Source organism: Beta vulgaris, chromosome 6 (genome assembly GCF_026745355.1).
Source record: "Beta vulgaris subsp. vulgaris cultivar EL10 chromosome 6, EL10.2, whole genome shotgun sequence".
In the NCBI taxonomy this organism is placed as follows: domain Eukaryota; kingdom Viridiplantae; phylum Streptophyta; class Magnoliopsida; order Caryophyllales; family Amaranthaceae; genus Beta; species Beta vulgaris.
This window is the reverse complement of record NC_079207.1, coordinates 7201236-7323693: the sequence shown is the minus strand read 5'-3', so window position 1 is coordinate 7323693 and position 122458 is coordinate 7201236. Positions and strand designations below refer to the sequence as shown.

General features: G+C 35.7%; 11 protein-coding genes and 1 long non-coding RNA gene across 21 annotated transcripts; 6 read left to right on the top strand and 6 right to left on the bottom strand.

Moving 5' to 3' along the window:
- Positions 1-27140: 27140 nt before the first annotated feature.
- LOC104895376 (choline-phosphate cytidylyltransferase 2) lies at positions 27141-33556 on the bottom strand. Its single transcript, XM_010681858.3, has 8 exons — positions 33210-33556; positions 32255-32368; positions 31880-31975; positions 31648-31690; positions 31385-31540; positions 31201-31269; positions 27892-28002; positions 27141-27785 (listed from the first exon to the last, which is right to left on the bottom strand). The coding sequence occupies exons 1-8, from the start codon at positions 33344-33346 to the stop codon at positions 27513-27515; spliced, it is 999 nt and encodes a 332-aa protein (XP_010680160.1). The 5' UTR covers positions 33347-33556; the 3' UTR covers positions 27141-27512.
- Positions 33557-35606: 2050 nt separating this feature from the next.
- Positions 35607-42933, bottom strand: LOC104895375 (protein SUPPRESSOR OF FRI 4). The gene is made up of 7 exons (XM_010681856.4): positions 42415-42933; positions 41529-41629; positions 39394-39511; positions 37279-37703; positions 36861-37012; positions 36699-36752; positions 35607-36035 (listed from the first exon to the last, which is right to left on the bottom strand). Exons 1-7 carry the CDS (start codon positions 42606-42608, stop codon positions 35964-35966), a joined length of 1116 nt encoding a protein of 371 aa, XP_010680158.2. The 5' UTR covers positions 42609-42933; the 3' UTR covers positions 35607-35963.
- A 4629-nt stretch (positions 42934-47562) lies between these two features.
- LOC104895374 (protein FAR-RED ELONGATED HYPOCOTYL 3) lies at positions 47563-53636 on the bottom strand. 6 transcript variants are annotated; one of them, XM_019250131.3, is made up of 8 exons: positions 53459-53636; positions 49366-51722; positions 49213-49269; positions 48702-48773; positions 48548-48616; positions 48393-48458; positions 47968-48030; positions 47563-47890 (listed from the first exon to the last, which is right to left on the bottom strand). In XM_019250131.3, exons 2-8 carry the CDS (start codon positions 51532-51534, stop codon positions 47834-47836), a joined length of 2553 nt encoding a protein of 850 aa, XP_019105676.2. In that variant the 5' UTR covers positions 51535-51722; positions 53459-53636; the 3' UTR covers positions 47563-47833. The 6 variants fall into 6 exon arrangements, with proteins under 6 accessions (XP_019105676.2, XP_019105677.2, XP_019105678.2 ...); XM_019250132.3 differs by having other exon boundaries at positions 49366-51687; XM_019250133.3 differs by having other exon boundaries at positions 49366-51595.
- Positions 53637-56892: 3256 nt separating this feature from the next.
- On the top strand, positions 56893-64589 carry LOC104895372 (probable protein S-acyltransferase 19). Of its 2 annotated transcripts, XM_010681853.4 has the most exons (9): positions 56895-57166; positions 57845-57958; positions 59262-59675; positions 61243-61311; positions 61444-61515; positions 61598-61726; positions 61845-61925; positions 62017-62223; positions 62995-64589. In XM_010681853.4, exons 1-9 carry the CDS (start codon positions 57122-57124, stop codon positions 64063-64065), a joined length of 2202 nt encoding a protein of 733 aa, XP_010680155.2. In that variant the 5' UTR covers positions 56895-57121; the 3' UTR covers positions 64066-64589. The 2 variants fall into 2 exon arrangements, with proteins under 2 accessions (XP_048502029.1, XP_010680155.2); XM_048646072.2 differs by lacking the exon at positions 61444-61515 and having other exon boundaries at positions 56893-57166.
- A 3290-nt stretch (positions 64590-67879) lies between these two features.
- On the top strand, positions 67880-79444 carry LOC104895371 (gamma aminobutyrate transaminase 1, mitochondrial). The gene is made up of 19 exons (XM_010681852.4): positions 67880-68052; positions 69659-69768; positions 70238-70322; positions 70441-70513; positions 70927-71024; positions 72620-72712; positions 73300-73373; positions 73454-73492; positions 73571-73659; positions 73749-73825; positions 73952-74026; positions 76688-76735; positions 76895-76978; positions 77072-77159; positions 77263-77341; positions 78268-78358; positions 78473-78551; positions 78962-79077; positions 79181-79444. Exons 1-19 carry the CDS (start codon positions 68014-68016, stop codon positions 79253-79255), a joined length of 1512 nt encoding a protein of 503 aa, XP_010680154.2. The 5' UTR covers positions 67880-68013; the 3' UTR covers positions 79256-79444.
- A 1571-nt stretch (positions 79445-81015) lies between these two features.
- On the bottom strand, positions 81016-81554 carry LOC104895370 (hypothetical protein). The gene is made up of 2 exons (XM_010681851.4): positions 81367-81554; positions 81016-81256 (listed from the first exon to the last, which is right to left on the bottom strand). Exons 1-2 carry the CDS (start codon positions 81463-81465, stop codon positions 81134-81136), a joined length of 222 nt encoding a protein of 73 aa, XP_010680153.1. The 5' UTR covers positions 81466-81554; the 3' UTR covers positions 81016-81133.
- Positions 81555-85778: 4224 nt separating this feature from the next.
- Positions 85779-91914, top strand: LOC104895369 (uncharacterized). 2 transcript variants are annotated; one of them, XM_010681850.4, is made up of 9 exons: positions 85780-86044; positions 86968-87106; positions 87187-87275; positions 87380-87518; positions 90429-90503; positions 90753-90874; positions 90962-91037; positions 91222-91281; positions 91579-91914. In XM_010681850.4, exons 2-9 carry the CDS (start codon positions 86990-86992, stop codon positions 91708-91710), a joined length of 810 nt encoding a protein of 269 aa, XP_010680152.2. In that variant the 5' UTR covers positions 85780-86044; positions 86968-86989; the 3' UTR covers positions 91711-91914. The 2 variants fall into 2 exon arrangements, with proteins under 2 accessions (XP_048502030.1, XP_010680152.2); XM_048646073.2 differs by lacking the exon at positions 90429-90503 and having other exon boundaries at positions 85779-86044.
- A 4660-nt stretch (positions 91915-96574) lies between these two features.
- On the top strand, positions 96575-96955 carry LOC130591735 (uncharacterized mitochondrial protein AtMg00310-like). The gene has a single exon (XM_057395547.1). It carries the CDS (start codon positions 96575-96577, stop codon positions 96953-96955), a length of 381 nt encoding a protein of 126 aa, XP_057251530.1.
- A 1495-nt stretch (positions 96956-98450) lies between these two features.
- Positions 98451-102584, top strand: LOC104895368 (uncharacterized). The gene is made up of 4 exons (XM_010681849.4): positions 98451-98604; positions 100702-100856; positions 101181-101245; positions 102209-102584. Exons 2-4 carry the CDS (start codon positions 100712-100714, stop codon positions 102272-102274), a joined length of 276 nt encoding a protein of 91 aa, XP_010680151.2. The 5' UTR covers positions 98451-98604; positions 100702-100711; the 3' UTR covers positions 102275-102584.
- Positions 102585-104760: 2176 nt separating this feature from the next.
- LOC104895367 (tobamovirus multiplication protein 3) lies at positions 104761-111797 on the bottom strand. The gene is made up of 11 exons (XM_010681848.4): positions 111353-111797; positions 110932-111022; positions 110774-110826; positions 110384-110476; positions 110213-110284; positions 107155-107227; positions 107023-107068; positions 105713-105776; positions 105503-105556; positions 105259-105336; positions 104761-105092 (listed from the first exon to the last, which is right to left on the bottom strand). The coding sequence occupies exons 1-11, from the start codon at positions 111506-111508 to the stop codon at positions 105000-105002; spliced, it is 873 nt and encodes a 290-aa protein (XP_010680150.2). The 5' UTR covers positions 111509-111797; the 3' UTR covers positions 104761-104999.
- Positions 111798-113123: 1326 nt separating this feature from the next.
- LOC104895366 (uncharacterized) lies at positions 113124-119721 on the bottom strand. Of its 3 annotated transcripts, none has more exons than XM_010681846.4 (6): positions 119457-119719; positions 119168-119300; positions 117203-117805; positions 116576-117071; positions 115460-115550; positions 113124-113510 (listed from the first exon to the last, which is right to left on the bottom strand). In XM_010681846.4, exons 1-6 carry the CDS (start codon positions 119484-119486, stop codon positions 113307-113309), a joined length of 1557 nt encoding a protein of 518 aa, XP_010680148.2. In that variant the 5' UTR covers positions 119487-119719; the 3' UTR covers positions 113124-113306. The 3 variants fall into 3 exon arrangements, 2 of the variants coding, with proteins under 2 accessions (XP_010680148.2, XP_010680149.2); XM_010681847.4 differs by having other exon boundaries at positions 115460-115541; positions 119457-119718; XR_007275084.2 differs by lacking the exon at positions 113124-113510 and adding an exon at positions 115751-115892 and having other exon boundaries at positions 119457-119721.
- On the top strand, positions 113510-115189 carry LOC125498235 (uncharacterized). Its single transcript, XR_007275085.2, has 2 exons — positions 113510-114012; positions 114049-115189. It is a non-coding gene; the product is annotated as an uncharacterized LOC125498235 (long non-coding RNA).
- Positions 119722-122458: the final 2737 nt, after the last annotated feature.

The following is a 122458-nucleotide window of genomic DNA, read 5'->3' as shown; positions in this document are numbered from 1 at the left end:
GGAATGAATGATGAGGTAGAGCACATTTCATGATGTAAGGATGAAACCCATTCCACGTGTTTATCATTCAATTTTTTTTATAGTGGTAAGAGCATGAGTAGAGCGCCCGGCCCGGCCCGGCACGATTTGGGTCTGGCATGGCACGAACCCGCTCGATGCCCGATGTCCGTTACATGGGCCGCGGACCTGTCACAGTCAAGAAATTTTATTTCCGGCTCACATTGGCATGAGCCTGCATGGACCGGCCCGCGGGCCGAACGCTCCTTTCCTTTGTTTTTTACCCTAAAACTGTCAAAAATACAAAAATACAACATAAAACATGGGCCTGGGCCAGGCCCTGGACAAATTTTTAAAATTTCAAGCGCGGCCCGCCACTCATGGACCTAGTCCCGGCCCGACCCGTCATTTACTCAAGCCCGCGGGCCGAGCCCGTGAACAGACCCGGCTCATGCCCACCTCTAAGCATGAGCAATGGGGTTGGTTTTGGTTGGTCTAGTAAAAAGTAAAGCTAGCTTTATTTAGTTTTACTATTGGAGCAATTGGCCTTTCGAGTTGGTTGGTCTGGAATTCTAGAGCAACTATGCCTTGGATGGTGTACATAGGAACAAATGGGGTGATGCCATATGTATCAATATTGCTTTATTGTTACTTTTTTTTTATATAAGATTGCTTTTTTGTCTCAAAGTTAATAAAATCAGCTTATAATATTTTAAAAAAATTAAATTACAACTATAAAAAAAGTTATTTATAAATCGAGCCTAAATTTGATATATTTTACCATGTCTTTTCACAGCCTATTTTTCTTTCTAATAACTTTCTCCTACCTAAAATTATTCAAAATGTATATAAATTAATTAATATGTCACTAATTAAAGCATGAATAAAAATTATCTACTTTATATAAGAATAAGAACATTTCGTAGGAAATAGAATATGATTGAGTATACCAAAAGTAAGAGAGATAATTAGAAAAGCCAAGTAAGACTAGTCTACCCATTGTGAGAAAAAAAAAATAAGTTGGTGGGATGTGAGGTGTAAGAAGGAGGAAAGGAGAGAGAAAGAAAGAAACTTAAAGACTAACCAAGACCAACCAACCCACTGCTCATGCTCTAAGAGTGGGGTTTTTGCAAATCAAAGAAAAAAAAAATGCTAAAAGTGCTATTCATCAAATCCATCACTGAATTTTTTCCTTGAATAATGCAAAAGTGGGTTTTAATTCCAGAAATATACCAAAAAAAAAAAAAAATCCCTGCGTACCGTCCAGGACGGCATACGAGAAACTGTTTTTTTTTGTTTTTGCCCACGCGAACCGCTACTCACAGTAGCGATTTATTTTAAAATAAACCGCTACTTTAAGTAGCGATTTATACACATAAACTGCTATCCTGAGTAGCGGTTTACCTGGGTAAAATGTTGCAAGCACATATCAAACTGTGGAGTTGGGAATTTCAGTAAACCGCTACTTGGAGTAGCGGTTTTCATTAATGAACTGCTATCACTCAGCGCCAAGCTATGGACTGGGGGGTTCAGGGACCAGTAAACTATTAACCGCTACTTCAAGTAGCGGTTTTACTTAAGTAGGAAAAAAAATTCTCACGTGCCGTCCTACGTGGACGGTACGCAGGGAATTTTTTTTGGGGGGGGGGGATATTTCTGGAATTAAAACCCACGTTTGCATTATTTAAGGAAAAATCCATCACTTTGCAAAGTGATATCAGAATTATCAAAGGAAAAGGAAAAATAAGCGTAATTCCTAAAATGAATTGACAGATTTACAAGTGATAATAAATATGCAAATTTACGAAATCCACCCGAAAAAAAAGTAAAATTCTCATATATTATTATCAAGATAAAAGGTGTCTTCTAAAGACGGCTAATAATGTTTAAATAGTACTCCAAACAAAATCTTAATATGAAAATTAAGAAATAATAAAATCCGAAAATAATTAAAATGTTATTTTCGGCGCCTAAACGAACTCATATGACTTAAAAATCTTATCGATCACATTGTACCGGTGTGTTTGACTCGTTGGCCCGTTTCCCTTTCAAAAAAGGTATTTTATTAAGTATTTTAACACCGGAAGACCGACTAGTATAAATTATTTCAGGCTTTTCGACGATGGACTTCTTCGTCGAATTTCACAGCTAACCTTCCTAGGTCGTAAAGTTAATGTTGTTTGGTATTGAACAGTGTTAGTAATGTCATTGACGGTCAGACATGACTCGTATTTGTCACTTATTTTGTGCAATGACGGATTATTCCTTGAAAAAAATAATTTAAGTATTGTGTTAAAAATGTACTCTATGATCAGATTAAGAATTTCTATTCCAATTAGGGGGATTGGCCTTCACAGAAGCACAAATTTTTTTCCCTAAAAAGCCCAATTAAAGCAGACTTTTGCTTCCAATTAGCCGGTAAACATTATAAGCCAATAAAAGATAGCATTTTCAATTAGAAAGCAAGTTTTAAATCCGGATGACCATAGCGAAAAAAGAATTCTAGAGAGAGGGGCTCTCCCTTCTCTCTAGAATTATCTTGCCTTTTCACCGCCCCCCTGTTGCCTCTATCTTAGCCTCTCCACCGCCACTAGCTGCCCAGTTCTCTCAGCCCCAAAATCTCGATTTTTCTCTCGATCCGTCACCATCTTTCTCCCCCAGCTCTGATCCATGGGTCTCCGTTCGTCGGTGGTCCCACTTGCCCACGGCATCGTCGTCTTCGTCACCACCTAGAAGCTTGGTTTATATAGCCTCAAATCGGGTTGGTGGACATCGGATCTTTTCATTTTCGCCCGGACAACGTCTTGCCTAATACCTAGGCCGACGTCCTCGAATCACCTCTTAAACGGTGACTGCCCAATTCGATGTCGCCAGACATCGAATCCGACCGCCGTCGATGGTGGCTCAGCAACAAATAAGAGGAGACCATATGCCCAGATCTGAAGCGACTCATCCTTCAGACCGGGCTTGGTTCCGAAATTCGACATCTCTGCTCTACCGCCACAACCGACTTATCCTTGATCTTGTCGGTGCCGTGTTCGGTGGTCGATGGTCCGTCCCTCATAGTCCCGGCCACCAAAAGGACCTCGACAACTTCCTTGTGTTCCAGGTCTGGCGATTTGAAGCTGAAGCGAGTGAGCCGCCGCCTCAACCACTTTGGGGTTGGTGCTTAGTTGCGCAATTTAACTGTAAAGCTTCCTTGAGAAGCTAGAATTAGTTTTTCCTTTTCTTTTTTCTATTCTTGTACTTTATATATCTAGTAGTCTCTCCCTGAGATAGGGATTCTACTAGTTTAGGTTTCTGGTGGATAATTCCCTGAGATAGGGATCCACTAGTACCTCATGTACCTCAAAAAAAAAATTGGTATTGTGTTTTCGAACTTGATATGCATTTTTTTCCATTCCCACTAAAATATATTAAGGAAAACTCAACATTTAAAAGATACAAATATAATAATGTGGCCACTTAAAGCATGATTAAAAGTTGGTTAAGATGGTAATTATGTCATGTTATAATAGCAAGAGGTCACATACTCAAATTTTGATGCAAGCTAATTTTACTTTTGTTAATCGACATAGCTTAAACTATTCACTGTATTCAAAAAAGTGGTATGTTCTCTTCTTAATATTGAACTTGAATAGTTGCTTACTTGAGGTTGAGGTGGTGGAGTAGCGGTATCGCTTCCATCTGTTATCCTTGAGGTATAGGGACCAAACCTCATAGGACTCATTTGAGTAATTTCTCATATTCCCCCTCAAGTGAATCCCCTTCATCTTACCAAAAATAAAATGCCTAATTTTAAATTAAAATTAGATGGTCTCTTATAAGACCGACTCTTTCTGCACATAGATCACAATTATTATTTTTTCTATCTCTTTACTTTCTTTAATACCCACAGTCTCCATCAACATCTTACTTATTTTAGAATAGATGATGTATGGTAGTATTAAATGGTAAAGCACTAAGACTCCTATAATACACAAAAGTTTACATATTATAGATTCGAACATGAGACGAGGTTACAATATACGTCCTCCGTTCTTTTTGTATTACAATAATTACTATTTTTGGATAGTTTCACATTTATTGCAACAATTCAAATTTTGGTATAAAAGCAACTTTAATTGACAATATTTTCCTTAATATATCTTATTAAAATCATCATTAATTACTCACGTTGTCTTATAAAATTGCTTTTATTTTCTAAGGATGATTTCTCTCCTACTATAGTTAATTAAAGAGTTACTTTTATGTTAAACTACTCATTTGTTCCAAATCCTTAAAAATTGTGTCCAAACACATTTTTGTAATAGAAAAGGAACGAAGGTAGTATTAGTTCGGCTAAATTTTAATCGGATTGGGTCACCTTTAGTTTTTACTACTTAACCTTCAATTTTGGCTGTTTTTGGGACATTTTTGGACTTCTCTGGGTCTGGTCATATTTTCCTCCCGAAACATTCCTAGGAAAGTCGACGTGACTTGTGACGTTGCGCGGGTGCTTGGCACCATTTGTGTTGCCTCGAAAAGCCTCTGACTACCCCATTTGTTTATTTCTCGTGAAACCCAAAATTACCTCGCAATGAACGTAAAGACATCCATATATTCGTTCCAAGCCACATGACTCCTTTCCAATGACCTCCCATGTACCTAGGAGGTATCCCGTGGTGCTCGGAGCTCGGGCCTCGAGAAAGTCCGAAAACGTGTATTATAACCTTCGATTTTGGCTGTTTTGGGGACATTTTTGGACTTCTCCACGCCTGGTAATATTTTCTCCCAAAACATTCCTAGGAGTGCCGACGTGACTTGTAACGTTTGTGCAGTTGTTTGGCACCATTTGCATTGCCTCGAAAAGCCTCTGAACACCTCCATTTATTCATTTCTCGTCAAACCCAAAATTGCCTCGAAATGAACGTAAAGGCATCCACATATTCGTTCCAAGCCACATGACTCTTTTCCAATGACCTCCCATGTCGCTAGGAAGCAACCTGTGGTGTCCGTAGCTCGGGCCCTGGGAAAGTCCGAAAGCGTGTATTATAAACTTCAATTTTGGCTGTTTTTGCGACATTTTTGGACTTATCCGGGCTTGGTCATATTTTATCTCGAAAAATTCCTAGGAAAGTTGACGTGACTTTTGACATTGCGTGGGTTCTTGACACATTTGTGTTGTCTCGAAAAAGCCTTTGAACACCCCCATTTGTTCATTTCTCGTGAAATCAAAAATTGCCTCGAAATAAACGTAAAGGCATCCATATATTCGTTCACATGACGCCTTTCCACTGACCTCCCATGGCCCTAGGAGGCATCCCGTGGCGTTCGGAGCTCGAGCTCCGGGTAGTCCGAAAGCGTGTAGTATAACCTTCAATTTTGGCTGTTTTTGGGACATTTTTGGACTTCTTCGCGCCTGGTTATATTTTGTCAAGTAACGTTCCTAGAAAGCCGATGTGACTTGTAACGTCACGCGGGTACTTGGCACCATTTGAATTGTCTCGAAAAGCCTCTAAACATCCCCATTTGTTCATTTCTCGTGAAACCGAAAATTTAGGATTAAATAACTATTGTTGCATATAAATTTGTTGTAGTTTTAATTTGTTTATTAGCGACAAAATATGTATATAATAGGGAATAGACTATAGAGTTAGGTGTTCTTTTTTCATAATGCAAAGCGGTGGCCTCCGGGATTATTTTTACCAAGAGAGTTGATTCTGTGGTGGCTTCTTATTGTATTGTGTATTTTCCTATATGGTAAATTAAATTTTTATTGTGGACACTTAAAGCATGATTAAAAGTTGGTTGAGATGGTAATTATTTCATGTTATAATAGCAAGAGGTCACAAGTTCAAATCTTGTTGCAAACTAATTTTTACTTTTATTAATCGACATGACTTATGTACACATTGTCACATATTGTCTTTTAATATATTTGTATAGATTGTATTGAAATAAAACTTTTGTTGCACACTCAAATTAGACGTAATCAAGACATGATTATAAAAGTATCAAAAAATTTAGAGTATTGGCGATTTTTTATAGGAGGTTTTTCTGATATTATGTAAATATAGTTAAACAACTTAAATAAGCATTCGTGTTTTTTTAATCATTTTAACTCTTTATGCTATATATGAATCCCTTGTAAAAATCAAATAAATCATTCTCTCAATTCAATAAATTCATGAAAACAAAAAAGGTACGGGAAGGTACTGATTAGGCCATGCTGTGAGAATAAAAAAAAAAACTTTTGGCTGAAAATGTATTTCTTTATTTCTAGTAATATTTAGTCTTTTTTACATTCTATTATTCTACATTGATTTTATTTATATAACGATAGTAAATAATATCCAGATATATGAAATTGGATCTTTTATTGAATTCTTAAAATCTTTCTTAATTACTTTATCTAATTGATTGGATTTTTGAATAAATTTGTACTTAATGTTGTATTACACAATACAACTTGTATTGTTATGATGTTTCATCATAGAAATTGCATTTTGCAAAATTGTCCAAATGCCGAAAAAGGCCTAAAACCTACATATATACGCCAATCCATCAATTTCCAAAAATCTCACGTTTCCACAAATCTTTCGCAAAAATAATCAGAACTTAATTTTTATGTAAATTCAAACTTCGGAACAATATATTATTATCATCAAAGTTAATTGGATTGATTAAATTAAAATTGTGTAATCCAAAATGAAAAGGTCATAAGTAGCAAATTAATAAAAAATACAATCACAATCATATGACGGCTAATGTCGCAAAGATCCAAGCATGGACTCGTCCAACTCATATTTGACACCGTTTGTGCAGAAGGGATGATTTTTTTTGTCATCGCCAATAGGTCTGCTAACATGTGGTAGAGGCGAGACAAGTGACAATGAAGATGATGTCGTGATGGTAGAGGTCAAAGGAGGAGAAAGTTGTTGTTGCTCCGGTGGTCGAAAAGGTTGTCAAGGACCAGAAAAACCAAACGTTGACGTAGATGAAGATAGTTGGGTTCCGTAGGATATTAAAAAATCCAGTTTGTCAAGTTCATGTTGAAAAGTTCAATCGTAATTCAACCAATTTGACAAAATGGGTCATGTCACGACAACACACTTATGTAAATGAGTTGAAATTCTCAATATCTATTGATCTCATACTAGGTTCGGATCAAGTTATCAAATTGATGAAGTCGGTTTTGCCACCTCTCCCTATAGTCTACCACTAAATGAAATCAATAGAATGTTACAAGTCATGCATGAGAGGTCTAAAAATGACAAAGAGAGGATCTTGACTCCCTAGCAGCCTTACAAGTTTGAGGTCCATAACAATCAATTGGACCGTATACAATACTAAACCCACAACGGTCTTTCTCAAACACTTTAAAGTTATATGGCTAAGACATGGAGAAGGCCTTTGTAAATTGTAACGAATACTAATACTTGTTAAGCTCCTAATTTGTGCAGTATGCATGTGATGGCATGTATTAATATCACTTTCGATCCTGTAAATGAAATTTGTAAAAGGATGTATGGTAGAAACTATACAAATATATTAAAATGCGTGCGTGATAATGTATATACGCCACGTGGCACCTTTATTACTCCACTTATAATTGCCCAATACGTACATAAGTCATGTCCATAGGCGGTTAAGGCCATGTGCAGGGTGAGCAATTGCACAGGGTCCCAAAATATAAGGGGTCCAATTCTATTAGTTGTCCTCTTAAAGGGAAAAAAACTTAACTCTAATTACAAACTATTCATTTCCAATTTTATAGAGTGCAACGTTGAATGCAAATTTCAAATTTTTTTTGTTTGGTGTTTTTTCTCCTCCTATTCTCCAAAAAACCATTAATGACCCTCCCATCTCTTCCTATTCACCAAAAAAAAAAAAATTATATAATTTAATTTAGCACAGGGCCCCTAATTTTATGAGACGGCCCTGACTCATGTCAATTAACAAAAGTAAAATTAGTTTGCAATAAGATTTGAACCTATGACCTCTCACTATTATACATGACATAATTACCATCTCAACCAACATTTAATCATGCTTAAAGTGTCCACGTTATTATATTTGTACCTTTTAGATGTTGAGTTTTCTATAATATATTTGAAAATGGAAAAAAGAATGCATATTAAATTACTAAGCAAGGAACTACACCACATGGAGATATCCCTTAGAGTGTTTATTTATGAAAACACACATACAATAAAAAAAAGAAATAGAAAATGAATCTTATAAGATTTGATCCCATGACCTCCAGCTTATACACTAAAGTCTTAACCACCAAACCAAGTAATGTTTGGTGTTATATTTACAAAGTAAAATGTTAACAAATGAATATCATAATTACCCGGGGCATAGTCCGGGAATAAAAGCTAGTTTATATTTATAAAGTGTACTTTTCTTCTTTAAGCTTGTTGTTAAGATTCTGATATGCTATTACATATATAATCTATTTTAATTGTACATAAGATAGGTGGGTTCTGTAAGATATGAAAAGAATGATGGTTTAAGCAAAATCAATAGTTTGCCAACTTATTTGATCACTGCTTGTTGTTTGCCTCTTTCTCTACTTGGCACTTGCCACTATTTAAGGAACTGCCACAACAACCGAACACCACGTTGGTAGAGCAATGATATTTCCATATCTGATATGGGCCAATATCATGGCATTTATGTATTTTTGATGACAAAAGTAATGTTAAAAAATTATAATTTTTTAGTTTTTCAATTTTTTTTTGGGAGCTTGTTAGTTGAAATCTTATATCATATCAGTTAGCTATTAAATCATACCTGGACTACATATAATCATATCAAGTATCCGATATGAAAAAAGTTGTCTCATATCGGATATGGGCAAATACTTTCTCTACGTTGGTATGTGTTTTCATCTTCAAACCAATTGTTTGCCACTAAGTAACAGTGCAGAATAACTATATTGCTGCGAATGATTGATTGTCATGTGTAAATGGATATTTGCCCCATAACACCATTTCAAGAAAAATTTATTGTTTTTTGTATTTTTTCCCCTTTCTTTTACCAAATACCCCCCCCCTTTCGAATTCCGCGACAGCCCCCTCCCCCCCGAATTCTGCGGCAGATGCCTCCCCCCGCCCCTTTTTTGCGACAGAGCCCCTCCCCGTCATTTTCCGTGGCAGATGCCTCCCCCACCCCTCCCCCTTGATTCTACGATTAGAAACTATATAGGGTTTGGCGGTTTTTGAAGGAGATGGAGATGTGGAGGTGGATTCGAAGGTGGTTGTGAGTTTAGGGGATTCCTGGCTCTTTTTTTATCTTTAAGGGGATTTGTAGCTGCGGGATTGGCTGGTGGTGACGACGCGACTCAAATTCGATCGGCGCTCCTGCCGGGATGCTTGTGGTGGCACTCCTGCCATGCTTCGTGTGTGCTTGTGGTGGTTGGAAGTAAACCAGCGTGGGTGGGTTAGGGCTAAGGTTTAGATTTTAGGCTTAGGGTTTCAATGTTAGGGTTTGGGATTAGGATTTAGATTTTAGGGTTAGGGGTTAATAATCGCAAAATGGTAAATAAAGTTAACGGTGAGATAAGTGGCAGTTAGAAAAAGGTATTTAGTGAACGTTTTTGAAAAATCAGGGGTATATGGTGAATATTTGAAACATTGAGGGTATATGGTGAATTTCGTGATTGTCGTGGGTATTTGGTGAAAAAACCGATTTTCTTTAAGAAAAAAGAAAATAAAGAAGTAGCTTCAAAACAAAAGTATTTCATTAATTTTTTTTTTAGAATCTTAGTACTCACTTCATTCTCCTTAGTTTCCAAGAAAAAAAAAAAGCATTACATTATGCAACGTAGGAAGTATAATTATTTCCTTCTCTCAAGCTAAGTAGGTAACTTAGGTATTAAATGATTTTTATTCTAAAACAACACTTTGAGGCCCGGATATGTTTGTGTTTGGACTTTGGAGGCAGTTATATCATATTCATATGATCCCACTTGTCTCCATTTACAAATACAAATACACCACTTCTTAAATTAAATCCGACCCAAAACAATATAGATGTATCATAGATGCTAATTTGTACGGTCCAACTTATACAAGATTTAATATTTCTAAAAGTTGAACAATTATTAAACTGGATGTTCAAAGGTTTTGCTACTCATACTAGTCAGTAGTTACTAGTCACCACTCACCACCGTACCATAAACAATTATGTCGATCGTCAATCAGCAATTACAAATGCAACTTCTACTATGTTGCCGACTGCGAAATAAAATATTCTCGACAATTAACTAATAAAAGTTAATAAAGATGTTTTGGTCTAGTGATTAACATTGAGGTGAACGATAAGTTACATGTTTGAAGTTCTCCTTTCTTCGTAGTTCATATATAAGGGCGGACCTATTAAAAATCCTGGGTGACACGGATCCCACCAAAAAAATTATCAGTTTTTCCTTTTTTTTTTTTTACGTTAGACGGATCTTAAAATAGGATAAACTTGATATCCGCTAATAAACTCACTTGATGCAACTTCCTCCAGTGGTAGATTGGCTGAAAACTTCTTGCATGCGTTATACAATGCGGCCACGCGAGTTCGAATCTATTGAATACCAATTCGATCCAACCCATTTTTTTCTTTTTCTTTCTTATTTGTTTTGATGGCTTGTTTTATTTTTTTTACTTCATGCTCTTTCTCTTTCCTCTTTTACCATTTTTTCTTTTAAATTTTGGATCTTCATTTTATAATTTTAAATAGTATCCATCTATCTTAATTTAGCTCAAATTTTAACCATTTTTTTTTAAATATCGATATAATGAAGGTATATCAAATAAATAACTCAAATAATATAAATAGTTTTCTTATCGCTAAAAAAACAAAACTTTCCATTTGTGTATTGAGATCATTTGTCTATTTGCTTGGTTTAGTTAGGATCCCCAAATTCAAAATCTTGGATCCACCCCTGTTCATATTAATTAAAAAAACAAATAAAAAGGACAGTGTCGAGGCTAAAATGTGAAAGAATTGTTTGGAGTTATGGCTAAATTTTAAAGTATTATTTAATGTTTAACATGGAAATTAAACAAGTTAAGCATGCTCATGATTTGGCCAATTCCTTTAGATGTTCGCATTAGTTTCGTCTTTTCATGTATTCTGTTTAATTTCTTAGGCCTTTTCTCTTCGACATTTTAAATCACTAAATTGAACTGATTGCAACTGAACTGAACTTATTACAACTATATTGAACTGAAATAAAATGAAGTAAATAATAACTAAGAAATGATAGTTGGAGTTGAACTGAACTGATTACAACTGAATTGAACTGAAAATAAATTGGGAAGAACAGCCCTTAGTTTTAGATGTAGCTTGTGTAAAAAAAAAAATACACGAAAATTAAGGATCTTGTATGAAATGGTTATAGCTCAGCTTAAGCATGCTGATATGTGATATCATTGTTGATTTGTTGGTTGGTAAGCTCCACATTTAAGATTGTATATTTAAATTGTACAAAAGAAAAAATAATGTTAACGATGACACCTTCAAAGATTGTAATTATTTTCAAGGCTGCTATTTAGTCGGCCATAATAATAATCGGTGGAAGATTGGTTTTGTTTTCCTTCAAGTGATAAGACATCCATCAAGCTAAAGCATTTTTATTTTGTTAGAGTCAATCATATTTATCACGAAACAAATCAAGTGACAGACTTAGTTATCAGCTTAGAACATATCTAAATTTGTCATATCTTTTCTTTTTTTACTACAATGTAATTACATTGAATAAAAAAAGGGATATACATAAATGATTCCAAATTTCGCTCATCGTTGTAAATTAAATCTTACCTTTAAGTCAATCAACAATAATCTCAATTATATCAAGAATGTCTTGACTTAGTAGTTAAGATTGAGATGTTGTGAACAATAGATAAGTCACAAGTTTAAAACCCCCCTTGTTCTATTCGGCATAAAACAACTGAATTGAATTGAACTTATTGCAACTGAAATGAACTAAACTGGTCGCAACTGAACTGAACTAAATTAAAATATAACTAATGCGTTCTATTCAACTTATTGGCCCTGAACTTATTGGACCTTATCTAAACTGAACTTATTGGAACTTATTAAACCTGATTGGACCTGATTCAACTTATTATTGGACCTGATTGAACCTGATTGGAACTTATTGGACCTTATTGGTACTTATTGACCTTATTGAAACTTATTAGACCTTATTGGCCCTGATTGAACCTGATTGAAACTTATTAGACCTTATTGGACCTGATTGAAACTTATTTGACCTTATTAGACAAAAACATTGACCATGAATAGCATAAATATTACCACTAACGTAAATACTACCCCTCAAAATTTTTTATGGAGTAATAATTATTATTATTCGTCCTTTAAAATAATGATTATTAATTATCTCTTATGATAATTAATTTAACAAAAAAATTTACTATTTATATATTTGCCTATACATAACTTTCACCACTAATATATCTAATAGTCTTGTTTTGATTTTATAAAACACTAGTAGAAAATCAAAAGTTAATTAACATTTATTACTAACAAGCTAGTTAAAATTGGCACATAAAAAATTCTCACTTCACTTTCATTAATGTGAAGGTAAGTAGATAGCATTAACTCCTTCCTTCATTGTTATTAGTAACGAAAACATGTTATCTCTAGTTATTTAAAGACGAATTGCAAAATATTGTAATTATAATTATTATTATTATTATTGTTAACCTTAATTATAATATTATTTAATAGCAATATGAATAATCAAATAATAGACAATAATACAAGTACAATACTATACATTGTGGTACTTTAATAAAAAATTCTAATCATAACATAATCAGCTAATAGTAATATGAATAATAAAATAATAATAGACATAATACAAATAAATAATAAAATAATAGACACTAATACAAGTATAATACTATATAATCATTGTGGTACTTTAATTAAAATTCTAATAATAACATAATTAGCTAATAGTGATATGAAATTATGAATAACAAAATAATGGACAATATACAAATGTTTATTAAACATTGACTATTTGGACCTTATTGGACCTTATTAACCTGATTGGAACTTATTGGACCTTATTAGACCTGATTGAACTTATTGCACCTGATTGGAACTTATTGGACCTTATTAGACCTTATTGGAACTTATTGCCCTTATTATACCTTATTGCAACTTATCTGAACTTATATGAACTTATATGAACTTATCTGAACTTATTGGACCTGAAACTTAATTTTTTAAGTTGAACTGAACACACCCTAATAGTAATGATGATAATAATTTAAAAACTGAAATAAACTGATTGCAATTGAACTGAAAATAAATTAGGGAGAATGGACCCAAAGTTAATGCACTTCAAACTAATTCATGGATATATTCCCTAGATAGTCTGTTGCTTTGTTTTTCATAAAATTTAACATTATTGATGTAGTTAATTGTGTGGAGCATACAACCAAAAGAAAGCATATTAATCATGGAGAGTCATATAATATTATATAGGTCAGGAACATAGGTTATAGAGATTAGGGTTAGGATTAGGGTTAGGGGGACTTGCACCTTAATTAATGCGAAACATTTGAAAAAAACAATTATGATATGTTACTTCCACTAATCTTATTAGGCAAAACTTTATTGGTAATTAAGTTTATTTGCTTTAAACCTCAATTAAATAATTAGTTATATACAAATCAAAGAATCGTACAAAGGTAACAAAACTAAGAATTTCATGTTTTTGATCAACTTTAATTCAACTTTCAACTAAAATAATCATGAAAGTTAAGGAAACTCAAGATTAATAAATGTGGCCTATTCCTCATTTCTTTGGTATACTAAACAAAAGAAGGTCCAAACACAAGCATTTTAAGTGTGAAAATGAGACAGTAATAGCAGTCTAACAGATGAGATAAGTTAAAAGAAGTCAAATTCTAAGTTCCATGATGAAAAATATGGTCCCCATTTTAAAACAAATTAGGCACATTAACTTTAGATTCAACCCCTATTTCCATCCTATATCTCATTCCAAATAATACTCTTTCACTTTCACTTATTATTATTCAATGCTGACAAATCATCACGTGCTTTTGGTCATCAGAAACTCCAAATCTACAAAGACCATTCAACAAATAGAATCAATGGTAATACTGTAGTTTTATTAGTTTATCCGTATTTTTTTGGAATGTGCTTTATTAATTTACCTATTTTTTTATTTTTATTTTTAGAATGAGACTACTAACTTTCCATCACACATACATTAAACTTTAACATAAAATAATAATTTGACTTCTTTAAACTGTCTTCGTGACTCATACGAATAAAAAAAAATACTACTATTTTAGACATAATATTGAGTGGTAATGAAATATACGAAGAAATAAACAAGTTTAGGGATGATGTATCAATGTTCCATTACTATGCATGAACGCCAATGTGGGACTATAATTACAAAATTACGCATAATAATTTCTCTACTATTGTCACAATATATAATCGGATATCAATTGGGATATACATAAACAAAAGTCATTACTATTATATAAATGCGAACATAAACCATTACTATTTTAAGAAAAGCGACTCCCATGGATGTATTTTCTTAATTTACCTTAATCAAAAAGGCAAGTTTTAAACTTTTAATAATTTTATAGGTATGTTCTAGAAAATTAAAGGGAAGAAGAAACACACCTATTTATAAAGGAAAAATTGTTAGAAACTACCTATTAAAAACACTTTTTTTAAAAAAACTACCTTATATCATGTTTATTTTACAAAACTACCTTATAAGTGGAAAAACTTTAAAAAGCACTACCAAATTCAGAATTTACTAACTATGGTTAACTACTCCCTCCAATTATCCCTCTAATTTAAGATTATGAAAATACCCCCTAAATTCAGTATGTTACAATTATGATATCATCACTTTCTTGATCATTTGATACTCTATCTCTCAAATAAACATGTGGCAAGCACAAGCAAACCTTTGCTTCCTCAAAAGTCACTCCCAAAAACAAACCAGTAGTAAAAGTGTCTAATAGAGTAAGCTTTGCACCATCATCAAACCATATTCTTCATCATCATCAACGACATCAATTCATGACCCAAAACCCAATTTCTATCTGCTTTTGCTACTCATAATGAAGAATTAATTGGTGAAGCAAAATGCTGGGAGAAGAAATTACACAAACGATTTAAGGGGGTATTCAATAGTTAAACGCTGTTGTGAGGGAAATTAACAAAGAAGGGTTGGGGTAATTTAAGGGGTATTTTAGTAATCTTATATTAGAGTGATAATTTGATGAAATAGTTAACAATGGTTAGTAAATTCTAAATTTGGTAGTGCTTTTTAAAGTTTTTCCACTTATAAGGTAGTTTTGTAAAATAAACATGATATAAGGTAGTTTTTTTAAAAAAAGTATCTTTAATAGGTAGTTTCTATCAATTTTCCCATTTATAAATGAAAGAATATTTAGTGCTTTCATTGAACTTCGATTTGACTGTTCAAAAACACCCATGTTCTTTGTTTGTACGTCATGCATGTTGGGAAGTCAGTCATATTGTAGCATTCAAAGTGAATATCCTAAAATCATTGTAATTGCATTTGAATCTTTGAATGGAAAATTCAATTAAGACTGACCTTACTTCAAACCATCTTAGAAAGTTGATCTATAAAGACTAAAATTGTATCAAACTATATAATTATGTTAAGTAAAATTTACAGTTAGGTCGGAGTATCTAATACTCATTGTTGAAGATTGATATTTTTTATTATTTCAATTGTTTATCGCTAAAGAAAATTCAACGGGAGAATTCATAATTTTGACTGACATTGAATTTCGAGATGATGAGATTACGAGAGTATAGTGATATAGTAACAGGAGTTTATCTTGTAAGAGACCGCCTATTTTTAAATTAAAATTAGGTAATGGTAAGTCCAATATTAAAAAGAGAATTAGCCCACTAGTGACTAGGTTAATTTCTTTCGATGACTAGTTTAATTCATTTAGTGACTAGGTCTTCTTTTATATTAAGATTAGACCGTCTCTTTTAATAATTTTTGTTTTAACAAAAACTTTGGACCAAAAAAATAGTAGATAAAAATTGCTGAAATATTATTTTTTGAGAGGAAAAATTACTGATATTTGAATATTATACTTTAGCATATGATATCACTATTTCAAAAGAAAACTAGAAGCTTGCGTACTTATTTGATGCATATAATTTAATTTGTTGGAGAATTTTATATAGATCGCACATTTCATAGTATATAGAAGTATAATCTTATTATTTATAGCAATTATATATACAAAAGAAAGTCTTCTAGAATTCAAGGGGGACAATTGCATTAACTTTCATTGATTAAACTCATGTGACATTTATGAGGACATTCAATGACAAAAATAAACAAATTTAGCGAAATCCAATAAAAATATTATGTGAATGGGATAGGAATCTAAAAATATAGATTTGACAATTCGACATATTCTCAAATCAATGTCCTAATACAATTCTGTACAACTGGATCCGTAGATTCATTTTAAATTTGAGAAGAGTGTTATTCTAATTAAATACTGCAAATGAATAATAGATAATAACCATTATTGCAGATGTGCGTAACAAACTCTTATATAAATTAAACAATTAAAGAAAATATTATATTACTCGTTATTTAGGCGTGTTCGACAACAATAGCTGTGGTGATAGCTTTTAACCGTGAGAGTAGTTGTTAGCTGTGTTGGTAGCTGTTAGTGGTTGGTGTGTAGATGTTAGCTGTTAGCTATCCAAGTAGCGGTAAGAGGCTGTTAATTAGCTATGTTGGTAGTTGTTAGTAAAATATTGATGTTCGGTAAAAGAAGCTGTCAAAGTAGCTGTTTAAGAATAACTAGTTAAAAACTCAAATAAAACTTTAACATATAATTTATACACCACTAAAAGCTACCCAAAAGCTACAAATTGTAGCTTTTGACAAACACTACTAAAACACTACTTGTACCACTAAAAGCTACTTACACCACTGCCTTGCCAAACACTCTTATTTTTTCTAATTAGTGTTTTGACCTAGTCAAAACACTAAAAGTTACTTAAAAAGCTTGCGCCGAACACGCCCTTAAAAAGTTCTTAAAACTTCTACAAGAAGAGATAAAATCATCAGTATATGGAACCAATAACTCTCAAATAGAGAGAAACATTCAAATAAATTACTAGATATACTTAATTATTTAGGGTGCATTTTCTTCACTATCTTAATTAATCTTATTAGTTGTCTTAATTAGACCTAATTAAACTTTAAACTTACTTATTAAATGTGAGGATTAAAAACATACCCTTAGAAATAAATAAGAATTTGAGTTTATCATCACCAAAAAGGTGTACGATAGCATCTAAATTAAAAATAAGACTAAAATCTTTTAAGGGATAAAGGGTTAAGAGAGGCTGCTTGAATTTATCTCGGATAATATTGTTGATTCGTAAATTTTTGTTGTTAGAACTCTTTTTCTAATAAGTTAGTGTCAGTGGGCCTTTAAGCTTGTTATCTTATGGGTTGTTTAGATTTATACCTAGTATTTGAGTTGGTGTGCTCTGCAGGCTAATAGCTTAACAGGAGTTGATGTTCGGACCAATTATTTTACTTAATAATAAAAAAAAAGGAATAGCTAGCTTATTGGAATATGGGTACTTGGTTAGTAGTAGGCTACCAAACTTGTACCGTACCCTTAAATCCCTTCCATCTATTGTCCAATACTTACGTAATTACGTTTAAACTTTCTTATTTGTTGTGTCCTAAATTTTCCTTCTTGTCTCTTTGCTAGTTTACTAGGCCTTTTCTTGTGCTATTTGTTCTTGAAGGATCTTGGATTTTGAATGGGCTATTTAAACAGCTAACACAATAACATATAAACTTCATGTAACTATTGGCCTCTTAAAGGGAGACAACATAATGGTTTGTTTAAATTTTTGGCCAAAGACTTTCTAACGTGTATTATTATATATGAATTTGAATTACGGATATATGAATTTAAATTACGGATATATATATTAGTCATATACTCTATATATTTTGAAATCTGACAACAAAAAGTTGATAAATGATCCGTAATACTATACCTTCCATAGTAATAACTACTTCCTTCTTCTCATTTAGTTGCAATGATTTTTTTTATGTTTTACAAATAATACCCCTTTCTTATAGCTATTTGAAAACGAAACTAAATTGAACGGATTGCAACTGAATTGAACTAAACTAAACTTATAAGCTGAACTGAAATGAATTATAACTAATAGAAATGATAGTTAGAACTGAACTGATTGCGACTGAATTGAAATGAACTGAATAGAATTAAACTGAAAATAAGTTGGGGAGAAGAGGCTCGAAATATATATTTTTAAAATATGCAAACGATGTTAAATGCCATTTTACAATATCAACACAATCTAACTATGTTATTAAAATGAAAGAAATTGCATGCTAATACAACCTGTATCATTCTATGAAGTGGAGTATTAATCCGAAATTTGATATCTAATACATGGTACCAACATTTTCAACTCTTACTAGCAAAGAAAGAAGAAAATATCAAAGACAGAAAAGCCATAAAAGAAAAAACACATAGTATATATAATATTATCCAAACTTGGGCAATAAAAAACCCAATTAAAAGGGTCCTTTAATTGTAATTTGTGAAAGCTTTGCATATAAAAATGCAAAAATACTTCCAGCAACAACCTCAGAAGTGAGGAAAAAACCCTAAAAAAAGGGAAAAAACAAGGAAAAACAAGAAAAATGAAAGATTAATATATTATATATCACCAAGAAAAGAAAAAAATATCATCCAACTTTAGAAACTGTACATAAAAGGAAGCAAAGAATTACTTCCTCTAGTACTAAGTTACTAACTACTAGCAGTATAGTATATAGTGGTCAAATGTGTTTCTAGATTCTTTGAATTTTTCCAATAGTCAGCTCACCAAACTACCAACCTCTTTTCTCTCTCTTGAATAATAAAAAAAAACAACCTACCTACCAATCTTTTTTTTTTTTTTTATCTACGCTATAATTTATGAAGCACGAAAACCTCTAAAATTTTCCTAATCTCGAATTTTTTTTTTTCCGAAATTCTAATTATTTTCCATGCTGACGAAGCTTGAAAATAACTAAAACGACTTTAGGTTTTAACATTTCATATCACGCACACCATATATTCGTACGTGCTACATACCCCTATTTGTAAAATCTACTGTTAAAATTGGAAATTATTGATGCTTCTATTCTCAGTTGACGACGACCTGCCACCTGTCCCTGTTAATCTCACGTTCACATTAATGTTATTGCTTCCATTATGATCACTATTATTAAAAGCTTCACCCATCCTTTGCATGATCATATTATTATTACTACTATTGATATTGTTACTATTGTTTGATGAAATGGCATACTGTAGTGGGCCTAATCCAGCCTGTTGTAATTGGCCCATTGGAAGTTGCATGCCATAACCCGGGCCCATCCCGTTCCCGTATATTTGCGGGCCGGGCGTGGGTATGTCGAAGTTGGTGCTTGACCCGCCCGTGAACTGTTGAACCATGGCCCGAAAGTTGGTGGTATCGGTGTTGAGGAGTGTGGTTGGAGTACGTCGTGAGGCCCGAGTCCGCTTACGAGCGGGCTTGGAGACTCGTCCAGGAGTTGGGCCTAGTTGGGCTGGGCTTGTGGGAGGTAGGTTGGATATAGGGCTCATAGTGGTTGAGACCATTGTGGGCTCAGAGGCCCGGTCCAAGAAAAAAAGATCGGTCGCCGAGGTGGCCGTATATGGCTGTGACACTTGGCTTGTGGTGGAGGGGTTATTATTTTGGTGGAAGTGTAGCCAATCACTTGAGCTAGCCATGTTGATGAGAAGAGAGAAATGTAAAAAAGAGTGGAAGAAATAAATAGAAGATTTAAGGGAAGGAGAAGTAAAAAATATAATGGTGTGGTGTATTTATGTTAAATTGAGTCACATATAAGTGGTCAAAGTCAGAAATATTAGGTGATTTTGACAATGACCCATATGTCTCTTTATTGATTTTTCTTTCTTCATTTTCTTCCCCTTTAATTAGAAGATTAAGAAGTGAAGATGGTGCTAATCTCTTTCTTTTATCGGAAGAATGAGACATGAGTACTACAATTGTGCAAAAGTACACTTTTAACATGTGGTAAGATTTCTAAAAATATACTATTAACTTATTATAGGAGGTCATAATTATCTGTTTTGAGTCTTTTCACATCGTAGTATAAAAACCCGAAAAACTATAATAATATATATATATTTTTAATATTTTGACTTTTAAATTCCTTTTTTTGTGGGAGATTTTTAAATTCAATATAGTATAACTTTGTTTATTAATATTTTAATTATCTATCAGAATAATTGATAATTTACAATTTTACATTGACACTTAATCAAGAACATTTTTAATGTGTCAAAATTAGTATATGGATAATGTAGAAGTCGAAATTTTGCAAATATTTTGAAACATATTAAATGATGTGTGTAAGCATTATCTATACTTTTTCTTTATGTAATTGTTTATTGATTTTTTTAGTTTTGCATCACGAATATATTTAAATATTACTCCCTCCGGTCTTTATTAGTTTACGAGTATTTTTTTATAATTTTTAAAAAGTACTGTTAGATAAAAATATCAATAATAAAGTTGTACATTGAATAAATGTGAAAATAGAAGTGAAATAATACAATACTTCATTTTCTTTCCCTACAATACTAAGGCACATTCCAACTATCATTAAGATTCTTTCAACTTTTAATAAAAGACTAACTTAATGTATGGTTGCATTGCAATGTAAAAATTTAATTGGTGAGCTCTTACTTTTTTCCCTCAAAGAAAAAAGCTACTAAACTCAATTGCGGCTTGTTGGGATAGATTTAAGTATTGAGAATAAAAATAATGCTTAATAGTTGGCTAGTTGCTGATTTATTAAAATTAATTAGGCCATTTACTATCTGTTATGAAGGAGATATTTTAAACAAAAAGCAGATAATATCAATTATTATTGTCCCATATTGGTAATAAAGCTCTAGTGATGATATTGAAGGGAATAAATGAGCTAGATATTTTATATGTGGATATTGTTTTATGTAGATTTCCAAACCCACACTTTTAATTTCGTCTCATACAAAATTTGCCCAAAGCTGAAAGTCACAAGGTTGTTTTTAATGATCTACACTCTCCCTTCCGTTTCTTTTTTTCATCGTCTCAAACATATATCTTTGATCATCGATATCTGACAAAGTATAATGTGCACCGAAAAGCTTGGCATTCTCATTCCATATTACGTAATATATAATACAAAGATATCCTCTTCATAAGGAGAGAATCAAGGGATAGCATAGCAGATATAACAACTTTCCTATACAAGAGAATAATATATCTAGAAGATAATTTCTATCCCTAATATTACGTAACACCCCCCCTCAAGTTGGAGCATGGGGAGCACAAATGCCCAACTTGGACATGAGAAGATCAAACTGAGTTTTGCCAAGAGCTTTGGTGAAGATGTCTACTAGCTGCGCAGTAGTGGGCACATAGGAAGGGGAAATCAAACCATCCTGAATAGCATCCCGAAAACAAAATGACAGTCAACCTCTATATGCTTGGTACGCTCATGAAAAACAGGATTTTGAGCAATATGTAGAGCAGACTGGCTATCGCAAAATAGAGGAATGACCTTGGGATGATGTACTCCGAGACTCAAAAGAAGACCTTTGAGCCACTTAAGCTCACATGTAATAGCTGTCATCAAATGGTATTCGACTTCTGCTGATGATAAGGAGACCGTGTGCTGCTTCTTGGTCTTCCAAGAAATAGGAGACTGTCCTAAGAAAACAAGCCAACCAGACAAGGAGCGACGAGTAATGGGACAAGCCGCCCAATCCGAGTCACACCAACCCTGAAGAGTAAGAGCACTGTCAGAACGAAGTAAGAGACCATGACCCGGTGTACCCTTTAAGTACCGAACCACACGTAGAGCAGCCTCCCAGTGAGCAGAACGAGGTGCCTGAAGGAACTGAGAGAGAATGTGAACAGAGTAGGCCAGATCAGAGCGAGTGACAACAAGATATATGAGACGGCCAACAAGGCGACGATATCGCTCAGGATCGTCGAATAAATCGCCAGTATCATGACCGAGGCGATGATTCTGCTCCATCGATGAACCAGACGGCTTAGCCCCCAAGAGACCAGCCTCATAAACAATGTCAAGAGTGTACTTACACTGACAAAGAAAAATCCCAGAAGTACTTCGAGCAACCTCAATACCCAGAAAGTACTTCAACGGACCTAAGTCCTTCATTTTAAAACAGTCACCAAGATAAGCTTTGAACAAAGAAACAGCAGCAGAGTCATTACCAGAGATAATCAAATCATCCACATACACCAATACATTAAGCTGAACCCGGCCTCTAGTAAAGGTAAACAGGAAATAGTCAGAGTAGGACTGCAGAAAGCCATAGCCCTTCAAAGCCGTCACAAGCTTTGCGAACCAACATCGAGGAGCCTGTTTCAAACCATACAAGGACTTGCGTAACCGACAGACCAAAGAGGAATCAGGACGGCTAAAGCCAGGAGGAGGCTTCTTATAAACCTCTTCTTCAAGATCACCATGCAGGAAGGCGTTGTGAACATCCATCTGATGAAGCTCCCAGTTTTTAGAAGCAGCAATAGCTAAGAAAGCACGAACGGTGGTCATTTTGGCAACTGGAGCAAATGTCTCATTATAGTCAAGGCCAGCCTGCTGATGATTACCAAACACAACCAAACGAGATTTAAGCCTCTCAATACTCCCATCAGAATTATATTTGATACGATACACCCACTGACTCCCTAAAGCATGCTTGCCAGGAGGAAGTGGTTCAAGAGTCCAAGTACCATTATCTTCAAGAGCCTGTATTTCTTGTTGCATAGAGGCACGCCAACCAGTATCCTTCAGCGCTTCTTTAAAAGAACGAGGTTCATGTGTAGAAATAAGAGCTGCAAGAAACTTTCGATAATTTACAGAGAAATTGTCACAATTAATGTAATGTGCTAAAGGATAAGGAGTACCTGAAGAAGAGGGTGGATCGGAGGGCACGGAGGACGGAACACTACTTGGAGCAACAATGGTGTTTGTGACGAAGTCGCGTAAGCGGGTGGAGGGAATTTTGGGCCTGTGACCGCGACCAAGGACGGAGTCCTGAGAAGAAGACATAGGAGCAGGGGCTTTTTGTGGAGAAATAGAGGGACTTGCGTGGGCTGTGTCAGAAGGAGAAGTAGGAATCGGGCCAGATGTGAGATCTGGGCCGAGAGAGGGAGAGAGGGCAACAGGTAAGCAGGTAAGAGGAGCGACGGGTGCTGGGCCAGATGGAGGCCCGGTAGGAGCTGGAGAGGCTACAGAAGCGCTGGACGCGGAAGTGGAAGGGGGCAAATTTGGGCTAGGAGGGAGATTTGGGCCAGAGGCAGCCGAGGGAATGGAATTTGGGTCGGTGTTTGTGGAAGGAGAGTTAGGAACGAAATCATAATCATAGGCCGCAAAGTCAAGAGGGACATCAGACTCAGGTGTGGAAATTAATTCCGGGGAGATGAGAGTGTCGTGTGGAGTGTGAAAGGGAAAAATATGTTCAACAAATTTGACATCACGAGAAACAAAAAATTCCTTTGCTTCTAGATCATATAATTTCCATCCTTTTTGACCAAAAGGATATCCAATAAAAACGCATTTGCGGCTACGACTTGCAAACTTATCACCTTTGGTTTTTTTGATTATGGGCATAAGCAAGACATCCAAGAACACGAATAGCATCATAAGAAGGAATACGACCAAAGAGACATTCAAAGGGACATTTTCCATTAAGCAACATAGAAGGTGTACGATTGATAATATGAGCAGCAGCAAGAACACAATCCCACCAGAAATAAATAAGCAAATTAGCTTGAAAACGAAGGGCACGGGCAACATTGAGAATGTGTTGGTGTTTACGTTCAACCCTCCCATTTTGTTCTGGAGTCCCGACACAAGATGTATGAAAGAGAATACCAGAAGCAGCAAAATAATCAAGCAAGCATCGAAATTCAGTGCCATTATCACTTTGAACAATTTTAATAGATTGAGAAAATTGACGTTGAACCATGGCGATAAAAGACATGAACATGGGCAAAACCTCTAATTTATCAACCAAAAGATAAGTCCATACAGCTCTAGAATAATCATCCACAATGGTTAAAAAATAACGAGCGCCACTAGAGGACGCATGTCTGTAAGGTCCCCATAAATCACAATGAATTTTCTCAAAAATACGAGAAGCCTTAGAATCACTAGTAGGAAATTTAGTTCTAGAATGTTTAGAACGAAAGCAGATTTCACAATGTGGATCCAAACTACCCTTATTATTGCAAAGAGGAGGGAGTAGTTTTACAATTTTCTCTGAGGGATGACCAAGACGTTGATGCCATAAAGCCAGAAGAGATGGTGAGGAGACAGAGACATGGTGAATGGAATCAGTGCCCGTAAAGTAGTAGAGACCATCCTGCCTACTCCCCGTTCCAATCCGCTCCTTCATGGGTTCCTGAATAACACACATAGAATCATTAAATTGGACAATACACTGTAAATATGACAAAGCTGAGAAACAGAAAGTAAATTGCAGCTCAAATTAGGAACATAAAGGACGTTCTTAAGAGTTATAGTCGGAGATAAACAAACCGAGCCCATCATGGTGGACTGAACAGTAGCACCATTAGGAAGATCAACAGGACAATCAAAGGAGATAGAATCCAGAAGCCAAGAATGAGTGCCAGTAACATGATGAGTAGCCCTTGTATCAATTATCCATTATCATTTATCCAACTCACCATTTAAACGAGTAGTGGAGACATTACCAAAGAGCCCTGCCAAAGCCTTCCATTGCTCGGAAGTGAAAAGAGAGGATGAGGAACCACTGCTGCCCGGAACAACAACATTAGGCGCCTCGACGCTGCTGGCGGCAGCATTAGCGCGAACCACCAGGACCCCGCGACCACAACCTGCGCCCCCTATCCGTGAAGCTCATAATAGTGGGCCTGCCCATGACCCTTTTTATGGCAGTGTGAACAAGTTAAGTGAGCCCGACAATCATTAGCATCATGACCATTTTTGTGACACTTAGTACATGAAAGACGAGTGCCACGGCCAGCATGGGGACGAGCCTGGACAGAAAAACCAAGGGCCTCACTGGGACTCGCCGGTACAGCAGAAGGTTGGGCCAACCTGACACGCTCGTCCTGAACCGCTAGGTGTTAAGCCCGGTCAAGAGTGGGGAGAGGGTCCGAGGACAAGATATTTGTGCGTAATTGGGCATAATACTCAGAATAAAGCCCCATAAGAAATTCATGTAACTTAGCAGTTTCTCTACGTTGGCAATATAAATCAGATACATTACATGTCGAACAACAAGTACACGTAATGGGTGGCTCAAGCAAAGAAAGTTCTTCCCATAAAGAATTTAATTTACCATAATACGTAGAAACAGGCATAGATTTGGTTTGTTCACATCGGGCTATGGAAGATTTAATTTGGTGAATACGGGGACCATTAACAATGGAGAAACGCTGTTTTAAATGTGACCATAAACGACTAACCTCACAAAATTTGGTTAGGGTACTTTTTACCTCTGGAGTAATAGTGTTGGTGATCCAAGAGATGAGCATAGCATTGATTGTGAGCCAGTCGGATTCCGTACAAGGAGGCGTCGGGGAAGAAATAGAGCCATCCACAAACCCGTACTTACGCCGCGCCATTAACGCAAGCTGGATATCTGCGGCCCAATCCGCATAATTATCATGGGTGAGGCGTGTGGGGGTGATAAAATCGCCAGGGCGATCCTGAGGTCCGAGAAAGAAAGGGGACATGTGGTCGATTTTTTGAGGCGGAGGTGGCTGGGCATCGTCGGCCATGGCGAAGGAAAAAAAATTTATGAAGGTTTATAAACCTGCTCTTGATACCATGACAAAGTATAATGTGCGCCGAAAAGCTTGGCATGCTCATTCCATATTACGTAATATATAATACAAAGATATCCTCTTCATAAGGAGCGAATCAAGGGATAGCATAACAGATATAACAACTTTCCTATACAAGAGAATAATATATTTAGAAGATAATTTCTATCCCTAATATTACGTAACAATATCTCTAGTTATATATATTAAACAAAATTATGAAAATTCGATCGTTTCAAAAAAAAAAAAAAAAAAAACTATGAAAATTCGATATTGTAGAACTATATATTGACACGAATCTAACAAGATCTAACATGAATATATTTCTTTATATGTATCAATGAAAACATTTGGCCAAAAATTTTAAAATTTGACTATAGAAAACGAAACGAAAACTATATTTTGAGATTGCGGAACGAAAGAAGTAGGAAAAGTGCGTGGGTTAGCTATTGATATCTAGAATTGTCTGTAAAAAGAGGAACTGAGGAACAAGTCATATTCAGAAACTAAACGATACTTCCTGAAAACCACACTATAATGGAATAACGTCACACCTTTCTTTTTCGATACCGTCATTTATTTGCACCTCATCATCCTCTTTTTTTTTTTTTTTTCTTTTGAGCGATAATTGACTTTTAGCCTACTCCAAAATTGCATCGTGCACCCACTAAAATAGCTACTATAATGAGTTATGAGTAGTCCACCAATATTAATAATTTTTGTTTCTATCCAAAGTTATTTTTTTATAGGGGTAAATTTTAAGTCAATGACGAGTAAAAAAAAATTTACAAAATTCATTTTTAAGCACGTAATGTGATTTTATTGTATTAAATTAGTCATCACTTATCTCGTCTAAGATATAATAATGAAAACTGGAAGCGAAAGAACTTTTGAAATTGCGCGAAATCTCACAAGGGTTTATGGACAAAGAACGGGTAAATCCTTATAGGTGGCATATATCAGTTAGTTTTTGGTGTGGAGAAAGCAACAAGGACGAATAATGTAAATAGTATTTGATCTGAAACTTTAGGCAGCACCTCTCAAGACATTAACTATCATTAACTAACTAAGCAAGTTGACGATTGACATCCACACCATCTACCAATTAGTGGAAATTCGTTTGTTCCTTTTTAAGCAGAAAAAAATAAAGCAATTTGGATGTATAATAATTCCCCATAAAAGCTGGGGTTTACGTAAACACTTCATCCATACAAGATAAAAATATAGACGATGCAACTATCCATCCAATCATGGCTTTGTTGCCCATCTTCATAACAAGATCCTTCAATCTTGCAAAAAGAGGTAAGTGTTGTATAAGTAATACTTTCAAGTTTCAACTAACCAACTTCAGCTTAGGTCCTATAAACCGGTTTAACCTCCAGGGAGTAATAGCTACAAATACAACGGAAAACACGCTACTTGCGCCGGTCGTACTTTACATAAACCATCAAAACACTGGGCAGCGGTTCCGACAGTATGATCAACCTATAAAAACAACATTAAAAACTCCCAACAGTCTAATTCTTCTGATCTTTCTTACCAGGTTCATTCTTTTTCTCATCATTAGTTTCCTGTTTGTTGGGCCTATCTTCTTGCTTATCTTTTTCTTCATCATCTTCATTGTCATAGTACTCATCTTCATCATAATAGAACTCATCATCATCATCATAATATGCATCATCATCAAAATATTCTTCACTTTCATCATCATCTGCCTTTCCATTAGGCAGAAGTCCTATAGCCTGCTGACCCATCAAACGCTCTTGGATTCGGTCTCTTATAGCTGTTCCCTGATTAATCGATGTCCATAACATTGGGGTTATAACATAATTGCAGTTAATTTCATATGTACAAGCTCCTAATCAATAGATAGAAATGAATATCTAATATATATACCATTTTATGGCATCCTTCTTCAAACATCTCCAGAAATCCAGCTACCCAGCGATCAGCATTTTCTACCCATTCATTACGATTCAACCCAGCAGATTTAGCCACTGTCTGGATCTGCAAAACCAGAAACACAGTTCAGCTAAAGATACCAAGGTCCCACATTCCATTACACTAACAGTCAACCATGTATAAAAGAAGCAAGCAAGCGAATCAGATCACTTCGAAATTATTGGAATCAAGTAGTTGAAGATCTGGAAAAAAAAGGAATGTAACAAGTTAAAGAAGTGAGTAGTACTCAAGTCAGCATAAGTTGTAATCTGAATTGAGAAATAGTCTATCAGAGAAGACATGCACGTTTGTCATGTCAAACACGAACATGAAAGGTGTTCTTTTGAGTACATACATTATTCCGTGATACCACACGTAGTCAGACTGCTACAAATCATTACTTAGTAGTAAAGTTATTTATTAGAAGCTGGTGCACATATCTCCTGAGACCATGGGGTATTTCCGGAAGCAAAGAAAATATGAGGTATAATTTAAAAAGAGAAAGGGGTGGGAGTCCGGTCTTAGACATGGCTCAATCTTTCTTGTTTTTTTTTTTTTATAATAAAAAATCTTTCTTGGTTTGATCAATCATCAAACTACTCCAGTAGTAAGCAGGGTCAGGGAGATCCAAATTTAAGCAGCCATCTAATAGAGCAAACAAGGGTAGTTCTCAGTGACCCACACGAGAACATATTCTAAACATAAAAATGAAGAATAGAATCCCCCAGTTAGTTTAAAATTTTAAGATAATTCATAAGCTGCAAAGATTACAAATGCCCCTAAATGGGTTTGGTAGATGAGACCTTCACTTGTAAGTTTGCATGAAAGTTTTCCAGAAAAAAAAGTAAAGCCACGAAGTTTAATGATGATTGTCTGCTGCCAAACAAAACCTCCGCCAACAGGTTCTAGCCACTTTATATGCCATTAACAAAGACATACACGGGGAAAACGATAGCTAAACAGTAAACACTATTGACAAAAACCAAGTACCCAGAAGTTGGAACAAACATTTCAAAACCGCATAATTTGGCCGGAATAAAAGTTGCACTATCAACAGGATTCATAGATAGCCTTACCAAAGTGCCTACACCAACCATACCATCAATTCAACTGCACCATTTCTTATATAATAAGGCTGACAGTATGCTTTAGATAATCATAGCATCTATATAGACCACAAATCTCCTTGAACATATCCATTCAAATAACGCCAATATAGACAGATCTGCATAAATCTTAATGCCAGGGTATCAATCGCCTATTCGCCTCTCATCCAAAAATCAAGAATCATTCTTCAAGTTTGTTCATCGCTAGAAGATGACAGCCAAAGACTGCTGAAGTGCTGATCATAGGTCATATCATATGCCACCATGCCCACCACCCAGGTTAAGAAAAGCCCACAACCATGGAGTTCAAATAAGACATGTTTAGCCGGGGTAATCCACTTCATTGATAGATTTTGCAGGTTCTTTATGGTGTTAAGGAGTAAGGATATACTAATTCGCAAACAGCGAAACTGATCAAAAGTTAACCAGATTACCATGAACAGCAATTCGAAGAACAGTCAGATCCCAGAGAAAAACACTGTTTAAAAACTTAAGAGGGTTAAACTTGAAGGTAAAAAAAGGTGCACAAGCGACGCAAATAGCAAACTTCTTATTAACAAGGTTAGACTCCTACTACCAATTAATTCTTAGAGAATATGTAGCATCTGAATACAAAGAAACTATCTTGCTTAACAATAGCAAGGCTTCTACATCAGTGTTGTGTCCTCATATGACAGCTTTTAGCCTTCCCATATAATCTCCCAAGAGTTATGGAAAACCGTATCATTTACACAAGACGCGTATATTGAAAAATTAATCATAATATCATTTTCAAATTTCAATAGTACACAATACCCAAGAGCAACTATTCAAAGACAAACTGATTCTTCTGTTCTGAAATCAATAAGCTCCTTATGCGCCGCCACCTCTATTTATGGGTGTTTCATAAGAGGCTAATCACATTATAACTAGTTGAAACTTTCAAAATCCAAGAAAAAAAGTCTAACTTTGACTAGCTTAGTTTAAATTTTAAAATTTTATGTGAGCTCTACAGCATGCAATTAGACTTTCCATGACGGCAATAAGAACCTTTTTTTTGTCTTAATACAAGAACAAAATATTTTTTTTGATGAAAGAAAAGGCATGTCCGCATTAGTGATCAAACTGGAGAACACTTAACCCTTAAAAGTCAAAGCAGCAATTCTAAACCCTGCAGACTAACAACCTCAGACGGCACGTATGACTTACTAAGGCAGCTTGCATTATGACTTGCATTTAGAAGATACATCAACGATATGGAACAGGATAATCAATATAGATCTTAAAATTTCACTGGAAAATTTCAACAGCACAAATAAACAAAAAAAAATATGGTAAAAGTACTTATTCCCTAAAGACTCTGAAACAAACTCAATACTTCCTCTATCCTGAATTCACCATATCCAATCAGTTTTGTGTGGTCTTCAATGTCAATCTTTGACCATTTGTAACTGAAACTGTCTAATAGCTAATAGCTCAAATTATAAAATTGTGTCCAACAATTACTTGTGAAGATAATTCTTAGCCATATAATTGTGCGTTTCATATCAATAGAGTGTTTGAACTCATATATTGGTCAAAGATTACAAACTTTGACTCTTGAGTTTTCATTGGTCAGAGTGTATTCAGCATTTTCATATGATCCGCTTGACACATGCCTTATCATCCCCTATAAGAAGTAGATATAAGAAAGAAAAAGAAAGGCTAAAGGCTCAAGCTCCAAAATAGGCTTGAACCAGTCATCCCATATAACCTATTCATCAAGTGTTTCACGCATGCAAGACACACCAAGTCACCAATTGAAATTTGCTCATCATTTCCCATAGTGAAGAGCAGAATCTTCAAAAAGCAAAAGGGCAATGGTGCAAAAATGTGTTACAAGCATAAAAGTAAAGTTACATAGGGTGCCGGGCAGAAAAAGGGGCAGCCCACAATCGAGATACTTGACCATAAGGTATGAACATCTTTTGTAATAGCTTTGAACAGTAATACCACCAGGTAACATCTAGTTTAGGTACTAGAATGTAACCTTGCTAAAAGTGAAAAAGTGTAGTTGGAAACAATACCAGATGCATACTCAAAAGAACAAGAAACAGAAACAAAAAGTTACATCCTTCAGGAAGAAAGCTACATGAAAAGTGACTATCAAGTGTGAAATACAATTAACGTTGTTATCTACCTTTTCTTGCTGCTCCTTAACTTTCTCATGCAGCTTCCTTAGCCTCATATTGACTCTTAACCGCTTCTCCTGTACATAAAAAATAATAAATCCAAGTGAAAGCCAAGTTAAGGGACCTGCATCAAGACCACCTCAACTGCACCAGTAATCTGACATGGAAAAGAAACCAGTGAAGATATAACACCTTTACATAGCTAAGATTTAGCTCCTTTCTTGTATATCCGCGATCCAAGTTACGCATCACATACTGATTATAGTCCTTAACGATCCTCATAATAATGTCAGAAGTAGAAATTCCATCTGTACGTTGAGTTTCCTTGAACTTCCCTGCAGCTTTGACCTGCCATAAAGAGCCTAACTTAATCAACAAAGTCCAACAGCTATTGCTTAAATAGGCAGCACGATTCATTTTAAGCAGCTGATCAGAAGAAGCCTAATCAAACTCACAAATTCATAGACATCATTGCAAGACCCACTAGTGTCAGCATAACTGTAAAAGATCAAGGAAACAATAATTTGATGAGTTACAAAATGATGCATCAAGAACTTGAAACACTCAACTATAAAGATGTGAAGAACAGCTGAGTCATAAAAACAACCAAAAGCAGATAACAAAAACAGAACGCATGTTTACAGTATGGTTTCCAATGCTAAGTTTAAAGGCTCAAGTTACACTTACGGAAGAGCATCATGGGCCACAAAATCAATCTTATGCTCGTCTAGAAATTCTTGATTTACTACCCAAGGTGCATCAGGAATAACTTCATCAACCCATCTGCACACAAATAAGCACAAAAGCTCGTAATAGGGAAAATATGATCCTTCAACAACAATGAATTAGCTTTCGCTTGAGAAAAAAATCTTCGCCAAAAAAGAACCTTGCCCAAGCAATATCAATAGCTTCACTCTCTAGTGACATGGCTATCTCATTTTAATGCTCAAAAGTCACAAGTTATCTCTATATTTATGGTAACTAAAGAGAAAACAGTTTCTACAGGAGGATCAAAAACCAATTTTCCAACAAAAATACTACCAAATTACAGAGAGAACATACTTGCAATGTCGAAGGGATTCATAGCGCTCAGTTTCATTCATAACAGTTTTCCCCTTGAATTGATGGGTAATTTCATCACTGCAGCATCCCACTAGCAAGTATGTGTTTGGAAATCTACATAAAACAATATCCACATATAAAAGAGGGTCAATCATTGAGGATTCTCCACCTAAATGAATACAACAAAATGTCGAAAATCATAGCTTCCATTAACAGGATTTTCTTTCCATAAAGAAATTTAGAACACATCACAAACCACCGTTTTATATCTTTCATAATCAGCCAAAACAAGCAATGCCAAGATAAATCCAGCACTCGCTTCGACTGATCCATACGACATACAAATCAAGTTCACGATATAAACAACCTCAATCTAAAACCATATGATACAAATACGATTCATAGTTACTTTGACAAATATCATGCAAGATACACATCAAACACAAATCGCAAAACATCATCTAAATAACATCATCATATTACAAACGGACTAAATCAATGTCGGCAACAAAAAAAATATCACATTGCAGAACCATATGATATTACTATGATCAGTTATACACCATGTTGAATAAAAAAGTAAGAGACACCCAGAAAAATCAAGTTCATAAATCAACACAAAAATTAATCAACCCACCAAATAACAAACAAACATATATTACTATGATCAGTTATATACCATGTTGAATAAAAAAGTAAGAGACACCCAGAAAAATCAAGTTCATATATCAACACAAAAATTAATCAACCCACCAAATAACAAACAAACAAACAAAAAACTAGAAACCCAACATTAATATGAACCACATCACAGTACAATTCACAATAAAATACAACATCAAAATTCCCACAAACTTTACAAACAAAGATCTCACATTTATTATATAATAAAGTATATCATTACTCCAAAAAAAAAGTACCCAGAAAAATTCAAAGATGAAAAAAAAAAACGTACGCTTTTTTTGCTTGTTCTAGGGATCGAGCATGGCCAAAGTGGAAAAGATCGTAAATTCCATCAGCATAGACACGAACAGGGCGGTCTGTAGGGGGATCAGCATGAGGAATTGAACTGGGTTTTGTTGTATTTGACATTTTATTGGGTAATTTTTGGAAAATCAAATTGAAAAAATTAGGTTTTATGAATGAGGATGAAAAAAGTTGATGCTAAATTTGATGTTTAGATCTCTGTAGTTTTGCCATTCTTGCTGTTTTGCGGTTTGTTTCTGGTGCTAATTGTCTCTCTCCTTGTGTAAGGGACCCTTTCCTCTTGGGAGAATATCCGGTTTATGTTCACTTCTTTTCCTTCTTTTTTTTATTTATTTCCTTTCAATAATAAATAAGAAGGTTTTCTTCATAAAAAAATAATATCTGTAAAAACTAGTTTTATAACAAGTAAGAACATTTCATTAGAAACCTCTATGGATTAGTAAATATATATTCGACAAAAGTTTAATTGGTTAAATGAGTTTAAAAGAATATGTAATACTCCTATAGCTCAAATACCTTGATGTTTCAACGTATGTTGGAGTATGCGTTTAATAATATTATTATTATAATAGTCGCCATCAACATCATCATCATTATTATTTTTCAAATTATATCATTGAGCCTGTATTGTACTCATTTAGTAAAGTCTGTTTATTTTGTTGTTTTTAGTTATCTAGACTTACATTAAAAAAGAGTTTCACAAAAAAATTATGTTGCTTCTCCATTGCATCTAATAAAGTCGAATAATTTATCTCCCTTCTACAAGTACAATAAAGCAAAAATATCAAACTAACGAAAATCCTAATGTTTAATTAATAAAGGGGTACAAGAACAAATAAAAGGTGTATGGGTACGAATTGGAGATGGAGCACCGCTTAGAAAACACTAAAACATATAAGTACCTTATAGTATACCGCTCAAAATAATTGTTATACCGCTCAAAATAATTGTTATTGACCATGTTTGGTAAATGGCTTTTTCATTAACTTTTGGCTTTTGGCTTTTCAATTTGGTCAAATAGCCAAAAAAAGTGTTTGGTTATTGGCTTTTTAGTTGGGTGAAAAGCTGGCTTTTAAGCCAAAATGAAAAAGCTGCCTGAAAAATCCGGAAAAAACATTCAAAGAATATTGATTTACCTAATTGCATTGAAGTTGACTATTTTAACCAATTTGATAGGAAAAAAAAATTAAAAAGCTAACTACTAATCCAATTTTGAAGATCACCGATCTCATATTTTATTTGTCCATGAAAAAGGTCTATTCACCTTAACTCATATTTTTTTTTTTTGAGGGGCTCCTTAACTCATATTTGTTTTTGCTCTTAAACATACTTTTGTTGAACTTATTTGATAAGTTGAGGAGCCTTAAAATTTACCCTTTTCTAGTGAAGGAAAATTCCTGAAATTCCTAGGAAGTATTTCATAACTAATATGAATGTTTTCTGCCTCAGAGCAATAATTGATATACTTCACAGCAAATGAATAAATGATGTATGAGTTATAAATCAAGGTATCAACATCATATATAAGATGTCGAACTTTTGCATAGAACAATTATGATCAGATATATTCACAACTATTTGACAAAAAATATTCATAACAATTTGGAGCTAGGTAACGCTCGTGAGTTGGAAGAAAACTTTCACTGATTCGCCTAGCCCGCGGGCTCAATCCACCCGAAAATTGAACGGGTTTTAGACACGATTTTTTTGAGCAAAAATTACAAGCCACGGACAACCTAGATTTGGAAAAATAGGATAAATTTCGGCCCGGCCCAAAAATGGCACAAAAACCCCTGCCCGAAAATACATTTTTTGGCCCAAACCTTAGACTCGCCCAACCCACGTTTTTTTGCCCGAAACGGGCTACTTTCTTCGGCCAAAGCCCGGCCGGACCGGGCCGATGATCACCTCTACCTTTCACATGATATATTCGTGCTTCCATATAAATTTCACAACCAAACAACAAGAATGTTAATGTAAAATTCAGATTCATGATCCTCAAAAATACTTCTCAATAATGGCTCAAGTTCAGTACTTTCAGGATCTGGATGTACTCATCATGTGAGTAAACTTAAATCTGGACAGAGATAACCCAGCAAATTATAAGCAAAGTACTATGAGCACTAATAAGAAATTAAGAAAATAAGATAGATTAGAACATGATAGTCATTCTGAAGAGCTCAAGATGTTTAAAACATTTCGAAACACGGTATATAAACCTACAAAAAAGAAAGAATTCTTAATGTGTGAATAATAGCGATTACAGTTTACCAGAAGCCCCTGAAATTCTTTAAATGAAAAGGTTATCCAGTTTACCAGGCAAAGTTGATGCCTTGATTCAACTCTGTGAAGCTGACATCTGATCTCGACGACATTGTCATCACCAGACAAGTGAGAACTAAATAAATCATTAGTTGTAATAATCAGATAAATTACACTGAATGGATCCTCCACCTAAAGACTATAGTATGCAACGGTAGATAATCTTGCTAATCTAGGGCACAATTCCAGCAAAAAGTAAAGGTTCAATTTCTAACCAAATTTATATCCACTCCAGAATAAATGGACGATTTTACATCGGAGCTGTCTGTTGAACGCACTAGACTGACGAAGAACACATGGCAAGTTCAATTGGGTAAATCATCCATTGACTTCCTCAATCACAATCAAATAGCAAGCTCTTCTACCGCATGGTGTAATGAAGGGGAAAATTTGGTCCCTCCTAGAAAGCCATTCTCCCAGCAAGTCTGCTCTCAGATATTCTTCTATCAATGGCAGCATCAATTGAATTCATCTGAAAATACAAAGCCAAAAATAACTTAGAACTCAAGCCAGCAAAAGCTTTTGAATAAAGATAAGCTTCTGCACAATACGATGATAACCAAAAATTAGACAGAAGCTGACCTGGAAAGCACTGCAAAGTCATAAAAGATAATAAGAAACGCTACAAATGGCAAAAGCCTGTCGGCATGTCGCCCTCCACTCAAAAGTCAAAACCCCACACTTCGCAATCAATGTGGGAGAATATAATTGAACAAGCAAAATACATACACTTTTAACGTGGAGGACTGGTGCAAGATGCAGGGATCCTTGAACCGCTCACAACATGTTTGTCAGATTTACAAAACTAACCAACCAAATAGTAAAACACATTTGAGTACCTACTTGGACTTTTTTGATGCCCACAAAAGCAGCAGAATTCCGTGGATACTGGATAATGGCGCTTAGAAATAGTGCTAAGTCGAAGCCATTGGCATAAATAAAGTTATTTATGTTTCATATTTAAAGTCAGAAGCACATTCAAACTTGACCTCACTATGTCTCTCCATATACGTAAAACAAGATTGTTACCTTTACCAAATACAACAGAAAGAGCAGTATCAAGTCCGAGAAAACCATCAAATAATGACTCAAATCTCAGAAGAGCATGCTAGAGATCAGGGTAGTTCAAACTTACCTGGCTGGTTTCATCATGCACCTGATGCTTTGGCAACGATGCCCTTCTCTCCTCCTGAACAAATTTACAATCCAGTCATAAAAGCACTTCAGAGAATTACGGAAATTTGAAATAATTTGCACATCTGGTTGGAAAAAGAGATATAGTATATGATGAACCTACCATTGACATGGCCTCGTCATCCCACACCAAGTAAACCTCATTACCGGCTGACTGGTTTGTAGGTGCTTTGTTAGCGATAACAGGAGGAGGACCAATTGACGGACCACCAGTGTTCGGGCCAGATGCATATGAATGTGAGTTAACTGCTGCTCCTTTACTCCAAAAATTGGAAAAAAGAGAAACTTAATAATATACCCCAGTACTTTACCAACTATAAACAAAGTTCAAACCTAAAACGAGTCTTGCATTTGAGGAGTGTCTCAATCAAAAGAAGCAACGACCAATTTTCCTGTCATACATTGCTATATTACCCTACTATAATGGCTATCCCACACACACACAGCTACTGGAAGATGCATAGGCCATAGAGCTGCTTAAGACAAATTTACAAAGATACTGAAAAGACTGAGATAAATACCTGCACCATTTGGTATATGGTAATTGTTTACCACATTAAGGGGGGCATTAGCATATGCAGCTGCAGACGCTCTAATATCTGATGGGATAGTAGACATAGATGGCGGAAATCCTGGTGCAGAAACTGCTGAAGTTTGATTTGGCATGCCAGCAGCAGCTCCAACCGGAAACAGAGGCTGTGAAACAGGGATAGGAGCCGAAGAGGAATGGATGCCAGGCGGATACGGAGGTTGTGATACAGGAGCTCCGGCAGCAGATAATGGTGGGGTAATGTTTTGAACGGGAAAAAGAGGCTGCTGTGGAGGAACTGAAGCTGCTGGAGGTGCTGAAACTGATGAAGGCACCGAAACAGCTGGAGGCGGAGGATACCATGGGGGTGGACGAGGGACATGCCAACCAAGGGGTGCTGGAACACCTGGATTGTACCTGTCTCATAAGGTAGAAGAAAATTGGAATCAGCATGTCCAGTAAGACTCATAGCAATTAACAATAGAAATGCAAGCCAACACTATAATATAAGCACTCTAAAACTAAAGGCAAGACGTCACGCCATAAAGGAATTAACCCAGATCCTAGCACAAAGGTTCCTCCAAAGGCAGGACATGGAACACCAAAATCCAGATATCTGAAGTCCAAACCCTTAACCTTTTGTAGGACCGTAAGCAGAGAGAGCAACTTACGTTAAAGCCTAGAAAGCATAGACTAGTGTCAATTTTGCACCTTAACATTTATGGCTGGCAGTGTTCAGGGTGACGAAACCCAAGGCAGGCAGGCTTTCTGGTCAGAGGAAACATAATATAAAGCTGAAGATGGAAGAACTAATATCTCAAGATCTTTTCATATGCATAAACTAGCTTTACCAAGTCTAGATTCAAGCTGTGTTGATTGGGCTAAGATTGCAACCAACTATTTGACATGGATAACGGCCCAATACAAAACCTTATATGCACCCATGTTTTCATAGTCATCTATTTCTTTGTTACAGCCAGTATTTGGATACTTAAAGAGTTAAAGTTACTCTTTTCAAAATCATCACCTTAACACATAAAAGGGTGACTCCAAGATAAAGATCGCCTACAACAAACCAGGGTATCTTAATCATGGGTCCACAATAACTTTATTCAGGAACCGGACAATACCAAGAATAACTGAATTGGTCATTTAGTAGCCTGCTTTTTCGATTTGGCTTCTAACTTTGTATGCTACTCGGACTTGGATACCAATGCTAGAGTCAGACATCTTAGATTTACATTTTAAGGTCACGGAGTAACAGACAAAACAACCTCAAATATGGAAACTGAACAAGGACACAATAAAATTTTAAGTTATTGAGTTAAACAAATCTACTGTGATATCATTTTCGGTAATATACACTTTAAGTTTATAACATAAACAGAACTAATATTTTTATCATAGAATGAATGTAAATTTTGATATAATTAGGGAAAGGCTCAAAAGATCAATGAGAAATGCTTTAGGTGAGAGGGGGAAAACGCTTAATTGGATAATTAGACTAAAAGTTGGAAGGATAAGATTATTAATCCATAAGAATAATTTCAAACAAAGAACGACACAACGAAGTCACCCAATTCGACTACAAATTATTAGGCCCATCCTTTATCTCTCTCTCCCTTCCCTTGCAAGTTGCAACCTGCTGAAACCCCATCAATGCTCCTTAGTGGTGACTGACATAGGCAAGGGTGAAAGACCACTATGGCTCTCACAGTCTCAAGTGAGAAATCCTTGAGTACTGAGAGCTTGCAATAGATGAGAGCTTGCAATAGATCTCCAACAATCTCCTTGAGTCTATCTCATCACATCCACAACAATAATGTTTCAAAACAGAAGCACAAGGCATTTCTTGGATGCCAATCAGTACCTCAATTTAGATTCCCCTCTCTTTCCTGATTTCTAAATTTTGTCAAGCAACCCATAACTTTGCAAAGAAGCTATCTAAGAAGATTGGGAATATAGACCTTTCATTTGGGACTTTGGGGTACGTGAAAGCAACACTTGGAAGAGAATTGCATGACAATAGGCAGCAAGTGATTATTATTTAAATAAGAATATAGGGAAAAATATGAAATTAAAAAAAGAACAGGTTTGAGAAACACACATGGGCCGCTGCATCACTCCATACGTTGCAGGTGGCGCAAAACCAACTGCCCCTGGCATCATACCAACAATATTCGGAGCAGGAACAATTTTTGCAGATTTTGAAGACGCATCCTCTTCTGCAAGGAAAAAAAGAAAATGCACAAGCGATAAATAACAGACAAAGTCAACCACATACCACCAACTTTGTCACAAACTTATCATAGTTATCAAGTTGAATAAATTAGGAAATTGTTCTCAGGCAAAATGCTCAAATAGTCAAATTAACGTATTTTTCCGGATAACTTTCCCTCTTCAAATTGACCATTACCCCTAACAGCAGTGCCGGAATTTGGAAGTTATTATTGTAACAAACCCCTCATCATATGCTGTTTATGGCTCGAAAAAGAAGAGGAAGAGGGTAGGTGAGATGGTTGTGTAATGAACCGACTAAATGGAAAGGGGAACTACGGGAAATTACTTTAAAATGCTGTTGTAGGTAGCTTTGCAGATGGACCTAGTGACTTTGCAGGTGGAGTTACCGGCAATGTCCCAAGCTTATTCACTGGCAGTAGGCCTTTTGGAGGAGCAGTAAGAAAAAGTCCTACAGCAGCAGCATTCAGGTATAGGACCAGAAAAAGGTCGCCAATTACTCCACACCCTTTGAGAAAAATCCAGAAGGAGAGGCTGCGGTTAGGCCTTTATTGGGCTCATTGAAAATATGCCCACTTCTCCTTCCCATATTTTAAAACCCAACCATGACAGCCTAGCCCATCGTCATACAAACCCATCAATCTAATACAACATAACCCTCCAGTCCACAAACCTACAGCCTACTCATGAGTGATGAATGTAGGCCAGAATCTAGAAAATCTATTTCTAGGCCCACTCCACGCACCAGTCCTCTAGCTTAACCTTTCAGCTCATAACTGCATTCATTTCAACGTTTAATAAGCTTGTTCAATGGTTCCCACCAAATCCTACTTCATACTCCTCCGACCCGGCAACTTACAATCTTATGCCAAAGACCACCCACTTCACCCGAAACCTCCCATGACAACTTACTGCATTTTCTCTCATGGATAAGTCACAGACGAGCATACCAATTCTCACCAATGAGATGTTACGAATCATTCTGAAGCTTGGTTTTGGCCAACTCGAGAAGTGATCACTGTCCAGCATTACCAACATAGCGAAAATGAAGTCGATCACTATTCACCTTTAGGATAGGGTAACAGTAAGGGTGGACGGAAATGTAATGAACCAACTAAATAAGGGCATCACGAAAGTGACTTTATAAAGCTGTGATAGGTAGCTTGAAGAAAAAAATTAGTTACAAGAGACGGAGGGCGGAGGAAGGAAACATAATTTTATAAATAGAGGAGCAATTGGGAGAGAGAATCATAAAGAAAATTGTTTAGAGCTACTGATAGTCTGTTAATTTTTTGGGCGTGAATTAGGCCACTCGAAAGCTATATCTATCATTTGAAATCTGTAATTCATGACGTACTAAACTAAATCGTCTTCTTCTTCCTTTGACTTCTACTCAGATATGTTATTTCATAACAGGGTGTCCTTTCTAAATTAGAGCACTAACTGCCTAATGCACTCACACTACCACTAAGTGTAAGGTCATTTGAACATTTTGCCTAACCTCGGGCCACCTTCAAAAAAATTCCCAATTTTTAAGAACACAAAAATAAATTGTAAAAAAACTAAATAGCATGGTGTAATCATAACAATTGACTTGCGAGCCATCCATATTTCACTAGACAAACCCCCTTCCCCTTCCCCTTCCTAAATTACCGGGCAGTGGAATTCTTCACGAGTTCACGCAAAACCTATATCGACTGATAATAAAAATAAACTTCAAAGCTAAAAGATCTAGAATACCCTAGATCATCATTCTTTTAAACCACAGATCAATATTCTAAACAGAATCAAGTAAAGGCTGCACTTAAGTAAAGATCAAAATCAGAGATGCCTACCCGAACACATTTAGAAAGCCTCAACATTATGAGTTGTGCTTAAGTAACCTAATACTTGTATATAAGAGCCTATTTGCATACACAAGATCTGGAAATCTAGTTGTAGTTTTCACACACTTTCTAGAAAATAAATTTAAACAAATTATATAGATAAATTAACAGACAATACCTGTCTCCCCGTAATGAGCAGCCAAAATATCAGGCGGAATACCTTGCATTCCATAAATTTCAATATCTGTTGCTTCTCTTTCAGGTTTTGCATTAGGCACCCTGCAAAAATTTCAAAAACGAATAACTTGTAAAGTTCTTAACACGAGTACATGATACCCACATTATATGTTCAAGATAAAGCAGGTACATCCTCTACATGTACAGCATCTAACTCAATACCATATTAGCCACGCATAAAACAAAAAACTTTTATTAAGAACTACAAGCAATGTTCAGCTTTGGGATGCAACGATATGCTCCGTGCCTCACCTGAGTCACCTCAATATGCTTCACACATAGCAACAGGCCTACCTTGTATGTCAGATGTCCAGCAATATTAGATTTAGAAGACATTCGGATCCCCATAAGGCCGTAACTAAAAAAAATATCGATCCTACAAACTATATGCATACGAGAAACGATAGGGTTTTCGGTTGAAGGTAGCAAGTATAACGCATTTACGCATATAATGACACCCAAATAATTACAGCATAAAAATCACAATTCACAAACAAGCTTTCCCCTTCATCAATATCATAAAAATCACAGAAATACAAACTTTATTTACAAATAAAGCTCCATAAATCAACCTAGCTACCTTTTTATAAATAAATCTCCTCAAAATAGTCCAATTCTTAACATTTAGCACAAACCACAGCATCAAATATGAAACTATTGGGAATTTAGCGTATTTAGATTACAAAATAGAGTAATTTAAGCATAAAGATCCATTGCAAACAACAAAATAAGCAAAAAAAACCTAAAACCACAAAAAAAATCGAATAAAAAGGCAAAAAAAAAGCAGAAATTTAGAAGAAAAATGGAAGAGGAGAGAGAAAGTATACTTAGTGACATTCTCCTTGTGAACTTGGAGGACATGGATAACCATACCACCAGCAGTAGAAAGCTTCTTATTACAAACATGGCATTTAAAGTGTTTAGCCTTTTGATGTTGTAACAATATCTTCTCATCGTCAAATTCCCTATCGCAATAATAGCAGAAAACTTTCTCTGTTTGTCTCTTCTTCTTCTTCCCCATTATTTTTCAGACCACTTCAAGAAAATTTAAAAAAAAACCTGCAAAATTTCTCTCTTTCTCTCACTAATCTTTGTTGTTCTCGAATTGAATCAAATCGATGAAACTGTAGATTGTTGCGATTATCGATTGAAGTGAAATCGAAATTAATTAGGAAAAACCTAAATTGAATTGAATTGAAATCAAATCGAATCGATGGAATTTCTGCTGATGTTGCTGTTTTCTACTACGCGGAGAAAACCTCAATTTTGGGGGACGAAAGAAGGTAGGCGTAGATTTGGGAAGAGAGCGTGTGTGTGAAGAAGTTACGATATAGGTGCAGTTTTGGGTTTCTCTTTTAGTTATGTGGTTCAGCCCGTTATCAATGAGGTGGGGGTTGAATGTCTTCGTGATTTATATGGATAAAAAAAAAGTGTGGTTGAATTAGTTAGTTATCATTGAACTTAGGCTATGTTTAGTTCACCTGAAATTTTATAATATGAACTGATCTGATCTGATCTGAACTTATTTTTTCTAATATGATCTTATCAGATCTGATTTACAAGATCTTATCTTTTATAAAATATATTATTACTATTATATTTTTACTTTGCAATTCATTATTATACCATACATTATAAGATCTTCTTTATAGTATTACTATTATTATCATTTTCTTTCTATTATAACTTTTACACAGCTTTTATTAATAATAATATTAATAATAATTATATTATTATAAGAATAACAATAAAAATTATAATCATAATTATAATTATTATTACTAAAAATAATTATATAACTCAAGTCATTAATTCATAAGAGCACTTATACAATGTTTCACACTTTCCCTTAAAAAAAATGTTTCACACCTGAGAAGTCGGCAGACTCAACTCTTTTTTTTCATATAAAATAAAATAAGATATACAAACAACTATGACTTGCGCATAAAAGAAATAAATAGCATGCAACTTCAAATAGCTATAGAGATTTGGAATTCGGTAGGAAGAGGTGTACCGATCGAATCTAAATTTATAATTTGTATCTCACACTTAGCTTATTTTGAAATGTAATACGAACTTAGTAGTTTCGTTGTCATGGATTTGAGCTATCATATTATATATATTTCTTATTTTTCCGTCAATCTTATGTTTTTAACACGTGGCTTTTAATTTTCTATTATTTAATAACAACAAAATAACTTGGGGGCGTTTGGTTCATGAAGGGGAAAGGGAAAGGGTTTAAGAAAGAGAAACAAGGAGAAAGGAAAAGAAAACCCTTTCTTAAAGAATGTTGTTTGGTTTGAAAACTCATCTTCCTCCTCCCATTATTTTTCCTCACATTCTTCCCCTCTCTCTCCTAAGTACTACCACCACCACCACAACCCCCACCCCTCACCGCCGCCGCATCCTCTCACTGCCACTCATAACACTCCCTCTTACTACCGCACCTCACACCGTCACCTCACCGCCACACTCACACCGCCACCTCACTCCGCCCGTTACAATCCCCCCTTCCTTGTTTTCCTTCTCTACCACCATTAAAGACCATATTTGAGGTTTTAAAGGTCAAATTGGACCATAAAAATTTCAGATCTGAAGTTTTTATAGCCGAATTTGACCATCTAAAGCCATAATCAATTATTAGAGTTGGGTTTTTAAGTTGGATTTTACATTGTTTTTGTTACGTTTAGCGCCAAGGGGTGGTGGTTTTTTTCGGGCGGTGGTTTTCTGTGGTGGTTTTTTGTTACGGATGGTGGTTTAGGGTTTAGGGGTGGTGGTTTAGGGTTTAGGGGTGGTGGTTTAGGGTTTAGGGGGGGTGGTTTAGGGTTTAGGGGGGGTGGTTTTTTTCGGGCGATGGTTTTCAAGGGGTGGGGGTGGCTAACCGGGTGGTTAGATGGTTGGGGGAATTTTTTCCGGTTGGTTCAGATGACGTGTGGTAGTGGTGAGTTCAGGTGGCGATGTGGTGGCGAGGGTGGCGAGGGTGGTGAGTTCAGGTGGTGGTGTGGTGGTTCTGTTGGCAAGGATGGTGAGTTCAGTTGGTGGTGTGGTGGTCAATGATTGGTCAAGGTGACCATGAAGTAGAGGAGAGAAAGGGTAAGTGAAATCCTAGGGGGGTGTGGGGAATGGATGTAGAGGACTTTGGGGGAAAGGAGGGGGTAAAGAGAATGATTAAAATGACCAAACAAACATCAAGTAAGGGAATCAAGAGCTTTGTTTCCCTTACCCTTTCATGAAGCCCCCCAATCAAACGCCCCCTTAATATAATGATAACAATGACATTTATAATGGTAACAACAGATTAATAATAATTACCAATATTAATAATTAATAAGTACAACAACAATAACAATAATAATCCTTTTGCACAAATGTACTAGTAAATAATAATACTCCCTTTGTATTTTTTTTATCTTTCTCACTTAGAATCTTGACACTATTCACAAAATTAGAGAGAATCTTTTAGATTTTTCTCAATATATAAGAAAAAACATAGCCATGTGGGGTCTTGTTTGATTCGTCTCAATGAGTATTTTATTAATATTCAATTAGTATAATTTTTACTAATATGTAATGAAAGATATTTAATAGTAATAATGAGTTTTTAAATATAAGCATGATCTGATCTGAACTGATCTGGTCTGATCTGATCTGAACTTATTTTTTCTGATCTGATCTGATTAGATCTGAAATAAGCAAAAATAAGGTGAATTGAACATAGCCTTATTTGTTTTTGGTGAAGGATTTGAAGGCCGTGTCGATATTTTTGGGATGGGATTTCCTTAATCTGTCTTCTATTCGAATGCCTAGTTACCTAGAGCTTATATGGATTTATAGTACTTACGGGGCATTTGGTATGAGGGATTGGGAGTTTGGGGATTAGAGGATGGGATTGGAATGAGAGTTAGAAGGTGGGAATTCATTAAATATATCCCAATCCCTTGTTTGGTATGAGGTACTCAAGTAGGGAATATATTGCTAAATTACAAATTTACCCATTTTAATGAATAGCAAAAGAAGAGTAAGCAGGATTGGTAAAGTATATTTTAATGAAGGGTAAATTCGTCTTTTAACATAACCAGAAATAATTCTCCTCACTAATACCTGCCCCCCATGTCTTATTTTGGTGGGATAAGGGGCGTTTAATCACATTCCCCTTCACATGGGAATTTAGATATCCTCTCAAACAAACATGGGATATCTACCCATGGGGATATAATATCCCATTCCCACCCCCTAATCCCCCTAAACAAACACCTCGTTAGTAGCGTAGCACAACGACTCTGGCTTGGGCCCATTATCATTATCTAAAAGAGACAAATGAGATTTGATTCGTTTATCATATAAATCCAACCGGTGGTATTTAGAGTAGGTAAAAGTGATGTATTATGTAATAGAAAGCATAAACTGTTGTGAGATTTGTAAAAGCTGATATGAAATATGTAGATGCTGGTGAAAAATATGTACAAATTGGTATTATAAATATGTATAAACTGATGAAAAGTATTTATAAAATGGTTAAATTTGTGTATGTGTTTGTATAATCCAACTTTCGTATATACTTAGTTGTGTCCCAGGGGTTGATACTAACATTTATTAGAGTCGAAACTGGATGCTTCTCGTATTATACGCTTTGTATCTTTTTTATAGGACGCTTCGTATTTATAAACCTCAGATATGATGATTGTATTCACTAAATAAAACATGGGAAGTTCTTTGTGGGTTTTGCCAGCATAATGACCAAAATTATTCATAGGTAGAGGATAAATTTTACCCTTCACTAGAAAAATCATTTTAAATAATTCTTAAATCATTAATTACATACCCAAAATAGTGTAGAGGCTTCTATAAGAAAAGGTGTAAAAGCTACTAATCAAATTAAAAAAACTGCATGATAGTACATGGGGGAGCACGACTGTCGCCTGAGCATCCTCGACGCTATGAATCGGTGACTTTCTAACTCCCTACACCGTTCCCTTTCTCGTTTTCTTCTTTTTTCTTTAGGTTTTCTTCTTCACCATCTTCGTTAAGCCATATGGAGAATTGGGGTAAAACCCTAGAATTCTAGGTGCAGCGCCGCTTCGATGGGTCGGTGCTTCGAAGGTCCAACAGTGGAGTCTCGAGTCGCACGCCCCAAGCTGGAAGCTTTAGCAACGACATCTTGGACGAAAATTGAAAGTTTCGGACGAGGTTTAGGTCTTTGTTTTTTGCATGTCTTGTTTTCTTCATATATGTCTTGCTGGATGGATATGGTTTTTCTAAGACAAGCAATGATATAGGAAATCAAATCAAAAGTAAAATGCATCACGAAGTTTGGTTAAACTTGGATATGTGCAACTTTAGGTATTTGTGCGTTGGTAAAGAACAAAGGTGTTCATCTCTATTAAGGTCCTTGTTCTCGAGTTTGATCTTCCACTTTACTAAATAAACTTGGAGAGATCTTCTACCAAACTAAATCTATACTAATATATTAAAAGGCGTGCGTAAACCAAAATTGGTATCACATGGCGCTCTCCCTAGGGAGTTTTAGTTCATGAAATCCATGTACAATAAAAAAATTAGAAATTGCATAATATAGGTTTTGATCTCGTGACCTCAAGTTCATGTACTTAAGTTTTAACCACTAGACCAAGTTGAATTTAGCGCTATCATATCAAAGTACAATATTAATAAATGAAAATTTTCTTACCCGGGGAATAGCCCGGGCCTAATAACTAGTTCAAATCTCAAAAGTTGTCATCAAATAGTTTTTCCGCAGACTCAATTATTTTTGTTCTTATTTTAACCGTCTCACCTACTTTCTTTCGTTCTCTTATCTTCATTAAATTTCTTTTTTTGACATGAATCTTCAATTGATTGTTTCTTCAAACTTGATATCATTTTGAACAGTCATACCATTTTATCGTCAGAAATGACACCAACAGGCAACAGGAAACCACCAAAAGTTACTTTGATTTAATTTTGAGTAGCTACTAGGCTGCGAAAAAAAATTATAAAGTTATCATAGATAACTAATGTGTAAAATTATACAACAGCTTGTACAAATAAAAGCTAAATAGCTAATCCTATAGGCTTACCATGAATAATTGTTAAGCTCCAAGTCTACTTAAACATCAAACTAAAGCGACGAAAGTATCTCCAGAAACCAGGAGAAGGTGCCTCGTTCACTCTTTCAGATAGCTGTAAGAGCACTAACCTTCCAACTCCAAAGCACATTGTTACCAAAGTCCCTTCATGTGCTCCAATCTTTTAAGAATGTCTGGCTCCATCGTCGTGCATTTGTGCAGACCTAACATTGGCCTCTTCCTGCAATAACAGAATGTCAGCTTTAAACCATACATGACTTTACTAATATAGCTTAGCTTCTGATACAGGTCACATACAGGTGAACTAACCCGAATTCCATACGAGAAACCAGTTGGTGCACGGAAGAAATCCATCTGCCCCTGCACACCATAGACCTCAATGTTAAGACATTATAGTTTGTTATCCAAATTTTCTGGCACGAACAGATTAAACAAGCTAATGTAATCATACACCAAGATGTATTTACATGAAGTCATGAGGATGATTTAGTACATTCGGAATCCATAGAGGCTTATTTTTATCGTTTTCCACCTCCAGTGTGCTAATTCAATAATTCCACAAAGGGTTTTCAAAAATACCAAAAGGATACGTGTATGTGATGGAACCTCAAAAATATTTCACAGCAAAGAAAATTTAGCTATGTTTCTCAAGTAATATAAATTTGCTGAACAATGGAGCAGCAGTTACCACTACATGAATTGAGTTACAGTTTCAAACATACCAGCCCATGCATGCTTTGTTGACCATAATAACCCTCATGACTAGGTGCTATTGAATTCAATTGTCCCTAAAACAAAGAGCAAAAGAAACATTATCATCTTCTGCAGTCACACGTCAAGAATAAATGAAATACCATTATCGTACAAGAAGACTTACAAGTCCCTGAATTGCTGGTTGACTTCCATAGTAATTCTCACGGGTTGGAGCCATCAAGTTCAGTTGCACCTGTAAGAACCGAGAACAAAAGCCATTAAAGTCATCATTTGTCTAATTAAAATTTAACATTATCAGAGATCATTGAAATTCTTACCATCCCTTGCACACCCTGTTGTGTGCCATAGAATCCATCAAGAGTAGTTACTGGTCTGGAGCCTAACTTATCCTGCAAGTTTCAGAAACCACTTCAGACATGTATTACAATATTTAGGCCTCAAACATGTTCAGTTCTCGCACCAAGTATAGATAACAGTAAGGTAGTCACTCAGCATTATTTGCCCGAGATGGTAATGAATTTTAGTGTAATTTTGTAAGGTAAAATTCCAGTCAACATCCCCAAAAAGATGTGTCCACATCTAATCACCCGGTTTCTTCATAAATTTCATTCCCATCCATTACCACTTTTAACTGCGGTATTGAGCGGGAAAGGAAGATTATGGAGTACGAATGCTTGAAAATGGACGGCTTCCATTACCATGGACCTTGACACAGAGCTCACAAAATTACACGAGAACTTATTACTATTACCACCTACCAAGTGGGCCTTTGAGGTTATCCACTCAATAACTTGTAAAAGGAAACTGAGTGCGAGAAGAGAACTACACCATTTGTTGCAAGCCGTCCTGAGGCCCAATAGTCATAGGCTGCGCTTCTGCGTTCACCTATTATACAAGACACTTTGACCTCAGCATGACAAACAAATATCACAAGCATGCAACTAATGATTACACAAGAGAGTAGAAATTACACCAATGTACCTTCCGTTTCTTGGTTGGATTCTTCTTTTTTGCTGTTTTACTAAAGCTCCTACTAGGACTGCTGTCCTCAATGCTGAGAAGCCCATGAGCAGCTGATGTACCCACTTCAGGAAGAATCTTGCAAGCATTATTTACTCCGATACAATTGGTAAATGCTTCATCCAGAGCACGGAGGGTGAGAGCGTAACTTTCTTGGGATAATGATCCCTCTTCACCCAATTTCATTGCTCGATTACACAAGTCATTATACCGTTGGACCCTAGAAGGTACTTGTTCAGTCCCTTCTACAATTAAATGCCTATCCTTAGCATCTTTTGTCCATCGTTTCAAAATGTATTGAGAAGGAATCATGGAAAGGCCACAGATTTGGAGAACAATCATTGCATGTCTACAAAGGAAACCTCTGTATTCGAACAAATGGCATATGCAAGAAACTTCTGATTTCAATTCGTTCCATGTAACCATGAAGTCTTGATTCTTTTCAAAATCTTGAACCTTAAATATTGTCTTCAACTCATCTTGTCTCTCTCTCTTAGGATGACATGCGACTGCGCCCAAAACCTCAACTTGAAATTTCTTGAACAGCGCGTGTGTATATAATGTTGACATATGCTTCTCAAAAGGAGATGGAGATTTTAATGCTGGCTGTTTATTCCACGTATCAGAGTCTGCTCTAGCTTCTTCTTCATATCTGTCTTGAACAATGGTGTCATACTGCTTTAGAAACTCTGAGACTGTAGTCTTTTTGTGTAGAAATTTATCAAAATAAGAATTGACGCTATCAGATCGCTGAACAGCCGACATGCCAGCTAAAAAGGAATCTTTCATGTACGTTGGAACCCACAACATACGATAGTCATAAAGTGACTGAATCCACTCATCATCTTTATTAAGTTCAAATTTTGCAACAAGCTTATGCCACCTCTTCTCAAACTCCTCATCACCCCATGACCTGTAAATGCATTTGTCAAATTTTGCCATAAAATTCTCATGCTTCTTGATGACATGACCAAGATTTTCCAAAACCTTTCCGAGGATATGCCACAAATGAAAGCAATGCCGAGCATTTGGAAAATATTGAGAAACAGCTGATTTAATAGCATTATCGTGATCAGTAAGAATCACTTTTGGAGCTTGTCCACCCATAGCTTTCAACCATGTTTGTAGTATCCATGCATATGTTGCTGAGCTTTCATCAGAAACTATTGCACATCCAAGTAGCATGAACTGATAGTGTTGATTAACCCCGACAAAAAGGGCAAGAGGCGTTTTATACTTGTTTCTGATGTATGTCGTATCAAAGGAGACCACATCGCTAAAATTGACGTAGTCATGCCTACTTTTGGCATCAATCCACAATAAGCTCTTCAATCGCAGATCATCGCTCAGTTCTACAGCATAGAAGAAGTTAGAATTCACATTTTGCATTTGTGTGAAAAATTCAAGCAAGAGCTTAGCATCCCCTGCTTCTAGTAACAAATTACGACTTTTATCAGAGGGAACCTTTGAGTCATTCTTTAAACCAACCACGTTTTTATATTCAGCATAGTTTCTAGCCATTGCAGCATACATCTTTCTCGTTTGCTCGCTGACAGCTTGAGCAGGTAAAAGCTCATGGTTGTGCTCCTTAATAAAACTATGTATCACCCACCTGCCATCTGGCCTCCTTTTCACGTGCATACTTGCTCTGCAGTTGGTCTTTCCACAAGATCGACGGCCAGTAGCACTTTCAGGTTCTTGCTTGTTACATTGTCGGATACGAGGCCGATTACCTTTGTCATACTCTCTCTTAGTTCCATATCTAGAGCATGCAAACTTTGCATCTATAAACTCTCTTGATGTCTTTGAACGACGACTATTTTGAATAGCTGTGTTAAATCCCATAGACCTGGCATATTCCTGATAGAAAGCATATGCTTCCTGATGAGATACAAATTCCATACCAGATAGGGGCTCTAGATTCACATCTTCATTAAAAACAGCCAGATCAGAAGTTGTAGAATTCAGAGTTAGTTCCTCTTCAGCATGCACCTCTCCAACAATTAGAGCAGTCTCTCCATCTCCGCTGTTATCTAGTTTGTCTTCTCTGTCCAACATATCACTAACAGTGTTTTGATCTTCATCTTGTCGATCTTGTTCCTCAGACGGTAATCTAAGATCTATATCCATGATGGCAAACTACTTCCAACAATTACCTTCTTAGAAATGATCCAACTCAAGCTCCTATATGCTGGCAAACAAGGGAGGGACAATTATATAGTAAGAACCCCGTTCTTAATTTAATTCAAGAAGCAACGACGTGAGAGGCTGAGAGCTTCCGAACTGAAAAGTTCCATTAGTACACAGCAAGACATCATCTGTTAGCGAATCAGGAATTCAGGATAGCTTAGTTCACAAAAAAATAGAGTAAACTTCCCACACAGTTACAAAATAAGTCAGAATTTAGAACAAAATTTTGTACAGTACGAGGGAAAAGTTTTGCTAGGTTAAGGGTTCCTCTAACCTCCATGGTGAGTAATTCAACATATTTGGATCCTTTTAATTAATGGCAGTAGAAAAGAACAGCACTGTAAAGATCAAAAACAGAAACCCACCCAGAAAAAGGGGATTTGAAAGACCATGTTCAGCTGCAGCCAATCAGGCAATAACTATTGAAGAATTCAATTCATCAGAAGGGAGGGTGCTCCGGAATCGTAGGCATATATGGACATAAAGAATGACAAAAATATGATCACTAAAACTATAAATCATTCAATTTCAGATAGCCATACTTTCAATTCCAGATGGCCATACTCTCAAAGTTCGCTGTCCCAATCGAACATTCACGGATGAAAAAGATATGCTTAAACCATGAAGACTCCATGAACAAATGACATATATGAACCAATAGCAGATATTTGCACATGCAACTATCAAATTCTTCTCAACCATTATCATCCTTAGAATCATCTATATCACTACACATCAAACTCTCTCTCAAAATTCACAAAATTCCTCCTATCAGAACATTCAACATGCACAAGATATAGAATTCGGATGATCCAACCGTCAAACATAAGCATAACAACTTCTCTGAAAAAAACATCCTAATAAGTATAACAAGTTTGATTACAAAATAATGCAAGGTACTCCCTTAAGCGCCAAGGACTGCCGAATTTATCTCTGAGATAATGCATATCACCCTCACATACTTGGGAATTGAGATTCTAATGCCTCATTACTGGAATTTACGAGCGATCCAGAAACAGCTTGTAAGAGTGATATGCATATTTGAGAGACAAACACCAAATTCCCCATTAGACCCAACAAATACAAAACTCTGCCTCTTCCAACAGATCCAACAGATCCAACAAAATCACAGACCAAAAATAACATTTTCTACATTGCTAAGTACATTAATCAATAATCATATTAATCTCTATAATTTTGAATAATTCAAACCTCCTAAGTTAAGTCACATTATAATATTTACCAAAGGTGCGAGAATTTTGTAAACTCCAGTATGTAATTCCAGTTTTCATAAAGCTCCACTTTCCTAACAACAGAATTACTCCAATACATATACATATACCCTAAAACTCAAATCAAAACAATCTTAAATCAGCCCAAAAAAAATCATATCCCTCTAATATCGACCAAATCATGATTAACATTACAAAAATCTACAAAATTCAAACAAAAAAAAAAACCTCATTTGAATTTTACTAATTGATTATTTGATTTAACTGACTCACAAAAATTCCTAGAGTACAAAAAAATCTCAAAGAAATCTTAAAGATTCGAACAATAAACACAACAGATTACTACATTTAAGACTTAATTCAACGAACACAATTCGATTATCAATTGAAACCCTAACTCTAATCTAAAAAACACACTGTACATAAAATTGGATTACAAGACAATCATAAATCCTAAAATTGAAACAAAATTCATCATAATCAGACACAAAAACAGCCAAAATCGGAACGTAATTTGAGATTAAACAGAGAGAAGAAGTAGTAATTATTAAAAGAGAAGAGAGAGAAAGAGTGGTTTATTAAGAAGGAGAAGAAAAAAGAGGGGAAATTTGAAAAAAAGAAGAAGAGTGTACCTCAAAAAATAACAGCAAGCGAGTGATGATAAGGTGTGGGGGGGAAGAGAGAGAGAGAGGGGTTCTGCAAGAAGAGAGTTCACGCGAGATGAGAGAGCGAGTGAGGAGAGAGAAAAGAGTTGAAGATTTAGAAATATGGTTTGAAGGCTTCTGTTGCTTTTGCGGTGGTGGACACGGCAAGGTTCTTACGTATGCCTTCTTATGGCGCGTGTTTCTTTTGTTTATCAACATTTTTACTATTATATGTTTCTCTCTTTCTATTTCTTTTTTGTTCTTTAATGCTTTTCTATAACTTACGAAAATAGTAATATTGGATTTGTTTCATATTATTTGCAATGATTTAATGGTCTAATTAAAAAACTACACGGAAAAAATAAAAAAGTCTCTCTCTAGTAACAGCGTTAGGGTTTGAGTAAAGAGTCCTGGTTCTCCATTAATTTCACTCGATCCATCGAGCCTTGTTCCTTGGAATTGTAATCAGCATTAATGGCTGATGACATTGCAATGATTTGATAAAAAGTATGAGTTGAAAGTGTCTATTTGTTGTGAATAATAATAAGTGGAGGTAGTATATGAAGATAATTTCAATCATGTTTTCAATTTTCTTTTTCATAATTATCCAGTTAGAAAGAAATTACTTACTTTTATGATCGGTTTAATGTAAAATTTGTCTTATAATGATATTACTACATTATGTTTTTAATAGTTATGTCATGTTTCTTTTTAAGTATTTTTGAATTGGCATTTCTATAGCCGGCAAAATAGACTCGTACCAGAAACACTTTTCTACCTGAAAACAATGACTAAAAATAAAACCTAACCGAACCTGAAGTGATCCGACCGAAATTTGTCTCGGTAATGTTGACCTGAACCCGGCCCAAAAAGTTGTCATATTAGTTAGTTTTTATATAAATTTAAGGAAATAATTGTCATGAAATACTATATATGATTTAGCCATTGTTCATTAATTATTTAACTTGCTCTCATTTGTCTTATATATGTGTTTTGTTTATTTGCGAGATTGAAAACCTGATTTAACCTTATTCCTTCTAATCCGCCCTGACATGACCCGATATCCCATGTACCCGAGTTGGACGCGTCCTCAAACAGACCCGACTTGAATGCAAACCGGACAAAAAGTTTACCCCATCATGACCCGATCCGTATGAATTGTTTACCATCTCCAGCCATTTTCTTTTGAGAAAGGTTTTCTCCTCACATGTATTTTGTTTAATACTTGTAATATATCTTTACATGCGTGTCTTTTTCGTTAGGTACAATTGTTAGAAAAATGGATGAATTGTTAGTGTAAGATCATCTCATATTTTGCTCAAAATATGATGTTTTAGAATATGTTATAGAGGTCACTTTAGTATAATGCACTAGTGGAAAAATATTCAAATACTTCAATTAAGAAGCCCATATGTGTTTTATTTTTTATTTAGTCACCTTTTACATCACTTTGAAGTGATTCGTGAGGTAAAAGGTAACCATCGTCTTATCACAAATCATGGTGAGAGTGTCTTATATCAAAATTTGCATTACTGTTATAATATATATGTGGTGTTAAGGGTTGCATGTAAGAATTCAATATATTTTTCAAAAAATGGTATTTGTTTAGAAATATTGTTGGCAAAATCATGTACCAGTTGATGTTATTAATACTTAATATTTTCCTTATTTCAGTTATGGCCTTAATCTTCATATTTTAATAACCATTGTTGAGACTGTCTCAACCAAACGATTTGATAAGACCATCAGCTATGTCACCGAAATTGTGGCCCATCGACGTCGTTGCTTATCCTCTTGTCATATTTAATTTTTCCTACCATGTCTTTCCTTAGACGATGATGAGACACTCATCGTCGATTTTCCTTTAGTGATGGCGAAAATATGGTGGTGGATGAGGTTGAATTCTGATGAGGTTGTGGAGGGTTTCTCCAATTGTTTAGATTCCACCTTCAAAAAACTTGTTCGATTGGTATTCAATGACGGAGGCTAAATATAGTAGCTCTAAATGCCTCTAAAAGGTATCGATGGTTTGCAACTAGTTTCAAAAGTAGCTAGTTGTGAATTGGTGGTTGAAGGTGGGAGTAAGAAGATGGGGGATCGACATCTGAAAGAGAAGGGGATGTTGGAATAGGAACGATTGAGATGGAGGAAGTAAGGGTTGAATTTATAAACTAGTTAGGTATGTATATATTGCTAAAAGTTTTTTATAATATGATAATACATATCTATAAAGTAATAAGATATGTCTATGAACTGATAAAAAAATATATTATAAATTGATAAGGTTTAATTCAGCTAATTTAAGTAGGTCTCGCTAGGAGAAAACAAAAACATGTGAAACTCATTAAAAATTTATATTAATTGATAAGAGTTATGTGTAGACTGAAATAAAGTATATTAAAATAGTATCAAAGTTGTACAAAAGTGATGAAATTAGTCTTAAGCTAAATATAAATGTATATTCATAAATGGATATCATATATATATGCATCAATTGGAATGGTAAATCGAATTTTTTAGGTCGGTCATTGGGTATCCAGGAATAAAAACACTTATTAGTTACTACATTAAGAGTCCACTGACCACTGTAATTTGAAAACTTGACTAAGTAATCCACAACTTCCACGAGCCTTGATTGAAGAAACATACTCAACTATCATGTATATAGGACAAATAGATGATATATATGTCAATATCACATAAACACACCATCGACACAAAAGCGTTGAACACAACTAAATTGAATTGAATAATAAACATTAATCAGGCCCAAATAATAATAAAAAAATAAAAATAAACATTGATCAATGCCTGTCTGACAGATGCACATTAGAAACACATAATGTAACTTTTTTCAAAAAATTTGGTAAGTGAACGAGCTAGGCCCAGACGCACATAATGCAATTTTCCTTTCAAAAAGTAAACATCTCGGGTAACCCGTTGCCAAAATTACGATGGCTTGTGACCCAACCGATATTTATGGACTGGGTATCCAATCTATTAAAATTTAATATTTTGAATACCTACCCGATATTTTGTTCGTCGGATCATCAAATCATCGGGTTGCAGCAAGCAGGTCAAGTCTTTGAACACCCCTAGTAATTACCATTATAGGTTTAAACCCGTTCTTTTGGATTGAGAAAAATTAAACTTAATTAAGAAAAACTAAACTGTAATAAAAAACTGAACGTTAAAAACTAAACTGAAAATAAATTCAAAAAAACAGAGCGTCGTATAGTAGTATATGTTTCCAACTTTCCATTTCCCTCTATCAACTTCTACAATTTGATTAAATCCTCTCTTGCGCAAAAACAAACACCAAGAACAAACGTTGTGTACCGGACCCAAAAAAATCGTTAGTTTAAATTTTACTACAAAAAGTCCATAACTAGTCTACATCAAGTCATCAAGAACACAATTATTACTCCCACTAACAAACTTTGGCAACTTGTTACTTTCCCACTAAATAATCAATCCCACTGTCTTCAACTATTCATGTCACTATTCTTTTTTCCAGCCTGCAACTACCCAGCTACTCTCTCTTCATTTTTCTCTCTCCTAGGGTTATCATTTTTCTTTCCCTAATTTTGATCTTATGAAAATTCACCTCAATTTTTGCAAATTTTCACTTGTTTTTCTTAGCTCATAATTATGGTAAGGAAGCATGGATTTCAGTTACCAGCTCATACTTATCAGGTTTGTCTTTATCTCTTTTTTGTCTCTGTTTTTTTATTTTATTTTTTTTGTTTTCGTTCGATTATATTTGAAGTGACTGCTTGAATTTGCTCGAATTTCGAGGTTGATCATGTCCACAGACCACATTTTCCTTGTTTAGCAAAATTGTTATTTCTGTTGATAGTTATTGAGAATTTGAGGTTAGTTAAGTGTTAATTGTTTCTGATGATAGTTTTGTGTAATTCCATGGATGATCGTGCTCTTAGTGTGATACTGTCACTGCTAACTGAAACAACTTGGTAAATGATAATGTCGAAAAAATTGTGAATGTTGTTTTAGTGGCTTGAGGACTGCATAATGCTAGATTATAGAGGAGGAAAAAACATTGTAGTATTGAGGTAATTTGAAGATGCAGTTTATTTGTTTGCGTGATCGAATGCACTTGTGCACGGATAGAAGGAATTGGTTTGAAGGTTGGAAGCCGTTTTCGTGCTAATGAAGGCTGAAAATAGCACCTAATTTGGTAAATTGTATCTAGAATTATCCGTGATAGTATCTACCAGATGTATGTATTCTCAAGTTATCATATTTAACCATAAAGATTTACATAGATCTCTTTGCAAGATATTTTGTTAGTGCTGGATTTTGTGCTTAATTATCTGTTTTTTATTGATTTGGTTTCTTTCTTTTTTTGCTTAGGTTGTTGCAATAACTGTGTACTGCTTGCTAGTTGTTGAATTCTATGCTTTCCTTGCACCTTTCCTCGGAGGCCGAATATGGGAATATGCATTAATTGGCACATATTCTCCAGTGGTATGTTTAATCTAGTTTTTTTTGCTGTCCTGTATTTCATGCTGATTTTCCTCTTACCATTCATGCAATCTCTTTTTTGTTTATGCCTTGTTCTTTGGTCAATAATGAATAGGTAGGAAATTAGAACTTATCGTGCTTGCTTTAAAAGACAATGCACTTTATTCTTGTATATAGTCTGGACTAGTCATTTGGTTGGAGCACCACATGTAAGTTGACGAAGAATATCATCCAAGAGATGTCTATGGTGAGAGGGGAGCCTTTACCCTTATGTAGTACTATATCTCCCGCTAATGTTGTTGAGTTTGTAGGATAAGAAATACCACAATGTGAAATGAAGTAAAATTCATGAAGATTTGAGGTGAGGTATCTGGGGTTTTAACGGACTTAAACAACTCAAATGGCCAGTCTCCTGGACTAGGGGTATGCAATATTATATGGAAGTTATAATCTGGCATATATCTCCTATCCCCAGACAAGATACTGGAATCTTAGTGATGGATTCGCGTACCAGACGTCCATGCTTGAGAAGAAAAAGTTGATCTGTAGTCTGTGCCTCCCCATGGCACTACCCAAGTACCCATTCCTGGTCTTGAATTTCTTACTTACCTCGGGTCTCTGCTTTTAACCACTGGTTTCTAGTCTTGTGTGTGAGAAGTGAGAACTGGTGTCCTTTCTTTCATTTGCTTTTGTGCCTTTTTCTCGTTTTCATAGACTTCTATAACTGTGTGGATACGCGTAGGGCTTTCTCTAACATAAAAGAAGATACTAAGTGATATTGTTAAATGGATTTAGGTCTGATAGTCAAGACTTAAGTCAGGGAGCAGTCCTTAGATAACATTGACCTTAGACAAGCTCAATTTTGTAATAAGATAGCTCCGCATTGTTTCATGCTGCAGCCTCCCCTTCATACTATTGTTGATCTTGTCTACCAACAGGACGAGGGAAATAGATTGAGGCACCCCTCTGAGACTTTAAGGTTTGGTACCTGGATGTTTCTTGGTTGTGTATAGAAGTCGCACTCACCTCTTAAAAACTTTCCCCTCTAGAAACCTTGGTAGATACATGCGTTGGCCTGAGGTCTGAGGTGTCTAAATATTCCACTTTGCTATGAGACCATATAGCAAGTTAAGATTCAGGAAACATTTTGGTCAAGTCCTCAATCAGAACATATTCAGATACAACTTGACTTTCTGAGGCATGTAGATCGTTATTCATGTTACATTCTTTTCTTTGAGTACTTTATTTTGCTCCATGCGTATAATACCTCTTGCTCACTTTCTCTTCTAAATCTGGCATTGTGTAGGCACTCATTGTTTTCATTCTTTACGTGAGGTGCACTGCAATCAATCCTGCAGATCCAGGAATTATGTCTAAATTTGATAATCAATCAGCCAGTAATATCAATGGGAAGCATGGAGAATCAACCAAGGACTTATCTGGTAGACTTCATGAAAATGGTACAGATGGTCACTCCTCACCATATTCAGTGTCCAGAAGCTCGACAATGGCAAGTAACCTGAGTAAGATTGGCTCAGCAAGGGAAGTTCCTAAGCTAAATGATCATGTACAACCCGGGAAGAAAAGGTCATCTTGTAGTGGCATTGGAGGAATCTTCTGTTTATTGTTTGTCCTTGAAGATTGCCGCAAAGAGGAGAATGTCGAGGAGGAACAAGGCAACAGAGAAGATGCTTTATTTTGCACACTGTGCAATGCTGAGGTATAATGTCTATGAAGATCGTGGCTCTGTTGATTGTTCTTGTTCACATAGCTGCTAGTTTAGGCACTTCTTTTGGCACATATTACATTTTACTGGTTACTTTTTGTCTCTTACAATTTTTATGGTAGTTGAAGAATATTAATTCGTAACTGAATTTTTACTTTTGAGTTTATCTTCTTCATTAGTATATTAGACTTTTACGTGTTTGGTTTTAAATCTTGATGACCACCCTGCTCACCAATGTCAATGAATATCCCTACTTAATTACTGTCCTATGATATCCATCACTTACCGGGTAATGATGTATAGCTGATCTTTACGCAATAATGCACATAATCTTCTCCCTTAAGCCGGAGAAAGATGCATAAAACCAACAGAGCAAGAACGGGTGGTATATTAGGTGCATCTTTTTGATGTATCTTACTCTTCTTAGTTCCTCTGTTCTTGTTGTGGTTTTCTCTTAGTATCAGGTGGCCTTTTCTATTTAAGAGCTATTAAGAAATTTAATTTGTAGAAGAGGATTGACTTTTCTGGAGAAGTCTGTCTTAGTTTGCTCGTGTGAACATTGCTTGCAGTAAGGGTGGGTATGAGAGTATTGTGAGTTACAAATAGGATGACTCCCAAGTTTCTAGGGCTCAATTACTTGTGCTCAAAAGCTATGTGCTGTGACGTTAAACTTGACTATCTTAAGGAAACTTGATGATTTTCTTGACACTGAAGTGTATTGTCCATTTCCATAAGGGTGGGTACGAGAATATTGTGAGTTATGAATAGGATGACTCCCAAGTTTCTAGGGCTCAATCACTTGTGCTCAAAAGCTGTGTTGTGACGTTAAACTTGTCTATCTTGAGGAAACTTGATGATTTTCTTGACACTCAAGTGTATTGTCCATTTCCATGTCGGAGTGTCAAGTACAGGGGATGGTATGAAGATTCCAAGTAACAAGTGCCTCCCCCACTCCCAATTCTTTTACAATGTCATTGCATGGCTGAGCTCAGAATTGAAAGGAGATTGGAGATGGGGATAGGCATATGAAGTAAATAAAGTTGACTGCCATGCTTGTGTCTGATAGTGATGTTTGTTGAATTTTGAATATGTCGGCAGGGCTGCTAGTATGTCCTGATTGCATGAATTTGTAGATTTACATGGAAAGTTTATGGAAGAAGCTAGATGCAAGATTTTGGGTTCTGTCTCCTTGTTGCTTGAACGTGTTGTCTACTTAGTGCTAAAAAGAATTTGCCATCAGGAATATGCTGGTCCTGGACTCCAATTTTTTTTTTTAAAATTATTATGAAATAACTTATCTTTGTTCTGAGAGGAACCTTATAGATGATAAACATATTAAATGATCTCAAGATCTCATCCATTTTGAGATGAAAATTGAATCGAGTGTTTTTGAAGGCTTGATAAAATGATACCACTCGAGTTTTATTGGTTTTAGTTGCATATATTTTGATGTTTTATTCTATTGTTACTGTGAATCTTCAAAATCCTGATGTGCTGAGTTGGTGACAATCCTTGTTATCTACTTTTTGCCTTTTCTTTACTAAGTAGGGCCTTTATTCAGGTGCGCAAGTTCAGCAAGCATTGTAGAAGCTGTGACAAATGTGTAGATGGATTTGATCATCACTGCCGGGTATACTTCTCACTCAATTAATGCTGCCATAATGCTTACTGTCCCTAGCCTCTATTTGCTTTGGCTTGAAGTTTTTACATTGACGTGTTACTTCTTTGTTTCTTGACCTTGCATATCGCTGATTCATGGCAGTGGCTTAATAATTGTGTGGGAAGGAATAATTACATGACTTTCATCTCTCTTATGGCCTCAAGTCTTGTTTGGGTATGTTTTGAAGCATATGCTCCTCCTATCGTGATTTTTTCTGAATCTCTGATCTTATTCACAACCTTGTTTGCTGTTTCAGCTTGTCACTGAAGCAGGAGTTGGTATTGCCGTTTTTGTACGCTACTTTGTGAATAGGAGAGGTATGGAGGCTGAAATTATTGACAGACTTGGGAATGGTTTTACTCCTGTCCCCTTTCCGATAGTGGTGGTATGTTGAACCATAAAAGGGTACATTGTAGACCAGCATGTGATATAATAATTTTTCAGAAAAGTTGTGGGGAAATGCATTTCTTCATTCAACTAATTGAAAATTACTTTTTGTGCAGGCTATCTTTACGATTACTTCCTTAATAGCTTGTATACCTTTGGGTGAACTATTCTTTTTCCACATGATACTGATGAGAAAGGTAGTGTTAAAGTAAAAATCTTTCATATAATACTGATGAGCAACTGAGTGATTATACATGTTAGTTATATTTGTTGCACTCGTGGCTTTAGGGTATTACTACATATGAGTATGTTGTGGCTATGAGGGCTATGAGTGAGGCACCACCAGGAGCTGCTTCGGACAATGATGATTTACCAAATGAGTTATATTCACCGAGTGGGTCTGCGACAACTGGTTTCAGTGGTGGCAGTTCCTTAGGCATTCAATACAAGGGGGCTTGGTCGTGTACACCTCCCAGAGTATTTGTGGATTATCAGGTATGGTGTAATGTAGTCTTGTTTATCTTGCATTACATGATGATAACGTGATCTGGCAGTGCATATTATAATTTCTTTTTGTATATTCCATGCTACTCTCCTGCAACTCTGCAAGCATAGTGTGCGGATATATTCTAAGGTACGGACATATTGGGAGCCACGATATTTAGTCTACTGTAAGAACTGTGCATATATCGAGTGGCAGAGATAGCATATCTAATGGCATGTTATTCAGAATAATTAGAGAGCAAGTTAATTTAGAATTGAGCACTATCTTGTATGAGATTCTCTATTGGTTGTTTATATACGCTGATTATATGAAGAGACTGCGTGTATGTGTATTTAAAATTGTTACAGCTTGTTTACTTTCCATAAAATCGTTACCTTGTTTACAGCTACACGGGGTTCAGTGAGGGTAGGACTTGCCGATTGTTACTGTCACTTCTGCAGACCTTGCTGTTATAGGTCCTTTTCTTGTAGGGCTCAACTCAAAGCACATCTAGTAGCTTGTAGAACACTTTTTTCTACATGGAAGGTACTATTAGAAGAGAGTACAGGTTTCATGGGAGATATTTAAATTGTCTGAGCTTTCGCATACATTCATACATTATCATGTGCGCGCTTAAACTTGGTACCTTAAGATAGAAAATCTCCAATGCACAATAACTTCCCCAATAAAGCTCTCCGTTTCTTCTTTTTGCATTCAGTGTCTTAGATAATTCAAACTGGTTTTTCTACCATCACTTTGCTCACTCAGTTGTGTTGTATCAGGAAGAAGTTGTCCCCCATCTGGAACCTGGAATGGTCCCATCAACTACTGATCCAGATGCAACAGGACGAGGCAAGGCACCTAGAAAGCAAGTCAAGCGTAGTGCATTTAAGCTTGCAAAATTAGATCCTAATGAAGTCATGAAAGCTGCAGCTAAAGCCCGGGCTTCATCATCTGTGCTGAGGCCTGTTGAAAACCGTCATATGCAAACTATTGATTACAGTTCCAGTGAAAACATAAGCATTCAAAGCAGCGTGAGCACAGACATGGGTGCAAACAGAGATTCTAAAGGGGACTTTAGGATCTCGTCTATGAGAAATTCTGTTGCTCCAAGTCAAGGCAGCAGGGATGAATATGAAACTGGGACTCAAAGTATGAGTAGCTTCAGCAGTCCTAGTCATGTACATGAATCAGTAACATTAAGCCCTCTTCCACGAGCTCAAGGGTTGAATCATTTCAATGCAGTCGGCTCTATTCCTGGTTTGATCGCTTCTCAGCCTTCAAATTCTAGGGGTACTCTCCATGGTGTGGACCCCGTGTCTAGGTTCCCATCAAAACCTGATGATAAAAAGTTTCAGAAGGAAAGTAGTACAGATCCTTTACTGCTCTCAGCATCAACCGCTCTTCTTAGAGATGTCAAAAGGACATCTGTCATTTGGGACCAAGAAGCTGGGAGATATGTTTCAGTCCCTGCCACAACAGATGGCAAGAATAAATCTTCACAACAAATCACTGCAGTAAACACTAATGTAGATACAAGTAGTTACAGTAGAAGACCACCTCCAGCAATTCAACTAGAAGAGCCATCTTCCTCAAGAGGTCCACTGCAGCAATCAGATAAGTTAATGTACAGTGGAGAGAGCATATTCTTCGGTGGGCCACTTTTGAGTATTCCTGGTAAAGATGATGCAAAATCTGATAAGAATTCGATCTTCAGGCGGGGCCAGGAGCGGGTGGTCCCGGGAATCTCTCGGGAATCAAGATTTAAAAGGGATGCTGCTTCAAACCAGCTGCCTGTTTTTGTTCCTGGAGGTTTTACACAGTATCCTCAGTCTTCTTCTGGTGTGAAGTAAATAAATATTCTTCATCTTGATCTTCATAGATGGCACGGCACTACTTTCATGTGTCTGATTATTTCGACCCCAGCTAAGCATTGAGATCAGAATTCGGGCCTATATGAAGCTTTTTGCCGAGGCCACACAAGTCACAACGCCTGAATCTGAAAACGAGCTAGTCGTGGATGCATTTATTATTGTCAAATCTGGTGTCAGTGGATTAGATGATACAACATGGAGGCTGGGTATCTCCTTCCAGCTCCAGTATTGCGCGCAATTCCAACGATCATTTATCTTTTAGGCTCGTTCCACTGAAATAGTCCTCATTTCCTGTCTCTCTCTCCTCACCTCCTCTTGGCTAGTAGTGTCTTTTTTGATTCTGTCTATGGGTGATGGAATACTGGAATCCCGGTGAACGCTGCCAATATATATTCATGTGTAGGTGATCTTCTTGGAACTCATTTTAAAAGATGTTAATATTCGAAATTTTGGACCTTGTCCAATTTTTGTTGCTGTTTATAATTTACTTACATCATCTTAAATTGATGTTTGCCTGCCTACTTTATGGAAGTCTCAACTTTAGTCCCCAAGTTGGCCAAGTAGGTTAACAAATGATCGCAATTGGGATGTAGATTGCCGCTGCAGTTGTATGGGAGCACCAGAGAGTTCGCAACCAAGAAGTATGAAGTATATATAACTTTTGTGTGAAAGAATTAACTATGTACCAACTTATGTTTTTTTTTTTTTTTTGACAACAAGTACAAGCATGCTTAAGAGACAACTTTACCTAGTCTAGCTGCAGTAGCTAATGCATGGGCGGGAGCAACCGCTTCCCTTCTTACCTTATGGATTTTACAGCTATGGTCTATGGAACTTGTTACGAAGTGCCTGTATATCATGTGCTAAAGATATTATTTCAAAAGGATATTGACGTTTATTGAGCGCTTGAACGAGCTCTCTGCTGTCCGAAAAGATGTACCAACTTATGTTTTCTGTCTATGCATCGCACCTCCTATCCCCCTTTACTTCTTTAGTAACTTGTGTGTTAAAACATAAAATACAAATCTTGGGTACACCTGCCCAAATTTCTTTTTAAAATTTTGTTCTTTTTCGAGAACACCAAGCTTTTGATGTTTATACTCTCTTCGTCTCTAAATAGGGTTCTTGTTTTCCATCCGTGTCTATCTCATTATCTCAAATGGATTTCCTATTTTCTTATTTGGTATGAGTCCATCAATTAAAATAATAATCAGCTTTCACTTTTTATAATATTACGCACTTCACGATAAACAAGATGATTTTGTAAAGTGGTCCACATTCTCTCTCCTTAATACTTGTGCTAAAAAGAGATGCTAACTTTATTTAGTAACTTATCTCATATAATAAATTTCTATATGCGATTGCAATCAATATCCGTTGCTTCTCATGTCAAAATAAAATTGCGGTAATATGTCAAAATAAAATTGCGGTAATATGGTAAAAACTTATCCGTAACAATTATATTGATCACAACACCAATCGATTAAATTTTTTATTATAATTCAATTTGTTTACTTATAATTTGACCAGTTATTAAAACAAAAATTAACGAAAAATGCATTCAAAAACCATTTACCAAACACGTCCATAAGTGGCAACTAAAGTCAACTAAAGCTATCCATAAATATGATGTAAGCCCACTTAAAAATGAATAAGCCCACTTAAAAATGAATAAGGCTATGTTCAGTTCACCTTATTTTTGCTTATTTCAGATCTAATTAGATCAGATCAGATCAGAAAAAATAAGTTCAGATCAGATCAGATCAGACCAGATCATGCTTATATTTAATAACTCATTATTAATATTAAATATCTTTCATTACATATTAGTAAAAATTATAATAATTGAATATTAATAAAGTACTCATTGAGACGAATCAAACAAGACCCCACATGACTATATTTTTTCTTATATATTGAGAAAAATCTAAAAGATTCTCTCTAATTGTTAATAGTGTCAAAATTCAAAGTGAGAAAGATAAAAAAATACAAAGGAAGTATTATTATTTACTAGTACATTTGTTCAAAAGGATTTTGTTGTTGTTGTACTTATTAATTATTGATATTGATAATTACTATTAATCTTGTTGTTATCATTATAAATATCATTGTTATTATTATTTTAAGTTATTTTGTTGTTATTAAATAATAGAAAATTAAAAGCCACATGTTAAGAACATAAGATTGACGCAAAAATAAGAAATATATATAATTTGATAGCTCAAATTCATGACAACGAAACTACTAAGTTCGGATTACATTTCAAAATAAGCTAAGTGCGAGATACAAATTATAATTTAGATTCGGTATACCTCTTCCTACCGAATTCAAAATCTCTCAAGCTATTTAAAGTTGCACACTATTCATTTCTTTCTTGCGTAAGTCATAGTTGTTTATATATCTTATGTTATTTTATATGGAAAAAAAGAGTTGAGTCTGCCGACTTCTCAAGTGTGAAATATTTTTTTAAAAGGAAAGTGTGAAACATTGTATAAGTGCTCTTATAAATTAATGACTTGGGTTATATAATTATTTTTAGTAATAATTATTATTGTTATGATTATAATTATTGTTGTTGTTATTATAATAATGATAATAGTTATTATTATTATTAATAAAAGTTGTAATAGAAATAAAATGATAATAATAGTAATACTATAAATAAGATCTTATAATGTATTGCATAATAATGAATTACAAAGTAATAATATAATAGTAATAAGTGAAAGTATTGGGTCAAACCGTCTGACTTATTGTTTACTGTCAGACGAGCTGAGCCCAATACATCTTCTCTCATTGATATAACACCTTTTCTTCCATCAGTAGTGCGCTCGAAGTTTAGCAACCCTTTGTCCATCGTCCTGCACAAAAGATCGATGGAAGTTACCTAGATTTTGGCCAAAGTAAACTGCAAAAAGACCCAGAATAAACATATATAAAATCTGTAAAAAAAAACCCAAAAGATTAAAAAAAATCAAAGCAAACCAACCTCATAAAAACTCAAATAAAAGCCAAAAATAATTCACACTCTCCAGGTCTGGGAGTGATACGAAAGAACGAAATATCGCGACAAACACCAACGTAAATCGACGAGATACAACCACGAAATTCCGATGAATTTGATTTCCGGAAGCAATGATTGAGATGAAAGGGAAATGATATCAAATGCAGTGCTACTTCTAGAAGGACCTGGATCTAATAAAGAAGAAAAAAAATCAGCTAAGAGGAATGAAGAAGAAGGAGAAAGTGAGAGAAAGCAGAGGTTAGTGTTTTGTTTTTCAGTTGGACTTTGTTTTGTTTCAGTTGGACTTTGTTTACTTTCAGTTGGAATTTGTTTCGTAATATGTATACCAACTGAAACAAATAGTGGACCAACTGAAATAAAAAATGGACCAACTGAAAGAAATAATGGGCCAACTGAAAGAAATAATGGACTAACTGAAAAAAAATTAAGATTAACTGAAAAAAATGAAGACTACCTGAAAAAAAATGAAGACTACCTGAAAAAAAATTAAGACTAACTGAAAAAAAATTAGAACCACCTGAAAGTCGTCCGACCAAAGATTATGGTCGGACGAGTCCGACACAATACGTTCTCTAGTAATAATATATTTTATAAAAGATAAAATCTTGTAAATCAAATCAAATTAGATCGGATCAAATAAAAAAAAATAAGTTCAGATCAGAAAATTTAAGGTCAACTAAACATAGCCTAAGCCATCCATAAGTGGCATATTCAGCTAATAATATCGCCTTCCTAGTCAATCACATCACATATTCACATGCCCCATTAAAATTGGATTTTTGTAGTATACTATTCTTCTTCAAATATCTTTTTCTTTCTCTTGATTCTTGAATATCCTATTTAGTTCTTCCTTTCCTCGGTAACTTTCTCTTTCATTCTCTCTCTCAAATTAAACCGTGAAAATGAGACATTTGATTCAATCCACTCTCAAAGCAATCAAGGTCTTCTAATTACACTTTTTTTTTTCTCTTGTTGTTGTTTGTCGTTAAAAATTTCTCTTTTACTATTTCATCGTTTGTTATGAATCGTCGCTGAATTTAATGATTTTTAATGATTGTAATTTTGGGTTTCGATCAATTTTCTGATTTTGTTATTTTGTAAGCAAATATTTGTTCTTATATATAGTTATATGTGATACATTCGCTTTAATATTGTAGTTTTTGCATGATCTTATGTTCTGCATTTTTCTCCGCTTTTAGTGGAGTTATAGGATTTTGGTTCTGTGTTTATTGTAATTAGGAGATGACATATTTGTTAGAATATGCTGTTTAATTAACCCTTGATTTTTTTGCTTTGAAATGCATGGTGAAAGATTTCCACCATTGTTATTAGACCATGGAAGTGGTCAGTGGAGGGTACTTTTCATTTTTGACATATGTGGAATTTGTTGTTCTTGAAGGTGGAGTTTTGATGTCATTAATTTGTGGGTATTTGAAATTTGTGAAATTTTGTGGTTCTTAGGTTGAGATTTTGATGTCACTTGTTTTTTAAATTTTGTGAAAATTCATGTCCTAGGGTGCCAAATTCGTGAGTCAGTAAGTTATATATGTATGAGCTCAAGTTCTAAGAGTACTAGGTAAGCTCTTGAAGATAGTAGCCCTGTTCTAGCTTAAGTATGGCCATCTTATTGGTTAACAACAATGTCAAAGACTCATTCCTAATAGAATAAGGTCAGCGCCATGAGTCAAGATTTTATCTCGAGTGGTCGTCCAAATTGATCCTTCACTAGCTGTCGTTGAAACTTGACACTTAAGAGTTGATCAAGAGTCAACACCTCCTGCTTACTAAACGGGTGCTCTAACAACTGAGCTACGAAAGCTTGATCTAATAGACCTTTATGTGTCATTTTCAAGAAAAAAATACTCATATGTTGGAAATAAATAATGCAGTACTAATAGACATTTGAAGGTTGTGTTGCTTTGGGGTGCATATGGAACGGAGACTTGTATAACCTCTATCAGTTCATCCTTAGTTTCAAAAAAAGTTCTTTTAGTTCACTTTTCCATGTATGATTAAGACAGTCTCTTGTGGGATCGTTTCCAGCTGAAGATCCAATTGTTGCTTGAAATGTACTGGAAAACATATCTACATAAAAGTTTGTTTTTTTTTGGTCCAAAAAACTTAAACTGGGTTGAGATTACGAAATAGAGTAGAAGCATTTCAAATATAATGTTGAGTTGATTTCAACTTTGGACTTTCAGAGCCAAATGATTTTGGCTGGAACAAAAATGGGCATGTGTAGGTCATAAAATTGTTTATTCTACATATGATCATTAGTGTTTGAGTTTTGGGTTTTAAACATTCAAAGCTCCCTCATATGAGTCATGAGTTATTTGTGATCAGCCTTTAGGGGAGGGTTACTTCATTGATTGGATCAGGTGAAAACTAATATCCCCGACCCCTAGGCCTATATTTATCTAGCATGCAAGACAACATATCAGTTTATAGTTTATACTTTCTATGGATGTAACTAAAGTTTCTTCTGTTGGTCATTTTGTGTACCTGAAATACTTGTCGCTATTTTTTTCTGGAATGTTTAATCTACAGTCAGGTTCAAATGTGAAAAATGCTGCCATTCCTGGCCCCCGGGCCTCATACCTGGTCAGATATATGAGTAGTGATGCATCACTGGACTCAACTACAGAAAGCAATAAAAGGTATGTGTATCCAACTGATTTTTATTTATAAGAGCATAGGATGTGACTTTCTCTTCCTCAAAATGACTATTTGACTGAAATTCGTCTGAAACTAAATACAACCAAGCTAAGCCTTTTCCCACTTGTGCATCAGCTGCTTGGATATATGAACCCTATTGTTGCCATCTTACTCAGCCAAGAGCAATAACCTCCCAAAGCTCCAGATGAAAGAGCGCTTTTTTCATACATTCCACTTTACTTTCATCTGGCTTCCTTGATCCTACTGAAAATGCACATCTCCTTCTGTTCACACCCTTAAAGGATACCTTTGACTTGGTTGTCCAAATTATCTTAGGCACATCCGGCGTTTTCTTCTCTACGGATTGTACTGTCACCTGTATCCTGATCTCTTTTTTTCTGATCCCAACTTTTTAGGAATTACATATAATAATTAATAAACATGATTCTATATATTATTTTGTGGTTTTAGTTACAAAGGGCATGGTATGCTGGCACCTTTCACAGCTGGCTGGCAAACGACCGATACACATCCATTGGTGATAGATAAATCTGAGGTATATCTTTTTCGTACTTCTATTTACCATATCATAACATCTAGATATATTAAGAGGACAGGTTAGCTTTCTCTGAGATATATAATTAATACCCTGTTTATTCAATTATTTTTCCCAGGGTTGCTATGTGTACGACATTCAGGGAAATAAGTATCTTGATTCTCTTGCTGGCCTGTGGTCCACAGCCTTAGGTACTGACCTTGACGAAAACAACTTAAGACTCTTACTGTTTGCTCTGACATATACTTCTGTTCTTCACCTTTTCTTATCTATTATGGAACTTTGTGATCTTTAAATTAGTAATATGCAATTTACTGCTTTCTCTGATGCAATGGACTGGTTTATATGAGAAGCCAATCATCCCGTTTGTTTAATATCTTAGACATAATTACTCATATGTCAAAGAGAGACAAGCATAGTTTTAAAGTCATTTCTTGATTATTATGCTAGTGCGAATGCTAGTATGAGGTATGACATAGAATAGCTAGATTATTGATGAATTTGTAATGTCTTGATTTAGATGTTCATGTATATACATATGTGTATTCTTTGTTTTTGCTGCAACTTGCAAGCTATGACCATACGCCTGGATTGAAACATGCAGGAGGTAATGAATCTCGACTTATTGATGCTGCAACTACACAGTTGAAAAAATTGCCATTCTACCATTCTTTCTGGAATCGAACTACCAAAGTTTCTTTGGTAAGTGCTATATATAGAGCTTGTCACATTCAGATTTGGACCTCAATTTTTCTTCTTCTTTTGTTATACAGAGCATGCTTTGGTAGTTATTTTGAGTTAAAGGACTTCATGCTGTAGCATATATTTTTGCAAAGCATTTATTTAGGCCTTGTTCTTTTGGACTTGAGTGCAATTCAATTAAGCTCATTTATTAGTTTCCTTTCACAGTTTCAGTTTAGTTCAATTTAGCTAATTTCAGTCCAATAGAACAGGGCCTTAGTATATCAAGTAAAAGTTTACTGAAGGTAAATTATCAAGGTTTGATATTGAGGATGTAGGAAATGTAACTCAGAGCTGAATGTAATGCTGCTAAAATGAATCTTAATGCTCCAAGAAAATAGTTATAGACTATAGAGAGTTCAGGGATCGAATCTTGACTGAGGTCTTTATAGTACATATGAACCTTACTACCATATGGGAAGACTCACAAGACGCATATACTTCCTAGTCCTGGAAGCTAAGTAGGTGGATGTGTTTTAATGAATGAGGAGGACATAATTCCTGATATATAGGGTTATTGACTGTTTACTGAAGAGTAAGTGATCCATTCTGATTTTCTCCAGTTCCTTTTTGTCGTCTATATTGAAAAATTAGTCAATGAATCTAGTTTGTGAATCATTTGGTCCAAGCCTGTAACAACATATAGTTTTCGAGGCTCCAGCTGTGTCTAACTCAGAAGTTTGTGGAACCTTACCAGGCCTTATAATATTACACGTTGAAAATTTTACATCTTCTATCATATAGTTTATGTTAAAAGGACTAAGCAATCATGGTGCATGTGGAAGTCAGCTCAGCTCCAACACAATTGTCAAGCTAGCAAGAGCTCACTTTAGCTTGATGGAGCAAATATTAGCTGTAAATCCAATTTTGAAAAAGAATAGAACTTTTTATCAAGTTCAGAAGAGTTTAATCTTTTTTATATCCGGAATTAAATTGGGTCCAAATAGCATAACTATAATTTGGAAAGGGGGGGGAGGGGGTGTAGGGGGATCCCAACCTGCAAGGGATCCTACAGTGATACATCAGAGTTCTACCTTGAAGGTTCCCACTACAATGCCAAGTGGGTGACTGGGGTTGATGAGAATCAAACCCCTCAACCATAGTTTGGGAGGTGGGACTTCTGTTAATGAATCCGGGCTCAAGCATTTTCTCCTATTGGTAATTGTCTTTATTTTTATTTCTCTTAAAGGATTTGATTAGATTTTCTAAAGTTTGTCACTTTCAATTGAGTGGAAATATGGAGTTAAGCTCCCTAGTCTATACCTTTTAACTGACTTGTCTTTGATGCTGCTGTGTACTGTACCTTTTGTTCGGTTGCATTCCATGTATGAAGTTTTTGTTTTTATTTTATACCAAATAGATTCAAAGGCCTTTGGTTCAAAGTTTCAACATTAGGATCTTCATGTTAATTGTCTTATTAGCTAAAGGCTGCAGTCCCAGCATCTGTTGCATGTGTCTGAATTCTGCATCTGCTTGATATCTGTTTTTAATTACCGGATATTTCGAAAGTATGTTTGGAGGAGGCTCTTATATTAGTTCATCAATCAATTCCACAGGATCTTGCTGAGGAGCTTTTACAAATGTTTACAGCAAGAAAAATGGCGAAAGCTTTCTTTGTAAATAGTGGATCAGAAGCTAATGATACTCAGGTAAGTTACATGCAGGAATATGTGTAATAATATGAACTAATGTCAGGTCTTTGAGAAGCTAGAAGGGAAAGAGTTTGGATGTTTTCAGTGCATATATTGAAAGCAAGCTATCAATGTTCTAAATTAGCATTTGGAGTCAATTCAATGAATCTTTCAATAGAATAATCCACTGAGAATAGGGTTGCACCTGAGTCCATTTCTGTACAAAATGTAAATGAGTTGTAACTTCTAAAAGCAGTCAAACATGGTTGCAACAACACACCTAAGTGACTCGACTTACTGCACTGCGATCATATGGGGGTAATTATGAAAGAGATTTTAGAATGAGCATCTCAGTGACCAAGGACCCTTACTGACAAGACATCCTTACTTTGAATTCATTTGGACTATTTATAAAAACATTGGACATGAAGGGAATTTGATGATATAGTCTCTAGAGTATAAGAGGATGCTATGTCGCATATTTTGTCTTTTTGAGAGAGCTATGTTGCATACTAGCATCTATCTTATTCTGTTCTTTGTGTTGCAATCAAAACTATGTTTTGGCTTAATTTTGATGGGGGGTTTCGAAATTTGTTTACATGCAGGTGAAGCTGGTTTGGTACTACAACAATGCCCTTGGAAGACCAAATAAGAAAAAATTTATTGCTCGATCAAAATCGTAATGTTCCATCTTATGGTATGTTTGCCTCATTTACATGTTGATGGAATTGACGTTTACCCGTGTCTGATATTTGACAGATACCATGGTTCCACTCTCATAGCTGCTAGCTTATCAGGGTAAGATCTAGGTTGCACATTGCATTGTTGCTGTGCTCATGAATGCTGTGCTACCCACTCACATGCTATTGTGAACAGGCTTCCTGCCTTGCATCAACAATTTGATTTGCCAGCTCCTTTTGTGTTGCATACTGATTGTCCTCATTATTGGCGTTATCATCTCCCAGGTTGCATTGACTTTTTGACATTTGTGACTGATTTTTGCTTTGTTTTTAATTTCTTCTTGAACTTATATATAGTGCACATTTTGTAATAGGTGAAACGGAGGAGGATTTTGCTACCAGGTTGGCAAATAATCTAGAAAATCTTATTCTCAAAGAGGGCCCAGAGACGGTATTAAGATGCTATGTTTTATATCTTTCTTGATTTACATAAAAGTATATTTCAATGATTTGATCTTCAAGCTGAAGCCTTCCACAACGAAATTTCATCTGACATATTGTGGTTTTCCCTTTCTAGATTGCTGCATTTATTGCTGAGCCTGTCATGGGAGCAGGAGGTGTCATACCTCCCCCAGCGACGTATTTTGACAAGGTTTGGCACTGATTTCTTGGTATTCAGCTGTTCTTTCTAAATACATATCGAGTTTGATTTATAATGCCAACCATTCTTCAGTGATAGTGCTAATCCTTTCCTTCATTGCATGCAATCCTTTTTCACATTTGGTGATTTCTCCGTAACCAACAAATTTAACTGTCAAAGTGATTAAATTGGAAGCTGGAAGTAGTATTGATGAAAGATAAAGTTATATGGTAGGCAGTGGGCTATGTTAGCGGCTTAGTGCATGGACCTTTTACACTTGAGGCATGGCTCCGGGGTTCTTTGATTGGACATGGTTTGCATTTATCTGCAAAGACCAGCATGACCACAAGCCACAGCACATACACAACGGGGAACACAGGTCAGTACGGTTAAAATATTAAGGGAAAACACACTTAAGTTGGGACGTGGGCCAGCCCAGCTCGTGAGCTCGGCACACTATAATTCTCGGTAGTGACACTGTAATTGGTGTAGATCTCTCAGTTAACCCTCTCTGCCATGTAGTCTTAAATTTCAAACATTTTTTTGGCCAAAAGCAACCACAACACTTTGGCTCCCTCCACCCCTTTTATTCCCCTTTCTATTCCCTCGTCCCACTCTTTTCTCTTTGTTCCTCTAGTCACCCTCTCCCGTTCTCCTTTTTCCCCTTTTGATCTCCCCCTTCCTATCTCTTTATTCTCTCTCTCTGTCAATCTTTCTTCTCCCACCTTTCTCTCTCCTCACTTCTCTTCCCCCTTCTCTCTATGACCTTTCAGATACAATTTCTCACTGGCCTTTGCTAGAGCCTGGATGTCCGTCTTTTCCCTTCTTAAGAATTGCGAAGAGGATTGCAAACTTGTAAGGAGAGTGCTGTTGTGGACTGTACAAGATGTTGATCCAAGGGTACAACATTCTTATGATATATTTTGTATGCACGTTGGGGACAGAGAAGGTGATCAAGGGAGTATGTGGCTGGGGAAGTTCTGTGGCCCTCTCACCCAGTACCAACTACAAGGCAAGGGACAGCACAGCAGTGGCTTTTTTTTTTGGGTTAAACAAGTCTTCTATAAAGAAGTGGATAGAGTTAATGTTGCGTCAGTGAAAATGTCAGGTCATGAGATGTTAAATCTATAGGGTTATGTTAGCAGGTTATTAGGTGGATGTACCTTGGAAGTTGGACCTGGGCAGTGGCGTATCTAGGAATTGACCCACGTGGGTTCGAAATCATTCAAAGAAAAAAAAAAATCAAAACAGATTAGTTAAATTGCAATACACTAGTCCAAATTTTAAACTACAACCAAAAATTACATTTAAAAAGTAGTAAAATCATTTATGACTTATTATAATTTGTTTATCATCCATTCTTTAAATGTTAAAATTATTCCATGCAATATCTAGTATTTAACACTAACCCACCTTCTCATCTTTCAATCACTTTTTGAAAATAATCCCAACTTTGTATTATTCAGGAACTTCAAGTTTTAGAGGGCTTTCTCAAAATAATTCATGCCCTTACTTTTCTTGCACTCTTTAACCATTTTGGATATGTTCTATATTAAACAATAAAGGAGGAATAACACATTTCTAACTGTTATAACTTATAAGAAGAGCATAAGAAATGTAGAAGTTACTTATAGCACTTAGAAATATTACTTATATCACTTAGAAATATTAAGTTTCAAAAAATAAAGAGTCCAAATTATTTAATAAGATAACACTCAATCTTTTTGGAATTTCTCATAACAATTTAAAGTCAATTATTTTCAAATGATAGGTAAAAATTGAGATTGTTTAGATAGATTTTCACAAAATAAAATGAACAAAATGAGAATCATATATTCCATAAGACTTTAAAGGGAAAAAAAAAAAGTTGAACTCACATAAAAAAACGAAACAGAAAAAAAAGGAAAGCAATATGAGGCAGGAGCCTGCAAGTAAAACAAGAAAAGAGAGATAAGAAAGAGGAGAAGCAAAACGCTCTTCAAGTCTTCATAGGAATCGATCCCGCTTCCAACATTTGGGGAAAACTTCATCTGGTTCAGCTGACCACTAAGCCAAATGTTTTCAATCAAGCAAATAGCGCGCGGAAGATTAATATACAATTTAATTTTTCGTTTTTTTCGTCAGTTTTCTCTTTTTTCCAGGATTTTACGTGGGTTCAGTTGAACCCACTGAACCCACGCTAGATCCGCCCCTGGACCTGGGTTTTGGTATATATATGTTCGGAACAGAAATAATAGCATGGTGATAGTAAAGATAACAAATCCGTGACATTAATATCAGGAAAGCTACATGATCTGCTAACTGAGTGATTTCTGCTATCATGTATCTCCTGCAATGGTCATCCCTCCAATGCCAAGGCTTCGACGCACCATAAAATTTTGTTCTCTGATACTTGTATCTTCAAATTTCATTTCCAGTATCGACTTATTGTTTACCATGTCATGTACTCATGTATGTTTTTATCGTTGCTAATTGCGCCTAATTTGAGTGAGGATCTTATGAATTGGGTATTCAGATTGGTATGACAATTTGCTTGTTAGCAATATCAGATACTTGGTATGACAATTTGTCTCCTATATCTATGTGATGTCCAAGCATCTTAATAATTTGATTCTCTCACTTCATTTTAGACGTCCTTACATAATTTTTACCATGTCATCCCACTTGGCGCAGGTTCAAGCCGTAGTGAAGAAATATGACATTCTCTTTATTGCAGACGAGGTATGTTATATATGTTTCCTTATTCATCCCTCTCCCTCTTTGACTCCACATCTCAACAAAGCTTTTATAGGATGAGGAAGTGATTATTGCTGCTGTTTGTTTCTCTACTTTCATTCATGCCAAGGTCCTTTTCCCCTCTTCCTCTTTTGTCTTATGTAGGTTATCTGTGCATTTGGAAGACTCGGACACATGTTTGGATCTGACAAATACAATATCAAACCAGACCTTGTCTCCATGGCCAAGGTACAGCCATGTTCTTCAAAATCTGAGCCATTTTTTTTTTTTTTTTTTTTTTTTGCATTCTAGGTGCTTAGTGTCGATGCATTGTTTTTACAGGCTCTGTCTTCAGCTTACATGCCCATTGGAGCCATTCTTGTAAGCCCTGAAATTTCTGAAGTTATACATTCTCAAAGCAACAAACTTGGTATGGTTTAATCACAAATAGTACTGCAATTTTGCGAAAAACAATTAAAGATACTTGATACTTTATCAAGAGTCACTAAGGCATTTTAATAAATATTTTTCAGGTTCCTTTTCTCATGGATTTACATATTCTGGGCACCCGGTAGCATGTGCTGTTGCACTTGAATCATTGAAGTTGTACAAGTATGATCCTCTTGGATCCTTGCTTCTGTAGAAAATTTCATTTGTCCATACTTCTAAGTTACTCCCTTCTCTTTTTCATCTTTTCTCGTTCTTTTCTTGGAAATGATGGGTGAGGGGGGCTCGGGACTGGATCAGTGTTTGCTAATTGCTTAACAAGCAGCTTTGGTAACATGGGTAACTTAATTATAAGATTTCTCGTGCTCATTGCTGAAGGACTCTTTTCCCATCATAGAGAGGTCTTGGGAGCAGGATCCGTGCCAGAATTTGTAAGGGATTGCCTTATTAATTGGCATCTTTCAGTTGATCTTCTGCTTAAACAAGAACAGTCCAATCTGTATTTCAACAATATTCCATCTTTACGTAAAGGATATGTGCATTGTGGCTCTTGTGGGAGCTCATTTGAAAGGGCCATACTTTGTGAGGGTTCCTTTTCAACCCGGCATCTCTTTTCCTACTCTCTGTTTAGCTTTTTTCATTCCATTGGCAAAACAAGGACATTTGGATCGACACCATAACTAAATAGAGGAAACAAGGTCAATATTATTACTCAAAAGATCTATTTGGTATGTAACATTAAATGAAGCATGCTAGACTTGTATGCTTTATTGGCTTAGCACTACATGTCTAAATGCTGCCCTCTTCTCTCTTTCGCTAGGCAAGTTTAGAAAGAATCACTTTCTGATGCTGTTAAGTGTTAACTCTTTGATCGAAGCTCGCAGATTGATTTTTGTTCTAGTTTCTCAGTTATGGAATAACCATGGATCTGATGTATGTTTTGGCATTCATGTGTCAGAGTCTGGAGCTATTGGTTTATAAGCATTCATGTGTCAGAGTCTGGAGCTATTGGTGTATAGATTGCATACTCTGATTACAGATTGTTATGACTGTCTCAAATTGGTAAAAGCTGATGTCATCTCTGTTTTTAGGGAAAGAAATATTGTTGAGCGAGTACAGAAGCTTACACCAAGATTTCAAGATGGATTGAGAACATATGCAGACAGTCCTATCATTGGGGAGGTATGTTTTCTACTGGTTTCCGGCCCCTCCCCCAGGTTTCTTTATTTGCCTATTGTCCGTTGTTGCTGCTTGCAAGCATTTCAAACAATGCTGTCTAATTTTTTTGTTCTTCAGATAAGGGGAACTGGCTTGATTATTGGAACTGAATTCACGGACAACAAGTCGCCAAACGATCCATTTCCTCCTGAATGGGGCAAGTTTCTGTTTATTCTCTACAGTTGTTGATTACTTTTAATTTGCTAACTGTGGTTATACTTGTCATGATGTATTCCCTGTCAGGAATATGTATTATCTTTTGGCCTCATCTTTGACTATTTTTTTTTTTGCTTTACAAGATCAAACCTTGATTATATCAATAAAATCATATTAATGAATGATATCCCTACTACGAAGCATTCACATACGTATCTAGCAATATAATTTCAGTGTAATTTAAGGGTATTTAATATTCTAACTTAGATCAAGGCAAAATCATCTAATTTAGCCAACCTGGAGTCTTTGTTCTTGGAGTCTTTATTCTTGGAGTCTTTATTCTTGTTGCGTAATCAAGTTTACTCCAATCTATTTTATTACCACATATTCCTTAACATCTGGAAAATACAGGAGTTGGTGCATATTTTGGGGCACAATGTCAGAAGAATGGAATGTTAGTTCGTGTAGCCGGTGACAACATTATGATATGCCCTCCACTCGTGATTTCTGAGGAAGAAATTGATGAGGTAAATTTTATGTTCGATTTCCTTTTCTAATAAGAACCTAATTGATTAATTAGCAATATAATAGTTGCGACGTCATGATCTTATTTTCGGGTTCATCTATCAGCTAATTAGCAAATATGGGAAAGCACTGAAGGCTACTGAGGAGAGAGTGATGGAGCTGAAAGCACAGAAGCAGTAAAGATTCTTAATTGGTTGATGATAATGGTGAAAATGAATTTCTTCCAATATGATTCTTAACTCTTTGTACATGAAGAAGGTGGCTTCGGATGCCATGGCTTTGGGTGGCATAATAGCCACTGTAAGAACAGTACTATATCTTGCTATTTATCAAAAGGGAAACAAAATAAAATGATCATTTTTCTTTTTTCATTATTGTGCAATGCACCTCTGTTTTGGAGTATGGACGTAAAAATTCAAATATAGAATTTTGCGATGTCCCAAGAAAGTTGTCACACTTCTAACCAATATGGCACGACTTGTGTAAAATGATGATCCGATCTTTTTTAAGAGATATGGAGTAAAATCATGTCTCTAAGTGATTGTTTGGTTGAAAACAAACAATAATATTTTCAAGGCATATCCAATCTTTATCTATACTAATATATTAAAAGGCGTTCTTAAACAAGGAACGGTGTCACGTGTGCTCTCCCTTACGGTGTTCTAATCAATGCAATCCACGATATACAAAAAATTGGAAAATGCATTGTAGAAGATTTGATCCCGTGACTTCACGTTTATATACTAAATCTTGACCACTAAACCAATTCATATTTAATGTTATCATTACAACGTAAAATATTTGTAAATGAAAAATATAATTACCCAGGACGTAGTCCGGGCCTAAAAACTAGTTTATAGGCTATAAATTGTAATTAAATCATGCATATTAGCTTGCTTTCCCTTATCTTGGAGTATGTCAAAGAATTTTAGCCTACGTGATCAACCAATGCCTACTTGAGTTTTCGCTTAATAAGGGAAGTACATCAAACGACAGTTTTGTAATGAAAAGTACATAATACTATGCTATAGAAATGGTTGAATAATATATAATCTACAAACCTGTAATTCTCGCTATGTGAAAATTCTGATTTATATCTTTCTTTCGTTCCATAATTCATGCAACACTTATTATTTTAAGGTCAAACTTTATAAACCTTGACCACAAATTTTCACCACTATAAAGGAAAGACTAAATTTTATAGAACCTTATTAGATTTATTCCAGTGTGCATTTTTTAAATATCAAATCTTCAGAAATTTTATTATTGCATGATTGAATTCAACTGTCAAAGTGTATTAAATGACTATTAAAATACAAGTGTTGCAAGAATAACGGAACAAAAGAAACCCCCCTTCCCCAATTAGTAGATGGTGGACTCGTGTATACCATTCTAATGGTAGACATAGGCTAAACCGCAATCGAAAAAACATAGCGAAATCAATGAACATCAACTATTCTCCAATGAACGTTAAGTGTACCGCGAAACCAATGAACATCAACTGTTCTCCAATGAACATCGATAAGATATTTCCTGTTATGTTTATCTTTTTTTTCTTGTTGTTCATTGTTGATTCAGATGTTCATTGAGTCTTGTGTTGTTCTTTTGTTCTACTTTTATCTTCATGTTGCTTAGTTTGTTCATTGAGAATGTTCTTTTGTTTTATTCTATTGTAATGCGAAACGACGTCGTATGAAATGGTGCGCACCATTCTCATGATAGACTCGTGTCTACCATCTAATTTGCGACCCCCCAAAATGAATCTATGACATAAGAATTAAGATGCTTTCTTTGTAAGAGTTGAACAAGTATACAAACAGTTGTAATTGTGGAATGTGTATAATCGGACTATTGAGAGATTAATTCACACAAGCCTCCATTATAATGCAGTGTAAATGCACCACTCAAGAAAAAACAACCATATTAGAAAACCCAAAAAAAAAAACAAAGGTTATACTTGTTGATGCTGGTTGATGTAAACAAGTCGATGCACATCTAATAGTTTGATATCGAATGCACGAGAGATTTAATACATCTAAAAATGGTGGTAACAATGCTCTAAGTTTTAGTATTAGATTTCTTGTTAGCTTTTTTGCGGGCACGACGTTCTTTGGAGCTCAAAGAGTACTTAAAAACCATGTCATCTTCATCTTCTTTTTCATCAAGTTCTCTGAAAGATTTCTAAATCCCACAAAACATATTCATCATATTAATAATTTCTCTTTAACAAATTGAAGTATAAGAAAACTAATATAAAGAAAACAAGAGAGAGGAATAATGGAAAATGATACCTCACGAATTTCAGCAAAGCTAACAGCATAAAATGTAGCTGCAGCAACTGCTACTATGCCCACTACTGGCACCATTATCTGCATTCCTATTCCTTCCATTTTCTTTCTCACACACACAATCTACAATCTACAATCTACCTTTGTGTGGTGCTTATTGTTTTCAGCTCAACTATATGTTTATTTTGTCTTATCATCATATTCATAGCCCCATCTTCTTTTTATGGTATTTTTGTAAATAACGAAGTACATAGTTTTATTTTCATAAAAAGAAATTTTTTTTTACTACCTCCGTTTTTTTTTTATTGCTACATTATTATGCACAACAATGCAGGTAAAATTGTAAGCAATGTCATTTTCAAGCTTTTCGAAGTTTATCCATTTAATGTAAAATTATGGAGGAAAAAAATGAAAAAGTAGTATTTTTGGATGAAAAAAGAGAAAAATAAATATAATAGTAATACTTTATAGCGAGTCACTTTTCGAAGATGGTGGAGGAAGCTAGCCTCTATGCTAAAAGCGTGTTTGGGCCGTCTGCTAGTGGTTGTGGCTCGCCTTCAGCGTGGTCCCCTCCTTTGACGGGTCTAAAGGTAAATTTTGATGCACACGTGAGTCCGAATGGCGAAGTTGGTGTCGGTGCGGTGGTCCGTGAGCCTATGGGGACAATAAAGCTGATGGGAGTGAAGCGAATGGAGGGGCGGTTGGATGCTTCCGTGGCCGAGGCTATGGCAGCCTTGTATGCTGTTGAGTTGGTGCAGCGTTTTGGGTATGATGGCATTATGGTGGAAGGAGATGCTTTGCTGGTGATTAATGCTTTGAAGAGGAAACAGGAGGGGTGTTCCCCCCTTTTTCGCATCTTTGGTGATATTCTTAAGTAGTGTGTGAATTTTACTGCTTTTTCTTTCTCCCATGTTAGACGAGCGGGTAATACTGTCGTCCATTTGTTAGCTCGTTGGGATTGTGCTCGTAACTCTGAACTTGTTTGGTTTGACTTTTTTCCGCAAAGTCTTTTATCTTTTGCGGAACTTGATTTAATTTAATTCTACGAGCTTTTCCCCTCGAAAAAAAAAACACCCATATAAATTTAGTTTATAAATATATATTTAAATAGAAAAAAAAGATTTTTTTTGAATAAAATAAATTCAGGTCCAAGAGGACCAAGACTGGACCGGACCAGAATTTTTCCGGACCAGTCCTGATCCAAAAAAATCCAGATTTCGGTCTTTCGGTGCGATGCGATCCGATCCTACTCCTCTACCGATGTACACCCCTAACCATGTGACAACCAAGTAAAGTTGAGCTTATTTTTAGAGTTTACAAATTGGAAATTATATTAAAATTATGGCCCAAACTTGAGATTTATTATTATTCAACTTTCCTCTTCAATATTACAAATTAACATATTAAACAAGATATACCAATTAAAGTCACATTTCTTGTCGCGATCGATATGCTGATTACATTTCTAATTAATTTCAAATTTATGAAATTGCACCATTTTTTATTAACTAATTAGTTATTAGGCCCGGGCTATGCCCCGGATAAAAAAAAATTTCATTTATTAATATAATACTTTGTGATAATAACACTAAATACAACTTAGCCTAGTGGTTAAGACTTTAATTAGTATATGCATGTAATTAAGGTCTTGGGATCAAACCCTATACTCAATGCTCAGGTGGTTGCCACAAGTTTCCTGCAGCTCGTGAATGACTACAACACATACTCGATGCGTGTGTATGCTCCGGTACTCCCACAACAAGGTCTGTCAAGATCAGCTACAAGCTAGAAGAAACCGCATATTGGAGTAATAAAAATTAATGTTGATGCACACATTCTGGCTGGGGAGTATGTAAGTTTGGGTGTTGTCCTGAGAGATGACGCTAGGATGGTTGTAATGATGGCAACCAAAAAAATGGTTGGCAGCAGCGATTCGACTATGGCTGAAGCAGAAGCTGTGAGATATGGTCTCCAAGTGGCTCGACGAGCAGGGTATGAAATGGTGTGGGTGGAAAGTGATGCGCTAACTGTGGTGCGCTCGGTCTTTAGTGAAGCGGAGGGTTTAGCCCCCATTTACCTGATCTATGAAGATATTCGAACTCTTTCAAGGTCTTTTAACTCTTTTCTTTTCTCTCATGTTAAGAGGGCTGGGAATTCTATAGCCCATTTAGTGGCAAGGTGGGATACAAGAAATAGTTCTGAACTAATTTGTATGGTTCCAATCCCCCAAAGTATCATTACTTTGGCGGAACTTGATTTGCAATAAAAATCCCGGTCTAATTTCCCCTAAAAAAAAATACCTCACTTCTAATTTAAATTTTGAATTGAATTTTATTCAAAAGATGTATTTGAATTCAAAATGAAAAAGATTCCTTAACCCATCACATAACATCTCGAAGTTGATGAATATTTATTATGTGAAAGTATTGGGTCAGACTGTCTGACCCAATATTTTCCGTCGGACGACCTTACAAAACCTCTTAAATTTTAACAGTCTCCTTCCGTTTCTGATGTTTCGGAAGATCTTTACTGACTGCAACATCACTAAGCTTCCTTTCACGGCCACTCCCTCTTTGAACTTTCTTCTTCTCCCTGTCAGTTTTAATAAACTCCATTGCCTTTAAATACTCATCAAATGAAGACTTAAATTCAGTGTCTTCTTTCACAACCATATTGCTCTCCATCTGGGAAGTTGAGAGCGTACTTTTAATACAACTACTTCGATGGCGGGAGAAGAGGAGGAAATACCACACCTGGATACATGTCAATGGCGTTCGACGGAGAGAGAACGAAGTTGGAGAGGAAGGAGATGAGGAAGACGATGATCAGGATGAGTAGATTCGAGAGTTTGGTGGAGAGAGAGTGGGAGTGAGACATAGCAGTTGGTGTGAGGTAGGAGTAGAGAATAAGATAATAATAATTTGGTGAGAGATTACTTGACTTTCAGTTGGTGTGTAAATTCTTTCAGTTTGCGTTGTTTTTCTTTCATTTGGTCTTCTGTGTTCTTTCAGTTGGTGTGTAAATTCTTTCAGCTTGTGTTATTTTTCTTTCATTTGGTCTTCTGTTGACTTTCAGTTGGTGTGTTAAATCTTTTAGCTTGTGTTGTTTTTCTTTCATTTGGTCTTCTATGTTCTTTCAGTTGGTGTGTAAATTCTTTCAGCTCGTGTTGTTTTTCTTTCATTTGGTCTTTTGAACAAAAATTGAAACCAACTGAAAAAAATTTGAAACCAACTGATTTTTTTTTTTGAAACCAACTGAAAGTCGTCCGACCAAATATTATGGTCGGACGCGTCTAACCCAATACCTTCTCTTTTATTATACACCTTGTGCATGTGTACACTGTCTACCAGATGATGACAAATTTGGGAAATTAAAGTAGCATCTATTTTTGTGCCATTGTATAAATTGGAGATAGTATACTTAGTCCCTCATTGCAATACTTCATTGATTCATTCTTAATTTTTCTTTCCCTAACCAACGCAAAAACAAGAGGAAAGAAAATAGAGTATGTGAAATAGCAATAAACAATAAAAAGACCAAAGTTGCTAAACGCAATGACCATTTTTATCTTCCCCAATTTTTAAACATGTAAGTCTTCTCAAATGTTCTATGTCATTCTTGCGCATGTAACATGTGTTGTTGTGGAGCGACGAGATCATGGATCAATTATTTGTATTGGCGATTATGAAAATACAAATCTAAAGAAATAAAAGTATAGAAAACGACACTATTATTTACCACCCGTATTTACTAAAATTTATCCCGTATTAATTTCAATACATTCCTAAATTACCCTTACATGCACCTCAATCTCACTATGGTAGTCCGCGACAATGAGGTGGTGCCTCGGTAGTGGTGTTTGACCGCGTTGGTGGTGGTGGCTCCGGTAATGGCGATGGTGGTCTGCTGGTGGAGGTGATCCGCGGGTGGTGGTGGTGCTCAAGTTGGCTGCCATGGTGGTGGACTGGTGGTGGACTGGTGGTGGTGGTGGTCGGGTGGTGGTATGAGATATGGGTGATAAAGTTGGAGTGGCGTGAGGTTGGATAAGAGGTGAGAGAGTAAGAGCGGGGTGAAAGGGAAGGGGTACGCAAGGATTTAAAGGGGAAAACACGGACGATTTTTAGTAAATACGAGCGTCAAATAGCGCTAGTAACAACCAAATGATACATTGCTTTCAAAGGTTAGATGAATATCTCTTATAAAGTTATAAGTGGGAGAAAACTTGAAAGATTCCACAAGAGCAAGAATCGAACACAAATGTAAAAAGAGCACATCCAACCAACTAAGCTAATATTGATTCTTTGATAATATAAAGTATATTATACATATGTGATATGAATATGACAAAGAAAAAAGTTATTGTTGAATTGATAGGTCAAGATTAGGTTACTTATGGCAAACTAATAACCAACAACACTCAAGTTCTTTATTTTAATCCATCATACACAATCACAAATTTACAATAATTATAATAATAACCATCATCATCATCATCTTTCTTGTGATGATTTCTAGATTCTTTATTTTCTCCCCTAATCTTTCGATTCTCCTTCATCTTTCTTTCGTTCTTTTCACTTTTTAAACTACTTTATTATCCCTTTTCTGTCACCATCCCTAATTTTCTCTCTCCTCTTTCGCAACACAACATTCTCGAATTCGCGACATCTCTCTTAACTTTCTGGTAATCTATCTTTTCCTCCTTTTTTTTGATGATCTTTCATCATATTGTTGATTATTTCGTTAAATTTAGGTTACTTTATGGAAATAACATTCATTTTTTGAATTGTTGTTTGTTTTAATTTTATGTTGTTGTGATCATTATTATCGTTGGTAAGAGCAATGTATGAAGAAAATAATCAAATTTGAAGCTGTGTTGAGGATTGTATAGTTTAATAACTATATTTATGTAATCTTCAGCTTCATATTTGATGCTAATTTTGCATTTAGTTGTTAGCATGTATTTTAATTGAATGAGTAATACTACTTGTATTTAGTTGTTAACTTATGAATGTTTGAAGGGAGTTTGTGATTGATTTTGCTCTGAACCTGGAAGACTTGTTCAGGATTAAGTTTGTTGTTTCGACGTAATTGTTGTTGCTTGTGGATTTATTTGTAGTAATTTTATGAGCATAATGTATATTTGGATGAGTACTATAACTTGCATTTATGGCTACTTATGTAATGATCCGTTGGAGGGATGTGATGGATTTTGCTCTGAGCATGGGAAGCTTGTTCAAGATTGAGTTCATTGTTTCAACTAATTGTTGTTGCTTCTGGATATATTTGTAGTAATTTTGTGAGCCTAATGTATATTTGAATGGGTATGTAATATGTTACTTGATCAAGAGTCACTTCATTTTGGCGAATTGTTGTTGCTTTTTGCTTCTGGATATATTTGTAGTAATTTTGTGAGCATACTGTACATTTGAATGGGTATGTAATATGTTACTTGATCAAGAGTCACTTCATTTTGGCGAATTGTTGTTGCTTGTGGATTTATTAGTAGTATTCATTTTGTGACGAGTTATATAGTTCTTTTGCACTTTGTTAATCTATGTTAATTTTTTACACTAATATATGATGTCGTTTGATCTCTTAACAAAGTTCTTGGAAGTTCAATATTGCTATGAATATGGTAACTTATTACCAGAACTGGGTCAGTCAGCTATTGGAAGAGTATCAGTTTGAATATCCATGGATTCCATGTACTTCTATATTATGTGGCATCTTCACCTGCAGAATTGTATGTTCTCGTTACCCTTTTTGAAGCCTTTGGCGTCCCCTTTTCATTATCCCTGTGTTGAATTGATCTACTCTTTATAGGTATATAATTTGTCTCAATTAATCAGTGGTATTTGCTTCAAACACTATCCTACCCTTCCGAAGATGAAGCAAGTTGAGTGGGACAACAGGTGAATTTCTAGATGTTCATCTGTTGATTAAAACTTTAAAAGTGCCCTTTGAGTCTTCCTGTTATCTTACTTCCTGTTATCTTACTTATTTTGACTATTTACAGGGCTATATCAACTCTACATGCAATCTTTATTACAGCTTTGTCGATTTATTTGGCATTTTGGTCCGATCTCTTTTCTGATGACTTACAACGTGGGCCAGTCCTATATCGAAGCTCAGCATCATCATCTTTTGTTTTAGGGGTAAAGTTTTTTTTTTCTTGTCTCAGTCTTTGTAGTTCCTGTGTCCCTAAAGGTTTTTTGGTCTTGCTTCCCAGCCCCCCTCTTTTTCTTGATTGCATGGGCTGAAGTATTATGCTATCTCTCTATTATGGATCAATCAATTTTCATATGATAGTCATTGAGGTTTTTTTCCTTTTTTTTTTGGGGGGGGGGGGGGTGGGTTGGGGGTTGTTGGGGAGGGGGTTTCTTAGAATTGCTATATAACACTGCAGCTTAGTATTTTGCTTATCGAGAAGTTAATTGGTCTCCATGAATTTGAGTCCTGATGGGTTGGGTACAGAATGTCTCTGCTCTATGTAGCAGTAAGAAGAAACATTTCTCGATTCTGACTTAAATAGGAGTTACTTTTGGATTGTAGGCTCTCTAGGAATTGTCTCTGTGTCATGACTCATGAGAAGATTTTGTCTTGGAGGAAAGCATTCCATGGATAAATTTTAATGTTTGGTGGGAATGTTGTGTTGGTACTAGGTAGTAGGGAATCTAGAAATTGGGAAAGCTGGTGATTGGTTTGTAGCTCTGTGCAAGTTCTTCTGGCAATTCTTGTTCTTGTTTTTGTATATTGGTCTTTAACACAGATTTGAATTTACTTAAATGTTAAACCTAACTAGTCTTTTTGTTGCAATCTAAGAGTGACTCTGGATGGTGTGAGAAGCCCTTGTACTTCTTTCTTGTCAAGACTAGGTAGACAGGGAATAGCGAAATTGCACCATACACATACATTTGGATTTCCGTCTTTTTCATTCCACTCGATGTGCATCCTCTTTCCCATGCCAGAGGAGACTAGAACATATCTGTTTAGAAAATGAGGATGCAGTGGTTTATTGGTTTTTGTTATGGAATTCAATTTCTTACTAGAAAAGAAAATAAGAATTTAGAGAGAGAGGGAGAGAGAGGGAGGGAGGGAAGGAGGGGGAGGGGAAGGGGGAGGCGGAGGGGGAGGGGGAGGGGGAGGGGGAGAAGAGAGAGGGGGTAATTTTTCTGGATGATTATGCTTTCCCTTGCTGACTCTTATTTATACCTCTTCTACTACAAAATTTCTTGCTTCCTTTAGCTTGTAACTAACTCTGACAATATGATTATGCAGCAGCCATCCCACTAGCACTAGCTGCAACTAACTCTGAGCATTTACCTACTTGCCGTAACTGCCCCTCTTCACATAACTAATTAGTGGCCAAGCTAATTTGTAGCACTTTCTTGCTAAGCTCATGTCAAAGCTCATAATGTGCGTTTCCCTTTGGTGAACCTTTAAGACTTATGTAACCCGAGTTCTGAAATTAGTTGCTTCCAGGTCTTTTTGCGATACAAGTCTAAGGTATCTCTGTCTGTTCCTTTTTCATTTATCCTTTAAGCAGTACCTAGCTGGAACGCGTTGCTGCTACTAGGAAGTATATGGGCTTGAGAATACATGCTAGCTAAAAGCTCTTGCCATTTTATTGTATGACTGATATTTGATAGCTAAAAGCTGCAAGTTTTGCTGGTTGAGAGAGGATTTACAATTCTCCTTGCCTTCATGGCTTTCTTGAGAGCAAGTGAATGATTTGAAATTCGAGTCATTTCATTAGTTTTCCTTCTTAAGCTTCAGAATGTAGAAGGTAAGCTCACCGACTTTTATTTCTGATTCGCTTAGTGATAAAATCCCTGGAACATCCCTAATAGTATAGTGGTCAATGTTTTTCATGAGGAAATTCAAATAGTCAGAGACTAAAGAGATTTAATACTGACAAACTGCTGCATCTAGAAGAGTTCACATAACAGAATTCTGAACTATATGAAGGTTTGGAGGGTTTTCAATCTTCAGTCAGGTTTATGATTTGCAGAGCCATCCCTGGAAATTAACATTAAATGTAGAATTAATGATCCACTGAGATTATGGGTCGTAGACAGGGACATGGTAGCCCTCATAGCGGGGGTATCCAGTCATATTGCAAAGGTATATTTGCAATTTTACTGTGGGATGTGATCTAATTGGGGTTAATATTTCTGACCTTACGTAAGTGTCTATGATATGGTTATATTCTACAAGTCAATGCGTGCTCATGTGAGCTCTATTGGTTTTGGAGGAATTATCAAAATTGTCCTGGGCGTTCACCTTGCTTATTTGAAATATTATGTACTCTGCACCACTCTCAAGCTTATTGTTTTAGCTCTACTAATCATGAGTGCACATATATCATTGTTAAATATTAGCAAGAGTAACATCTTGATGTTAACAAACAATTATGTATATATCGTTGATGTGAATATGTGATTATATATCTTTAGTTCATCAATTGAACTCCCCTTGATTAAAGTTTGGAGGGCTGCACTAGTATTCGGGCTCTTCTTTTTCCTGATGGATTTCCAGCTGGTTAAACTCAATGGAATTTCGTTGGAATGTGGACTCTAGTGATCGAGATTATAGGCATTCATAGGTGACCAAATTCTGCGTTGATTTTCTAAATACTGGTATGATTTGGATGTGTTCTAGAGAAAAGGACTGGTTTGAGTTGGCTTTAGGTTGCTTCGTTGTGTTGATGCCTCAAGTTTATGTATTTATGAAGCAGAAACTAGACTTTGTATTTTGCAGAATTCCACTGTTAGAAAGTTTCCTTGAACAGTATCAGGACAGGTGACTTTTAGCCTTTCAGACTTTCCTCTCTGACACTCACTGATCCAAAAATTGTTTAATTATTGCTTAAATTAAAATTACAATGTGCTTTGCTGCAAATGTAGAAATGGGGATCTGTATTTAAGTAACTTTTTGCACATGGAAGGGTGTTTTCTTAGTTATATCAGCGTTGTATGTCGACTTGATAATTTTGAGTTCTTGTCAACAATGTTGAGAATTTAGATAGATTTCACAATCATCTTCTGTCTTCTCTACATCGACAGGTTTCAGTTGGCTACTTCCTTTCTGATCTTGCCATGATATTTTGGTTTTACCCTGCTTTAGGTGGAATGGAATATGTAAGTAATACTTTGGTTTGTTCGAAATTTTCTATTATAAATAAAGTAACAGATGCTTCACCATGGAGAGACAAATGGTAGTGTGTACGCATTACAGTCAATGTTTTTTGCTTTTGTTAAGGCACTTTAATATCAAGATAAATATAGTTTATTCTTAATAAAGAAAAAGAAAGGTATTTTACATAGGTCAAGTATGCTCGAGTTCCACCAATTTAATTGAACTTTGCAGGGGTGATGGATATTTTGCAGGTGTTTCATCATCTTCTATCAATGGGAGCACTAGCATATGGTATGTTAACTGGGTTGGGGCAATTTTATGCTTATATGGTTCTTCTTTCCGAGACAACAACGCCAGGGATCAATCTCAGATGGTAAGTCTGACGTCAGTTCTCTAACCGTGTTGGTCATAATTTTTTTTCTCTTTTTCCGTGTATGATGTGAAGCTTCTGTTGGTGAAGGTATCTTGACGCAGTTGGGATGAAGAAATCAAAAGCTTATGTTTTCAATGGAGTGGCTATATTCTTAACTTGGCTGGTGAGTGAGAATGATGGGAAATCCTTTATTGAGATCAAATTATTTTAGAGCTGAGTGTCGTCTAGGCATCTGTAATGTTAACATGATCTGTTTTCGGTTAGACATGTAATATAATCACCTTTTGTTGGCTAAGCATGTCAAGCTTGCTTCCTTGACCTGAAATTTGTGCTTTTGCTCTTTGCAGGTTGCTAGGATTCTTCTATTTATGTATGTTTTCTACCACCTCTATGTGCACTATGATCAGGTAAGCGGTAGTGAAGCTCTTGTAGATTTATACTCGCTTTAGTTCATGTGGTTATTTTATAGAGCTTATCCTGTTATAGAAATTAGATGAAACTACCCGTTATGTAGTATATAATTGTTGAACCCATTGGATGACTTCCATTTTATAATTAACAGGTGAATATAGAGGTAGTTTAGGAGTTATATTTCATACAGATTGAAGATAGCATTACTTTGGACCTATTGATCTCAGTTAATGTCATTTACCTATAAGTTCACCTTTTTGTCCTGCCCCTCATATTCTGTCCTTTTGTCTCAGATCAAGCAGTTGCCACTATTTGGATATTACCTCGTTTTAATTGCCCCATGTGTTCTTGGAGGCTTGAATTTGATGTGGTTTTCGAAGATTACAAAAGGAATGATCAAGACATTGGCAACAAAGATGGATTGAGAAAGGTCGAAACAGTATTTATTTCTCCATTACTTTGTGCATACCCCTTGTAAATTGTATAGATAGTGAACCGAAATGAAGCTGACTGGCTTCTTACAGAAGCAACATCTCTAGGAGTCTTGGTATGCAATTGATTCAGAAAATGTTGTACAAATAAAACCGCATAGGCACATAAGTAAATGTGTTAGTGTTATATACCCTTTACACGGTCGGAAGATCACCAAAATCTGTATTCAATCTCCTCTGAAACAAAGTCTTCAGCGTGCATATCTTTATTGGATGTACGTATGTACCAAGATGTTCATATGGAGAAGCCGGCTTCGTTGGGTAACAGATTACCTATCACACATTTTGGTTTGCCAAAGCCAAAAATCTTGACTTTGGTTGCTTATGATATCAATATCTAAAGCTATGATAATCTTTATGGTCTGTAATAGAGAAGCCCTGGTCTTTTATGAGCATTCTATAGACCTATAAGCAACATTTCGTCCGATTCTGTCGAACGATGAGCCGTGATTTTTGATGGCATTTTTGCCAATTTTCTGAATGGTTAATATGAATGGCGATGGAGTTGGTCTTAAGTTTTGGGAATCTGCGAAGATTTTACCAAGTTTTGGGGTATGACATTTTGCCACAATTAAAATCTATGCTTATGCTGCTTTTCTCACTAGAATATACACCTTCCTAGTTCATAGGAAATTAACTCGCGGGTTTTGACCAATATAACCTAAATCTACAACCTGATTTTATCAAAACTTGAACAATGTGAGAAATTTTGGCTAAAATCACTCTTTTGGCCTTTCTATAAAACTGATCAATTTTGACCCTGCTAGCCCAAAACATAACTATAGTACTATAGTACATTAGTAACAACATATTGGTATCCAAATTTAAGATGGTGTGTTAAACTTTGAACATTTTTTGTATAGTTTGATTTGCATATTTTATATACTTCATTGAGATATGGTTATATATTGCACTAAAAATGAAAAAGAAAGTAAATTTTAGAATTTCATAACTATGAAGTCAATCTGAATCCATTCAAGTTGTGACAATTATTGTCTCACCTGAATCCCAAGTTACTAACTTGAAAATAATGTGACAATTATAATACAAGTAAAATATGTACTATTCATATTAAATAGTTCAACTAGTATCATCTTGTACATACGAGTGAGAAATCTTTGTTGTGTTTTTTTTAAGGAAAACTAATTCGTTTATTTTGTACTAACATAGTCTGGGATAAGTTTAAAGCCTGAATTATTCACTAGGGTGTTAAACCTGAAAAGAAAATACCATTTATATAAAAAAAATATGAATTTTTTTCAACGACTATTTTGAGGAAAAAGAACGCACAATTCATAATTAAAGAACATGTATAATCTTCGCTTATAAAAAAAAAATAGGTCGTAATGAAATGAACATATAGTAATGAACATACAGTTGACATTATCTAAAGTACCTTTTAAATTAAAATTTGAAAAAAAGAAATTTCACCAACAAATTTGAATTATTTCCTTATTATAGAGTTTATATTGAGTTAAATTGTCATACAACTTACAATTTAATTTTTCACACAATTGAGAAACCATAGAATAAGATAAAGAACTCGAAAATCAAAATCAAATGAAAAACATACAAAAAGAAAACATCATTTATGTCTAATCTTAAGTATTTATTGAAAAACACATGTTATGCCGAAAGAACATGCAATAAATTTAAATATAAAAAACATACTTTCCAATTAAAAGATTACACAATTCAAAACAATTAAAAGTCCATCTATATATTCTCCATTCTTATATGAACATGGTCACAAAAAAAGAACATATAATAGAAGAAGACACAATCAAAATTAAAAGAACATTTGTATAGATAAAAAGAACATAAACGCAAATGAAAAGAACATCTCTAATCATTTTGTAAATTATGTATAACTCTTGCTAGCCAATTTAAAATATTATAATTTTTGTACCATTAGATACGGCTCGAAATATGCTTCGAAATAAAATCTATTTATAATACAGATCTACAATTTATGAAATAGAGAGTGTTAGTTAGGATTGTCATGTCATTAGTTTTTATTTTAAAGGATTGTCATGTCATTAGTTTTTATTTTAAATACTTGAAAAAAAATAGAATTCTACATATATTTAAATATTTAAAAGAGTTATGGATTGGGGAAATTATTATTTCATTTGAATAAACAACCTAAATTATTATATTATATAAATTAGCTTAAATTATTATATTATGTAAATTGTGTATAACTTTGCTACCTAAATCAGAATATTGTGATTTTTGTACTATTAGATAGTGCTCGAAATATGGTTCGAAATAAGATCCATTTACAATATAGTATTATAATTTATAAAACAGAGAGCGGCACTTAGGATTGTCATATCATTAGATTTCTTTTTGTATAACTTTTGCACGCTACCTAATTCATGGTATTATAATTTTTTTTATCATTGGATGATGCTCGAAATATGGCTCGAAATTTACAATATAGTTCTACAATTTATGAAATAGCGAAAGACACTTATGATTACCATGTCATTAGTATTTATTTCGAATATTTGAAAAAAACTAAAATTCTACATATATTTAATTACATAAAAGAGTTTTGGATAGGAGGAAATTAGAGTTTCATTTATTTTGAATAAACAATCTAAATTATTATATTATTGTAAATTCAATTTAACTTTTGCTTTCTAATTCAAAACATTATAATTTTTTCTTTACCGGAGAGCAATTAGTAGATGGTGGTATGAGGTGTAGGATGAGCATCCTACACCAGCTCCAAAACGCAAGGCAAGAAGAATGAAACGCACCATTTAACATGGAAAAAATAATTGATTTGACAGCCAATGTACATTTCGATTACATCCAGTGTATATGTCGAAAATTCAAAAAGTAACTGATTTGACAGTTACTGTTCACCATTTAATAACTGATTTGATGTCAACCGCCATCATTTCCCCTCATATACTATTTACCACTTATCTCTTTTCCATACTCAACCTCTTTGTACATTTTTGGCTTCGTGGTTGTTCATTAACAAAATCAAAATGTACAATGACAGACCCAGCTGAAAGTAACCCAATTCCTGAAGCTGATGTCAAGTGAGTAATTTCCAATCTTTGTACACTGGTGTGTTGATGTTTGTTCACTAATGAAATTCAATATGTACAATTACAGTCCCATACCGAAATTCAATAAATCACAATGTACACTGATGGTCATTACTTTGATCACTGAAAATCCCCAAATGTACACTCGTATATTATTTTACACCAAACCATATGCATTTATACATTAAAAAAATTGTTTCAGCAAATAAATGAGAGAGAAAGAGAGTGAATGAGTGAGTGAGTGATGAGAGAAAAAGAGTTGACCTACTTTCAAAAATAGTGCCAAAAGCCAACCAAATAGTCAAGTATAGGATGCTCCTTAATGGCCTCCAACAGCGGGACCCTGATGCTTCTATATTGGAGCAGTGTCGCCTAGTGTATGGTGATTTGGATGAAATTCATAGGTTGGAAGAGTCCTACTGGCATGCTCGTGCAAGGGCTAATGAGATTCGTGACGGTGATAAAAACACAAAATACTTCCACCGCAAAGCGAGCCAGCGCAAACGCCGAAACACCATTAATGAGCTGCTGGATGAAGACGGTGTATGGAAGAAGGGCCGAGAGGAAATATGTGGGGTTGTGCAACATTACTTTGAGGGGTTGTTTTCTACTAACAGCCCTGATAATATGGAGTCGGCTTTGGAGGGGTTGTCACATTGTGTTTCGGCGAATATGAATACGGCTTTGCTGATGTTGCCGTCTGGGGATGAAGTTAAGGAGGCACTCTTTGCTATGCACCCTAATAAGGCGCCAGGTATAGATGGCTTACATGCTTTGTTTTTTCAGAAATTTTGGCATATTTTGGGCTCGGATGTCATTTCTTTTGTTTAGAGTTGGTGGCGGGGGTTGGGGGACCTTGGGGTTGTGAATAAAACATGTATTGTGTTGATTCCCAAATGTGATAACCCTCAGTCTATGAAAGATTTTCGCCCTATCAGCCTTTGTACTGTTCTCTATAAGATTCTATCGAAGACTCTGGCGAATAGATTGAAGGTCATTCTACTTGCAATCATCTCGCCGAACCAAAGTGCTTTTGTTCCTGGGCGCTTAATTACTGATAATGCTCTTGTAGCGTTTGAGATTTTTCATGCAATGAAGCGAAAGGATGCAAATAAAAACGGGGTGTGTGCTTTAAAGTTGGACATGAGCAAAGCGTATGATCGAGTTGAATGGTGTTTTTTGGAGAGAGTTATGAAGAAAATGGGGTTCTGTGATGGGTGGATTGATAGAGTGATGGCTTGTATATCCAGTGTCTCTTTCACGTTCAAAGTGAATGGTGTGGTTGAGGGTTCTCTTTCGCCCTCCAGGGGTCTTCGTCAAGGTGATCCGATTTCACCCTACTTATTCCTATTGTGTGCTGACGCCTTTTCTACTCTTCTATCAAAAGCAGCAAGTGAAAAGAAGATTCATGGGGCGCAGATTTGCAGAGGGGCTCCACTGGTGTCTCATTTGTTTTTTGTGGATGATAGCATTCTTTTTACTAAAGCCTCTGTGCAAGAATGCTCTATGGTGGCTGATATTATCAGTAAATACGAGAGAGCATCGGGACAGAAAGTCAAGTTAAGCAAAACGGAGGTTGTCTTTAGTAGAAATGTGGATAGAGATCGTCGTTCAGCCATTGTGGATGTGCTTGGGGTAAAGGAGGTTGATAGACAGGAGAAGTACTTGGGACTTCCTACCATTATTGGGAGATCAAAAAAGGTGACGTTTGCTTGTATTAAGGAGCGCATATGAAAGAAGCTGCAAGGGTGGAAAGAGAAATTGCTATCCACCCCGGGAAAGAGGTGCTTATTAAATTAGTGGCGCAAGCTATTCCCACGTATATGATGAGTGTATTCAGCCTTCCTAGCGGATTGATTGATGAGATTCATTCGTTGCTGGCTCGATTTTGGTGGGGGTCCTCTGACACTGATAGGAAGATGCATTGGCATAGTTGGGATACGTTGTGCTACCCCAAATCGATGGGCGGTCTTGGCTTTAGGGACCTACACTGCTTCAACCAATCTCTTCTTGCAAAGCAAGCATGGCGGTTATGTACGGGGGACCAGACTCTTCTTTATCGGCTGCTGCAAGCACGATACTTTAAGTCTTCGGAATTTCTGGAGGCGTGACGAGGGTATAATCCGAGTTGTACATGGTGTAGTATATGGGGATCAAAGTCACTGTTATTGGAAGGGCTTAAGTGGTGTGTTGGCTTCGGGGAAAGGATTCGTGTATGGGAAGATGCGTGGATTCTTGGGGAGGGAGCTCACATGGTCCCAACGCCGCGAGCGGATAGCAATTTGGATTTGAAGGTATGTGATTTAATTGATGTGGCAAGGGGTGCGTGGAATATTGAGTTGGTACAACAGACGTTTGTGGAAGAAGAATGGGAGTTGGTGTTGAGTATTCCCCTCTCTCGATTTTTGCCTGATGATCACTGCTACTGGTGGCCCTCTCGCAATGGAATTTTTTCGGTTCGCTCATGCTATTGGCTGGGACGTTTGGGTCATGTCCGCACATGGCAGCTACAACATGGGGGGAGAGAAACGGAGTTGTGGCGTCGAGTATGGCAGATCCAAGGCCCTCCGAAATTAAGCCATTTCCTGTGGCGTGCGTGCAAGGGAAGTTTAGCGGTGAAGGGACGGCTATTGTCACGTCATATCAGTGTGGATGCTACTTGCTCGGTTTGCGGTGACCCGGATGAGTCCATAAACCATGCTTTATTTGATTGCACTTTTGCACGGGCTATATGGCAGGTTAGTGGTTTTGCTTCTCTCATTATGAACGCCCCACTTTCTTCTTTCTCGGAGAGGTTTGAATGGCTCGCAAAACATGCTACTAAGGAGGAGTTTCGAACTATTTGTTCCTTAATGTGGGCGGGGTGGTTTTGTCGAAATAAGCTGATTTTTTAGAATGAACTTTCTGATGCTCCGTTGGTGGCAACGTGGTTTTCGAAGCTGGTGGCGGATTATTGTGAGTATGCAGGCAGTGTTTTTCGTGGGTCATGGGGTGGATGCGGGTCCTCGGCTTCGTGGTCTCCTCCACCTACGGGTATGTTCAAGGCAAATTTTGATGCTCACCTAAGTCCTAATGGTGAAGTGGGCTTAAGAGTTGTGATCCGTGCCAATGATGGGGGTATCAAAATGCTGGGTGTGAAACGAGTGGCTGCCCGGTGGAATGTTGTCATGGCGGAGGCAATGGCGGCGTTATTTGTAGTGGAAGTCGCGCACAGGCTCGGGTTTGGGCGGATTGTGTTGGAAGGTGATGCTATGATGGTTATTAATGCGGTGAAGCACAAGTGCGAGGGAGTCGCTCCTATGTTCAGAATTTTTAATGATATTAGTTCGCTTGGTGCGTGTTTGGATGTTTTTAGTGTATCTCATGTTAGACGAGCGGGCAATATTGTCGCCCATCTGTTAGCTCGTTGGTGCTGTGATTGTAATTCTGAGATTGTTTGGCTGGACTCTTTCCCCCAAAGTATTTCTACTTTGGCGGAACTTGATTTAATATAAACTCTTCTGCTTTTCCCCTCAAAAAAAAAAATGCTCATCCTACATCTCGTGTAGGATCTAATTTGCGCTAACCAACTACTATATCATCTATCCCCTTAAAAAAAAAAAAAAAAAAGACTACTCTAGAGACTAATACTAGGGCTTTCTCAGTCAAAAAGTCCATACATTTTTCGTTCCACTCACAGTCACACACGCCAATTCAAATCTGAAATTTCGTATTTTTTCTCTCCTCTTCCTCGTACTCGAATTGCAGAAGCTCGTTCCAGGTTCTTCTTTTGTCCTTTGATAATCTACTTGTTCAGACCTTTTTTTGTTATTGTTGCGAATTTTGGTGTCAAATTGCGATTTTTAGATTTACTTCATGTGATTATTCATGCCATTTTTTTATGCGGTTGTTATTGTTTGTTTCATGAATTCAACCTATTTTTTCTTTATCTCAGATACTTGGTTATTTCATGTTTTTATGATTCGAATTTCTGGGTATAACTTGTTAATTCATGTTTCTTTTTTTGATACAATTTGTGGATGGGCATATTTTCATGCCATTGTTCGCTTGTTCTTGATTATTTCATCAGATTAATTTTTCAAGTGTTGTCATCCTTGGGCCTGGGCGGCCGCCCCTCTTGCCCTCGCTCAGGGACGGGCCTGGGTGTGATAATCGAATATGGCATAGCTAGGAATATGGCGTCTTCACTAATATCCTTGTAGCTAGGTTGTGATAATCGAATATGGCATAGCTAGGAATATGGCTTCTTCACTAATATCCTTTTAGTTATTAATGATCAAAGTACTACATTTACAAGCGTGAAAGTTAAAGTGTAACATCTATTTTGTTACGAAGGAGGTCACTTTGGTAATACTTAGGCTGTAATGTTTTTTGTGCGAAGTTGGGACATTGGAGAGGAGATTTTGTGTGGTTGAGATTGTTGATGATGATCAAATCCTTATTGGTTATTCGTTGTTTGTTTCAATTATGGTTGAATACTTGGAATTATGGAGTTATAAGATTTGTTGAAATCTTCTGAAATTTGCTATGTTGATTTTGAGATGTTTTTTTAATTAAAATTGAAAGTTTACTGTATGAGCCAATTAGTAGTAGATTGAAGGAGCTTAATATGTGTGTGTCTATGTTAAAATGGGTCATGAGTGGGGTGCATTTGTCAAAATGGGTCATATCTATGACAAACTTTTGTAAGATGAGAGAAAAGGTTGATGAGAGAGAGGGACGACATATTTTTTTAGAGCATGAGTGGCCATGCTCTTAGATGACAGAACACTGATATGATCCATTTCAGATTCTCGTTGATATAAAGAGTTGTTTAGCCAGTATATATCAATGTATTTGTAGTGGGATATTGAAACAAGCTCACGCCAGTATTTAGGATGCATTGCACAAATTAGTGGATAATTGTCTGTCTGCTCATACTCATCTTTTTTTGTTAATTGCAGTGACACCTTTGTTACTTCAATATGTAACTTTTTCGGATAAGTCTTTGAGCTGCTTGTGTTGTTGATCTTCTGGATTACTAAATTTCTCTCTTTGGTTTGTCGGAATATCACCTACATTCTTTCTTGAGTTGATGGCTTGTATTCTATGTGGAAAAAACCACATAGGAAACGATTTTGTTTCCTCCATGGAGGAAACGAAATCCTGGTTTGTTTCCTCTGTGGTTTTTTTGAAAAAAAAAATTCGCGGGATGGTGGTGGTTTCATTGGTGGTGCCGGTTTGGTGGTCGTTTGGATAGTGGTTCCGGTGTGGTGGTTGATATGGTGGTGGTTTCGGTGGGGGTGGTTCAAGTGGTGGTGGTTGGTGTGAGGTGAGAGAAAATGAGAGTGAGAGGTGGAGAGAGAGAGTAAGTGAGGGGTAGTTTAGGAAAATTTTGAAAAAAATACGGACAATTTTAAGTAAATACGGTCGGTAAATAGTAATGCCTTTTTTTATTTTTAATTTGGGGGTTTCCTGATTAAAATGGGTGTGGACTATTTCTTTCTAAAAGTCGTTTTTTTTTATCAACTTGTTGTCCTGTTTTAGTTTATCTGTTTCTGTAATTCAATGGTGAATAGTGCATACGGAAGTTTGTTACTTATTTTGTGGGAATACATGTTTACCAGAAGTCCAGAACTCTAATCTGGGTTTTCAAAGAATTAGCTTCATTTGTTAAATTGCTTTATTTAATGAAACTGATTATGATTTACATGTTGGAGTTATGGTGTGATTTGAAACATGTGCATGTTCTGAATTGATGGTAGTTGGAAGAACTTAAATTAATACTTATACTGGACATGTGCTCTTTAGTTGCTGTGAGACTCTTTGATTATGTTTGGTGGATTTGGTGATTGCTTTGATTGACTTAATTTGTCAGAAAAGAAAAAATGCCGCTGGGATTGATACTAGGGATCGGGAGGGCGATGCGCAGGAAGCGTACATCATCACTTGATATCCTATCTTCAAAGAGGGCACCAAGGAACTACTACAAAGGAAAGAATTGCAAACCCACCGGATTTCATACCCGGAAAGGTCTGATTAACCTTTAATTTAAAGTGTTCTCCATCGTTTTCGTTAGTGTGATTGTAGCTCGATTTTCTGGTTGTTTGTACTCCATATTCATGGATCTGTATTTGGCCTATCTTTTCTCATTCCATGTTTTTGTTTCTCAATAATATTTCAACTTTGTAAAGTCTCATTATAGTTGAAATGCAAGCTTTTGTTTTAGCTGCTGAATTTTTATAGTCACACCAAGGGACTAAATGTATGTCATGAATCAACTGAGGCTGAGAAGGATGTCATTTTGTTTGTTTATGGTTCCTTTTCTTTGGAGTAGTAACTTGAAGTTTGTTGCAGGTGGCTATGTTGTGGTGCAAGAAAAGCTGCCTAACTATGTCGTACCTGATCTTACTGATTTCAAGGTACTGTATGTCACCCCCCCACTGCTAATGTTTTGATCTTTCGTTGAAGAATTTCTGATCCTATGCTAACAACATACATTGCTTGTTGGGGCAGGGGAGTAAGCAGATTGGGGATGTCGTGTGTAATATGCAGGTTTAAGTAGATTATTATTTGATGTTAAGAGCATACATTATCAAGTTCACAAAAAAAAGAAAGTGTACATCATGATACACTTTATTGATATATGAATAACAAGATTTCCTAAAATAGGTTTTGGAAGGCGGAGTCTAAAAATCATGTTGGAGAAAAGAGAATCATTTGTAGGTAGAGGAACTTTATTTATAATTAAAATAGCCTCCAGAAGCTTCTTGGTTTCCGATTGGGGATTAAAACAAGACATGATTTAGGTAAAGAATGGGAGGTTATCATATAAAATCCTCTTTATCCAGCCGAGCCAAGAGATGTTTAATGTACAACCACACAATCTACACTGACTAGCTGCATCAGAGCTCAATCACTTTCTTCTTGGTCCCTGTAGACACTGTTTTTACGTACGGCTGCATTGGGTCACTTGATGCCTGTTCTAGAATATTTCTGTCAATTACCCTGGCACGATGTGACAATCTGGCCTCTTACGCCTTCTGATAATGCCATGATTTGGCTGGCTTTTCTATCCATAAAAGCTTCACCTAACAGACAAAATCTTGGTTTTGAAACATGATTATAGGCAGTCTTCATGGATCAAAGATAATTCTCATGAGTTTTTAGAGTTTCCAGTATATGGCACTATTTGCTCGTAATTGGCTGGTGGACATTCTTTATGTAGTTGTTGGCTTGTTGCAGTCTTCATAATGTGATTCTACTTTGTTGTGCAGTTGATTAGAATCAAGTTTGCTTCAACTTTTGTGCCAATTAAATGTATCAGAAGTTTATACTTCTTCCCCCTTCACTTTGCTGATTGATGTTGTACCCCATTTTTGCAGCTTAAACCATATGTCTCTCAATGCCCGCTGACCGCCAAGACAACTGAGAACACTGCGTCACAGTAGATTGTCAATATTACAAGTAGCTGAATTTTGAAGTTGCCAACTGCCACTGCAGCAGCTGTTTCTGGAGAAGTAATCAAGTCAAGATTGCAACAAGACTGGAGCATGAAGATTGAAGCCCTGGTTTGTCTTGTTCGTTGAATCTCTTGTTAGCTTATCTCGTTGGGATACTCATACTTTGCATGAAGGCTGAAATATTCTTCATGTATTCTCGGCTTAGACCCTAATGTACTTAGTCTAATGAGAAAAAACAGGTTGTATGGACTTCATCAAACTCTGATTAATTTATCATCCTAGTTCATTTTCTTAAGAAGTGTAATCTGATCTGTGCAAAGAGCAACATGTGTCAGGCTCAGTGGGAAATACCAAGTTTTAAAGTACAACTCCTCGATTAATGCCCGACAACTGCTTGGGCTAGTCGTTCAGGATTGCTAAACTAGCTTTGTGGGTTTAGGGTTCAAGAGTTTCGGCAACGGGCAAAGGGGTTAATGGGTCAGGCTTGCTCAAAGGGCTTACCTGATGGGAAACAGATTTGCTGCTGGGTTCAGTGGAAGTTACGAACGCCAACTTTTTGCTTCTTGAAATATAAGACGCAGAACAATGAGAACTTGGTAAAGGCTCCACCAACCACCAGCTACCAAGTTGTGGCTATATTGTCACCTTTGTTTACCATATAGTACAAAGACAACTTCAAGAGAAAGCAAAGCATCAGGCTCCTCTTTTCCAAAATTTTTACTTTTAGATTAGCTGATTTTCAAGGGCGATGCTATTAAAGGGCCTAAGAGGCTTATACTTGGCTCTATCGTACTTATAATATATAAGAGGCACAGATAAAAGAAAAATAGGCATTCTATTAAAATGGTCCTTTACAATGTAATAGTATATGTACTTTGACCCTCCTTTTTAACCAATTTTAGCTTCAACCCTGCTACGTTGCAGTTCTGTGAGAGCCTTGCTTTCTTCCATTTAGACGTGAACATACATCAGATGGATGTCCGAGTCCGTCCATTTGCAGTGCACCCCTTATATCTATTACTCTATTAGCATCATCCGTTTACGCAGAAGATGACGAGCATGATGCATCAAGATCAAAATGTTACATACACCCAAACATTCACCAAAAAAAATATACATCCAAGCAGCATTTTTTTTGGATGATAAAAATGCTACAGCTTTAGCATTTCCCACATTTGTTGTCTAAACAAGAGTGATTGTAAAAAAATATGCATTATCTTTTTCATCCTTCTCGTTTTAAAGAACTTTTTATTTGATCTCTCTGATTTGCGCACACATATATATATATGTATATATTTTATCTTGGGTCTCCACTAGATAGTCACTTGGTAAGAAAGACTTTATTGGACCAATACCTCTCGTAGCCTCGTAGGTCAGAAGCCTAGCTACACAGGTCAACACTTTAGTGTAGGGGATATAAGGGAATTTTTACTCTCAAACACAAGTAGATAGTGGGATTTGAACTTGTGACTTTACCAAGCAAGTTTGGTTTATATATATATACACACACTTCTATACATGCATATATACACACATGGAAGATCAAGGTTCAAATCTTGATAGAAGCAAAAATTTCAATTTTAGTATCGCTTCCTATGTCCCACATGGGAGATGAAGGTTCAAATTTAAGAAAGCATAATTTTAATGTTGTTGGGAGCGGGACAAATTTGTATGGAATAGGTTGTTTATTCCTAAATATAGGGTTATTAGTTGGTTGGTGATGCACAAGAAAATGACAACAGCAGATAAAGCTTGTTCAAATTGGAGTTATGAATGCGGGAAAGTGTCAATTGTGTGAGACAGGTATTGAAACACATGAACACCTATTTTTCAGGTGTAATTATACTGAGAATATCTTAATATTTTTCAGGTGTAATTATACTGAGAATGTCTTATATTTTTCAGGTGTAATTATGCTAAGAATATCTGAAGTATTCACATGAAGCTTATGAAAGACTGTTGTTGTTTGTGGGGAACATCAGAAGAACATATACAAGAAAAAGAGTTATAGGACATATTCTGAATGGTTTGGTTTACGTCATCTGGCGGGCAAGGAATGAGGCAGTTTGGAATCAGGTGGTACAACATGGATTGATAGAGATTAGTTACACTTATGTATAGGTGCAATTTTGTTTCTCTCTTAGGATGAGACTCCAACCTAGTTGGTTTGGCCTTTAAAAGAGATCTAATTCCAATCTATGCAAGTACTCCCTCTTTATGTAACTTACGCGCGCATCAAGTGCAGATAAAACTAGTTAAAACTAGGCTAAGGCCTTTGAGGTTCAAGTAGTTAAATCTGCTGCAATTTGCTATCAGAGACTAGCAAAACTTTTTAGTTCAAAACAAAATCTTCCAAATGAGGAAGAAAACCAAATATATGTTTTCTCCTCCAATTTCATTTCTTCGTCAACATGAATATCTGTTTGTCTCCGTAATTGGTAGGATAAATTTTGATGAGAAACACAATAATGATATCAAGAGGCAAACAAATGAACATATGATTCATGAAATCATATATTTTTTCATGATTTCACAATCATTATCAGATGGTTAGTTAAAACAATCTACAAGCATTGAGCAAAGACACCTGCACACAGGGACATACAAACTCTTCATGGACAATTCACTTCTGAAATCCTGCACTTCCTTTTTGAGGATAAGAGTGTCAATCTGGGACATTGCTTGAGCCGTACATTCTATCAATAATGTTCGCTCAGCGGATTGGATGATACTGTGTGATGCCGCGCTTTGGAGGGAGCTTCCTCAATATAAAGAGAACTAGAGAAGAGGGCAATATTTCCACCAACTACCAATATTCGAATTCCACAAGCAAATGTCAGAGTGCAGAATGGGTAACTATAATTCATGCCACTGTTTCCGTCTTTTATTCTTCATTAAGAAAGATATACTATAAATGTGCTACAAAGATGTGAAGAAAAAAAAAAGGCGAAGAAACAAAAGGTAATACTTACCAGATAGTACATGAAATTCAGAATTGGATGATCTAGAACGTCGAGGTCAGCGGCTTTATCAAAAGCATTGAAGCACATCTGTATTAGAATAAGCCGATAAGAAAGCGAGACAGAAGAATACATTAAATAACCTTATTGAGAACAAACATCCTGGTTATATGAAAATCAAGAACACTTAAATCTAGAGTCTATATAAATAGTGAAAAACAAACAAAGATTGCCTCAAAAACGAAGCTGCACTTACCATGACACATCTTACAAGGAAACATAAGAAGCATATGGTGGTTACATAGCCAACCTGAAAAAAGTGAACAACAATAAGATAATCATAAGGAGTGCCAAATGGCAAATGCAAATAACATTCTTAGACAATGCATCCTCCTGGAGCTTTAGACCCTCTGGATTGGGGGGGGGGGGGGGGGTGAGTAGAGTAGATAGAGAGAGAGCAAAGCACCTCCTGGAGCTTCTTGCGTCGCCCTTTTGATTCCACAGGGAAGCGTTGCAACATTAAGAAAAGCCTGCCCATACACAGTATCAACAGTGGGGGTATAGAGACAGAAATTAAAAGAACTACAAAATGATAGAATAATTTCTTTGTAATGTTTGAAGGGAGAAAAGGGAAACAAAAATGCACGTAAACATTTTAGAAACTGGAGGATTTTAATTCCAACTAAGAACGTGAAGGCAATGAGAAGCACAGAAACTATAGGCAACACTGGAAGCCTCCCCAGAAGGAAAGACCAGTAAAGCACACATCTCAGGCAATTAGATCCACCGTGAAACCAAATATTTGCTACGGGAACTGTTGGCCTTCCTAGGTAGGCAGTTTTGTCATGTAATAGGACGGTATTACTTAATCCTACATATTATTGTACATATATTAGTAATATCACAAATTTACAACTGAGGCAAGGAACTACAACCTAATGGAACTTAACCCCAGGTGCAGGACTACAGGAGTGTGCCTTTATATTCTAGGGCTCCTAGCATTTGGTGCGCTACTCAGTTACTAATAGTTATAAGCATTAAAACGCTTGCCAGGACTGACAATTCATAAAATTCTGGCACATATATCAACTCAGGCTTCATACAACGTTCACATGGAAACCAGCATTATCTGACACAAAAGCCATGGGAAAAGGGACAAAATGTACAGAGCTTTCTGCTGGACTAGAAGGATAAGAAAGGACAACAGAGTTCATAATGCCAAGAATTAATCCAGCTCAAGCAGTCCAAGATATAGCAACTACAAATCAGGAGTTTTTCATTGCAAAATAAAGGTTATAACAATGAGCTTGAGCAACTTTTGATTTTTCAATCTTCTGGGATCCTTCTTTCTCTATCAACCACCAACTCAATGCTAAGCTTAATACAGGCAGGCTTGCAGTCTGGCATGGCAAACTCTGACCTAGGCTAAACCTCAGAAACCATCAAGCTTAGTATAAGTGGATCTATTAAAGACACCAACTACTCAGTTGCTCAAATACCCAATAGAGTTACAAATCCCTTAAGAAGAGTTAGAAACATACTGGCAATGCCTATTCTGGTTGAGGTGGCATAAATTTTGACTTAGATATTCATAAATCATAAGCTGGCAGCTTATTATAAACTATTAGAAGCATAATACATTGTTGACCTTTTGTCTAAGGTTCCATAAGAAAGCCAATTTCCCCGTCACATTAACCAAAGACTGAGAGCAAAGACACATTGACCCATCTTCATAGGTAAAAAAGGAAATTTGCTAAGGAAGTTGCAATTAGTTACCTTCCTCCATAAAGAAGAAACCCAAGAGCTGCAAACAAGGACACACCTGCCAATGTACAAGCATATATAGGATTCATAAAATTTTAGAAGTAACACCAACTTCAAACATGTAAACTTACGTTAGAAACAAACCTGCGAAAAACATCTTAGACAAAATCACCAGAACAGGGATTGGTTTCCACCACAAAATCAGCCACAAAGCAAACTGAAATAAAGGATTGATTTAGTAAAATAATTATTGGCAGATACAAAAGAAAAATCTTGCATATATCACTCGTGCAGCAAAGGACAAGTCATTTCACTACTTTTTCTCTAACATATATCACTGTGATTCAATGGAACACGAACATGACTTTGATAGCAGAAGTGTGCACCAGTAAACAAGCCTTCTACTAGGTCATTACAACAAATGGCTAGATCATGTAGGTGAAGCAGTTCAGGTAATCAATTGGAATGAGAGTAAAATAGACATTATTTTATTTCTTTCTTTTGTTCAGTGTGAGTAAGCTCTAATGGTTGCTCTCTGTCTTGGAGCATTATTGCATTTCTTTTTAGTACTCTTCCAGGTTCAGCAAACTCTAAAACCAGTATAAAATGGACTTGCAGAAGTCATTTCTTTACCCACCCTCAAGAAAAATAGAAAATATAGAATTGACATGGAGATTATTAAGAGGAGCTAAAGGCGCATTACTGACAATCTAGCGAGATGAAAGAGAGATACACAGAAGAGAGTTATCTTATCTCATCAAATTCTCCAAACAACATATAAGCATTATGTATGACTTCTTTTTATAGATTTCTGATTTTATATATTGATAAAATGTTTGCGTAGAAAGACTGTGATTTGCTCAATCAACTTAAATTTTGTATTTAGGTTTCTTAATTATATTGATGAATTTAGGCTTCTTAAACTGGCAATGAAACAGAATTCATCAATAAAATTTATTGATAAATGTAGGTTTCTTAAACTGGCAATGAAACAGAATTTAATCAACAAAAATTATTGATGAATTCTGTTTCGTTGCCAGTTTTGTGGTTGATGAGTAATGAGCTTGTACCGAGGTCTGATTGAGTTTTCACCAAGGTGATGGTTTGGCGGTCTCTTTTATGAAACCCAAGTGTCTCCCTTCTATGGTGAGCCACCCAACTACGGGGTAGGTATTATCCCCCTTAAGAAAGTGGTTATCATTGCCTACAATTGTAATACTCTCCATGTCTTGGTGCTTTAATGTTTCAAATATAGCTTACTTTTCGTCAGCGAAAAAACCTCGGAAAACATAAAATATGAGAGAACTTTCTAACCAGAATAAGAATCCAATTCTTGTCAATGTAACTCCTAAACTTCTGTCTCCATATGAGCATCATGTGAAAGAACAAGCATGACACAAAGAAGAATTGATTGCAGCTGATAGTGCTTCTAACAAATAAACCCCAACCAACCAACCCCCCCCCCCCCCCCCCTCCCAAAAAAGAAAAGAGGTGAAGGGAGACTGGGGAGAGAGGCAGGAGCACACTCAGCAAAGAAAGAGACATGAAAACAGGCTATAGATTTTGAATTTTTTTTCTCTTGGGTTAGGATGAACGGCAACATTCTTTAAGACCCTTGGAAGCAGAAGACCAAATGCACCCCACCACCCCTCAACCCCCAAAGCCATGTTCACCATTATGCTTTATCAATAAACCTTCCACAACTGCGGAGAATCAAAGCAGGCAATATTTCACCATCGACCTCATCATACCAACAAAATTCTATTTATAGAAAAGAAAGAGGATATTCACATACTTTACTTTTTGTGGAAGAATAGCCAATATCACTTTCATCTGATTCCTCAAAAAAAAAGTATATGTACTTTCATCTGTATCTACATCTATTTTTAGGAAAAAAATTGTTTGTTTTCGTTGCTTATACTATTCATTATTAGTTCATGAAACAAGATAAAGAAGAAAGAATTAATCAACATTATTGATGTGGCATATTATAATAATTATTATTACTTGGAGTATTAATACTATACTATAATGCTACACAACCTCTTTCGACTAAAACTTAAGGAGTACAAGTGTTCACTACTTTTTACAAAATAAGTTTTCCTTTTGTAGTACAAGAAAAGGGGAATTTTATGGAGGTCTTCGTAAACAACCTCTTTATTAGTTTTGACTGGTATCGTGGACAGTAGACCTCCCCAGAACCAACCTCAACACATTTAATACTTAGTTGTTGTTTCTAAAGCCCAAAAGGGAAAGACTAGCAGACAACCGTTATTCCTATATGAAGTATATGCCAAAATATTAATGATACAATAACACCAAATCTTGGTTACACCTAATACTATCTAGCATGCATACAAAAAGATGTACTTCCTCCGTTTCTTTTTACTCGCTACACTTTCCATTATGGGAAGTTTCACATTACTTGCTACACTTCTTTTTTAGGCAATAAACTCTCTCTATCTCTCTCCTCCTACATGGGTCCCTTTTCTTTTTACTCTCTACCTCTCTCTTCTCCAAAAATTGCCTAGGAGTCCGTGAAATGAGAAGTGTAGCGAGTAAAAAGAAACGGAGGAAGTAAAAGTTCAGGCTTAGGAGCTAACTATATCAAAAAATCAATCAGCCATGTCCTTGGTCCACGTCATTTTACTTTGAGAAGAACCACGATAAATCTAACTAACAGATCTGAACTTTATAAATGCCCAAACAAAAAGGTAACGGAATTTTAGGCTGCAATATTAAACATCATCTTGTATCGACAAACAAACCACTCAACGACCCCCCCCCCCCCCTAACCCACAAAAATAAATAAATTAAGGGCATCTTTGGATTAGGGGAAATGTAAAAGAAGGTGAATGGAGGTTGCAGTAGAACTTAGAAGCGAAAAGGTATTAATTGTGGAGAATTGTTTTAGGGGGTAGCACCGTAAGAGTTACTCACCACCCCCCTGCGATAATGTATTATCTCTCTCTCCTTGCAGTATCTACATCATCTTTTCGACTACCACCTAATTCATCTTCATTTTCAATTTATCTCCATCACCCCCTTAATGCATTACCCTCATTTCAATCACATTCCAGGAGAAAAACAAAGGGCTTAAAATTTACATGAGAATATGCATAAAGTTATATTATGATTAGAAGTCTACATTAAAGGTAAGGGAATTTCTCAAAATTGTCCTCATATGTAGAAGAAAGTTCACCTGTATGGCATAGACAATTGCATTGATTGTATAAAAACTAGGCCTGAGGCCATCAGTAGATACAGCACGTGCCTGCCGCATACAAACATCAATAAGACATACATTACTAACTTCACCATTCAAATAAGAAACCATAGCATAAAATAAAAAAATAAACAAAAAAATTCAAACCTGATAATATATTTCTGCCCAGAACAAGACCAAAAGCGCATAGGTAGTAAAGAACGCAAGACTTGGCAAATCAAGCAACATATGCTGGACAATCTGAGTTGCACACACAATAAGTACCATAAGACATAGCCTCAGACCAATGCCTTCCCCCTTCTTTCCAGTTCTACCACTTTCCGTTTTTGGGTGTTTGTTTTCTTTCTACCCACTTTTACATAATTCTTAATTTGAAAAAGTTTTCTTCCCACCATACCACACGTGCAACACTCTTAGCCATCTTACCCACCTTAAGTTTACGAAGCTACATTAAACAGGAAGAACAAAAGAGAACGGAGATAGTATAACATAAGCATAGAACAATTAGAAACCCAAGTAAATTAAATGGCACCAAACCTCAGGCTCCAATAGCTGCACATCACGGCGAAACACGAAAACTACACATCTAACTGCAAAAACATCATCAACATTTAGTTGATCAGAATATAGAAACATCCCTAAACAAGAATGTCAATATTCAATTGCAAAAAGCCAAAATCCACCAATCAACCTACCTCCATTAACAAGGAAATTCAGAAAATGGAAGACCTTCTGAGTGGTCCATCCATACTCAGGAACTCTCAATTGTATTCTCACCAATTGCACCTGAAAAACCAAAATAATAATAATAAAAAAAAAAAGATTCAATCTACAGTTAACAAACACCCAAATAATAAATTCCCTCCAAAAGAACCCATCTTTCATCCAATATCAAAAGACAAACAAAATCTTTCCTTTTTTTTCCAATTATAATGAAGAAAAACTCCAAATCAAGTACAAGTATATATTTCAGCTTCCAAATAACATTTCCAATTACAACAAACTAATTAAACAAGAAACCCAATAAAACCCATCAAACAAGAAATCCAAACAAATTATACCCAACAAAAAAACCAATAATTTCATGAAATTAAAACAGAAAAAAAGAATAATTACCAGGGCAATGGCGGAAACAATTCCATATAAAATAGATAGGATATGAAAAATTCGATCTTGCCAAAGATGAGAATCATTGATATTATTCCACCAATTAGAAGCGTCTTTCATAAGAAACGCTGTCACCGCCAGCGAAGGGTCCAGCGTTTCCGCCATTAAAATCCAAAATTAAAAGCTTCAAAATTTCAGCTATAAAATTTTGTTCTACCCAATTAAAAATTCTTGCCCTTCAAAAATTGATTATATTTCCCCAGAAAAAAAAAAGACTGGGAGAAATATGAAAATCTTTTTGTTGGTAGTTTTATTTTCTTGAAGAAACAAAAAAAGAGGAAGGAAATTTCGTGAGATGAAGAAAAAGAATGTTGTTTGGTTTTGGCTTCTGTTTTTATCTTGTGTTCATCTGTTTTTAGTTTTCACAAAATGAAAAAAATTAAATAAATTATTGTCCCTAAATTATTCTATTTTTTTATGGTAGAAGAAGGTGGGAGTTTTGACAAGAGGTCAAATAATTTTAGTCCAAGTTGAAATAGGGATAAATGATAATATATCGTCACGTTTTTCTTACTTTCTTTAAAGGCAACTTTTAGTTTGGATTTCTATAAACTATAAAAGTGAGGGATTGGTGTTTTTGCTTGGTGGATACAATTTGAAGTTAAATTTTCAGTATTCATCTTAAAACAATCTTACTCCTTTATTTAGGATGCGAACAGTCTTGTTAGATTCGTCTCGATATTCAAATTTTAGAATTTTATTGTTTTTTACTTTTACTTAATTAGAGATATCGATGTTCAAAAAAGCATCTCGACAAATGTGGAAAAACAAAATGGTGCAACTAAAAAACAGAAATATATATATATTATAATCTTTTAATGTCGTTTATTTGAAATCTACTTTTTTGCTTTACAATAAAAACATATAAACAAATATTGTTCGCTTAAGTATACGAGTTTTTTTTACTAGATATGTTGTGAATTTACAAATATTATTTTGAAAAAAGAAGTTTGAAAGATCGAATTTTATTGAAACTTTTATTTAAGCTTATGTTAAAACTTATCTGAATTTATCAAAGTGAAACATGCTTTTCAAAGGTAAAAGAAAAGCATCCTTAATATGAATTCGTAAATATCCTAGTTATTTGATGTTTATAAATACCCTTTCATCTTTGATTTTCACTTGTCTAAAACAGTTGTGGAAGTCAAATTAAATAGTATCAGCCCAAATTTTAGGGGTTCTATTCCTCAAACGGTAATTATTGAGCTTAATTAATTTGATAATCAGTTAATTATGATGCAATGAACTCTTACATCGGTTTTAAATAATTTAAACAAAGATTTATTAAATGAATGTTATATCATGTGTTTTAATTAACTAATTTAGCAAATCAATTAAGCTCAAGGACTTTTTGGAAAGAGAACCCCTAAGGTTAAGGCTCGAACCTTTTAAAACAAGTCGGGCATAATTGAAAGGTCGGAATTGCTAATGTCAAACATTCCATTGCTTTATTATAGATTATAGGTTTCTACTTTCTTTTTTCTTTAGTATCATATTTTTTTATAGCTTTCCTCCTATGGTTTTAGACTTTTCATGGCCTCTTGGAAAACTTGCATATATACTTATCCAAGCTGCAAGGTATAGATCCATCTTCTAAGGAAGTTGAAAGGTCATATACTTAACTTACTTAAGCTAAAAGATTATTATATACGAAGTATATGTATGTATGCAGGTGATTTGGTGTAATTCCTGTAAAGAGCTTATCAATTTGGCAAATCTATCAGAGAAGATAATGTTCTTGTATAAAAGAGAAAATTGGTTACATCTTTGACATATGAGAAAGGCTTCTCCTAATTTAATTTCCCTGAAGTGGAGAGGAACCCCAATCAAAATAGACAATACACTAGTTACAAAAATGATCCAAGAAAAAAAGGGGATGATGGGAAGCACAGAATGCAGAACATCAAGAGCAGCAGCTCCAGCACGAAAACGTTGATGGTATTCGGCCAGTCTTTCTGATATACTCGGCCTGCTGCTCTGCCTTAGATGCTTGCTTATTCATCTTCACTTCAGCAGCTGCCCGCTTCTCTTCTGCCTTGTGACTTGCAGCAGCAAGCTTGCTCATGAACTTATCCTGTGCTTTCGCTCTCATTCTTTCCACTTCAGCCTGAACAATTTATATCTATTATTACTACAAACTGAATATAGACTATGAACCATATTCCAAGTATGGCAGAATTGACCACAACTGATCTTGTACATTTTAAACAGCATGCCAGTATAACTCTTTTTTTCATCAAGGATCAATTCTTTCACCGTGTTTTCCCCCTTCAAGACACGATAACAAATACCAACAATACTCCAACCCTAGGAGTCACCAGTCAGGCTACATGGACTTGTGATAAATAATGATTCCTGAATTGCTGTGTTCGTATCTATGGCAAAGTAGCATGCTAGTTGTACTGTTTGTTTTATCAGATATCAAATAAAAATACCTTCTTTTTGAGTTTTTCGTTTCTTTTAACAGAATATATACTCTTTCAAAGTTGTAGCGGTAGCCGGTAAATCTCCATATAATTAGTTTCAGGTTCATCAAGTCCAATAAGATGTAAACATAAAGGTGAAGACAATGTGCTATGAACTGATATTTTAGGGTAAGGGTAATCTAGGTATTATCTTAATGAGTAGCTTAGGAAATAAGCTAGGTAGTTTTGTTAAGAAAATTACTCTATATATAGGGTTAAGGAGAGAGAAGAAAGTATGCTGAAAATTGTTAAGGAAATATTGGGTGAGCTTTTGAAGTTCAATGGGAGAACAAGCCTCTCGAAAGCTTGTAACTATCATTTTATATTGCTGTAATTTCTGTTTTTCAATCAAATACTCATTTTCTTCCTTAATTTCTGCCATTAAAGTGTCCAAGCTATGTCAGTTCTTAGCACAATGTCACCCTAAATCTGGAGCAGTTTGCTCCTAGTTTATACTCCGTTAATCAGCATCAGTTCTGCTAGTCTGCTCCTATCCCCCCACCCCCATTCCCATCAAAACAACAGACCCAATTCTGCAACTCCAGAAACTGCCTGGCAATCACAGTAATTTAAGTTTTAAACCGAATCTTGATAAAGTTTACATCCTTTCAGTAGATTGGGTTTAGGAGCAGACAGCAGTAAGTGTTTAAGCTTACTGTGGATATATATTACTAAATGTCAGCTAAACCATGCATAAAGCTTATAAAGATCAAAAGAGAGGAATATTAGTTTATAAAAATAATTGTAAGCAACCAGCCAACCACTTTGGTAACAACGATATCAAAGCCTATATATCCCACAAGATGGGGACGGCTGTATGAACATTCAGCTCCAGAACAAAAAGGGTCACTTTGTCAGGAAAGATCTTCCAATACAAAGCTCACAAAGCCTTAAATTCCCAGTGTATACTTGGAAGATTCTCTTCCTAGTACCAAAATTCCCGTTCAAGTTGATTTACTTTTGGGATTTAAATTTGATGCTAAATCTGAAGTTTGCAATTCTCTGCTTCTGTCAAAGTTTTAGAGTTAGGTTATTGCTTATATCCACCAAAACCTCCAAATCCTGTACACCTATGCTAGGAGGAACAAGAAGCAGGCTAGCAGGGGTACTGAAGTAATTAGCAAGGCCACTGAAGTAATTGCCAATCAGCCAGGTGGAAATGGTTCTTTGACAGAGGGTAGTTAGGCTCAGCCAATATTCTGCTATATAGTACAATCATTCAGAAAAGTTTTGAGTATTGGGACAGAATCTACACCTCTTGAAAGTCTGGAATTGTATCTGAGATTTCTCATTTAATACAATCTAGCCTTTGTTGCTAATATCTTTTTATCTGTTATCGTTCTATTTCTACTGCTAAGAGTGCCAGTTCGTAGCAGTTCTCTTGCACAGATGTTCTTCACAAACTACTTCATTTCTTATCTACAAGGACATGAGTTTGATATATCACAGACACCTCAAATCAATGCTAATTAACCCATAGGCAAACTTTTGAAGCAATCAGACAATTTCTTTGACTCTTGTCATCACGAGCAATAGGGGAGATCATAGCAAAGATAAAGAAACAATAAAATATCACAACTCTTGAGTATACCTCAATTTTTCTCATCTCAGCCTCGGTTTTGGCTTTTTGATGATTTTCCCATGCTTGAATCTTCATTTCTTCACGCTCAAACCTAGTGAATCTTTTGTTGTGTTACTTTTTTTTCCATATAACAGATAGAAAAGCATTAAAGAAAAACTAATAATAACAAATGGGTTATGTACACATGAAGTAAAATGATTTCCTTTACCACCATTAGCCAATGACAGTCATGCACAGAGGCATCTGCCTCAATAGAAAAATCAGAAATAATTTTTGAATTCTTAGTGACATCGTGCTTACTGGTACATCCAATGATCCAAAACAGGTATTTGCCAGTTGCCCCTCTTTCTTTTCTTTGCTTTTTTTGTTGGGGGAGATGGGGGGAGTTGTGGCGGGGATTGTTAGTAGGTACTCCAAATCAGTGGTGGAGCTAGAATTTTATCTATGTTCAAACCAAAGTCAAAGAACTAATGGAGTCAATTCAAATGCAAAAAAAAGAAAGAAAAAAAATAATGACTAGCAGTTTATTAAGGGCTCTAGAGTCTGGACAGTCAAGTGGATTCAAATGACACCGGCCCTGTGCTTTGCTATACAGTACATACAAAATTCTCCTTGCTCACAATAGACCCACATCTCTCACTTGTTTTGAAAAAAGAATTGAAGAGAGAAAGAGAAACAAGGAAAGTTCAAAGGAAGAATATAAACGTCCAAAAAACTAGTTAAAGTCTTTACACATTCAATTCTTTATTTCTTTTAGTTTCCTGGACACAAAACTAGTTCCCTTGAGGTCTTCCAGAAAACATCGCATATATCTTGACCCCTTCATTCACCAACTTTTGTGATTTTTATGGTGGGTTCTTCTAATTTGTCATTAGCATTGAGTTACATGCTTTGCCTTTAACAGTCCAACTCAAATCCCTACGTAGCAAACCCTTTTGATTTTTGTAAATAGTTATAGCACAGATACTGACACAACAGATTTTAAGCAGTATTATCGAATAGTCAAAAATTCTCAGCGTGGACTTAATCCCAAGAAAGAAGGTTGAGAATTATATACTTCAAAGCCACACAACATCGCATCACAACATGATAAGGCAGAGATAGGAGGACAATAGGATATAGTACCTCGCTGTGTACTTTGCCTTCTCAGCCTCCTCCCAAGCTTCTGCTCTACTCTCAATAACATTCTTAGACCCTTGTTCACCAGCCACTGCATTCACGGAAGATGATGCTGCGCTCTCTTCATCATCTTTACCAGCCCATGCAGCTATATTCACTTTACCAAGCTGCATTCCGAGTTCCATTATTTCTTTTCTTGTTTTCATTTGCATCTCCTTCTCTGAGAGCTCCTTTCTGTGCAGATTTAAGTTGTCATTTATCATGATTGTCTGTGCTGCAGATAGATGAGCTCTTTTAGGCGTTGATGACCTTGAAGACGTAGGGCTGTGCATCGGTGATTTCACCTTGACAGGAGTTCCAGTTCTTGAAGGTTCCTGGCTGGCTATAGGAGTCATCTCTGTCCCCATATCTCTCATGGAAACAGATCTAGCAAATGTTGTAGGTGGAATCATAGCTGTCGATGTTTGGACTGATATAGATGAATCATGTTGACTGAGATGAACTACAAAAGATGATCAATGTGTTCATTTATATCATTAACAAAATTTAAGTCATGGAAATAGTATAACTGTAAACCTGAGCTTCCAAATGGGTTAAAAGAAACAAAATCCTGAATATGTAGTTAACTCTTACTTGCAGATTCACTAAGTGAATTGTCAATCATAGGCGCTGTTTTTCCAAGTAGATCAGCATGTGAGTATGGATCTGACTCCCAGCATACCAATTTCTGTGTGGCATTTGCTTTCTTAGCTAGATTTGAATCCATCCTCTTCATATCAGGCTCTTCAAAAGCAACTGCTTTTTCTTCTGGAACTTCTAGAACTACTTTTGTTGCAGGTTTCCTACCTCCATGTCCGAAAATGTTAGTCTTCCTTGCCCCTTGCGTGTTATTTGACTGCCCAGTCCTTGGTCTGTTTGAAGTAGGACTCGCTATCCACTTCTGTGCATCATCCCATTTTGATGGTGCTGGCTTCGAGAATGGCGCAGCTGGCACTCTTGGAGGTCCTCGCTCTGCCTTCTGAAATTCAAAGAGTGATGAAACCACACCCAAGTTGTCATGACCATATCCACAATCTTCCTCGAACTCTTCATTTAACCCGGTCCTTGAAGTGACTAGAGTTTGATCTTTTGACTTGCGATCAGTGATCATTTCTGATTGCATGGTTGTTGAAGTCGAGCATTCAACAAATTCACGCACAACGTCCACATCCTTGTAGCTTTCAGGATAATCACTACCTGAACATTTCTTTTTAATGTGAATTTCTAATATACCAAATACTATATAACGGCATAGCATGAGCTCACCAACAGTGTCAAGATGCACCTTTTGGTTCCAAAAAATAGTAGCATTGATCTACCATCATGGACCAAGGAAATCCAAGCATTAGTTCTCACTTGCACTATTGACCATACTAACTCACACTGACTACTCAGATACTGATATCGACTACGATACCACATATGAAAATCCAGAGCTGCATGGAACACCTTATTAATCATTTTACAATCATGTCTTCATAAAAAGTGGCACAAAGGATACTTATGATATTTATCCGAAAACACTTCTGGACACAACGTATGCATAGAATTAAATAACTCCCCCCAAACAGTTTCTTCACCATGTCATATCTTTGCCCACCAGTTCTGCAATTCTCCCACATACTTAACTGACTTTGACATTTTGCATCATTAAAGTGCATTAACAGAAAGTTACCCATAGATGAATCTGTTAGTCTCACTCTCACAGTCACTCTTAACTAAGATAATTGGACACCAACTTTTAAACCCACCCTCAAGCATTGGTGTGATGCAATCATGCAAATGACCACTCCTTAACAAATTCTGTTAAATCCTAGTTTAACATTGATGTGATTTGTCTGTTCTACTCTTGTTGCAACCTCTGAATTAGAAGAAGGACAGTTTCAACCCAGAAAGAAAAGAGGATATACAGACTGAATGTTGCGTTTGAGGAAACGATAATGATCAAATAAAGGATATAATGGGGACATTGGTAAAATGTAACTAGGACTTGATGGAAACTATTAAGGATCAGTCATCTGGAAATTGGATGCTAAATAATCGAAACTAGAAACAGCAATTACAAGTCCAACAAAAGTTCCGATTCGTGTCTTTATAAACATATCAGTGCATAAAATAGGTAGAGTCAAATCCCTAACTTTAAAGTAGATATTCAGGACCTTTAAGGCTTGATACTCACCATTGACAGCAACAACCACCAAATTAATACTAGTCCAGATTTTCTTATATTGCTTTTTTAGTATAAAATGATTACATCAAGTTCAACAACCATTTTATGATTATAAACTTTATAATTGCACTTTTCCAATATAAAATGGTTGTTAATAATTGGCAGACCATAAATTATCAAAAACTAATATTAATATATAAATGTATACATACATCTAACAATAAACAATATACTTAAATTTCATTCAATCATACATCCAAAGCAAGTAAATCCAATCATACATAAACAACAAAAGATTTCATATCCCAAAAAAGAAAAGCACTAATTTTCAAAAGTTGATTTAATTTGGGGAAAAAGCACAAACTACAATTCTACAATGGATAAAATACCTGAATCATCTACACCAGAATGCTGAGATCTCAAAGAATAAGATGAATCCACTTCACTAAGAAGTTCCCTTCTCTTCTTTTCTACTCCCATTAACATACTCCTCAACTTTGCAGGTGACAACCCACCTCCTCTCTATACCCATAAAAGAAAAACAAAACCCCAGAAAATCAAACTTAAAACCCAGAAAATTAAACTTAAAACCCAGAAATTTAAACTTAAAGCTCAGAAAAATTAAAGAAAAAATTAGACAATAAAATGGGAAAGTTGCAGGAAAAGGGAAAACAATACCTGAGGTCTTTCAATCCTTTCATACTCCATTTTAATATAAGTTGGTGAAAGATGATGAAAGATGATATCTTTGAGCTTTAATCTTTCATTTGAATTTTTTTTTTTCAGTCAAAGAAACATGCCCTTTGCTTCCATTAATGGTAATGGCGTGTCTAACGGACAAATTATCAGCAAAAAATGGAGCTCAGATTTAACAGGCCTGTTCTCTGTCCTCTAGTGTGTAGCAGTCTACAGTATTTTGAGTAGACTGTGACTGTAGACTGTATAGTACTAATAATTTTGTTTGGTTTTTTTATAATGGTAAAAGGAGGTTTGAGCTCATATTAGAAAATTTGATTAATGGATTCTTTATTTTGTTTGGTAAAAAGAGGTTTCAATTAAAAGTCTAAACAGTTCTTTTCGAAAGAGTTGAGGGAGTAATTTTTTGACATAAAATGTTTGGGAATCATGGAACCAATTACATTTATGTTTTAAAGTTGTTAAAATTAACATAAAAAAATAACAAAACAAATATAACAATAAATTATGCACATGTCCTTATTGGTCATTTTGCACAACAAAAATTATTAAAAAAGACGGTCTAATTTTAATATAAAAATAGACCTAGTCATTAAATGGATTAAACTAGTCGCCGAAAGAAATTAATCTAGTCATTATTGGGCTTACTCTCTTTTTAGTATTGGACTTACCATTGCCTAATTTTAATTTAAAAGTAGGCGGTCTCTTAGAAGACAAACTCAACGCACAATAATATAACAATCAGCTACTATCAGCTACTTACCAAACATCTTTATAAAAATCAGCTATCAGCTACTTACCAAACATCTTATAAAAACAACTAACGCAATTAGCTAGTTAAATCAGCTAATACAGTTAACTAACAGCTATCAACAATCAACTAATACAATCAACTAACATCTATCAGTTGATTGACAAACAGGGCTAACGTTTTCTATGTTTTAACTCTAACATGGTTTTTCATTTCAAACTCGTTTATTAACGTGAATTTGAAGTGTTAAATTAAACACTTGAGTAAATTGAGAAATGGGAAAAAAGGTTATATCATGAATGGATTGGATTATGTTCAGGAAATTATCTTCTAGTTCCTTCTTTTAAATTTTCTATATATATAGTTATTATAATATGAATCATCAATATAACCTTCCGCTTCAAGAGAGTACATATATATGTATAATTATTATAACGGTTTTTCACCAAATACCCCTGACAAAAAAAATTATTCATCAAATACCCAACTTTTTTATTTCAAAATCCACCATATACCCATGACTTTTGAAAAAAATCACCAAATACCTCGAATACTTTAAACAAATACCCAAAATGTCCTTTTGACTAACGGATGTTAGTATTCCGTTAACTAATTAACTAATTAACCATAAAAAAAACCTAAATAAACCTAACTAAACCCTAAACTCTCATTAACCCAACCCCCAATCCTACCCCTAAACCCTAGACCCACCAGCCCCACCACCCAACCCCCACTCCTCTCCCTCCCCGGCAACCCCCGCAGGGACGGGGAAGGGGAGGCGCGATGGAAGGAGTGTGAGGGGAGGCGCAAGCGAGCGAGACGATGGGAAGGGGGCTGCCGGGAAAGGGGGTCTGCAAGGGTTGTCGGGGAGGGAGAGGGGAGGGGGTGGGGCTGGTGGGTCTAGGGTTTGGGGGTAGGGTTGAGGTTAGGGTTGGATTAAGGAGAGTTTAGGATTTAGTTAGGTTTAATTAGGTTTATTTAGGGTTTTATGGTTAATTAGTTAACGGAGTACTAACACCCGTTAGTCAAAAGGGCGGCATTTTGGGTAATTTTTCAAAAGATTTGGGGTATCTGGTGATTTTTTTAAAAAGTCAGGGGTATATGGTGAATTTTGAAAAAAGTTGGGATATTTAGTGAATAATTTTTTTTGTCAAGGGTATTTGGTGAAAAAACCGTTATTATAAAGAATATGGTACAATCTTATTTTTGATAATCTAGGTTAATGTGTAAGAATATAACAAATGTAATCAAATGTTATGATAGGGTTAATTATGAATGTTATAAAAATTTTAAAATTTTTTTAAAAAATATAATAGTACTGAAAGGTTGGACATGTTAGCATTATCATTATATTAGTTAGTCTTAATATATATATTTGTAATTAATTGTTTTAAAATAAAAATTATAATTAAAATTATTACGTTGTCTTTAAATATCAAAATTTTTATTGCGACCAACACGAGACTGCATAATAGTTGGTTAATGTTAATTATGCTTTTATGAAATGTGGATTAGCATGATGTATTTGTTTGTTTTTTTTTTCTTAATATTGTCTTCTTTGGATTCCAATTTATGAGCCGTTTTGGCTTCATCAAAGGTATAAATAAGGAGTAAAATTCTTGCACCAAGAGGACGAAATAGTAATAAACAAATAATGAGAATGGCTTGTTGAGAAGAAATGGGGACAATGTCCGAGTAACAATACCCCATCCTGATTTTGGTTGATTAATAAAAGCAAGGCACATGGGGCATGGAAGATGATGAATGAAGTTAGGATCAAGAGGTCCCTTTATGTTTGTCTCTTTGGGAGCTTGGTTATTAGGTTGCCTTAAAGAGACATTTGAACACCAAATCTAATATAATTCTTAAAAGGGGATATTAATTATCTATTATTGATGCGTAAATTTTATGATTTGAGTTGAGGCGATTATGGATTAATTCTTATCGATATCGGGTTATATATGATCTTTATTGGATTAGATCATCGAGACGTAGACTAATACCTCTTCCTCTTAGTTTTCTTTATTTGTTCGAAGGTAGAGATGATAAAATAGATCATTTGAGAACCAGTGAAGAAAACAATCATGAATTTTTTTTTTTTAAAAAAGGTACGTTGTTGCATTGAGCGTTTTCAAAGTACACAACTTATTACTTAAAAATATACACACAAGTTATAATTTCAACTACTCTAAAAAGTAATTATGACAAGTAGAATTAAGCTCTCGAGGAAAAA

Bases quoted from the DNA above. Each gene is read 5' to 3' on its own strand.
- LOC104895376 (XM_010681858.3), bottom strand. From the start codon at position 33,346: ATGTCAAATACAACAAAACCCAGTTCAATTCCTCATGCTGATCCCCCT. The intron at 31,691-31,879 runs GTAAGTGTAACT...GATCTTTTACAG, and splicing joins GTGGCCCATGATGCTCTTCC to TTATGCTGACACTAGTGGGT. The intron at 31,541-31,647 runs GTGAGTTTGATT...TCTTTATGGCAG, and splicing joins GCAATGATGTCTATGAATTT to GTCAAAGCTGCAGGGAAGTT.
- LOC104895375 (XM_010681856.4), bottom strand. From the start codon at position 42,608: ATGGGGAAGAAGAAGAAGAGACAAACAGAGAAAGTTTTCTGCTATTAT. The intron at 39,512-41,528 runs GTATTGTCTGTT...TTTTCCTTGCAG, and splicing joins TGCTCATTACGGGGAGACAG to AAGAGGATGCGTCTTCAAAA. The intron at 37,013-37,278 runs GTATTTATCTCA...TTTGGAGTAAAG, and splicing joins CCATATACCAAATGGTGCAG to GAGCAGCAGTTAACTCACAT.
- LOC104895374 (XM_019250131.3), bottom strand. From the start codon at position 51,534: ATGGATATAGATCTTAGATTACCGTCTGAGGAACAAGATCGACAAGAT. The intron at 48,459-48,547 runs GTAAGTCTTCTT...TCTTTGTTTTAG, and splicing joins AACCAGCAATTCAGGGACTT to GGACAATTGAATTCAATAGC. The intron at 47,891-47,967 runs GTATGTGACCTG...CTGTTATTGCAG, and splicing joins GAATTCGGGTTAGTTCACCT to GAAGAGGCCAATGTTAGGTC.
- LOC104895372 (XM_010681853.4), top strand. From the start codon at position 57,122: ATGGTAAGGAAGCATGGATTTCAGTTACCAGCTCATACTTATCAG. The intron at 57,959-59,261 runs GTATGTTTAATC...GGCATTGTGTAG, and splicing joins TTGGCACATATTCTCCAGTG to GCACTCATTGTTTTCATTCT. The intron at 62,224-62,994 runs GTATGGTGTAAT...GTGTTGTATCAG, and splicing joins GAGTATTTGTGGATTATCAG to GAAGAAGTTGTCCCCCATCT.
- LOC104895371 (XM_010681852.4), top strand. From the start codon at position 68,014: ATGAGACATTTGATTCAATCCACTCTCAAAGCAATCAAG. The intron at 74,027-76,687 runs GTTTGGCACTGA...CACTTGGCGCAG, and splicing joins CAGCGACGTATTTTGACAAG to GTTCAAGCCGTAGTGAAGAA. The intron at 78,552-78,961 runs GCAAGTTTCTGT...TGGAAAATACAG, and splicing joins TCCATTTCCTCCTGAATGGG to GAGTTGGTGCATATTTTGGG.
- LOC104895370 (XM_010681851.4), bottom strand. From the start codon at position 81,465: ATGGAAGGAATAGGAATGCAGATAATGGTGCCAGTAGTGGGCATAGTA. The intron at 81,257-81,366 runs GTATCATTTTCC...TGTGGGATTTAG, and splicing joins GCTTTGCTGAAATTCGTGAG to AAATCTTTCAGAGAACTTGA.
- LOC104895369 (XM_010681850.4), top strand. From the start codon at position 86,990: ATGAATATGGTAACTTATTACCAGAACTGGGTCAGTCAGCTATTGGAA. The intron at 87,276-87,379 runs GTGAATTTCTAG...GACTATTTACAG, and splicing joins CAAGTTGAGTGGGACAACAG to GGCTATATCAACTCTACATG. The intron at 91,038-91,221 runs GTGAGTGAGAAT...TGCTCTTTGCAG, and splicing joins CTATATTCTTAACTTGGCTG to GTTGCTAGGATTCTTCTATT.
- LOC130591735 (XM_057395547.1), top strand. From the start codon at position 96,575: ATGAAAGAAGCTGCAAGGGTGGAAAGAGAAATTGCTATCCACCCCGGG.
- LOC104895368 (XM_010681849.4), top strand. From the start codon at position 100,712: ATGCCGCTGGGATTGATACTAGGGATCGGGAGGGCGATGCGCAGGAAG. The intron at 100,857-101,180 runs GTCTGATTAACC...AGTTTGTTGCAG, and splicing joins CGGATTTCATACCCGGAAAG to GTGGCTATGTTGTGGTGCAA. The intron at 101,246-102,208 runs GTACTGTATGTC...CCATTTTTGCAG, and splicing joins CTGATCTTACTGATTTCAAG to CTTAAACCATATGTCTCTCA.
- LOC104895367 (XM_010681848.4), bottom strand. From the start codon at position 111,508: ATGGCGGAAACGCTGGACCCTTCGCTGGCGGTGACAGCGTTTCTTATG. The intron at 111,023-111,352 runs GTAATTATTCTT...TTGGTTTTTCAG, and splicing joins TTGTTTCCGCCATTGCCCTG to GTGCAATTGGTGAGAATACA. The intron at 107,069-107,154 runs GTTTGTTTCTAA...GTACATTGGCAG, and splicing joins GTCTAAGATGTTTTTCGCAG to GTGTGTCCTTGTTTGCAGCT.
- LOC104895366 (XM_010681846.4), bottom strand. From the start codon at position 119,486: ATGGAGTATGAAAGGATTGAAAGACCTCAG. The intron at 115,551-116,575 runs GTACTATATCCT...ACACAACAAAAG, and splicing joins AAGGCAAAGTACACAGCGAG to ATTCACTAGGTTTGAGCGTG. The intron at 113,511-115,459 runs GTATACTCAAGA...TAAATTGTTCAG, and splicing joins CTGAGATGAGAAAAATTGAG to GCTGAAGTGGAAAGAATGAG.